The sequence below is a fragment of the Scyliorhinus torazame genome, chromosome 2 (assembly GCF_047496885.1).
Source record: "Scyliorhinus torazame isolate Kashiwa2021f chromosome 2, sScyTor2.1, whole genome shotgun sequence".
Lineage (NCBI taxonomy): Eukaryota > Metazoa > Chordata > Chondrichthyes > Carcharhiniformes > Scyliorhinidae > Scyliorhinus > Scyliorhinus torazame.
In genome coordinates this window covers 66,221,266-66,343,161 of record NC_092708.1, presented here as the reverse complement: position 1 = coordinate 66,343,161, position 121,896 = coordinate 66,221,266, and the positions used below count along the sequence as shown (strand labels likewise).

The following is a 121,896-nucleotide window of genomic DNA, read 5'->3' as shown; positions in this document are numbered from 1 at the left end:
ACCAGGACTGAGGCGATCGCAGCGGGGGTCAGAGCCCCCAACAGACTCAATTTGTAATGTTTCCTTCACCCCTTCACTTTATTTAAACAGGGGGTGAACGTGGTAAACACCACCGGTAACACATTGCATTATTACGGTACTGCCCATGTATTACAGGTACCACAGTAAATCCCAGCCTGCTGGCTCCTCCCAGCAGGCGGTGTATAAAAGTGTATGCTCTCCTGCGCTGCTCCCATTCTGGTTCCAGCTGCAGGAGGCACAACATCTTGTGCAATAAAGCCTTGATTGTTTCACCATTCTCATCTCGTGGTAATTGACGGTACATCATAAAATAAACTCACCACAGTCACACATGACCATAGGATGCTCTCCCCTTTGAGAGAGAGAGAGAGCTGACTGGTGATGATGTAAGCTGAGAATCACCATACCTCAGGCAAGGAAAAGGTTAAGAAGGTGGATCTTGAGGAGCAAGGTGACGCAAGTGGTTAGCACGGTTGCCTCATGGCGCCGAGGTCCCAGGTTCGATCCCGGCTCTAGGTCACTGTCCGTGTGGAGTTTGCACATTCTCCCCGTGATTGCGGGGGTTTCGCCCCCACAACCCAAAGATGTGCAGGGGGGGTGGATTGCTAAATTGCCCCTTAATTGGTTAAATTGGTTGGTGGATTGGCCATGCTAAATTGCCCCTTAAATGAATTGGATACACTAAATTTAAACAAAAAAAGAAGGTGGATCTTCAGGAATCACCTCAGCCAGTACCGGAATTGAACCCGTGCTGTTGGCCTTGATCTGCATCACAAACCAGCGTCCAGCTAACTGGGGAAAATTACTGTTACTAGATGATATTTTAAACCTGCAGTTGCTAACATAGGATTTTTAATTTTCAATCTGATGAAGAACTGTTTTATAAATTTAAGAGCAGCATTTTTGAATGGATTTAAAACATTGATGCAAGCACAATGCAAGACTAATTTGACCTTAATGTCAACAAATCTGAAGCAAGAAAGGATAATCAGTATTCAGCCAATTGTAAGTGAAGTTAACTGGGTAATGGATGACACATAGAAATCAAGTTAATTGTCAGCCAGCAGGAAATGCAAATCATTTTTGAAAATAATTTTCCCATTTTCCTCTCTTGAGCACTGAGGATGACGTAGGTAACATAGAATCTCAGCCTTCAGATCCGGAGGGGCAGTTTTCCCGAAGTCTACTACGCCAGTGAGGAAATCCAACAGACGTTCCCCATTTTCATTCCCTTCAATGAAACACTCTGTGATATCCATGTCAGACGGTAGCTCATAGATCTGATACTTCACTCTCATTTCATCAAGCACTTTTTGGACGCAAAGTAAATCAATTTTGGGAGGAAAATGGGATCCAGCTTTTTTCCAAAGTGCCTGCCATCCTCCATCACCTGTTAACAATAATATGTGAAATATAATTGTGAAAGAAAATGAACTGAAATGCAGATATGTGGAAATGAGGAGCTTTCAAGGTGATCGAGACACGTTTGGTGAATGGGCAAACACATGGCAGATGCAGGACAGCGCGGCTAAATGTGAAGTTATACACTTCGGTGTGAGAAACAGAAAGGAAGAGTATTATTCAAATGGTGTTATATTGGGAAGTGTGGATGCACGGAGATACCTGTGTGTCCTTGTACACCAGTCAATGAAAGCGGAGAGGTAGGTGCAGCAACCAATTAGGAAGGCAAATGGTATGTTGGCTTTCATTGCAAGAGGATTGGAGTTCAGAAGTAGGGATGTCTTACTACAGTTATACAGAGTCTTGGTGAGACCATACCTGGAGGATTGCATGCAGATTTGGCCTCCCTGCCTGAGAAAAGATATACTTGCCATAGACGGCATGCTGCAGGGATCCAGTTGGCTGATATCAGGTTGGCGGGACTGTTGTATGAGGAGAGATAGGTTTGAATGGGCCTATATACACTTGAGTCTAGAAAGGTGAAAGGAGATATGTTTGAAAGGTACTAAACTCTGACAGGACTGGACAGACTAGATGCAGGCAGGATGGTTTCTCCTGGTTGGGGAGTTTAGATCCAGGGGACACAATGTCAGGATACAGGGTGGGTCATTTTAGACTGAGATGAGGAAAAATTTCCTCACTCAAGGTCAGTGAATCTGTGGGATTCTTTACCACAGGAGGCTGTGGCGGCCAAGTCACTGAATATATTCAAGAAAGAGAGATTATCTTTTAGTTTTTAATGGCATCAAGTGGCATGGGGAGAAAACGGGAATATGGCATTGAAATAGAGGATCAATCATAAGTATATTAAATGGCGGAGCAGGCTTGAAGGGCTGAATGGCCCTCTATGTTTCTCTGTAGCTCTATGGACAGTGTGGATTTCTTCTGTGAAAATTATTTCTTGGTGGTATTCATGAGAAATATATTCATGATTTGTGGGAAGAAAATAAACTGTTGTTACATTTGTTTGCCGTGCCAATTAAAACATATTTACTTCATATGTATCTTTATGGTAAAAATATTTTCGAACATTGTTGGCAATGGGTGTATTGTGTAAACATCATTCATTTTGATTTGCTGCGTTAAAAAGGAACACACGGATGTCTTAACTTCTCCAATCTCAAACCTTAGAGAATCAGAGAAAATTACAAGAGAAAAAAATGAGCCCATCAGTTTATCAACCGTTCCTCCCCACATTTAAGTCCATTCTTGCTCATTCCACATTCCTGTGAACATTCCCCCTTGTTGAAAAATGTAATTCCCTATTTAAAATATCTATTAATTCTGTTTCAGCCGGGCTTTGTTCAGAGATTTCTACATTCCACATAAAGCAATTCTTCTCACCTTTCGACTTTTGTGACTAGCTTTAATATGTGATCTCTTTCTTTTAATCTTTTGTTCTCCTCCTTTTTCACATTTTCATCAAATTTATACCCACCAGCAAAAGCTAAGATATCTGCCTCTGCACCCGCTTCCAACCCTGGCTGATCTAACAGCCCGAATATGGTTTCTCGGGGACCTGGTTCGAGTCTCACATGCACCACCTTCGAGATTACCCTACAGACCTCTCTCCAATACCCCTCCAATTTTGGACAGGACCAAAACATATGAATGTGATTTGCTGCACCCCCCCCCCGCATAGCATTCCAAAACACCCTCCAACCCCTCAAAGAGTCAGCTCATCCTTGCCTTGTGAGGTGTGCCCTATACACCACCTTCAACTGTATCAGCCCCAACCCCGCACACGACGTTGACGCATTCACCCTCCGGAGCACCTCACACCACAACCCCTCCTCTGTACCTTCCCCCAACTCTTCCTGCCACTTCGCCGTAATCCCCTCCAGCGATACCTTATCTTCCCCCAGAATGACCCGATAAATCACCGACACCACCCCCTTCTCCATTCCCTTTGTCATCAGTAACTCTTCCAACAATGTGGGGACTGACGCCACCAGAAAGCTCTGTACCTTCTTCTGGGCACAATTTTGGACCTGCATATATCTAAACATCTCCCCCTACCCCTACCCATATTTCCCCCCAGCTCCTTCAGCTTCGCAAACCGGCCCCCCAGAAACAAATCCTTTAATACCCTAACCCTCTCTCCTCCCATCTCCGAAAACTCCCATCCCACTTCCCTGGCTCAAATCTATGATTCCCCGAAACGGCATTTCCGTTGACCCTGCCCACAACCTAAAGTTGTGGCGCAATTGGTTCCAGATCTTCAACGTCGCCACCACCGCACCACCAGAGTTTTTCCCCTGGGCCATCGGGAATGGCACTGTTGCCAACGGCCTCAACCCCGACCCCCTGCACAGACTCTCCTCCATTTTAACCCACTGCGAGAGCCCCCTCGAACTCAGCTCCTCACCTTCTCAGCATTCGCTGCCCAGTAACAAAACAGTAGATTCTGGAGACCCAACTCCCCTGAATAGCGCCCTCTCTGCAACAGCACCTTCCTAATCCAAGCCACCTTCCCCCTCTAAATAAATGAGTTAATCATCTTTTCTACTTCTTTAAAAACCGACTTTGACCGGGTAGAGTGGGGGTATTCGATGGTGGTTTTGGAGCAGTTTGGGATTGGGCCACGATTTGTGGAGTGGGTAAGTTTAATATACAGGGAGCCGAGGGCGAGTGTCCGCACGAATAGCATGAGTTTGGGGTATTTTTATCTGAACCGAGGGACCAGGCAGGGATGTCCTTTGTCCCTCGCCTGTTGTTGGCACTTGCGATTGAGTCTTTGGCCATCGCATTGAGGAGTTCGGGGGTGTGGAGGGGGACAGTGCGGTGTGTGTGGGGGGGGGGGGGGGTGGAGCATCAGGTATTTTTGTACGCAGATGACTTGCTATTGTCTGTGTCGGAACCGATGCATCGATGGGTGGTATGCTGGAGCTCCGTCAAGTGTTTGGTCTTTTTCGGGTATAAGCTAAATTTGGACAAAAGTGAGAATTTTGTGGTGTCCCAACCAGGAGTGGGGGGGGCTGCCATTCCGGAGGGCAGCGACCCACTTTAGATACCAGGGGGTGCAGATGGCATGGGATTGGGTGGGCTCCGTAGGTATAATATTGCTCGTTTGGTGGGGAGGGTGAAAGTGGATTTGGCAAGGTGGGATGGTCTTCCTCTGTCGCTGGCAGGTCAGGTACAGGCAATTAAAATGACTGTGTTCCTGCAGTTTTTCTTCATTTGTCACTGCCTGCCAATCCTTTTGCCAAAGACGCTTTTTAATATGTGGCCTCTTGTTACCATCTCACGAATTGAAACATTCTGGCACTAGTTATTCTATGATAGCATTGAAGGATTCTGACAGACCATCATTTCACTTCTCCAGAGAAAAGAGTGCAAACTTTGGATTCTTTTTTTGGCAAGTGTAAACCTTCGTCACCTTTACGACTGGAGCAAATCTATGCTGCAATTTTTACATTGTTATTTATATCCCTCCCAACCCCCAAGTTGCACACAATATTCCAAGTCAGACCTAATTTAGATTATTATTCAGGTTCCAAATGGCCTTCGTGAACTGATTTTTCCCTGCTGACATTAGTGAGGCAGCATGATGTGAATAGGGTGATGTCTGAAGAACAATAACAAAGAACAAAGATCAGTGCAGCACAGGAACAGACCCTCGACCCTCCAAGCTGGCATCGATCATGATGCCTGTCTGAAATAAAACCTTCCACACTTCCGGGATCCGAATCCCTCTATCCCCATCCTATTCATGTTTTTGTCAAGGTGCCTCATTTGATGAAGGAAATCATGTGCTGCGAATGCAAAATGCTTTCTGATTCTGCTGTGAACGCTCCTGTGAGGAGAAAGGACACCATTCTGCAATCAGACAGTCGGAGACTGCTCCAGCAACTCAGGAAATGTGTGTGGCAAGAAGTGGAAGAAGGTATTCAAGGGACTTTCATGTAACTTTTCGTGCTTCCCATTAGAGTGCAATTATTCATGTAACGTTACATTTTCAGCAGCATCTATTAGTCTTTGGACTCTTGAGGCACTCAATATTTTAAATTTAAAGTAAATATACCAATTATCAGAAGGTTTGAGGGGCACTCACAGGCGATTATTGTGATCATAATTACTCACTATTATTGTCAGCATTGACAGCTATTCTCTGTTTTCTGATTCTAGGTCAATTCATTCGGTGAAATGCAACTTTTAACATTGTTCAAGTAGTAGCTCTGATAGTCAACCACATTTTTGCATAAATGCCAGATTGTATCGGATTAACTATCAGGAAGAAGATGAATAGCAATGATATGACATTTGATTATCTTTTCCCCTGTCGAATTTCAGTTTGCGTAGGCATGACCGTGTCGAGCAAAAGAAAACAAGAATATCAGAAATGCCAAACATCACGTACCGGAAGACTGTATTATTAGAAGTTTGCCATTGGTTTCCAGAAGGCTGTGGAAGTACTTGATAGTATCAGGCACACTTTCTACATAGTACAACATCTAGATAAGGAAAAAAAAATGGAATATGCAAATATATCCTCACGTAAGATAAATATTTCTCTCAAAAATAATTGTGGTACCGTGCTCAAAGTGCCCTGAGATTCTGTTTTGGATCAAAGGGAATTCCTGGCACATTTCTGGCACGATAGCATTAACATGGGGCTGAACCTATCGCTTCTCGGCCTTTTGGCTAAGATCAAGTGTAGTATCTGCTCTGCTTTTTGGCTCAGATCTGTTATGTCTCTCTTGTGGGGACCATGAATTGGATTCAATTTGAATTTGAATTGGTTTTTGGATCAGGCGAGGAGCTGGATTAGGGGTTCGCTCCTGTCCACATTCTGAGCCCTGGCTTTGTAACTCAGAGAAAGTATTAAAAAAAACAAAAAAATACATGGGGCTGAACCTGCTTCTGCCAGGGTTTGTCCAAATAAAATGGCGAGGTGGGGTTATTGGGTTACGGGGATAGGGTGAAGATGTGGGCTTAGGGAGGGTGATCTTTCCATGGGCTGGTGCAGACTCAATGGGCTGAATGGCCTCCTTCTGCACTGTAAATGCTATGATTTATGAACACTGTTTGAATCCTCTATTCTCTGGTTTCTTACTGTCCAGGGGGGAATTTTGTAAACTGTGGAAATTTCACTTCCTGGAATTCATCGCATCCTGCCAAGGCCTCAGCACAGAGCTGCTGTGTTGCTGGTCTTGGGAAAGTCTCCAGTTCTAAATCGAAAAGTAATGAACCCCTTGGAGAATCAGCTACTTGACACCAAAGCTTCTGAAGATTTCTTCTGCACTGGTCCCTTTCAGGACTTCCCTCTTTCACTGGAGCATTGGAACAATGCTCTGATCATTCAGTCTTCTTTAGCACTAGAAATGTTTGGGACAATAGTCTTGGCCCCAAATTTCTTGTAGTGATCGATGCAGCACTGGTTGAAGAGTAAGCCTGTGATTAAAGGCCGAGACCAAATTATAAAAATGCTGCCTCTGCATATATTAACAGTGCAGGATCACTACTCCAGTGATGATGCTTCAGTTACCCTCATCTTAATAGAGTCAGAAAATGTTGGGAATGATTATTTTGAGCTATTGTGGACTTTCCCCTTTTTGACAAAGTCTGACCACTGGATCGAACCCTGCTGATTCCTTTATAAAACTGCATTTTGGGCAAAATTGCCAAGCTCAATCTGAAATCATTGTGTTGAATGAGTGATGAGGCCACCTCACAAACTGGCCAAACTGAACCTCTCCCACAACAGTTTTTTTGGGAGGTATTGGGAATGAAAATGGAAGCTCCAATAATCCCTGACTCTTCCCTGCTTTTTAAGTGTCCTGCATTAGGGCAGCATTGTAGAGGGCAAACAATCCCCAGCAGGGGCTGAGGAAAATATCTGCAGTAACTGTTAGGGTCGGGGATGTGGCAGAAAATCTGCCAATCCCATTATGTTCCCCACTCCACTCAGGACTATTTGAAAACTCAGGTGACAAATTAGCAATAATAGAATATTTGATAATAGAAATATGGCTTGTAAGGTAGAGAAGCTATTAAGTTTTAGTTCAGCTAATTTGATCGCAGTTGAAGATAGGTAGTGACAGAGAAGAGATCTCACAGCTCTGTTAGAAGTAGTTTGTTCAGAAGGCTGGAGAGGGAACACCTCCCTCACCTTTGTTGGAAGAAAAGCCATACCATGTCTGAGATATCTGAAGTGGATTTCATGTTTGTTGACGTTTTACTACAATAATAATAATCGCTTATTGTCACGAGTAGGCTTCAATGAAGTTACTGTGAAAAGCCCCTAGTCGCCACATTCCGGCGCCTGTTCGGGGTGGCTGGTACGGGAATTGAACCGTGCTGCTGGCCTGCCTTGGTCTGCTTTAAAAGCCAGCGATTTAGCCCAGTGTTATCCTATGTTAACAGGTTTAAAATATCATCCAGTAACAGTCATTTCCCCCAGTTAGCTGGACGCTGGTTTGTGATGCAGAGTGAGGCCAACAGCATGGGTTCAATTCCGGCACTGGCTGAGGTGATTCATGAATGTAATGTGAGTTGAAATGACAATGGAAATTGATGGCTGGATCTCAGAGTTTGTGTAAAAGCAGTTAAAAAAAGGAAACCTAAAAGGGGGTGATGTAAAATCATGGAATGGATTTGCTGTTAAAATTGGAGCAGAAGTTTTGTTTAAAAGTGTCATGTGGAAAACCTGGTCTGGACTTCGAAAGGCAAACTGCTAAGGGAAATCATTATTATGAGACAAGTGTGTTTCAGGGAGTGGAGTTTGGAAACTATCATGTGACAAACATGTGGGGGAATTTGAGGAGAAATCATGGACACTAACTTATGTTCAGAGTAGAGTGTGTATTGAACTACAGTTAAAGGAACTTGGTGTGGTAATAGGTCCATTATATCTTAAGGTGTACTTTGTAATCCATATCGATCCTAAAATCTTTGTACAATTGTTCAACTCACGGGGTAGTAGAGGAGTATTACAAAGAACAAAGAACAATACAGCACAGGAACAGGCCCTTCGGCCCTCCAAATCTGTACCGGTCATGATACCAAACTTTCCCAATACCCTCAACACTTCCTTATTGTATTATAATCCAATTTTGTTTCATGTTAAATGGATGTTTGTTTTTGTTAAAACTAATTAGCAGTCCTGTGGCTGTTCCTCCAAGTTTTACAGCAGGGTGCTATTGCCATGGTGCCAGTGCCAGGGTCCCAGTTTGTCAGTGCTATGGTTCCTGGGTGGTATTTGGAGTGCCAGGGTGCCATCCTGCCCAGAGACCAACCACCCGGGCCATCCAATAGCCTAGGGACCTCCCCAAGTGACGCTTCGCCTGGTCCTGATTTGTGGAAACCACGTTAATTCATGGCAAGGTCTTCTAGTGCGTTTAAAGGGATGTTGTGTTACTAAGATATTTGTAGCTGAAGACATACTTTGTAATCTGGGTCAATCTTTCAGTCTATGCGTATTTGTTAAACTAAGGGGGGAGTAAAGGAGTATTGTGTCATAATCCAAATTTTCCATGTTCAATAAATGATATTTTAGGATTTGGATTTGGATTTGTGTATTGTCACGTGTACCGAGATGCAGAGAAAAGTATTTTTCTGCGAGCAGCTCAACAGACCATTAAGTACACGGGAAGAAAAGGGAATAAAAGAAAATACATATTAGGGCAACACAAGGTACACAATGTAACTACATAAGAACCGGCATCGGATGAAGCATACAGGATGTAATGTTAATGAGGTCAGTCCATAAGAGGGTCATTTCAGAGTCTGGTAACAGCGGGAAAGAAGCTGTTTTTGAGTCTGTTCGTGCGTGTTCTCAGACTTCTGTATCTCCTGCCCGATGGAAGAAGTTGGAAGAGTGAGTAAGCCAGGTGGGAGAGGTCTTTGATTATGCTGCCCGCTTTCCCCAGGCAGCGGGAGGTGTAGATGGAGTCACGGGTTCGTGTGATGGACTGTGATGGACTGGGCGGTGTTCCCAACTCTCTGAAGTTTCTTGTGGTCCTGGTCCGAGCAGTTGCCATACCAGGCTGTGATGCAGCCAGATAGGATGCTTTCTATGATGCATCTGTAAAAGTTGGTAAGGTTTCATGTGGACATGCCGAATTTCCTTAGTTTCCTGAGGAAGTATAGACGCTGTTGTGCTTTCTTGGTGGGTGGACCAGGACAGATTTTTGGAGATGTGAACCCCTAGGAATTTGAAACTGCTAACCATCTCCACCTCGGCCCCGTTAATGCTGACAGGGGTGTGTACAGTACTTTGCTTGCTGAAGTCAATGACCAGCTCTTTAGTTTTGCTGGCATTGAGGGAGAGATTGTTGTCGCTGCACCATTCCACTAGGTTCTCTATCTCCCTCCTGTATTCTGACTCGACGTTATTCGAGATCTGGCCCACTATGGTCGTATCATCAGCAAATGTGTCGATGGACTTGGAACCAAATTTTGCCACGCAGTCGTGTGTGTACAGGGAGTAGAGTAGGGGGCTAAGTACGCAGCCTTGCGGGGCCCCGGTATTGAGGACTATTGTGGAGGAGGTGTTATTGTTCATTCTTACTGATTGTGGTCTGTTTGTCATAAAATCGAGGATCCAGTTGCAGAATGGGCAGCCAAGTCCTAGGTTTTGGAGCTTTGATATGAGCTTGGCTGGGATTATGGTATTGAAGGCGGAGCTGTAGTCAATAAATTGGAGTCCGATGTAGGAGTCCTTGTTGTCGAGATGCTCTAGGGGTGAGTGTAGGGCCAGGGAAATGGCATCTGCTGTGGACCGGTTGCGACGGTATGCGAATTGCAGTGGATCAAGGTGTTCTGGGAGTATGGAGGTGATGCGCTTCATGACCAACCTCTCGAAGCACTTCATTATGACTGAAGTAAGGGCCATCGGACGGCAGTCATTGAGGCACGTTGCCTGGTTCTTCTTTGGCACCGGTATGATGGTAGTCTTCTTGAAGCAGGTGGGAACCTCGGAGTGGAGTAGGGACAGGTTAAAGATGTCCGCGAATACCTCTGCCAGCTGGTCCACGCAGGCTCTGAGTGCATGACCGGGATGTCGCCCAGGACCGTCACCTTCTGAGGGTTCACTTTCAGGAAGGCCGATCTGACTTCGGAAGCTGTGATGGTGGGTATGGGTGAGTTATGGGCTGATGGGGCACTCGACAGCGGATTGTTGGTTATCTGCTCGAACCGAGCATAGAATGCATTGAGTTAATCGGGGAGGGGTGCGCTGCTGCCGTAGATACTGCTCGGCTTCGCTTTGTAGCCCATTATGTTGTTTAGTCCTTGCCACAATCGCTGAGAGTCTGTCTGTGACCCTAGCTTGGTTTCACATTCTCCCTTGGTATGTCGGATGGCTTTGCGGAGGTTGTACCTGGATTTCTTGTATTGGACAGGGTCGTCTGACTTGAACGCCTCAGATCTCTCCTTCAGTAGGGAATCAATCTCATGATTTAGCCACGGCTTACAGTTGGGGAACGTACGTACTGCTTTCTTTGGCACGTAGCCGTCCACACATTTGCTGATGAAGTCTGTGACGGTGATGTCAGACTCATTTAAGTTGGTCGCTGAGTTCTTAAATATGATGTGTAGGTGCCGGCATTGGACTGGGGTGAGCACAATAAGAAGTCTTACAACACCAGGTTAAAGTCCAACAGGTTTGTTTCAAACACTAGTTTTCGGAGCACTGCTCCTTCCTCAGGTGAATGAAGAGTTATGTTCCAGAAACATATATATAGACAAATTCAAAGATGCCAGACAATGCTTAGTATGCGAGCATTTGCAGGTAATTAAGTCATTACAGATCCAGAGATAGGGGTAACCCGAGGTTAAAGAGGTGTCTTGCATTGTCTTGCATCTTTGAATTTGTCTATATATATGTTTCTGGAACATACCTCTTCATTCACCTGAGGAAGGAGCAGTGCTCCGAAAGCTAGTGTTTGAAACAAACCTGTTGAACTTTAACCTGGTGTTGTAAGATTTCTTACTGATCTTAAATATGGACCAGTCCACTGTCTCTAAGCAGTCACGTAAGAGCTCTTCTGTCTCCTCGGACCAACACTGCACGACCTTCTTAGCTGGATTCTCCCGCTTGAGTTTCTGCTTGTATGCCGGGAGAAGGAGCACCGTTTTATGGTCTGATTTCCCAAAGTGCGGTCGGGGGATGGAACGGTAGGCGCCCTTGATGTTTGAGTAGCAGTGGTCAAGAGTGTTGTTGCCCCTGGTGGGACAGGAGATGTGCTGGTGGAATTTTGGCAGTATACTCTTGAGGGTGGCCTTGTTGAAGTCTCCGGCCACGATGAACAAGGCCTCCGGATGTTCTGTTTCATAGTTGTTTATAACTGTGTACAGTTTGTCCAGGGCCTTGTTGTTAAAACTATTTAGTCATGCAGTGAGCTTTTGAACTGAGATTCCATTTTAGGACCTTCCATCCAGTTGTAACATCAACTGAGATTATAACAAAACAATATAGCTCCAAGTCAGGATGTTGTGTAGCTTGAAACGAATTTGTAGATTATAGTGTTTCCACTCACAAGCTGCCCTTGTTTTTCTCAGTCAGAGAGATCACAGGTTTGGCAAATTTCTGCAGTGTACCTTGTAGATGGTACACACTGTCACCATTGTGCATTGATGGTAAAGATAAGGTAAGGTAAGGTAAAGTCGCCATAGTCCCAGGTGACCATAGGCTGCTTTCCCTTTTGAGGACAGTAAGAAGTCTTACAACACCAGATTAAAGTCCAACAGGTTTGTTTCAAACACTAGCTTTCGGAGCACTGCTCCTTCCTCAGGTTAGTGCTCCGAAAGCTAGTGTTTGAAACAAACCTGTTGGACTTTAACCTGGTGTTGTAAGACTTCTTACTGTGCTCACCCCAGTCCAACGCCGGCATCTCCACATCATGGCTTCCCTTTTGAGGGGGAGAGCTGACTAGTGGCGATTCAACCTGAGGATTAACACACTTCAGGTGAGGGCAAAGTTGAGAACACGGGCTTTCATGACGGTATGGGAATTGAACTCGCGCTATTTGCCTCCAGGGCCGGTTTAGCTCACTTGGCTAGCCAGCTGATTTGTGCACAGATATGTGAATTAACCATACTAAACTGCCCCTTAATTGCAATCTTTTTTTTAAAATCACGTGCTCATTCTTTTAGACTCTTAACCTTACCTTGGACCTACTTCACAAAAATGACTTATTCAGTGGAACTGAATGCTGCCTTAAAGTGGATGGCCATACTAAATTGCCCTTAATGTCCAAAAAGATTAGGTTGTGGGGTATTATCAGGTATTGCAGCACCCGAGAGGCTGAAGTCCATTGGTTAAACGTAGGGGTTTACCATTGGCTGTATAGTATGTAGCTCCGCCCTGATAGGCGGGGTATAAGAGTCGGTGCCATCACAGCAGCCCTCATTCTGTACCTCAGCTGCTGGGGAACAGGTCTGTCTATTAAAACCTTCAGTTATGCTTTAACCTCGTCTTTGCAGTTATTGATCGTGCATCAATTTAATTGACTACAACTTAAGTTGAAAGGATGGATCTCCGAATCAAGCTGGAGTATCTGCAACTCAGTCCGCACGCGGCGAACTCAGCGGCGATTTTTAAGAATTAGCTGGCGTGTTTCAAAGATATCTTGAGACAGCTGGAGGCACACCCTCGGGGGAGCAGAAACTGCATCTCCTGCACTCAAGGGTAAGCCCTGGGATCTACACCCTCATCGAGGAGGCGTAAGACTTTTATGCAGCAATCGAACTTTTAAAAGGACATTATATCCGCCCGGTAAATCATGTCTATGCACGTCACCTGCTTGCAACGAGACGACAAAGCCCTGGGGAATCATTGGAGGAGTTCTACCGCGCGCTACTGGTGCTGGGCAGAAGCTGTGGCTGCCCACAAGCTTCGGTGAGTGAGCACATGGAACTCCTAGTCCGGGATGCCTTTGTAGCAGGTATGAGCTCCTCAGAGATCCACCAGCATCTTTTAGAGAAAGACACCCTGGAACTTAGAGAGGCACGGGCCCTGGCAGGGTCCATGGACGTTGCCTCCAGGAACGCACAATCCTATGTGCCCGACCGCGCGGCGGCCCCCTGGGCAGCATGGAATCCCGCAGCGGCAGCACCACAGACTTTCCCCGTGTCCCCGCAGGCCATCACTGTAAGGCCAACTCCGCTGGGCCCCGCTATTTCTTCTGCGGGCAGGCAAAGCACCCCGCCAGTGCTGCCCGGCCCGCACCTCCACCTGCAAAGAGTACGGCAAAAAGGGCCATTTTGTGGGGGTCTGCCAGAGATAGGCGGATCTCAAGTCCGCCTATCACCTTCCGCAGGATGACTCAGGACTGCCAAAGCGAACTTCTCCCCGGGACCCAGGCGGCCAGAAATCACCGCCACCCCCACATCCTAGGGCCACGTGCGGCCTACGGGCGCAGCCATCTTGTTCCCCGGACACCACGCTGGACGGATGGGCGCCGCCATTTTGTCCATCTCCGACCACCATGTGCGATCCATGGGAGACGCCATCTTGGATGGGTCCCAGGACCCCAGCCCGGCAGACTACACACTGCCCGATCAAAATTCACAAATACTGCGTCTGGCCTCGGTGACTCTGGACCAAAATAGACCTCGAACACTCTCAACAGCAACGCCGACGGTCTTCATCAACAGCCACAAGACGTCCTGCCTGATCGACTCTGGGAGCACGGAGAGCTTTATACACCCCGACACGGTAAGGCGCTGTTCACTTTTTACCCACCCTGTAAATCAAAGAATCTCCCTGGCCTCCGGTTCACACTCAGTGGAGATAAAGGGGTCCAAGAAAGGAAATTCAACAATTTCTGCCTTTATGCCCTTCCGCACCTCTGTGTGGCTACACTCCTGGGGTTGGACTTCCAATGTAATCTGCAAAGTCTGACCTTCAAATTCGGCGGCCCTGTACACCCACTTACTGTCTGCGGCCTCGCGACCCTTAAGGTCGACCTGCCTTCCCTGTTTGCGAACCTCATCCCGGATTGCAAACCCATCACCACCAGGAGCAGACGGTACAGTGCCCAGGACCGGACCCTCATTAGGTCAGAGCTCCAAAGGCTACTGAGGGAAGGGGTCATTGAAGCTAGCAACAGTCCCTGGAGAGCCCAAGTAGTGGTGGTAAAGACCGGGGTGAAACATAGGATGGTTATTGACTACAGTCAGACCATCAACAGGTTTACTCAGCTGGACGCGTACCCAATCCCCCGCATATCCGACCTGGTAAACAGGATCGCGCATTATAAAGTCTTCTCCACGGTGGATCGCAAGTCCGCCTATCACCTTCCGCACGAGCGACCGCAAATACATTGCCTTCGAGGCAGATGGGCGGCGCTATCATATTTTAAGGGTGCCGTTCAGTGTCACTAATGGGGTCTCGGTCTTCCAACGCGCGATGGACCGAATAGCTGACTGGTACGGCTTGGGCGCAATGTTTCCGTATCTCGATAACGTCACCACCTGCAGCCATGACCAGCATAACCACGACACCAACTTCCGAAAATTTCTCCAGACCGCTAAAATCCTTAACTTAACATACAAGAAGAATAAATGCGTATTTAGCACCGACCGTCGAGCCATTCTCGGCTAAGTAGTGCGAAATGGAGTTATAGGCCCCGACCTTGAACGCATGCGCCCCCTCATGGAGTTCCCCCTCTCTTACTGCCCCAAGGCCCTGAAGTGCTGCCTCGGGTTTTTTAATTATTACGCCCAGTGGGTCCCCAACTACGCAGACAAAGCCCATCCCCTGATCCAGTCCACAACCTTCCCCCTGTCGATGGAGGCCCACCAGGCCTTCAGCTGCATCAAAGCAGACATTGCAAAGGGCACGATGCATGCCATCGATGAGTCCGTCCCCTTCCAGGTTGAGAGCGATGTGTCCGATGTAGCGCTGGCCGCCACCCTCAACCAAGCGGGCAGACCTGTGGCCTTCTTCTCCCGTACCCGCCATGCTTCCGAAATCCGCCATTCCTCAGTCGAAAAGGAGGCCCAAGCCATAGTAGTAGCTGTGCGACATTGGAGGCATTACCTGGCTGGCAGGAGATTCACTCTCCTCACTGACCAACGGGCGGTGGCGTTCATGTTCGATAATGCACAGCGGGGCAAGATAAAAAACGACAAGATCTTGCGGTGGAGGATCAAACTCTCCACGTACAACTATGAGATCTTGTATCATCCCGGGAAGCTAAACGAGCCTCCTGACGCCCTGTCCTGCGGCACATGTGCCACCGCACACGTGGACCGCCTCCGAGCCCTCCACGAGGACCTCTGCCACCTGGGGGTCACTCGTTTTTTCCACTTTGTTAAGACCCGCAACCTGCCCTACTTCATCGAGGAGGTCAGGACAGCCTTCGGTGGAAATCAGGAAGAGTAAGGCGAAAAGGTCACTGATAGGAGTAGTCTATAGGCCACCAAATAGTAACAGGATGGTAGGGCAGGCAATAAGCAAAGAAACAACGGATGCATGGACAAATGGTACAGCGGTTATCATGGGAGATTTTAATCTGCATGTCGATTGGTTTAACCAGGTTGGTAAAGGCAGCCTTGAGGAGGAGTTTATAGAATGTGCCCGGGATAATTTACGGGAACAGTATGTAATGGAACCTACAAGGGAACAAGCGGTTCTAGATCTGGTCCTGTGGAATGAGGCGGGATTGATTAATGATCTCATAGATCATAGATCATAGAATTTGCAGTGCAGAAGGAGGCCATTCGGCCCATCGAGTCTGCACCGGCTCTTGAGAGCACCCTACCCAAGGTCAACACCTCAACCCTACCCCCATAACTCAGTAACCCCACCCAACACTAAGGGCAATTTTGGACACTATGGGGAATTTATCATGGCCAATCCACCTAAGCTGCGCATCTTTGGACTGTGGGAGGAAACCGGAGCACCCGGAGGAAACCCACGCACACACGGGGAGGATGTGCAGACTCCGCACAGACAGTGACCCAAGCCGGAATCGAACCTCGGACCCTGGAGCTGTGAAGCAATTGTGCTATCCACAATGCTACTGTGCTGCCCGTAGTTCGGGATCCTCTTGGAAGGAGCGACCACAATATGGTGGAATTTAAAATACAGTTGGAGGATGACAAGGTAAAATCAAACACTAGTGTTTTGTGCTTAAACAAAGGCGATGACAATGGGATGAGAGAAGAACTAGCTAAGGTAGACTGGGAGCAAAGACTTCATGATGAAGCAGTTGAGGAACAGTGGAGAACCTTCCGAGCGATCTTTCACAGTGTTCAGAAAAGGTTCATACCGACAAAAAAGAAAGACAGTAGAAAGGGGAAAAATTGACCATGGATATCTAAGGAGGTGAGGGAGAGTATCAAATTGAAGGAAAAAACATACAAAGTGGCAAAAATTAGTGGGAGACTAGAGGACTGGGAAGTCTTTAGGGGACAACAGAAATCTACTAAAAAAGCCATAAAGAAGAGTAAGGTAGACTATGAATGTAAACTGGCTCAGAACATAAAAGCAGATAGTAAAAGCTTCTACAAATATATAAGACAAAAAAGAGTGGCTAAGGTAAATATTGGTCCTTTGGATATGAGAAGGGAGATTTAATAATAGGAGACGGGGAAATGGCTGAGGAGCTGAACAGGTTTTTTGGGTCAGTCTTCACAGTGGAGGACACAAATAACATGCCAGTGACTGATGGAAATAAAGATATGATAGGTGAGGACATTGAGATGATTGTAATCACTAAGGAGGCAGTATTGGGCAAGCTAATGGGGCTAAAGGTAGACAAGTCTCCTGGCCCTGATGGGATGCATCCCAGAGTGTTAAAAGAGATGGCTAGGGAAATTGTAAACGCACTAGTGATAATTTATCAAAATTCACTCGACTCTGGGGTGGTCCCAGAGGATTGGAAAGTAGCAAACGTGACACCACTGTTTAAAAAAGGAGGTCGACAGAAAGCGGGTAATTATAGGCCGGTAAGCTTAACTTTGGTTGTAGGGAAAATGCTGGAATCTATCATTAAGGAGGAAATAGCGGGGCACCTGGAGGGAAATTGTCCCATTGGGCAGATGCAGCATGGGTTCACAAAGGGTAGGTCGTGTCTGACTAATTTGGTAGAATCTTTTGAGGACGTTACCAGTGCAGTAGATAACGGGGAGCCAATGGATGGGGTATATCTGGATTTCCAGAAAGCTTTTGACAAGGCCACACAAAAGATTGCTGCATATATAAAGATGCATGGCATTGAGAGTAAAGTGGTAGCGTGGGTCGAGGATTGGTTAACTAACAGAAAGCAGAGAGTGGGGATAAATGGGTGTTTTTCTGGTTGGCAACCTGAAACTAGTGGGGTCCCTCAAGGATCAGTGTTGGGCCCGCAGTTGTTCACAATTTACATTGACGATTTGGAGTTGGGGACTAAGTGCAATGTGTCAAAGTTTGCAGATGACACTAAGATGAGTGGTAAAGCAAAAAGTGCAGAGGATACCGGAAGTCTGCAGAAGGATTTGGATAGGTTAGGTGAATGGGCTAGGGTCTGGCAGATGGAATTCAATGTTGACAAATGTGAGGTTATCCATTTTGGTAGGAATAACAGCAAAAGGGATTATTATTTAAATGATAAAATATTAAAACATGCTGCTGTGTAGAGAGACCTGGGCGTGCTAGTGCATGAGTCGCAAAAAGTTGGTTTAAAGGTGCAACAGGTGATTAAGAAGGCAAATGGAATTTTGTCTTTCATTGCTAGAGGGATGGAGTTCAAGACTAGTGAGGTTATGCTGCAATTGTATAGTGTGTTGGTGAGGCCGCCTCTGGAGTATTGTGTTCAGTTTTGGTCTCCTTACCTGAGAAAGGACATATTGGCACTGGAGGGAGTGCAGAGGAGATTCACTAGGTTGATCCCAGAGTTGAGGGGATTAGATTATGACGAGAGGTTGAGTAGACTGGGACTGTACTCATTGGAGTTTAGAAGGATGCGGGGGGATCTTATTGAGACATATAAAATTATGAAGGGAATAGATAGGATAGATGCGGGCAGGTTGTTTCCACTGGTCGGGGAAAGCAGAACTAGGGGGCAAAGCCTCAAAATAAGGGGAGGTAGATTTAGGACGGAGTGTAGGAGGAACTTCTTCACCCAAAGAGTTGTGAATCTCTGGAATTCCTTGCCCAGTGAAGCAGTTGAGGCTCCTTCTTTAAACGTTTTTAAGAAAAAGATAGATGCCTTTCTAAAGAATAAAGGGATTAGGGGATATGGTGTACGGGCCGAAGAGTGGAGCTGAGTCCACAAAGATCAGCCATGATCTCATTAAATGGCGGAGCAGTCTCGAGGGGCCAGATGGCCTACTCCTGTTCCTAGTTCTTATGTTCTTATGTTCTTATGTTCAGGGACTGCCAAACCTGTGCGGAGTGCAAACCGCACTTCTACTGGCCAGAGAAGGTGCACCTGACAAAAGCTTCCCCTCCCTTTTAACGCCTCAGCATGGACTTCAAAGGCCCCCTCTCCTCCACCGACCGCAGCACGTATTTCCTGAACGTGATTGCCAAGTACTCCCGGTTCCCCTTCGCCATCCCCTGCCCAGACATGACCGCAACCATCGTCATCAGGGCCCTCCATGGTATCTTTGCACTGTTCGGTTTCCCCACTTAAATACACAGTGATAGGGGGTCCTCCTTTATGAGCGACAAACTGCGTCAATTCCTGCTCAGCAAGGGCATCGCCTCAAGAAGGACGACCAGTTACAACCCCCGGGGACACGGGCAGGTAGAAAGGGAGAACGGAATGGTCTGGAAGACCGTCCTACTGGCTCTACGGTCCAGGAACCTCCCAGTCTCCCGCTGGCAAGAAGTCCTCCAGGAGGCCCTCCACTCCATCCGGTCATTGCTCTGTACGACCACCAATCAGACACCTCATGAACGTCTCCTGCTCTTCCCCAAGAAGTCCTCCTCCGGGACCGCGCTCCCGACCTGGCTGGTGACACCCGGACCCATCCTGCTCCGAAACCACGTGTGGGCGCAAAAGTTGGACCCGTTGGTTGAGAGGGTCCATCTGCTACACGCTAATCCCCAGTAAACCTACGTGGCATTCCCTGACGGCCGACAAGATACGGTCTCCCTACGGGACCTGGCGCCCGCCGGAACCCAACGCGCACCCCCCCACCCCCCACATCCCCCTCTGCAGCACCTCACAGGAGGGTCAGACCTCCCGCCGCTCCTGCCTGGGCCCTCCCACCCACCGACACCGCCTACAGGCACCCCCCTCCCAGGTCAACCATTTTCCCCACCAGCACCGTCTCGGGGTGACAAAGCTGCCATGGAGGCCGAAGCCACGCTCCCGGAGTCGCAGAAGCCTGGACCCCCACCGGAATCACCACCAAGGCCCAGACGATCCCAAAGGACGACCAGGGCATCCGACCGACTGATTGATTCATCTTAACCGATCTGTAACTGTAAATAATAAACACTGACTGTATATATCTGCCATGTCTGTAAATGTCCTCTAAACACTGTAAGGAGGTATCACGGTACCTCCATATCTGATTATACCATGTTGAATACAGTTGTAGCCACTGGCCACCAACCCCGGCGGACTCTTTTTTAACAGGGGGTGAATGTGGTATTATCAGATATTGCAGCACCCGAGAGGCTGAAGTCTATTGGTTAAACCTGGGGGTTTACCATTAGCTGTATAGTATGTAACTCCGCCCTGATAGGCGAGGTATAAGAGTTGGTGCTGTCCCAGCTGCCCTCATTCTGTACCTGAGCTGCTGGGGAACAGTTCTAGTCTATTAAAGCCTTCAGTTATGCTTTAACCTCATCTTTGCAGTTATTGATCGTGCATCAGGTTGTAGTTGCTGGGTTACGGGGATAGGCTGGAGGTGGGGGCTTGGGTAGGGTGGTCTTTCCAGGGCAGGTGAAGACTCGCTGGGCCGAAAGACCTCCTTCTGCACTGTGGATTCTATGATTCTATGATTGTGTTGATACCACAAACAATAAGTTACATGGACAATGCAAACCCACATTCCCACATCCTTCTCTTTTCCATAGCCCTGCAATCTTATTTCTCTTTTCAAGTGTTTATCCAATCCCATTTTGGAAGTTGCTGTTCAATTTGCTTCAAATGTCCGATCAGACGTTACATTCCAGAACATCATAAGTTGTTCTGTGAAAAAAGGTTATGAAGCGGATGCATGGGGAGGACTACCTGAGCGTCAATGATATCATTAGATCTGGTTATTTCTGACTTTCCTTTGCAAAATTCCATCTTTCCTGCCGGAAGACACTGCTGTCTGTACTTCTAACCAACTCAGAAACGGAATGAACTGATTTTGATCCTTAATTTTCAATTCGCAGTTTGAACGCTCCTCACACAATAACATTGTGCTCTCACCATGTGTTTTTTTTAATGTCTTGATGCAATTGATTATACATGGTTTCAGCCCAGTGAGTGCAGAGCAAAACTTCATCCAAAACAACAATGTTAACCGAATAATCATGCACATAATTGTAGACGATAATTATTCATAAACGATTAACTTATTTTTGCCAAAAAGTGTTACAGTCATTTCACATTGGTTACAGCAAACTACTGGTTCTATGATTAGTGAAGAGATTACTTACGTCACAGCCACACATGGGGTGGTAGTCTGCCAACTGCCTGGTGGGTTTGGTGGCAGGTGGGTGCAAAAAATGTGGCAAGAGCCAAAAAGTCGGAAAACCTCTGGCATAGAATTACATTGCAATTCTCCCAACGGCACGTTAATGGCACGTCAGTCATCCCACTGGCAAGTGGCACAAAATTCATTCACATCTTATGAATGTCCGGTGAAACAGCTGATCATCAGTGTACTGTCAGGTCTTCCGATCCTACATCAAGCCAGTGCGAAATCACGTTGTTGTCAAACCCAATTGCTCAAGAGTGGCATGCACAAGGCACTCCTCAATTTGCAGGCTGCAAGTTGGCTCAGTGGTTTGGCCACACGGCGCCGTGGACCCGGGTTCGATCCCGGCCCCGTGTCACTGTCTATGTGGGGTCTGTGTGGGTCTCATCCCCACACGCCAAAGATGTGCAGGGTAGGTAGTTTGACCATGCTAAATTGCACCTTAATTGGAAAAAAATAATTGGGCACTCTAAATTTTAAAAAAAACCAATGTGCATGAGACTTTGAAGTGAGTGCAACAAACCTTTCTTCCATCGTGCTGCAGTGCTCCATCTATACCGTTCACCACTCTGCCTGGGGAGACTGGTTCCTGCCCTCCATCTCCTTGTGGAGTTGGTCTTCATGTACAGCACTCTGCTGCTTGACCCATAGACAATGCTATGGCACTGTCTCAGTTCAGTACTCCTTCAACACCCACTCCCATACCCCCCGGCGCCACACACCTGTGCCTACCTGATGGCACTGTGCTGTTGGACTCATGCAGCCACTGCAACAAAGGTCCAAGGTTTGACCATGGGGTGGAGTACGATGTGAACGGGAGGAGGAAGTGGAGGCAGAGGAGTTTGCTGACCTGATGAACGCAAGGGGGGCAATGTGGAAGGAGCGCTGTGCAAGAATTTGCAGTGGGTAAGGCAAAGGTTCACAATGGCACGCAGAGGGATAAGGAGGTGGATGAAGATAACAAACAATGGAAGGCAGAGGGAAGACCAATGGGGGGAAGCTGGACCCCTACACGCCTGCGTAAATAGTTTACCAACAAGGGGGTCAACAAAATACCACATTATTTACAGGAAGGAGATGGATGAAGACTCCAGAAGATGTTGGTCAAAGTTCAGGAGGGGCATGGGAGCTTCAGAGGTTCCGAGCTTGGTCAAATGTGGTTGAATCCAGGAACATCCTTCTTCTTGAAGCTGCTCGCCTTTTCTCCCTGGACATCCTGCATGGACTGGTGAAGATAGGTGAGCTGGAGAGTGTGATGTGAGTATGCTGGACTGGCATTTAAATATGGCGTCAGAACCTTTAATCCCATCAGCTAAGGTGGGTGGACTAATCAGCTGTCATCCCACCAGGAGATTCAGAGGGGAATTCCTGTGCATAATTAATGAGGATCCAGGCACAGAATGAAAGGCACTGCTGGAGCTGCCACCATTCCACTTAGTCTCCGAAACAGAGAATTTAAGATAAAAGGTGAATTAATAGTTCAAACAAAACTGCTCTTTTCACATGAAAACACATCGCATAAAAACATTGAAGTTTAATCAACACCTTTGTATTTGGTGATTTGGTGTGGATTTGGCTCCACCACTTTATCGTGAAGAGAAAGGCCAGGATGTTTGGATTGAATTTTGCCAATGATGTGCCATCAATTAACACAAGACGAGTAGTGAACGAAACTGTAGCTTTAATAAGCTAAACAGAAAGCCTCCTGGCCACTGATCCTGAACTGGGGCAGGGCCGGAGGTCAGCCACCTTTATACCGAGCCCAAGGGGAACCAGAGCCATCAGGCAGTGGTTTACCACAATACATGTAGTAGAGTAACAGTTTACCATAATACATATAGTACACTAACAGTGGTTTACCACAGCCAAGAATTTCAATGTCCACTTCACCTGAATGGAAAAACACAACACTTCTGTCCATGAATTTCAGGGACAATAGTCTTGCACCCAAATCTCTTGCTGTGATCGATGCAGCACTGGTTGAAGAGTAAGCCTGTGATTAAAGGCCTTGCACAAATTATAAAAATGCTGCCTTTGCCTATATTAACAGTGCAAGACCACCACTCCAGTGGTGATGCTTCAGTTGCCCTCATCTTAATAGAGTCAGAAAATGTTGGGATGGATTATTTTGAGCTATTGTGGATTTTATCCATTTTGACAAAGTCTGACCGCTGGGTCGAACCTTGTTGACTCCTTTATAAAACTGCATTTTGGGCAATATTGCCAAGCTCAATCTGAAATCATTGTGTTGAAAGAGTGCTGAGGCCACCTCACAAATTGGCCAAACTGAACCTCTCCACCTCCAGTTTTTGGGAAGTATTTGGGAATGAAAATGAAAGCTCCAGTGATCCCTGACCTTACCCTGCTTTTTAAGTGTCCTGCATTAGGGCAGCATTGTCGAGAGCAGACAATCCCCAGGAGGGGCTGAGGAAAATAACTACAGTAACTTGTAGGGCCGGAGATGTGGCAGAAAATCTGCCAATCCCATTATTTTCCATTCTCCAACTCAGGAATATTTGAAAACTCGAGTGATGGATTAGCAATGATAGAATATTTGGTCCAATATCAATCTTATTAAGAAGTGAGAAATTCAATTTTGTAAAGCACAATATCAATATATTTTCTTCCCACTTTCTGACCCTCAATCTAAACGCACTGGTTTTTGCTGCGTTAGAGTCTCAGAGGGTTAACATGCATCACAGTTAAACAGCTAGACCTCTGTGTGAATAAACAGTAAATGACAATAGGTTAATTAATAATGAACAAGTGCCCTCACACCCAAACCCATTTCTCCTTGCACTGATTCTGCAAATAAAGGTAATAGAAACTGCTTTATTGCTGCCAGGACTTCTTCCCTCCACAACCCAAGGTTTTTTCAGCGAATTGTAATGACTCTAGTCTTATCCAAGCAGATACCAGCATCGACTGCGTTTGTCCTACAATATATCTCTGGCTTCAGGAAAGGTTCCCCAAAATACATTTTACAAAAAACACTTATATACAGAGTAGATTCTCTCTGGAGGGCATCTGAACCACAAAGTCTCAAAAATGTATCCAACAGAATGTGCTGTTGAATTACCCAAAGATTTCAATTTTCAATACACTTTTTTGCATTCATTTAGGGGATATATACATCACTGGTCCGGCCAGCATTTATTGCCCAACCCTAGTTGCTCTTCAGAAGATGGTGGTGAGCTGCCTTCTTGAACAGCTGCAGTCTTTGAGGAATAGGTGCACCCTCTGTGTTGTTAGGTAGGAGGTTCCAGAATTTTGTCCCAGCAGCAGCAAAGGAAAGCGATATATTTCAACGATATAAGTCAACTTGGTCAGTGACTTGGAGGAGAACCTCCAGGTGGTGGGGTTCCCAAGTACCTGCTGGTAGTGGTCGTGTGTTTGGAAGGCGTTGTCGAAGGAACCTTGGTGAGTTACTGCAGTGCATCTTGTAGAAGATACACATGGCTGCCACTGTTCATCGGTGGTGGAGGGTTTGAACATTTGTGGAAGGAGGAACAGTCAAGAAGGCTGTTTAAAAGCACCAACAGTTCCAAACTCAAGGAACTTTATTATTTGAATGTCAAGTTCCTTTTCCGCTCATACCACGCACATCTGACTGAAATATGTGAAAGCTTTGGATGGACAAGTAGTTGTTTCATCACTTACCAGTAGTAGTTGTTGACTCATACCAACTTTTACAGATGCACCATAGAAAGCATCCCATCTGGCTGCATCACAGCCTCGTATGGCAACTGCTTGGCCCAAGACCGCTAGAAACGTCAGAGAGATGTGAACACAGCCCAGTCCATCACATGAACCTGTGTCCCATTTATTGACTCTATACTTCCTGCTGTCTGGAGAAAGCGGACAGCATAATCAAAGGCCTCTCCCACCCGGCTTACTCACTCTTCCAACATCTTCCATCGGGCAGGAGGTACAAAAGTCTGATAACACGCATGAACAGATTAAAACAGCTTCTTCCCCACTGTTACCAGACTCCTAAACGACCCTCTTATGGACTGACCTGATTAATACTACACTTCTGTCTGCTTCACCCAATGCCTCTGTCTATGTTTTTACATTGTGTATCTTGTGTTGTCCTATGATGTATTTTCTTTTTCTTTTCTTTTCATGCACTAAATGATCTGCTTGAGCTGCTTGCAAAAAAAAAACTTTTCACTGTACCTCGGTACATGAGACAATAAACAAACCCAATCCAACCCAAAGGGTATCACATGTATCAGGCGCAACCAGGCAAACCTTAATGTGGGAAGAGAGAGTCAGAATCATTCTCGCCCCAGTTACTTCCCAAAACAGAACTTTAGCCTATTTTGGATCATCCTTTCTGGTCAATAGCGGGAGTGATTCAGCGACCCTGTTGTGCCCGCTGCAAATCCAGGCTCAACAGGTGAATCGCGCGTCAGATCAAAATCGGGCTCCGTGGGCGGTGTGAAACCTTGAGCAAGTCATTCAACTCGCTCTGCCTGAGGTGATCTGGATCTGTAAGTGCGACCTCAGCGGGCAGGAACTCCCTGAGGCCAGAATAAATGGTAAAGTTCTGTTGGACAGCGAGATGTTTCTCGGTACTGCGGCCACCAAGAAACACCCCACTAAACGTGCCGTTCAGCGGACTTTAACATGAGTCCGCTGAATCACTCGAACCTCTTTATCCTGGCATAATCACACATTCCTTCTCCACGCAATTTCCAACTTAAACTGTGGTCAAATGGGAACACTGTAGTAATTTCCTCGAACATGGAAGAACAATTATGAGAGAGATTCTGCTGAATTGTCCACATACAATGTCAGATGTTCATGAACATTGTCTGAAGTTTCCAACTCATTACCCATTTCCACCTTTTTGACCAGAAGTGTCAAGGGACGGCAGCGTGAAGATTTTTTAAAAAACAACCTAGAAATAAGTGAAAATGAGTTTTTCTACTAAAAATGTCTGTGGTTCATACACCCATCAGTGCTTTGACACTGAGTGGCACAGTTGGGTATTTGACTAGAATTAGGTTCACACTCAACCGTGACTGACAGATTGAATATCTCCCTGTGTCCTGGTTGTAAAGTTCATCTTAACAGCAGTTACCTGGATCATGTGAATGAAATCAAACTTTCTGCTTTCCTTCCTCTCCTTGTTTTGCTTTTCATATTCTTCTGAGCGCATCTGGTTCCAAGTGAAGGAGATGTTAAGTCCTTGAGTCTTTTCTGCCACAAGATCTGGTGCAAGGGAAGATTTAGCAGGGAATTCTTTGTGTTAATTAAATAATTGGAACCACAATCTTTTTGTTTGCTATTTCATCGTACCCAGATTCCTGAAACTCATATTTCACCACACATTTCACTCCTGGCTGCTTAGAAGTGGCCACTTAGTGTCAGCTGAGGGGAAATTGCGCAGATTTAAACATTGTGCTTTTATTTTCACATTTCAGCATATCACACTTACTGACGAACATTTATCGATTTGTCAAATTGTACACATCATCAATCAGCAAGTCTAATGGAAATTGCTGGAATCTTTCATTTGTTTATATTCTTTCCTGGGATGTGGATATAACCAGCAGAACCTACATTCGCTGCCCATCCCTACTTGCCCTTGAAACAGTGGTGGTGAACCACCTTCTTGAACCGCTGTGGTACAGATACACCCAGACTGCTGTTAGGGAGGGATTTTCCAGAAGTTTGACCAAGCATCAGTGTAGGAACAACTGTTAGGAAAACAAAGGTAGTTCTGAAGGATTTACATTTGTGGTGGTAGACATTAGAAATGAGGTATAGTTTTAAATGGTGTTGGGAAAATAAAGGTAATTTTAAGGGATTTATACCTGTATTGGTAAACATTTGGTATATGGAATAGTAAAGTGGGTTTAACCTAATGTTTCTGTGCCTGGAAACGTAAAACCTACAGATAGGTTCATGCTGCACCAAGGTGCTTGTATGTGTGGAGGTTGGTTAAGTCCCAACTGTGTTTCTATGGTGCTTAGTGAGGGCGATACCATGAAGAATAAATAAAAAGCATTAGCATGTGAGTGTTGCTTTGAAATGGGACTTGTAAGGTGGAGAAGCTTTTAAGTTTTAGTTCAGCAAATTTGATTGCAGTTAAAGATAGACAGTGAAAGAGAAGAGCACTCACAGCTCTGTTAGAAGTAGTTTGTTCAGAAGGCTAGAGAGGGATGTGTTCCCTCTCTAGAAGACTTGCGAGAAGAAAAGTCAGACCATGGAGTAATGGTGAAGAAAATAAGTGCATAGATCTGAATGCTAGGGAAACTAGAGAAACAAAGAGATGTTTCCAAGAAGTCTGAGTTTAAAGATACTTTAACAGAGCACTTTTTAGTAAAGAAAAACAGAGCTGAGAAGAAGGCTGAAATGCCAAAAAGGTATCTGAAGTGATTTTCAGGTTTGGTGAGGTTTTACTACAGCCAGTGGAATGTGAGTTGAAATAACAATGGAAATCTATGGCTGAGTTTGTGTGAAAGCAGTTAAAACAAAGGAAACCTAAAAGGGGTGTTGTGAAATCGTGAAATGGGTTTGCTGTTAAAAGTGGAGCAGGAGTTTTGTTTAAAAGTGTAATTTGGAAAAGGTTTTCTGGATTTCAGAAGACAAACTACGAAGGCAAATCATTGTAATGAGACAAGTGTGTTTTTTTTAAATTTTATTTTATTTATTATTGTCACATGTGTTAGTATACAGTGAAAAGTATTGTTTCTTGCATGCTGTACAAATAATGCATACATAGGGAAGGAAGGAGAGACTGCAGAATATAATGTTACAGTTATAGCAAGGTGTAGAGAAAAGATCAACTTAATACGAGGTAGGTCCATTCAAAAGTCTGACGGCAGTAGGGATGAAGCTGTTCTTGAGTCGGTTGGTACATGACCTCAAACTTTAGTATCTTTTTCCTGACGGAGGAAGGTGGAGGACAGTATGCCCTGGGTGCGTGGGGTTCTTAATTATGCTGGCTGCCTTTCCGAGGCAGCGTGAATTGTAGACAGAGGCGATGGATGGGAGGCTGGTTTGCGTGATGGAATGTGATACTTTCACGACCTTTTGTAATTTCCTGCAGTCTTGGGCAGAGCAGGATCTATACCAAGCTGTGATACAACCAGAAAGAATGCTTTCTGTGGTGCATTTGTAGAAGTTGGTGAGAGTCGTAGGTGACATGTCAAATTTCCTTAGTCTTCTGAGAAAGTAGAGTCGTTGGTGGGCTTTCTTAACTATAGTGTCAGCATGGGAGGACCAGGACAGGCTGTTGGTGATCTGGACACCTAAAAACGAGGGAGTGGAGTTTGGAAACTTTCATGTGACAATCATGTGGGGGGAATTTGAGAAGACATCACGGACACGGTAGCATAGTTGTTAGCACAATGGCTTCACAACGCCAGGTTTGATTCCCGGCTTGGGTCACTGTCAATGCGGAGTCTGCACGTTCCCCTGTGGCTGCGTGCGTTTCCTCCGGGTGCTCCGGTTTCCTCCCACAAGATCCAAAAGTTGTATTATAAGGTAATTTGGAAATTCTGAACTGTCCTTCCGTGTACCTGAACAATCACGGTAATGTGGCGACTAGGGGTTTTTCCACAGTAACTTCATTGCAGTGTTAATGTAAGCGTACTTGTGACAATAAATATTATTAGAATTATTATTCTTATTATGTTCAGAGTGGAGTGTGTATTTAAAGGAACTTGGTGTGGGAATGAGACCATTACCTCTTAAGGTGTACTTTGCAATCCATATCAATTCTAAAATCATTGTATAATTGATAATCTAAAGGGGGAGCAGAGGAGTATTACAAAGATCAAAGAAAAGTACAGCACAGGAATAGGCCCTTCGGCCCTCCAAGCCTGTACCCGTCATGATACCAACCTTTGCCAATACAGTCAGCACTTCCTTATTGTATTGTAATCCAATTTTTCATGTTTAATAGATGATTGTTTTTGTTAAAACTAAATAGCGGTCCTGTGACTGTGTTCCTCCAAGTTTTACAACAGGGTGCCACTGCAAGGTTCCCAGGCTGCCAGTGCCATGGTTCCCAGGTGGCATTGGGAGTGCCAGGGATTGCTAGGGCAGCCCGGTAGCACAGTAGTTAGCATGGTTGCTTCACAGCGCCAGGGTGCCAGGTTCAATTCCGGCTTGGGTCACTGTCTGTGCGGAGCCTCTACGTTCTCCCTGTGTGTGCGTGGGTTTCTTCCGGGTGCTCCGGTTTCCTCCCACAGTCCAAAGATGTGTAGGTTAGGTGGATTGGCCATGATAAATTTCCCTGAGTGTCCAAAAAAGGTTAGACTGGGATATGGGGATAGGGTGGAGGTGTGGGGCTTAAGCGGGGTACTCTTTCCAATGGCCGGTGCAGACTTGATGGGCCAAATGGCCTCCTTCTGCACTGTAAATTCTATGTGCCTTGTTCATGTTTACCATCCTGCCCAGAGACCGACCACCCGGGGCAACCTATGGCCTTGGCACCTCCCCAAGTGACATTTCGCTTGGTCCTCGTTTGTGGAAACCATGTTAAAAAGGTTACGCCAGGGTCTCCGAAGCAAGGCCTTCTGGTGCGTTGAAAGAGATGTTGTGTTACTAAGATATTTGTAGTTGAAGATATGCTTTGTAATCTGGGTCAATCTTATACTCTGTGTGTATTTGTTAAACTAAGGGAGGAGTAAAGGAGTATTGTACCATAATCCAATTTTTCCATGTTCAATAAATGTTTTTTGTTGTTAAAACTATTTAGTCATCCTGGGAGCTTTTGAACTAAGGTTCCAATTTGGGATCCTCCACCCAGTTACAACATCGACTGAGATTATAACACAACAATATAGTTCCAAGTCAGGATGATGTGCAGCTTGAAGGGAATTTGCAGATTGTGATGTTTCCACTCACTATCCTTGTTTTTCTCAGTGGTAGAGGTCACAGGTTTGGAATGTGTTTCAAAGGAGTTGGGCAAATTTCTGCAATGTACCTTGCAGATGGTACACACTGTCATCATTGTGCATCAATGGTAAAGATAAAGTAGGGTAAGGGAAGGTAAGGTCAGGTAAGGTAAAATCACCAGAGTCCCAGATGACCAAAGGGTTCTTTCCCCTTTGAGGGGGAGAGCTAACTAGTGCCGATTTAACCGGAGGATTACCACACCTCAGGTGTGGAGCAAGGTTGAGAAGCCGGGACTCCATGAATAACCTCAGCCATTGTGGGAATTGAACCTGCACTGCTAGCCCCCAGGCCCGGTTTAGCTCAATTGGCTAGCCAGCTGATTTGTGATGCAGAGCAAGGCCAGCAGCGTGGGTTCAATTCCCGCACTGGCTGAGGTTATTCATGAAAGCCTTCTCAGTCTTGCCCCTGAGGTGTGGTGATCATCAGGTTAAATCATCACCAGTCAGCTCTCCCCGACAAAGTGGGAAGCAGCCAGTGGTCATCTGGGACTATGGCGACTTTACTTACTGCATTGATGGTGAAGGACTGAATGTATAACATGGTGGATAGGTTACTGATCTTTATTCTGGATGGTGTCGAGCTCCTTGAGTTTTGTTGAAGTTACATCCATCGAAACATCTGGAAAGAATTCTATTTCACTCCTGACTTGGGCCATCTAGATGGCAACAGTCATTTGTAAGAAAGGAGGCGAGTTGTCTGCCACTGAATTCTCAGCAAGTAACATTTGTTATATTGCATATGTAATAACAGAATGGATTTTAAATAAACCAAAGTATTGAATCAGGCAGACACTAAGTGCACAGATTCCCCTCCTGGGATTACTCTTGGAGTTTTGGAGTTGACCATTACTCCGGTTATGAAGATCTTGGGAGAGAAGAAGTTATATATTCAGCAGGAGATATTTAGAATTACAACTGCAGGAGCTGACATGGATACTTTTTTATTTGTTCCTATCAGACTCCCTTTGCTGATACATGTGTCTGTGGCATCCTGAAGTGAAGAAAATGCACAATGCATAAGCATACAAAGTAACAAAGATCAGTGGGAGACTAGAGGACTGGGAAATCTTTATGGGGCAACAGAAAGCTACTAAAAAAGCTATAAAGAAGAGTAAGAGAGATTACGAGAGTAAACTTGCTCAGAATATAAAAACAGATAGTAAAAGTTTCTACAAATATATAAAACAAAAAAGAGTGGCTGAGGTAAATATTGGCCCTTTAGCGGATGAGAAGGGAGATTTAATAATGGGAGATGAGGAAATGGCTGAGGAACTGAATAGGTTTTTTGGGTCGGTCTTCACAGTGGAAGACACAAATAACATGCCAGTGACAGGTGGAAATGAGGCTATGACATGTGAGGAGCTTGAGAGGATTTTTATCACCAAGGAGGTAGTGATGGGCAAGCTAATGGGGCTAAAGTTAGACAAGTCTCCTGGCCCTGATGGAATGCATCCCAGAGTGCTAAAAGAGATGGCTAGGGAAATTGTAAATGCACGAGTGATAATTTACTAAAATCCACTAGACTCTTGGGTGGTCCCGGCGGATTGGAAATTAACAAACGTGACACCACTGTTTAAAAAAGGAGGTATGCAGACAGCGGGTAATTATAGGCCAGTGAGCTTAACTTCGGTAGTAGGGAAGATGCTGTAATCTATCATCAAGGAAGAAATAGCGAGGCATCTGGATGGAAAGTGTCTCATTGTGCAGACGCAGCATGGGTTCATAAAGAGCAGGTCGTGCCTAACTAATTTAGTGGCATTTTTTGAGGACGTTACCAGTGCGGTAGATAACGGGGAGCCAATGGATGTGGTATATCTGGATTTCGAGAAAGCCTTTGACAGGGTTCTACACAAAAGGTTGCTGCATAAGATAAAGATGCATGGCATTAAGTGGAAAGTAGTAGCATGGATAGAGGATTGGTTAATTAATAGAAAGCAAAGAGTGGGGATTAATGGGTGTTTCTCTGGTTGGCAATCAGTAGCTAGTGGTGTCCCTCAGGGATCAGTGTTGGGCCCACAACTGTTCACAATTTACATAGATGATTTGGAGTTGGGGACCAAGGGCAATGTGTCCAAGTTTGCAGACAACACTAAGATAAGTGGTAAAGCAAAAAGTGCAGAGGATACTGGAAGTCTGCAGAGGGATTTGGATAGGCTAAGTGAATGGGCGAGTGTCTGGCAGATAGAATACAATGTTGACAAATGTGAGGTTATCCATTTTGGTAGGAATAACAGCAAAAGGGAATTTTATTTAAATGATAAAATATTAAAACATGCTGCTGTGCAGAGCGACCTGGGTGTGCTAGTGCATGAGTCGCAAAACGTTGGTTTAAAGGTGCAACAGGTGATTAAGAAGGCAAATGGAATTTTGTCCTTCATTGCTAGCGGGATGGAGTTTAAGGACTAGGGAGGTTATGCTGCAATTGTATAAGGTGTTAGTGAGGCCACACCTGGAGTAATGTGTTCAGTTTTGGTCTCCTTACTTGAGAAAGGACGTACTGGCACTGGAGGGTGTGCAGAGGAGATTCACTAGGTTAATCCCAGAGCTGAAGGGGTTAGATTACAAGGAGAGGTTGAGTAGACTGGGACTGTACTCATTGGAATTTAGACGGATGAGGGGGGATCTTATGGAAACATCTAAAATTATGAAGGGAATAGATAGGATAGATGCGAGCAGGTTGTTTCCACTGGCGGGTGAAAGCAGAACTAGGGGGCATAGCCTCAAAATAAGGGGATGTAGATTTAGGACTGAGTTTAGGAGGACCTTCTTCACCCAAAGGGTTGTGAGTCTATGGAATTCCTTGCCCAGTGAAGCAGTAAAGGCTCCTTCATTAAATGTTTTTAAGATAAAGATAGATAGTTTTTTGACGAATAAAGGGATTAAGGGTTATGGTGTTCGGGCCGGAAAGTGGAGCTGAGTCCACAAAAGATCAGCCATGATCTCATTGAATGGTGGAGCAGGCTCGAGGGGCCAGATGGCCTACTCCTGCTTCTAGTTCTTATGTTAATGCAAATTTCAATACACTTTTTAAATTCTTTTACAGGTTGTGGGCATCGCTGGTTAGGCCAGCATTTATTGCCCATCCCTAGTTCCCCTTCAGAAGGTGGTGATGAGCTGCCTTCTTGAACTGCTGCAGTCCTTTAGGTGTAGGTACACCCACTGTATTGTTCGTGAGGGCGTTCCAGGATTTCGTCTCAGCGACAGCAACGGAAGGCGATATATTTCCAAGTCTACGTGGTGAGTTACTTGGAGGGGAACGACCAGGTGGTTGGGTTCCCAAGTATATGCTGCTCTTGTCCTTCTAGATGGTAGTGGTCATGTGTTTGAAATGTGCTGTCTCAGAAACCTTGGTGAGTTGCTGCAGTACATCTTGTAGATAGTATATATGGCTACTACAGTTGTTCGGAGGGTTTGAATGTTTGTGGGAGGAGGAGCAATTGATGGGCAGCTTTGTCCTGGATGGTGTCAAGCTTCTTGAGTGTCGTTGGAGCTGCACTCATCCAGGCATGTGGAGAGTATTCCATTACACTCCTGACTTGTGCCTTGTAGACGGTGAACAGGTTTTGTGGGGTCAGGAGGCGACTTACTCACCATAGAATGCCTAGCCTTTGACCTGCCCTGCTAGTCACAGTATTAATGTGGCTCGTCCAGTTCAGTTTCTGATCAATGGTAACTCCCAGGATGTTGATTATAGTTATATGGTTTAGTTGAGCTCTTTATTCCTCATTAATATAAAACATGACCATGCAACATGTATTGGGCATTTAAGCCAGGCCTTTAAATGACTTGTCCATGTCCCTGTGCCTGAGTGGGTCTCACCTCCACAACTGAAAAGATGTGCTGAGTAGATGTACTGACCTACTCAAAATATTGAAAATAATGACTTGCTCATTCTTTTAGATTCTTAAACATATCTTGGGCCGGCAACACGGTGGCGCAGTGGTTAGCACTGCCGCCTCACGGTGCCGAGGTCCCAGGTTCGATCCCGGCTTTGAGTCACTGTCCTTGTGGACTTTGTACATTCTCCCCGTGTTTGCGTGGGTTTCGTCCCCACAACCCAAAGATGTGCAGGGTAGGTGGATTCGCCACGCTAAATTTTCCCTTTTTTGGAAAAAATGAATTGTGTACTCTAAATTTATATTTTAAAAAATTGCCTTGGACCTACTTCACAAAAATGACTTATTCAGTAGAACTGAACGCTGCTTTAACTCATTGTTAAATGGGCGGCATGGTAGCATGGTAGTTAGCACTGTTGCTTCACCGCTCCATGGTCCCAAGTTCTATTCCCAGCATGGGTCACTGTCTGTGCGGTGTCCTCACATTCTCCCCATGTCAGCATGGATTTTCTCCGAGTACTCTGGTTTCCTCCCACAGGAAACGTCCAAAGACATGTGTGGTAGTCTGTATAGAGGTATTACTGTACCTGGTAATGCTGGAACACCATTGGTAGATATTGTATGTTTCCTATTGGTCAGGCTGTATTGTAGCGCCACCCTGCAAGGCGGGGTATAAGAGCCCGTGCCACCCCAGCAGCGTTCATTCTGTACCTGAGCTGCTGGGGGGAACATCTAGCTTATTAAAGTCTTCAGTTGGACAACAAACTCGTTTTAGTGGTCATTGATCGTGCATCAATTTAATAAGCTAGATTTGAAATGATGGAGCTCCGCATCAAGCCGGAGTGTCTGCAACTCAGGCCCCATGCGGCGAACTCAGCGGCAATCTTCAACCACTGGCTGGCGTGTTTTAAAGGATATTACAGAACGGCCGAAAACACACCCACGGGAGAACAGAAAATGAAAGTCCTGCACTCAAGGGTGAGCCCGGAAATTTGCACCCTCATCGAGGACACGGAAGACTTTGATGCAGCAATAGAGCTGCTAAAAGGACATTATATTCGCCCGGTAAACCAGGTCTATGCCCGACATCTGCTAGCAACAAGGCGACAAATCCCTGGGGAATCATAGGAAGAATTCTACCATGTGCTCCTGGTGTTGGGGAGAAACTGCAGCTGCCCGCAAGTTTCGGCGAGCGACCACACAGAACTCTTGATCCAGGACGGTTTCGTAGCAGATATGCTGTCCTCCCAAATCCGCCAGCGATTGCTGGAAATAGACACCCTAGGCCTCAAGGAGGCACGGGCCCTTGCAGGGTCTCTGGATGTGGCCTCCAGAAACGCCCGCGCTTACGTTCCCGACCGCGCGGCAGCCCCCTGGGTAGCGTGGAACCCCTTCGCCGCCGACCCCGAGACATCCCCCATCCCCCCACAAGCTTGTGCTGCAAGGCGGCCTGGCAACGCCGGGGGGGCCCTGCTGCTACTTCTGCGAGCAGGCCTTGCACCGCCGGCAGCGCTACCCGGCCCGCGCATCCACCTGCAAGGGATGCGGTAAGAAGGACCACTTCGTGGTGGTATGCCAGGCCCATGCGGTCACCGCGGTCTCCGGCGGCGAATGCGGACCGCCACCACAAACCTCTCCAGGGTCCCCGTGCGGCCAGCGGGCGCCGCCATCTTCCTACACCAGGGCCACGGGTGCCGGCATCTAGTCCCGCGGACGCCACGTTCAACGGATGGGCGCCGCCATTTTGTGCACCCCCAGCCATGTGCGACCAATGGGAGCCGCCATCTTGGATGGACTCCCAGGACCCCAGCTTGCTGACCGCACACCGCCCAAAGAGAATACTCAACTGCTGAGATTAGCCTCGGTGACCCTGGATCAGACCCAGCCTCGAACACTCTCAACTGCTCCAACAACAGTACTAATCAACGGGCACGAGACGTCCTGCTTAATCGACTCTGGGAGCACGGAGAGCTTCATACACACTGACACGGTAAGGCGCTATTCTATCCTCGTCCACCCCGTTAATCAAAAAATCTCCCTGGCCTCCGGTTCCCACTCAGTTGAGATAAAGGGATTTTGTGTAGCAAACCTCACAGTCCAGGGAAGGGAGTTTAAAAATTACCGGCTCCACGTCCTTCCACACCTCTGCGCGGCCACACTCCTAGGTCGAGACTTCCAGTGTAATCTCCAAAGTCTAACTTTCAAATTCGGCGGCCCTATACCCCCTTCACTGTCTGCGGCCACGCGACACTCAAGATCGATCCGCCTTCCCTGTTTGCGAACCTCACCCTGGATTGAAAACCCGTCACCACCAGGAGTAGACGGTACAGTGCCCAGGATCGGATCCTTATTAGGTCAGATGTCCAAAGGCTACTGAGGGAAGGAGTCATTGAAGCTAGTAACAGCCCCTGGAGAGCTCAGGTACTGGTGGTAAAGACCGGGGAGAAGCATAGGGTGGTCATTGACTGCAGTCAGACCATCAAAACGTTTACGCAGCTGGACGCGTACCCTCTCCCCCACATAATCGACCTGGTAAACAGGATCGCGCATTACATGGTCTTCATCATGGTGGATCTTAAATCCGCCTACCACCAGCTCCCCAGCCGCACTAGTGACCGCAAATATAGAGCCTTCATGGCAGACGGGCGGCTCCATCACTTCTTAAGGGCTCCCTTCGGTGTCACCAACGGGGTCTCGGTCTTCCAGCGCGAGATGGACCGAATTGTTGATCGGTACGGTTTACGGGCAACATTCCTGTATCTGGATAATGTCACCATCTGCGGCCACGACCAGCAGGACCATGACACCAACCTTCGAAAATTCCTCCAGACCACAAAGAGCCTTAACCTTACATATAACACGGATAAATGCGTGTTTAGCACCGACCGCCTAGCCATTCTCGGCTACATAGTGCGAAATGGAGTTATAGGCCCCGACCCTGAACGCATGCGCCCCCTGATGGAGTTCCCCCTCCCTCACTGCTCCAAGGCCCTGAAGCGCTGCCTCGGGTTTTTCTCTTACTATGCCCAGTGGGTCCCCAACTATGTTGACAAGGCCCATTCCCTGATCCAATCCACAGCCTTCCCCTGTCGATAGAGGCCCGCAAGGCCTTCAGCCGCATCAAAGCAGACATTGCAAAGGCCACGATGCACGCCATCAACGAGTCCCTCCCCTTCCAGGTCGAGAGCGAGGCGTCTGATGTAGCTCTGGCGTCCACCCTCAACCAAGCGGGCAGACCCGTGGCCTTCTTCTCACCTATCCTTCATGCTTCCGAAATCCGCCACTCCTCAGTCGAAAAGGAGGCCTAGGCCATAGTAGAAGCTGTGCAACATTGGAGGCATTACCTGGCCGGCAGGAGATTCACTCTCCCCACTGGCCAACGGTCGGTTGCTTTCATGTTCGATAATGCACAGCGGGGCAAGATAAAAAACAATAAAATCTTGCGGTGGAGGATCAAACTCTCCACCTACAAATACGAGATCATGTATCATCCTGGGAAGCTAAACGAGCCTCCTGATGCCCTATCCCGCGGCACATGTGCCACCGCACAAGTGGACCGTTTCCGAGCCCTCCACGAGAACCACTGCCACCCGGGGGTCACTCGCTTTTTCCACTTTATCAAGACCCGCAACCTGCCCTCCTCCATCGAGGTGGTCAGGACAGCCACCAGGTGCCAAATCTGCGCGGAGTGCAAACCGCACTTCTACCGGCCAGAGAAAGCGCACCTGATAAAGGCTTCCCGTCCCTTTGAACATCTCAGCATGGACTCCCAAGGCCCTCCCACCTCCACCGACCGCAACACGTACTTCCTGAAGGTGATTGGCGAGTACTCCCAGTTCCCATTCGCCATCCACTGCCGTGACATGACCGAAACCACCGTCATCAAGGCCCTCCAGAGCACTGTTCGGGTTCCCCGTTTACCTACATAATGATAGGGGGTCCTCCTTTAAGAGCAACGAGCTGCGTCAATTCCTGCTCAGCAAGGGCATCGCCTCGAGCAGGATGACCAATTACAACCCCGGGGTAACGGACAGGTAGGGAGGGAGAACGGAATGGACTGGAAGACCGTCTTCCTGGCCCTACGGTCCAGGAATCTCCCAGTCTCCCGCCGGCAGGAAGTCCTCCCGGATTCCCTCCACTCCATCCGGTCACTGCTTTGTACCACAACCAACCAAACACCTCACGAACGTCTCCTTGTCTTCCCCAGGAAGTCCTCCTCTGAGACCTCGCTCCTGACCTGGCTGGCAGCTCCCGGACCCACCTTGCTCCGAAAATACATGCGGACGCACAAGTCGGACCCGTTGGTCGAGAAGGTCCATCTTCTCCACGCTAAGCCCCAGTACGTCTATGTGGCATACCCTGATGGCCGACAAGATATGGTCTCCCTACGAGACCTGGTGCCCGCCGGAGCCCCACGCACACCCCAGCCACCAGTCCCACTCTCCCTCCCACCAGTGCACCTTACAGGGGGATCGGTCCTTCCGCCTGCCCCGTCTAGGCTCCCCCACCCACCGACGCACCCCACAGATGCTCCCTTTTTTGGTCAACCATTTTCCCCATACCGTTTAGGGGTGTCGAAGCTGCCACAGAGACCGAGGCCACGCTCCCGGAGTCGCAGACACCCGAGCCTTCACCGGAGTCACCACCAAAGCTTCGACGATCACACAGGATGACCAGGGCCCCCGATCGACTGATTGCTTCATTTTAAATTGTATAGTTAATTATGAATCATAAATTGTAAATAGTAAATAGAATTGTGAATAGCTACAAAACGCTGTACAGAGGTATTACGGTACCTCCATAAATATAATTTCTACCACGTTACCATGTTGTAATATCAGGCCACCACTCCAGACGGACTCTTTTTTAACATGGGGTGAATGTGGTAGTCTGTGTAGAGGTATTACGGTACCTGGTAATACTGGAACACCATTGGTAGATATTGTATGTTTCCTATTGGTCAAGCTGTATAGTAGCTCCGCACTGCTAGGCGGGGTATAAGAGCCCGTGCCGCCCCAGCAGCCTTCATTCTGTACCTGAGCTGCTGGGGGAAACATCTAGCTTATTAAAGGCTTCAGTTGGACGACAACCTCACTTTAGTGGTCATTGATCGTGCATCAACATGCAAGTTAGGTGGATTGGCCATGCTAAATTGCCCTTGGTGTTCAAAAAGTTTAGGTGGGATTACTGCGTTACGGGGATAGGGTGGAGGTGTGGGCTTGTGTAGGATGCTCTTTCCAAGGGCCGATGCAGTCTTGATCGGCCAAAAAACAACCTTCTGCTCTGTAAATTCTATGATTGTGTTGATACCACAAATAATGAGTGACATGGGCAATGCAAACCCACATTCCTACATACTGTTCTTTTTCAATAGGGGCATTTTTGATCTCTTTTCAAGTGTTTAGCCAATTGCATTTTGAAAGTTTCCATTCCATTTGCTTCAAATGTCGTGTCAGACAGTAAATTCCAGAACATCATAAGTTGTTCTGTGAAAAAAGGTTATGAAGCGGATGCATGGGGAGGACTATCTGAGCGTCCAAGATATTGTTGGAACATGGTGATTTCTGACTTTCCTTTGCAAAATTCCGTCTTTCCTGCCGGAAGACACTGCTGTCTATACATCTGACCAGCTCAGAAACAGGGAATTGATTTTCATCCTTAATTTTCAATTCAGTTTTAACGCTCCTCACACATGGTGCTCTCACCATGTGATTTTTTTGACATCTTGTTGTAATTCATTATACATGGATTTAGCCCAGTGAGTGCAATGCAAAACCTCGCCCCAAACAACAATATTAACCTGATGATCATGAAAATAATTATAGACGATAATAATTCATAAACGATTAACTTATTTTTGCCAAAAAGGGTTTACAGTCATTTCACATTGGTTGCAACAAACTACTGGTTCTATGATCAGTCAAAAGGTTACTGATATCACAGCCACACATGGGGCGGTATTCTGACAACTGGCTGGTGGGTTTGGTGGCAGGTGGGTGCAAAAAATGTGGCAAGAGCCAAAAAGTCGGACAACCTCTGGCATAGAATTACATTGCAATTCTCCCAATGGCACGTTAATGGCAGGTCAGTCAGCCCACTGGCAGGTGGCACGAAGATCATTTGCTCATGAATGCTGATAAAACAGCTGCCCATCAGTGTACTGTCAGATCTTCCGATCCTGCATTTCGATTTTGGCGTGAGAACAGCTGGTGAGTCAGTTTCAGCGGGAGCATTGCGGAAGTGGTTGCTGGGAGGTAAGTCTGTCCTTTAAAAGCACTTGTCTTTGCAGGGGCAGGCCAGTCGATTTCGGCGGGAGAACAGCTGGTGAGTCAGTTTCAGCGGGAGCATTGCGGAAGTGGTTGCTGGGAGGTAAGTCTGTCCTTTAAAAGCACTTGTCTTTGCAGGGGCAGGCCAGTCGATTTCGGCGGGAGAATCAGCTGGTGAGTCAGTTTCAGCGGGAGCATTGCAGAAGTGGCTGCTGGGAGGTAAGTCAACCTTTAAAAGCACTTGTCTTTGCAGGGGCAGGCCAGTCGATTTCGGCGGGAGTGGAGCTGGCTGGTTAGTCAATTTCAGCAGGAGCTGAGAATTTTTCTTTTTTTTTTTTAAAATTAGTTTTTTAGGCGGGAACAGGAAGTCGACCCGCGGACGTCTGGGAAGACCCTCACCAATAAATTCTGGAGGAGAGGAAACCCGAGACACTAAACCTGTAGTGTCTCCCATCCGCCCTCCTCCTCTAACCTAATAATAAAACCCATTGGTCTGAGGTAAGTACAATATTTTATTATATTATTATTATTTTTTATAAAAATTTAATTTAGTTGTTAGCCAGATCTTGGCAGAAAATTAGAGGAATGGCAGGGAAGGGAGTGCAATGTTCCTCCTGCAGGATGTTTGAGGTGAGGGATGCAGTTAGTGTCCCTGCTGATTTTACCTGCAGGAAGTGCTGCCATCTCCAGCTCCTCCAAGACCGAGTTAGGGAACTGGAGCTGGAGTTGGAAGAACTTCGGATCATTCGGGAGGCAGAAGGGGTCATAGATAGCAGCTTCAGGGAATTAGTTACACCAAAGATTGGAGATAGGTGGGTAACTGTAAGAGGGACTGGGAAAAAGCAGTCAGTGCAGGGATCCCCTGCAGTCGTTCCCCTGAGAAACAAGTATACCGCTTTGGATACTTGTGGGGGGGACGACTTACCAGGGGTAAGCCATGGGGTACGGGCCTCTGGCACGGAGTCTGTCCCTGTTGCTCAGAAGGGAAGGGGGGAGAGGAGCAGAGCATTAATAATTGGGGACTCTATAGTCAGGGGCACAGATAGGAGATTTTGTGGGAGCGTGAGAGGCTCACGTTTGGTATGTTGCCTCCCAGGTGCAAGGGTACGTGATGTCTCGGATCGTGTTTTCCGGGTCCTTCGGGGGGACGGGGAGCAGCCCCAAGTCGTGGTCCACATTGGCACTAACGACATAGGTAGGAAAGGGGACAAGGATGTCAGGCAGGCTTTCAGGGAGCTAGGATGGAAGCTCAGAACTAGAACAAACAGAGTTGTTATCTCTGGGTTGTTGCCCGTGCCACGTGATAGTGAGATGAGGAATAGGGAGAGAGAGCATTTAAACACGTGGCTACAGGGATGGTGCAGGCGGGAGGGATTCAGATTTCTGGATAACTGGGGCTCTTTCTGGGGAAGGTGGGACCTCTACAGACAGGATGGTCTACATCTGAACCTGAGGGGCACCAATATCCTGGGGGGGAGATTTGTTAGTGCTCTTTGGGGGGGGTTAAACTAATGCAGCAGGGGCATGGGGACCTGGATTGTAGTTTTAGGGTAAGGGAGATTGAGAGTATAGAGGTCAGGAGCACAGATTTGACGTCGCAGGAGGGGGCCAGTGTTCAGGTAGGCGGTTTGAAGTGTGTCTACTTCAATGCCAGGAGTATACGAAACAAGGTAGGGGAACTGGCAGCATGGGTTGGTACCTGGGACTTCGATGTTGTGGCCATTTCGGAGACATGGATAGAGCAGGGACAGGAATGGATGTTGCAGGTTCCGGGGTTTAGGTGTTTTAGTAAGCTCAGAGAAGGAGGCAAAAGAGGGGGAGGTGTGGCGCTGCTAGTCAAGAGCAGTATTACGGTGGCGGAGAGGATGCTAGATGGGGACTCTTCTTCCGAGGTAGTATGGACTGAAGTTAGAAACAGGAAAGGAGAGGTCACCCTGTTGGGAGTTTTTTATAGGCCTCCTAATAGTTCTAGGGATGTAGAGGAAAGGATGGCGAAGATGATTCTGGATATGAGCGAAAGTAACAGGGTAGTTATTATGGGAGACTTTAACTTTCCAAATATTGACTGGAAAAGATATAGTTCGAGTACAATAGATGGGTCGTTTTTTTGTACAGTGTGTGCAGGAGGGTTTCCTGAAACAATATGTTGACAGGCCAACAAGAGGCGAGGCCACGTTGGATTTGGTTTTGGGTAATGAACCAGGCCAGGTGTTGGATTTGGAGGTAGGAGAGCACTTTGGGGACAGTGACCACAATTCGGTGACGTTTACGTTAATGATGGAAAGGGATAAGTATACACCGCAGGGCAAGAGTTATAGCTGGGGGAAGGGCAATTATGATGCCATTAGACGTGACTTGGGGGGATAAGGTGGAGAAGTAGGCTGCAAGTGTTGGGCACACTGGATAAGTGGGGCTTGTTCAAGGATCAGCTACTGCGTGTTCTTGATAAGTATGTACCGGTCAGACAGGGAGGAAGGCGTCGAGCGAGGGAACCGTGGTTTACCAAAGAAGTGGAATCTCTTGTTAAGAGGAAGAAGGAGGCCTATGTGAAGATGAAGTGTGAAGTTTTGGTTGGGGCGATGGATAGTTACAAGGTAGCGAGGAAGGATCTAAAGAGAGAGCTAAGACGAGCAAGGAGGGGACATGAGAAGTATTTGGCAGGAAGGATCAAGGAAAACCCAAAAGCTTTCTATAGGTATGTCAGGAATAAGCGAATGTCTAGGGAAAGAGTAGGACCAGTCAAGGACAGGGATGGGAAATTGTGTGTGGAGTCTGAAGAGATAGGCGAGATACTAAATGAATATTTTTCGTCAGTATTCACTCAGGAAAAAGATAATGTTGTGGAGGAGAATGCTGAGCCCCAGGCTAATAGAATAGATGGCATTGAGGTACGGAGGGAAGAGGTGTTGGCAATTCTGGACAGGCTGAAAATAGATAAGTCCCCGGGACCTGATGGGATTTATCCTAGGATTCTCTGGGAGGCCAGGGAAGAGATTGCTGGACCTTTTGCTTTGATTTTTATGTCATCATTGGCTACAGGAATAGTGCCAGAGGACTGGAGGACATCAAATGTGGTCCCTTTGTTCAAAAAGGGGAGCAGAGACAACCCCGGCAACTATAGACCGGTGAGCCTCACGTCTGTAGTGGGTAAAGTCTTGGAGGGGATTATAAGAGACAAGATTTATAATCATCTAGATAGGAATAATATGATCAGGGATAGTCAGCATGGCTTTGTGAAGGGTAGGTCATGCCTCACAAACCTTATTGAGTTCTTTGAGAAGGTGACTGAACAGGTAGACGAGGGTAGAGCAGTTGATGTGGTGTATATGGATTTCAGCAAAGCGTTTGATAAGGTTCCCCACGGTAGGCTATTGCAAAAAATACGGAGGCTGGGGATTGAGGGTGATTTAGAGATGTGGATCAGAAATTGGCTAGCTGAAAGAAGACAGAGGGTGGTGGTTGATGGGAAATGTTCAGAATGGAGTACAGTCACAAGTGGAGTAACACAAGGATCTGTTCTGGGGCCGTTGCTGTTTGTCATTTTTATCAATGACCTAGAGGAAGGCGCAGAAGGGTGGGTGAGTAAATTTGAAGACGATACTAAAGTCGGTGGTGTTGTCGATAGTGTGGAAGGATGTAGCAGGTTACAGAGGGATATAGATAAGCTGTAGAGCTGGGCTGAGAGGTGGCAAATGGAGTTTAATGTAGAGAAGTGTGAGGTGATTCACTTTGGAAGGAATAACAGGAATGCGGAATATTTGGCTAATGGTAAAGTTCTTGAAAGTGTGGATGAGCAGAGGGATCTAGGTGTCCATGTACATAGATCCCTGAAAGTTGCCACCCAGGTTGATAGGGTTGTGAAGAAGGCCTATGGAGTGTTGGCCTTTATTGGTAGAGGGATTGAGTTCCGGAGTCGGGAGGTCATGTTGCAGCTGTACAGAACTCTGGTACGGCCGCATTTGGAGTATTGCGTACAGTTCTGGTCACCGCATTATAGGAAGGACGTGGAGGCTTTGGAGCGGATGCAGAGGAGATTTACCAGGATGTTGCCTGGTATGGAGGAAAAATCTTATGAGGAAAGGCTGATGGACTTGAGGTTGTTTTCGTTGGAGAGAAGAAGGTTAAGAGGAGACTTAATAGAGGCATACAAAATGATCAGGGGGTTGGATAGGGTGGACAGTGAGAGCCTTCTCCCGCGGATGGATATGGCTGGCACGAGGGGACATAACTTTAAACTGAGGGGTAATAGATATAGGACAGAGGTCAGAGGTAGGTTCTTTACACAAAGAGTAGTGAGGCCGTGGAATGCCCTACCTGCTACAGTAGTGAACTCGCCAACATTGAGGGCATTTAAAAGTTTATTGGATAAACATATGGATGATAATGGCATAGTGTAGGTTAGATGGCTTTTGTTTCGGTGCAACATCATGGGCTGAAGGGCCTGTACTGCGCTGTATTGTTCTATGTTCTATGTTCTATGCATCATGCCAGCGCGAAATTATGTTGTTGTCAAACCCGATTGCTCAAGAGTGGCATGCACAAGGCAGGCATCAACTTGCAGGCTGAATGGTAGCGCAGTGGTTGTCCACACGCCGCCGAGGACCTGGGTTCGATCTCGGCCCCAGGTCACAGTCTATGTAATAATATTAATAAGAATCTTTCTTGTCACAAGTAGGCTTACATTAATGCTGCAATGAAGTTTCTGTGAAATGCCCCTAGTCGCCACATTCCAGCACCTGTTCGGTTACACTGAGGTAGAATGACCTAACAACAAGTCTTTCGGGACTTGAGGAAAGAAACCAGAGCACCCAGAGGAACCCACGCAGGCACAGCGAAAATGTGCAGAATCCACACACACAGTGGCCCAAGCCAGGAATCGAATCTGGGACCCTGGCACTGTGAAGCCATGGTGCTAACCACTATGCTACTGTGCTGCATCTGGAGTTTGCGTGGGTCTCAGCCCAAAACCCAAAGATGTGCAGGTTCGATAGAAAGACTACGCTAAATTGCCCCTTAATTGGAAAAAAATAATTGAGCACTTAAAAACAATTTGCAAGAGACTTTGAGGTGAGTCCAATAAAACCTTTCTGCCATAGTACTGCACTGCTTCTGCTGTGCCATTCACCACTGTGCCTGGGCAGACTGGTTCCTGCCCTCCATCTGCATCTCCATACAGAGTTGGTCTACATGGACGGCACTCTTCTGCTCGACCCATAGACAATGCTGTGGCACTGTCTAAGTTCAGTACTCCTTCACCCCCATACTCCCCTCTCCCCACACCCTGCTCCCATCTCCACCCAGCTGGTGCTACACACCTGTGCCTATCTGACAGTACTGTGCTGTGGGACTCATGCAGTCACTGCAACAAAGGTCCAAGGTTTGACCAGGGTGTGTGAACGGGAGGGGAAGGTGGAGGCAGAGGAGGTTGCTGACCTGACGAACACAAGGTGGGCAATGTGGAAGGAGAGCTGAGCAAGAATTTGCAGTGGGTAAAGCAAAGGCTCAAAATGGCAGGTGGAGGGGGTAAGGAGGTGGATGAAGATCACAAACAATGGAAGGCGGAGGGAAGACCAATGGGGGGGAAGTTGTACCCCTACACACCTGCCTAAATAGCTTACAAACAAGGGTATCAAAAGATATATCACATCATTTACAGTAAGGAGGTGAATGACGATTCCAGAGGAAGTTCGTCGAAGTTCAGGTGGAGCATGGGAGCTTCACAGGTTATGGCTTTGGGAAAAGGTGGTTAAATCATGGAACATCCTACTTATTGAAGCTGCGAGCCTTTTCTCCCTGGACATCCTGCATGGACTGGTGAAGACAGGTGAGTTGGAGAGAGTGATATGAGTGTGCTGGACTGGCATTTAAATATGGCGTCAGCACCTTTAAACCCATCAGCTGAGGGCAGGTGGACTAATCAGCTGTCATCCCACCGGGAGATTCCGAGGGGAACACTCCTGTGCATAATTAATGAGGTTCCAAGCACAGAATGTGGCGCCGGATCCCATCATTCTGGTCGGCGGGAAAGGCACCGCTGGACCTGCCCACCACCCCACTGAGTCTCCGAAACAGAGAATTCCATCCCATGGTCACAACAGGAAACAGATAAAAGATGAGTTAATAGCTCAAACAAAACTGTTGTTTTCACATGAAAACACATAGTGCATAAAAACATTCAAGTTTAATCAATACCTTTGTATTTGGTGAGTTGGTGTGGATTTGGCTCCACCACTTCATTGTGAATAGAAAGGCCAGGATGTTTGGATTGAATTTTGCCAAGAATTTCAATGTCCACTTCACCTGAATGGAAAACACAACATTTCTGTCCATGAATTCATTGCAGCACATTTTCAATAGAAGTCGATCAGCTGCATTGAATCGGATAGGATTTCCTCGTTTTAAATTTCAAAAGTTCAGATCAATTCTAATCAATTTCCACTTATCTGAAAGCAATATACTTTTGCAAAAACAGAACAAGCTCAATGTATTTTTATTGAGTCTATTTTACGTTTTCATTCAAGATCATACATATTAGGTAAATAAAAATCACCGTAGATTAAAACTACTCTGATATTAATTGAATTGTGGAGATAGCTGACGAGATATGGGAATGGCATCCATGCCATGTGTACACGACTCATTTCTAACCTTGGGCGAGGTTCTCCGACCCCCTACCGGGTCGGAGAATCGCCGGGGGCTGGCGTGAATCCCGCCCCCGCCGGTTGCCGAAGTCTCCGGCACAAGAGATTCGGCGAGGGCGGGAATCGCGCCACGCCGGTTGGCGGGCCCCCCGCTCGATTCTCCGGCCCGGATGGGCCGAAGTCCCGCCGCTAAAATGCCTGTCCCGCCGGCGTAAATTAAACCACCTACCTTACTGGCGGGACAAGGCGGCGCGGGTGGGCTCCGGGGTCCTGGGGGGGGCGTGGGGCGATCTGGCCCCGGGGGGTGCCCACATGGTGGCCTGGCCCGCGATCGGGGCTCACCGATCCGCGGGCAGGCCTGTGCCGTGGGGGCACTCTTTCCCTTCCGCATCCACCACGGTCTCCACTATGGCGGAGGCAGAAGAGACTCCCTCCATTGCGCATGCGTGGGAAGCTGTCAGTGGCCGCTGATGCTCCCGCGCATGCGCCGCCCGGAGATGTCATTTCCGCGCCAGCTGGCGGGGCACCAAAGGCCTTTTCCGCCAGCTGGCGGGGCGGAAATTTGTCCGGCGCCGACCTAGCCCCTTAATGTTGGGGCTTGGCCCCCAAAGATGCGGAGCATTCCGCACCTTTGGGGCGGCGCGATGCCTGTCTGATTTGCGCCGTTTTGGGCGCCAGTCGGCGGACATCGCGCCGTTTCCGGAGAATTTCTCCCCTTATGTGTAAAAATCCCAAAAAGGGAAAATTGGCCACTGGAAGGAGTAATGGGGAATGTTTTTTTCATTCGTTCTTGGGATATGGGCATCGCCAGCGAGACCAGTATTTGTTATTTACCCTTGAACTCAGTGACTTGCTGGGCCATTTCAGTGGGGGATAGGTAAGAATCAACCGCATCTCTGTGTGGGTCTAGATTCACATGTAGGCCAGACCAGGTAACAACAGCAGATTTCCTTCTCTAAATGACATTAGTGAACCAGATTGTTTTTTACGGAAATCGGCAATGGTTTCATTGTGGTTCCTCGTGACCACACCTGTCGTCGGCTCGAAGAATTTCTGCTCAGAGTTGATGAGTTGGAATCTGAGCTTCGGATGCTGCGACACTCAGAGAGGGGTGAGAGTTACCTGGTTGCTGTCTTTCAGTGGACAGTCACACCCCTTCGATTAATTACCTTGAATTCGGCCAGTGGTCAGTGACAGGAGACTAGGGCTGTGAATGAGGCAGGGAGAGGGATTCAGGAGCTGGGGTTGCAGGAGCATCAGCCCTTGTCCAACAGGGTTTGAGATTCTTGCTCTCTTTGTGGATGAGAGTGGGGACTGTGGGGCGGATGACAAACTGACCACAACACAGTACAGGTAACCATTCAAGTGGGGGAGAGAAAGGAAATGTATCAGGGGTAATCAGGGGTAGTTTAGTTAAGGGCATAAACAATGTTGTCTGTGACCAAAGGTTCTGTTGCCTGCTTGGTGCTTGGGTTCGGGATATCTCAGCTGGACTGCAGAGGAACTTGGAATGGGTGGGGGAAATGCCCCTTTATTGTGGACCACATATGTACTGATGACATCGGTAAAAGAAGGATAGCGGTTCTGCTAACTGAATATGAGCAGCTCGGGGCTAAATTAAAAAGGAGGAAGAAAAAGGTAATAATCTCCAGATTACTACTAGAGCCAAAAACTAATGAACACAGAGTCAATAAGATTAAAGAGGTAAATGTGTGGCTGAAAATTAGATGTGGGAGAAATGGGTTAAATTCATGGTACATTGGCACCAGTACAGGGGAAGGAGGGAGCTGTTCTGAAGGACGGTCTTCACCTAAATTATGCCGAGATCAGAGTCCTGGCGCATTACATAACTCTGATTGTAGATAGAGCTTGTAGATAGTCGGGGGTTCAGTTGCATTAAGAAATCAAACTTAAAGGAAAAGGTCAGAGTGCAGATTAGTGTTGAGGAAGATTGTTATCAGAAAATAAAAGGAAGGAACAGACCATGTGAACGTCATATTGCACCAAACATCATACAAGCATTTGGGAGAAAGATTGGAAGAGAGGATAGTAAATTGTAATGAGGAAACAAGAAATGTATTAATGGATATAGATAGGTTTGACGAGAGGGCCAACATTTAGCAGATGGAGTTTAAAGTGGATAAATGGATAAATGGAGGTTATCCATTTCGCTTGGAAAAATGGAAAGAGAACTTTTTTCTGAATGGAGAGAAATGCCACAGTGCGTTGGTGCGAAGGAAACTGCCTGTCCTTGTGCATGAAACACGGAAAACTGGGATGGAGGGACAACAGGTAATAAGAAAGGCAACTGAAATTTTGGCATTTATAGCTAAAGGAATGGAGTATAAATGTAGGGAAGTGTTGCTGCAACTATACGAGGCATATGTGAGACCGGGAGTTCTGTGTACAGTTGTGTCCCCTTATTTGAGGATGGATATAGTTAAATACTCTGTATCATGGGTGATAACATACATGTCTCATGAATACAACAGATACACCATTAAATACAGAAAAATGGACACTGCAGGAGCTACCTGAACCACTTCCTACCCCCAGGACATTGATACAGGAATCTCCCTTTTTCCCGATGCTGCAAAGAAAAGAAAATTTTATTTTTAAAAGGCATCAACTTGAAATGACATTTGTAACAAATGGTTTCACTGAACAATGGCTGTGTAGACCTTAATTTTTAATATGCAAAATGCTAAGAGTTAATCTGTAAACCTGCAAAGCAAAAGTTATCACAGCATTTGATCTATTTTAACTCATAGAACATAGAACATACAATGCAGAAGGAGGCCATTCCCTCCATCAAGTCTGCACCGACACACTTCTGCCCTCACTTCCACCCTATCCCCGTAACCCAATAAACCCTCCTAACCTTTTTGGTCATGAAGAGCAATTTATCATGGCCAATCCACCTAACCTGCATGTCTTTGGGCTGAGAGAGGAAACTGGAGCACACGGCGGAAACCCACACAGACAGGGAGAGAACGTGCAGACTCCGCACAGACAATGACCCAGCGGGGAATCGAACCTGGGACCCTGACGCTGTGAAGCCACAGTGCTATCAACTTGTGCTACCGTGCAGCCCTTCAGCGTGAAGAACAAAATGACCTGCAATTTACAGTAGCAATGATGGTGAAACTGTCAGCATTCCCTGTCATTACTCCTCTGAAACTGACAGCAGCCTCTGTAGTCCACACATACAGTTAAACACAGAGATCCAGAGATTGCTGTCAGTCTCCTGTGCATCTACAGATGCTGCATTTTTGTAATCCTTCCAGAAAGCAATCAATAAGAAACAGCCAAACCTTTTCTCTCAGTACTCCATAGTATCAATGAATCCCTATAGTGCAGAAGGAGGACATTCGACCTGTTAAAAGAGCACCCTACCGAGGCTTAACCCCCTGCCCAATCCCCATAACCCCACCTAACCTACACATCTTTGGACATGTCGCAGCAATTTGACATGGTCAATCCCCCTAACCTGCACATCTTTGGACAGTGGGAGGAAACCAGAGAACCCGGACAAAACTCATGCAGACTCGAGTAGAACAAACCCCACACAGTCACCCAAGGCTGGAATCTTATCCAGGTCCCTTGTTCCCGTTTTTAAAAAGCGGTGGTGATTTCTTCTGGCATGATGCCATGGCTGGTGGTTGGGAAGATTTGATGTGGGCAGAAGAGGCTGTGGTATTATCATAACTATCAGTGCTGCAAGGGTTAATGTAGTGTCAAGAGTAGCCACTAGAGGGAGCTACAGTTACAACAATATAAGGCAGTGATGCTAAGCATTGGGGGGAAGAGTGTGTGCAGGAGTTAGATGGTGAAGCCCAGAAGAGCAAATAGTGTAAATGAGTGCAGATCATGGTTTAAACCAGTAGTAATTTTAGTTGTAGATGAGTGGAGTTTAAATATTATTAATCAACTCTGTATTCTCAAGGAGTACGTGTTAAATCCAAGTTAGCGTTGATAACGGTATGTCATCTTCATTACTGTCTTACCGTTTCTCCATTGCCTGGTCAAGTTTCAAAGCTGTGTTGCGGGGAGGGGTGTTGCTGGGATAACAGGAATTGTATGGCTATTGCATCTGAAGCTTGCGGGCGGCGCAGTGGCGCAATGTTTGGCGCTGTTGCTTTGCGGCACCGTGGTCCCAGGTTCGATTCCCAGCGCTGGGTCACCGTGGGGAGTTTGCTCATTCTCCCTGTGTCTGCGTGGTTTTCCGCCGGGTGCTGCGGTTCCATCCCACAAGTCCCGAAGGAAGTGCTGTTCGGTGGATTGGACATTCTGAATTCTCCCTCTGTGTACCAGAACAGGCACTGGAATGTGGTGATTTTTCACAGTAACTTCATTGCAGCGTTAATGTCAGCCTACTTGTCACAATAAAAATTATTATTATTATCAGTGAAGAGGCATTTTAGGGTGGAAGGGATGTTGGTGTTAATGGCACTATGTGAGAATCATGGGTTTGTGCCGGGGGGGGATGGATAGTGTATACAGGAGGTGGAGAGAAGTGGGGCTGGTCAAGGTGAGGGATCTGGAGTTGGAGGAAGGGTTCACTAGTCTGGAGGAGCTAAGGGAGAGGATAGAGCTGCCAAGAGGGAGTGAGTTCAGGTATCTGCAGGTTGGGGACTTTGCACGAAAAGTCTGGAGGGGGTTCCCTAGGTTGCCGGGATACACCCTGCTGCAGCGACTGCTGCTTCCGGATGTGGAAGGAGAGGGAAGAATTGGGGATTTACAAAAGTGGCTGGGGGAGCAGGGAAGTGAGCGGGTGGTGAAGATCAAGGAGAAATGGGAAGCGGAGTTGGGAGGGGAAATACATTCGGGAATATGGAGTGAGGCACTGCGTAGGGTTAACGGGACCTCCTCTTGTGCAAGGATGAGCCTGATACAGTTTAAAGTGGTGCACAGGGTGCATATGACTCGGGCAAGAATAAGTGGGTTCTTTCAGGAGGTAGCAGATGAGTGTGAGAGGTGCGGGCGGGGGCCAGCGAATCAGGTGTACATGTTTTGGGGTTGCGAAAAATTAGGAAGATTCTGGGTTGGAGCATTTGCGGTCTTAGCCAGGTTAGTGGAGGAGGAGGTGGACACAGAGCCTTTGGTGGCGATGTTTGGGGTTTCAAAGAAGCCGGAGCTCATGGAGAGGAGGAAGGCCGATGTCGTGGCCTTCGCCGCTTTGATTACACAGTGAAGAATTTTGCTGGAGTGGTGGTCAGCATTGTCACTGGGGGTAGAGGCTTGGTGGGTGACCTGTATGACTTCCTGCGGTTAGAGAAGATAAAGTGTGAGTTAAGGGACTCTACAGAGGGGGGTTGAGAAAAGGTGGGGGATGTTCGTGACCGTGTTTGAGGAGCTGTTCGTTGAGGGGGGGAGGGGGAAAAGGGAAAAAATCTGTACAGACTGTATGGTCGATTGCTGTGAAGTATGTTTCCCAGGGTGTTTATTTGCTGTAAACTGTTTTGATACATGTTTGTAATGAAATACTTTTTTTTTTAAATGCAAAACCAATAGTAACACAAGAATCCTAACTAACATTGGAGATAACATTCTATTGTTGTTAGTGGAGAAGGGGAAGGGGGTCAGAATCAATAAAAAGCCCAAAGAGTAAAATACCAATTTTAAAGGCAGAATATGGTACATTTCTAAGGGGAACTGAGAGTGTTGTTCGAGATGTTACATTAAGTTCAATCATTCTGGTCAAATTTGTGTACCTTTATGTTTATTTTCAATTAAGGGGCAATTTAGCATAGCCAATCCACCTGCCCTCCACATCTTCGGGTTGTGGAGGTGAGTCCCACGCAGACACAGGGAGAATGTGCAAACTCCACACGGACAGTAACCCATGGTCGGGATCAAATCTGGATCCTTGCGCCGTGAGGCAGCAGTGCTAACCACTGCGCCACCTTGCCACCCCTTTTATGCACATTTATACTTTAAAATGATTTGTACATCAAAGAAAAGAAAATGGTGCAGTTGCAACAGTCTGAGGTAATTGCCTCAACAATTACTCTCCCATATTGAACATTCTGCTCTGGTACATTCCAGAATTTCATATGGAAAGCACTGGGACATGAATGAAAAATCACTTGGGATTTACAGGCATAGACTGTGATAAATCTAGGAAGCAGGAATAGCAAAGGAAAATTTGGTAACATTTTTAATACAGAAGAGGAATCAAATTGTGCTTACATAAAACAAAGAGAAGTTAAACAAACAGTTTATCGGGCCATAGTTAAAATATCACGTTAGTTTTTGATTGTCATATTAGGAAGGATTTAAAAAACTTCTCAAAAAATGCAAGAGCTTTTAAATACCTCGGAGTAAGCTGATAGTGTAGTTTTCAGAATTTCCCAGCATGGATTCTGTGCTTCATAAGACCATAAGACATAGGAGGTGATGTAGGCTAGTCAGCCCATGGATTCTTCTTCCCCATTCGATGAGATCATAACTGATCTGATGTGATAATCCTCAACTCCCGCCTTATATCCATAACATTTCTGATTCCCTTGCTGTTAGAGAATAAATTCCTTCTCATCTTTCTTAAATGGGTGAATCCTTAGTCTGAGGTTATTCCCACTGGTCCTTGACTCTCTCACAGGGGAAACACCCTGTCAGCATGTTCCCTGTCAAGCCCCCTGAGAATCCTATATTTCTCAATAATTCACCTCTCAATTTTCTTTATTAAATTTGTTTTTCCAATTCAGGGGCAATTTAGCATGGCCAATTCATCTACCCTGCACATCTTTGGGTTGTGGGGCATGCAGACAGGGTGAGAATGTGCAAACATCACATGGACAGTGACCTGGGGCCGGAATCGAAACTGGATCCTCAGTGCCGTGAGGCTGCAGTGTTAAACACTGCACCACCATGTTGTCCTCCCTTGTATTCTTCTAAACTCCAATGTTTACAGGCCCAAGCAATTCAACCATTCCTCATAAGAAAATCCCTCCATACCTGGGATCAACCAAGTGAACATTCCCTGGACTGCCTCCAATGCCGGTCTATCTTTCCTTCGGTCAGGGGTCCAAACTGTTCACAGTATTCCAGGTGTGGTATAACTAGTGCCTTCTGAGTTTTATCAAGGCTTTGATTTGATTTGACTTATTGTCACATGTACAGAAGTACAGTGAAAAGTATTTTTTCTCTGGTCAAGGGGACATACACAGTACATACATAGTAGACAAGAAAAAGAACAATCAACAGAGTACATTGACAAATAGTACATCGACAAACAGTGATTGGTTACAGTGCGGAACAAGGGGCCGAACAAAGCAAATACATGAGCAAGAGCAGCATCGGGCGTCATGAATACTGTTCTTGGGAACAGATCAGTCCGAGGGAGAGTCGTTGAGGAGTCTAGTAGCTGTGGGGAAGAAGCTGTTCCGATGTCTGGATGTGTGGGTCTTCAGATTTCTGTATCTTCTGTCTGGTGGAAGGAGCAGGGAGAATGCAAAGCCTGGGTGGGAGGGGTCTCTGATAATGCTGTCTGCCTTCCTGGGGCAGCGAGAGGTGCATACAGAATCAATGTGAGTGTGGCAAGGTTGTGTGATGCATTGGAATGAGTTCACTCTGTAGTTTCTTGCGATCTTGTGCCGAGAGGTTGCCATGCCAAGCTGTGATGCAGCCAGATATGATGTTCTCTGTGGCACATCTGTGTACATTTGTGAGAGTCGATGCAGACATGCCGAATTTCTTTCGCTTCGGTAGGAAGTCGAGACGTAGTTGGGCTACTTTTGCATCAACGTGAGTGGACTAGGACAGACTGTTGATGATCCCCATCAACTTAAAGCTATTGACCATCTCCACTACGGAGCCATTGATGCAGGTGGGGGTGTATGTCGTGCTATGCTTCCTGAAGTCGATGATCAGTTTCTTGGTCTTTCTAACATTTAGAGAGAGGTTGGTTTCGGTACACCATGCAACCAAGTGCTCGATCTCCCTTCTGCATTCTGATTCATCGTTGTTTGAGATACAACCCACAACAGCCATGTCATCCGCAAATTGATAGATTAAGTTGGAGTTAAATCTTGCCACACAGTTGTGTGTGTATAGGGAGTACAATAGAGGACTGATCACACATCCTTATGGGGCCCCGGTGTTGCAGACTCTTGTGGAGTTGGTGCGGTTACCTATCCTGACAGATTGCGGTCTGTTGGTGAGGAAGTCAAGGATCCAGCTGCACAGGGAAGGGTCAAGTCCAAGATTGCAGAGTTTGGTTCTAAATCTTGTCGGGATAATAGTATTGACGGTGGAGCTGTAGTCTATGAACAGCAGTCTTACGTAGGTGTCCTTGTTGTCGAGGTGTTCGAGTGAATGAAAATGAAATGAAAATGAAAATTGCTTATTGTCATAAGTCGGCTTCAATGAAGTTACTGTGAAAAGCCCCTAGTCTCCACATTCGGTGGTCGTTGAGGCAGAATACCTTGTTTTTATTTGGTCCTGGTATTATGGTGAATTCTCTATTTTTATACTCTATTCCCTTTGACATAAAGGCCAACATTTCATGTGCATTCCGTACTATCTGTTGAACTTAAATGCTAGCTTTTTATGATATATGCACGTGGAATCGAAAATCCTCTCTGCTGCCTCTTTCTGTAGTCTTTCTCCATTTAAATAATATTCAGCTCCTTTATTCTTCCCACCAAAGTGCCTAACTTCACACTTTCCTCCATTATGTCCCATTGCCTGCCCCAAACAGAGTCTGTGTTATCAGTGGGGGGGGGGGGGGGGGGGGGGGGTGGAGGGCAGGGAAACGGGAATATGATGCTGGGCATTACCTCAGTAGCATCCTCTCAGAAACTATGAAAACTGACAGAGATCTGCCTGGCAGCAGCAAGGTGCCAATCAAACTGTCCCTTTTCTGTAAAATGACCTGTCTTCCACGCACTGATTGCTTCCACTAAAAATATCTCCTTGGCTGATGCTGCAGATCAGTTAGCAGCTAACTGGAGCTATTTTTCCTTCTACTCTCCCCTGGTATTCGCTGTGCCTGCAACATCTCCAGAAATGTGGTAAGTGACACCAGATTGACAGGGTAGAATTGAACAGTCCCGATATTGCAGGGCCAGGGCCGTAAAATGCAGCAAGCATTTCAAAAGTCCCTTTTCTTCGGCGGGAGTGGAAACTCCTGCCAGCGAGAGCAGCTGTGAAGTTCCGCCCACAGAGATGTCACTGGCATCCATTTCTCGGCCACTGGGATATTGGAGGAAATGAGAAATGCCCTACTAATTCATGAATTATTTAAAAATTGAACTCATTGGTTGCAATCTTTATGAATTACAAATAAACCATGAGGCACGATTCAACAGATTGGGAACAAAGTCCCATAGCTTGTGTGTTTAGTCGCATGATTCCTGGCGTCCCGTTGTGTAAGGGGCCTCAGCGGGGCATGCGCGGCCCAGGGTCGCACATTGCCCCGTTTTGTACAGTGGCATGCTCTGCTCGCCGGAACTCCCCGGTGTAGCATGAGATCGGGGCGTCAGATGCCTGACCGTCGCCAGCCCGAACGCACCGAGGAAGGGTTTCTGGCCCCCCTCAAACACCCATGCAGTGCACCCCCAGGTGCCCAGAATGGGGGGATTTGCATCGCAATGCCTCGTGAGATCGCTTTGGATCTCACAAGGCATTGTCAGCCGGGCAAATCACAGGAAGTGGGTCATCCGGTTTCTAGCGGCCACGCAGCGCTGCATTTCGTGCGTGGCACTGTGGTTCAATCACATGAATTTTTATTGAATGGAATTAGTTGGAAGGTTTTTCGTTCAATTAAGTAAGGGTTGTTTCGTGCACTGCACCAAAATTGATATTAATTTTCTTCTCCTTTATTTTTGCTTTGCCAGGTTAATGCTATACCTTTAAAACATTTCATGCTGATGAAATATTCGCAAATAGCATGATTATGTGATGATCCTGGGCTGAATTCTCCATTTCCCGACACCGGAAGCGGGAATCGTGATCAGACAGAGAATCTTAGCTTGAACACTTCATGCTCCACCCCTCCGCGATGCTCTGCCCCTCTTAATCTCACTGGGCGAATTGGTGCAAGTATTTACAAGCAGGGCCTGGTGCCATGATTGTGGAGGGGGAGAGGGAGGTGAAACAAACTCTGAAAAAACCTAAAATTTTATCGGGCTTGCTGGGGAATTGCTGACTGGGTCAGGGGCAGTAGCGAAAAATAACTTAGAGCCAAGTCCATGGACTCGGGGTGTCCCCCTCGTGATCAGGGTGGCCTGGATCCGACCGTCATTGCTAAAGTATGTGTTTTAAATGCAGCTCTCTGACTCTAGTTCCAGGCTACTCTCACTGCTGAGTGCTGCCTCTGTCCTTTGAATGCTTAGAGAACCTCTGGTCATCTGGGAGCTCACACAGGCCACGGCTCTGGACACCATGGAGCACCAGCTGTTTGGTCAAACTCAATCAGGTGCCCACCAGGCGTTGCCACTCCTCAGAAGTGCTGCCACACTGCAGAGGAAACAGGGGATCAGCAGAGTACATCCTGTGGCGGTATCCACCTCTATTAAAGGCTGATCAGAACTGATTTAATATTAAATCATATATTCACTTTATATTAAAAGCTGATTAGAACTGATGCTATATTAAATCATGTATTTAACCCAATATTAAAAACTGATGGCTGATGAGTCCATTATCAATGTAAACCATTACTTATTGCAATAATGTTTTTTTTAATATGTATTATCTTTGGAAGAGTCCAGATGCAGTGAAGTCATTAAGTCTAGTGGCCTTGCCACTAAGGGAGGTTATTGCTTGTCTAGTGGCCTTGCCACTAAGGGAGGTTATTGCTTGTCTAGTGGCCTTGCCACTAAGGGAGGCTACTGCTTGGCAAGAGACCCTGCCAAGGAGGGAGGCTGGTGTTTTTCTAGAGATATCTACCGGAGGTATCAACCTCGTATCTTTAGAAACAGGTGCCCTGATAGGTCTCCCTGAAATTAAGGCCTTGCCAACCAACAGAGAGACGGTTCTTTGTCTCGAAATAACTGTGGGGAGCTAACTTATTTTTTGTTATAACCTGCCTACTTGCCATTGGCTGGGGACTAATGACTATCCCACAATCCTGTGGGAGTATGAGCTTCCACAATGAGGGGGGCGGAGAAACCACTAGTAAACTCCGAGTATAAATAAAGCTGGCCAGTTCAGGAACCAGCAGTAAGGACTATGTAGCAAGGGAAGTTACTGCTACTGTTATGCATATATGTTGTAGTAAATAAATGTTATTACTTTGTATCCTTAAAACTCGTGCTGGATTCTTCGTGGCCCTGACAAAACTGGCGACGAAGGTTAAATTGAATAGCTGTCTACACTGCTGAAGCCACCTCCCTGGAGTTTTGTTGGATACAGGTTGGAAGTTGTTTTCTATTATACCATGCCTCTGTACGGACGTTTGGATGTTTTTGATGCTGCGCTGGAAAGCTGGAACCAGTTCACACAACGGATGCGTTACTATTTCCGGGCAAACAATATCACCGAAAACGAGCGCCAGGTGGTCATATTGCTCACCGCCTGCGGCCCGCATACGTTTGGGGTGATTAGGAGCCTTACGTACCCAGCTGCGCCGGACACCAAAACGTTTGATGAACTTGTGAATATAGTGGGTCAACATTTTAACCCAACCCCGTCCACGATAGTCCAGCGTTACCGGTTTAATACTGCTGAGAGAACCCCTGGAGAATCCCTTGCCGATTTTCTGTCCAGGCTACACAGGATTGCGGAACACTGTGACTATGGTGAGACCTTGTCAGAAATGTTACGCGACCGTTTGGTTTGCGGTATTAACAATGCGGCCACCCAGAGAAAGTTGTTAGCGGAGCCAACATTGACTTTTCAACAGGCCATTCAAATAGTATTGTCCCGAGAGAGCGCAGAGCGAGGAGTACAGGAGCGACAGGGAATGGAAGTGCATGCCTTGGGGCGCAATCCCTTCCATCCGAAAACGTCCCCCCGCACTCCTGCGGTACCTTGGGCGAGGCAACGACCAGACCGACGCCAGTGGCCGTCGGACATTCCTCCCCGAAGGGAGCCTTCTCCAGAGCCAATGGATGAGGAGCCATGTCCGTGTCAGACTTGTAGGCGCCGACCCCGTCGCGGACGGCGGTCCTGGGGGCGCCAGAGGCGCCGTCGTTCCGACCAAAACTGGGACCAGCCCAGGGGCCGTAACTGGGACCAGCCCAGAGGCCGTACCTTCCATGTGGATGAACCTGCGGCGACTACTCCTGAGGACGTGGAGACGGAGGACGACTGCCTGCAGCTGCATTGTGTGGCAGCTCCCCGTGTGGCCCCCATTGAGGTGACAGTACGGGTCAATGGCCAGCCGCTTGAGATGGAGTTGGATACTGGCGCAGCGGTCTCTGTGATCGCCCAGAGGACATTCGACAGCATCAAGCAGGGTATACAGACCCTTACATTAACCGACTCACAGGCCAGGTTGGCCACCTACATGGGGGAACCACTGGACATTGCAGGAACTACAATGACCCCTGTTGTCTATGGACGCCAGGAGGTGCGTTTCCCACTTATCGTGGTGCGCGGCCATGGGCCCAGCCTGTTGGGTCGGGACTGGTTGCGCCATTTGCGGTTGCAATGGCAGCACATCCTCCAAACAGTTTCTGAAGGGTTGACTGAGGTGCTCGGACGATACCCAGATGTATTCCAGCCTGGTTTGGGGAAAATAAAAGGGGCCGTAGCCTGTATCCAAGTTGAACCAGGAGCCAGGCCGCGCTATTTCCGGGCGCACCCAGTGCCTTACGCCTTGCTCGAGAAGGTAGAAGGGGAGCTCACTCATTTGGAGAGTTTGGGTATTATCAGGCCCGTCCGTTTTGCTGACTGGGCAGCACCAATTGTACCTGAATGAAGCCAGATGCCACAGTTCGCTTGTGTGGCGACTATAAACTTACAGTGAATACGGTTTCCCGACTCGACCGATATCCAATGCCTCGCATAGAGGATCTCAACGCGAAACTTGCAGGTGGACTCTCGTTCACAAAATTAGACATGAGTCACTGCAGTTGGAGCTGGACCCTGCCTCCCGACCATATGTAACGATTAATACACACCGGGGCCTGTATGAATATACACGGTTGCCCTTTGGAGTATCCTCTGCCTGCGCAATTTTTCTACATGTTATGGAGGGCATTTTGAGAGGTTTACCATGTGTGGCTGTCTACCTAGATGACGTTTTGATTACAGGGACGTCGGAGCAGGAACATTTTGAAAATTTGGAGGCTGTCCTTAGACGCCTTTCGGAGGCTGGAGTCCGTTTACGTCACACAAAGTGCGTGTTTCAGGCAAAGGAAGTAGTCTACCTAGGTTATCGGGTGGACCGCGAAGGTCTGCACCCCGTCGCAGAGAAGGTGCGTGCAATTCAACATGCCCCCGCCCCGACTGACACTTCGCATCTTCGTTCTTTTCTCGGTCTCGTAAACTATTACGGGAAGTTCCTCCCAAATCTGGCAACTACGCTGGCCCCTTTGCACCTTCTGCTAAAGAAAAATCACACCTGGGTTTGGGGTCAGCCGCAAGAAACCGCTTTCCGGCGGGTAAAGCAACAATTGTCGTTGTCTGGGTTACTAACCCACTATGATCCTGGAAAGCCTTTGCTCGTCACATGTGATACATCCCCGTATGGTATTGGGAACGTCCTGTCCCACAAGATGGAGAACGGGGCCGAGCGACTGATTGCTTTCCCCTCCCGCACATTGACTGCAGCGGAGAAAAAGTACGCGCAGATCGAGAAGGAGGGCCTGGCAGTGGTTTTTGCGGTGAAACGCTTCCACCAGTACATGTACGGCTGCCATTTCACCATTGTGACTGATCATAAGCCCCTGCTGGGACTTTTCAGAGAGGATAAGCCAATACCGCCCATTGCTTCTGCACGGATCCAGCGCTGGGCTTTGTTGCTTGCTGCTTACGAGTATTCTCTGGAGCACAAACCAGGTACGCAGATAGCAAATGCCGATGCACTGAGCCGATTGCCTTTATCGACCGGCCCCATGTCGACCCCCACGACTGGTGAGGTGGTTGCAACCCTAAATTTTATGGACACCTTGCCTGTCACGGCATCACAGATCCGTGAGTGGACCCAGACGGAGCCAGTCCTGTCAAAGGTTCGGCACATAGTCCTGTATGGTGGGCAGCATAGACAGCTCCCAGGCGAGTTGCGGGCATTTTCCTCCAAGCTGTCAGAATTCAGCGTGGAAGACGGCATCCTCTTGTGGGGGACGCGTGTGATTGTCCCGGAAAAAGGCCAGGAGCTGATACTAATAGACTTGCACAAAGGGCATCCAGGCGTGACCAAAATGAAAATGTTGGCCCTGAGTTATGTCTGGTGGCCAGGCCTCGACACCGACATTGAGAAGGTGGCCCAAAATCTGCTCCATTTGCCAGGAGCATCAGAAGCTTCCGCCGGCCACGCCCCTACATCACTGGGAATGGCCAGGGCGGCCTTGGGCACGCTTGCATGCAGATTTCGCAGGCCCTTTTCAAGGATCCATGTTCCTTCTACTAATTGACGCCCAGTCCAAATGGCTAGAGGTGCATAAGATGCAGGGGACAACGTCGTGCGCAACAATTGAAAAGATGCGTTTATCGTTTAGTGCGCATGGCCTCCCCGAGGTGCTGATCACGGATAACGGCACTCCATTCACGAGTGAGGAGTTTGCGAGGTTCACGAAGATGAACGGGATCCGCCATATCCGCACTGCCCCTTACCACCCGGCTTCAAATGGGTTGGCAGAGCGCGCAGTGCAGACATTCAAAAGAGGCCTAAAGAAGCAGTCATCCGGATCAATGGACACGGGACTAGCTCGCTTTTTGTTTACGTACAGGACCACCACCTATGCAGTGACTGGGGTAGCTCCCGCAGAACTCCTAATGGGCCGGAGACTTCGCACCCGCCTTAGTATGGTTTTCCCGTACATTGGCGCAAAAGTACGCCGCACACAAGAACGTCAGGGACAGGAATTTTCTTGGCATCGGCCGATTCGGCAGTTTGCGCCCGGTGACCCAGTGTTCGTTCGGAATTTTGCTGGTGGTGCCCAATGGGTTCCTGGTGTAATCTTTCGCCAAACGGGCCCTATATCTTACCAAGTGCAAGCAAGGGTCGTCTCCAGCGAAAACATGTAGACCACGTTCGGTCCAGAAGACTATCCCCTCAAAAGATTCCCCGCCCCCGGAGCTCATTTCAACAGCCGCAGAGACCAGAGACAAGGGAAGGTAGTCCTCACAATCTTCCACTGGCGCCTCACTCGAAGCCTGCGCAGATCGTTACGGGACCGAATGGAGATAGAGACGCTGACATGACGGAGGCAGCAGACTCTGACTCTGAGATGGAGACACAGGATGCATCAGAGGGGGGATCCTTGGGCCCACGGGCTGTGGATGTACAACCGTTGCGCCGTTCATCACGGATGCGCCGGTCTCCGTCACGTTACACGCCGCCTGATCCAACGCCGCGTGCAAATGGTGTCCGGCCTGCGGCCAAACGAGTCCGACGCCCTCCTTTGCCAGGGTCTTCGGTGGATTCCTTGAACTTTGTCGGGGAGGGATGTTATAACCTGCCTACTTACCATTGGCTGGGGACTAATGACTATCCCACAATCCTGTGGGAGTATGAGCTTCCCCAATGAGGGGGGCGGAGAAACCACTAGTAAACTCCAAGTATAAATAAAGCTGGCCAGTTCAGGAACCAGCAGGAAGGAGTATGTAGCAAGGGAAGTTACTGCTACTGTTATGTATATATGTTATAGTGAATAAATGTTATTACTTTGTATCCCTAAAACTCGTGCTGGATTCTTCGTGGCCCTTACAAAACTTTTCAAAAGAAGGGGCTATGCTAAAACTCCCCTCGAACTCCCTAGTTCTCCCTGAGTGTAAAAACAATTTAAATATTCAAGCAAAAGCTGCGAAAGTTAGAGTTTCGCTTGGAGAGCTGTTTAGGATATTACTGGGTGTTTAAACTGCAATCTCCACTCGTTGAGCTCTGCTCTGGATTGAGTATCGAGCTCCCAGAACTACCAGTCGATGTGAGTATGAGATGTTATTTATTTAAGCAAATATGAAGTTAAAGAAGCTCAGAGGCTAACTCATCACGTATCCTGTATCTGTCAAACTGTATGATTTATCAAAACACTTGTATTACCCTTTTTTCTTTAAATAAATTGAGCATATATTTTACCAAACAGACCCATGTCTATTTCAATGAATAAGAGTGACATTTAACTAAGGCTCGTCATATTCTCACCCTCTCAGGCTATCTGGAGGGTCACGTGCCCATGCCTAGCTCTCAGGAATTAGAAATATTCAGTCACGTTAAGGATAAGATAGTCATCTAAGGCACGGTCTCTCCTGTACACCGAAGGTAGTGAATGCAAGGAACATTGTGTATACTATAATTAGATCTCCCATATAGTGAGTCTTACTTTAGATATAAACAAGACCTCGTCTAGTAGCTTACACCCTCGACTACTCAGGCAGATCTTAGATAAATACTCCTCAACTGTCACAATCCCACCCAAAGGACACCAGCACCGTGGCCTTTGGAGCACACGTTGGTTCTCTGCCCCTCTCAGGGCAGAGGCCTCACCAGTGACCGGCACCCTTCTGAATCATAAGACATAGGAGCAGAATTAGGCCACTCAACCCATCATGTCTGTTCCACCATTCAATCATGGCTTATATTTTTCTCATCCCCATTCTCCTGCCTTCTCCCCATAACCCCTGATACCCATATTAATCAAGAACCAATCCATCTCTGTCTTAAACACACTCAGTGATTTGGCCTCCACAGCCTTTTGAGGCAAAAAATTCCACAGGTTCAACACCCTCTGGCTGAAGAAATTCTCCCTCATCTCCGTTTTAAATAATCGTCCTTTTAGTCTGAGATTGTGTCCTCTGGTTCTAGTTTTTCCTAGAAGTGGAAACATACTCTCTACATCCACTCTATCCAGGCCTCGAATTATGCTGTGAGTTGCAATTAGAACCCCCCTCATCCTCCTAAACTCCAACGTGTACTGACCCGGAGTCCTCAATCATTCCACATACGACAAGCTCTTCATTCCGGGGATCATTCTTGTGAACCTCCTCTGGACCCTTTCCAAGACCAGCACATCCTTCCTTAGATATGGGGCCCAAAACTGTTCACAATATTCCAAATGGGGTCTGACCAGAGCCTTATACAGCCTCAAAAGTACATCCCTGGTCTTGTATTCTAGTCCTCTCAAAATGAATGCTAACATTCATTTGCCTTCTTAACTGCCGATTGAACTTGCATGTTAACCTGAAGAGAATTGTGAACAAGGACTCCCAAGTCTCTCTGTGCTTCTGATTCCCGAAGCATTTCCCCATTTAGAAAATAGTATTTGCTTCAATACCTCCTTCCAAAGTGCATAACCTCACACTTTTTACATTGTATTCCATCCGCCACTGATTTGCCCACTCCCCTAGCCTATCCAAGTCCTTCGGCAGACGACCTGTCCCTCTACAGATCTTTGTATCATCTGCAAACTTAGCAACAGTGCCTTCAGTCCCGTATTCAAGATCACTAATGTATATTGTAAAAAGTTGTGGTCCCAGCAAAGACCCCTGAGGCACACCACTAGTCACCAGCTGCCATCCTGAAAAAGACCCCTTTATCCCCATTCTCTGCCTGCTGCCAGTCAGCCAATCCTCTATCCATGCCAGGATGTTAGCCTTTCCAGCATGGCCACTGAACGTATTTAACAGTCTCCTCTGAGGCACATTGTGAAAAGCCTTCTGGAAATCTAAATAAATCGCGTCCATTGGTTCTCCTTTGTCTAATTTGCTTGTTATCTCGAACATAGAACATTACAGCGCAGTACAGGCCCTTCGGCCCTCGATGTTGCGCCGACCTGTGAAACCACTCTACAGTCCATCTACACTATTCCCTTATCATCCATATGTCTATCCAATGACCATTTGAATGCCCTTAGTGTTGGCGAGTCCACTACTGTTGCAGGCAGGGCATTCCACGCCCTTCCTACTCTCTGAGTAAAGAATCTACCTCTGACATCTGTCTTATATCTATCTCCCCTCAATTTAAAGCTATGTCCCCTCGTGCTGGACATCACCATCAGAGGAAAAAGGACCTCACTGCCCACCCTATCCAATCCTCTGATCATCTTGTATGCCTCAATTAAGTCACCTCTTAACCTTCTTCTCTCTAATGAAAACAGCCTCAAGTCCCTCAGCCTTTCCTCATAAGATCTTTCCTCCATACCATGCAACATTCTGGTAAATCTCCTCTGCACCCTTTCCAATGCTTCCACATCCTGCCTATAATGCGGCGACCAGAATTGCACGCAATACTCCAAATGCGGCCGCACCAGAGTTTTGTACAGTTGCAACATGACCTCATGGCTCCGAATCTCAATCCCTCTACCAATAAAAGCTAACACACCGTACGCCTTCTTAGCAACCCTCTCAACCTGAGTGGCAACTTTCAGGTATATATGTACATGGACACCGAGATCTCTCTGCTCACCCACACGGCCAAGAATCTTACCATTAGCCCAGTACTCTGTCTTCCTGTTTTTCCTTCCAAAATGAATCACCTCACACTTTTCTGCATTAAACTCCATTTGCCACCTCTCAGCCCAGCGCTGCAGCTTATCTATGTCCCTCTGTAACTTGTAACATCCTTCCGCACTGTCCATAACTCCACCGACTTTAGTGTCATCTGCAAATTTACTCACCCATCCTTCTATGCCCTCCTCCAGATCATTTATAAAAATGACAAACAGCAGTGGCACCAAAACAGATCCTTGTGGTACACCACTAGTAACTGGACTCCAGTCTCAACACTTCAGTCTCAACACTTCCCATCAACCACCACCCTTTGTCTTCTTCCAGCTAGCCAATTTCTGATCCAAACTGCTAAATCACCCTGAATCCCATGCCTCCGTATTTTCTGCAGTAGCCTACCGTGGGTAACCTTATCAAACGCTTTACTGAAATCCAAAAACACCACATCAACTGCTTTACCCTCATCCACCTGTTTGGTCACCTTCTCAAAGAACTCAATAAGGTTTGTGAGGCACGACCTAACCTTCACAAAACCGTGTTGACTATGTCTAATCAAATTATTCCTTTCCAGATGATTATACACCCTATCTCTTATAAACCTTTCCAAGATTTTTCCCACAACAGAAGTAAGGCTCACTGGTCTATAGTTACCGGGGTTGTTTCTACTCCCCTTCTTGAGGAGGTCACCTCCTCAAAGAACTCTGACAGATTTGTCAGACATGACCTCCCCTTGACGAAGCCGTGCTGACTCAGTCCTATTTTATCATGCACTTCCAAGTACTCCGCGGTTTCATCTTTACTAATGGAATCTAAAATCTTACCAATGACCAAAGTCAGGCGCACCAGCCTATAATTTTCCGTCTTCTGCCTTCCTCCCTTCTTAAACAATAGTGTTTCAGTCGCCACCTTCCAGTCCTCTGGGACCCTTCCTGCCTCCAGTGATTCCTGAAAGATCACCACCAATGCATCCACAATCTCCTCAGCTATCTCTTTTAGAATCCGAAGGTGCAGTCCATCCGGTCCAGGTGATTTACCCACCTTCAGACCTTTCAGTTTGCCCAGAACCTTCTCCTTAGTGATGGCCGCTACACTCACCTGTGCCCCCTGATGCTCCTGTAGCTCTGGAACCCCACTGGTGTCTTCCACCGTGAAGACTGATGCAAGGTAACTATTCAGTTACTCTGCCATTTCTTTATTTCCTATTCTTACTTCTCCAGCCACAAGTTTCAGTGGTCCAATGTCTATTTTTGCATTTCTCTTATCTTTTATATATTGAAAAAAACTCTGCCGATCTTTTATATTACTAGCAAGCTTGCACTCATATTTCATGCTCTCCCCCCTTATTGATTTTTTAGTTGTAATCTGCTCGCTTAGAAAGGCAGCACGGCAGCACATTGGTTAGCACAGTTGCATCAAGGCTCCAGAGTCCCAGATCCGATTCCTGGCTTCGGTCACTGTCTGTGAGGTGTCTGCACGTTCTTCCCATGTCTGTGTAGGTTTCCTCCGTGTGCTCCGATTTCCTTGCACAGTCCAAAGATGTGCAGGTTAGGTGAATTGGCCGTGAAAAATTTCCCATATTGTCCAAAAAAAAGATTAGGTGGGGTTACTGGGTTACGGGGATAGGGTGGAGGCGTGGGCTGGGGTGGGGTGCTCTTTCCACGTGTCGGCGCAGACCCGATGGACTGAATGGACTCTTTCTGCCCTGTAAATTATATGATTCTACGAAAGGATTCCCAATCCTCTGGCTTCCCACTAAGCCTCACCACTTTATATGCTCTTTCTTTTGCTTTTATGCTGTCCTTGGCTTCCCATGTCAGCCATGGATTACTTGTCCTCCTCTTAGCATGTTTCCTCCTCCTTGCGATGAATTTCTGTTCCGAATAACTCCCAAAGATTCCTGCCATTGCTGTTCCACTATCTACCCTGCTAGGCTCCTTTTCCAATCAACTCTTGCCAGCACCTCCTTCATGTCTTTTAAGTTACTCTTATTTAATTGTAATACTGTTACATCTGATTGCAGCTTCTCCCTCTCAACCTGCAGGGTAAATTCTATCATATTGTGGTCCCTGCTTCCTAAGGGTTGCCACCTTAAGTTCCCTAATCAAGTCTGCCTCTTTACACATCACCAAATCCAGAATTGTCTGTTCCCTAGTAGGCTCTATCACAAGCTGCTCCAAAAAATCATCTCTTAGGCATTCCGCAAATGTGTTTTCTTGGGATCCACAACCAACCTGATTTTTCCCATCCACCTGCATATTGAAGTCCCCCATGATTATTTTAATATTGCCTTTTTTGCATGCCTTTTCTATCTCCTAATTTATTTTCTGCCCCACGTTCTGACTACGGCTAGGGGGCCTGTACATAACTCCCATCAGGGTCTTTATACCTTTGCGATTCCTCAACTCTACCAACAGAGATTCTATGCCTTCAGATCCTCTATCACACCTTGTGATCCATTTAACTTAATTCTTTATTAGCAATGCAACCCCGCATCCTTTGCCCATCTGCCTGTCCCTTCGATAGGATACATAGCCTTGTATATTTAGATCCCAGCCCTGATCCTCTTGCAGCCACATCTCTGTGATGCCCACACCATAGCATTGGCCAATTTCAATGTGCACAACAAGCTTATTGACCTTGTTCCGTCTACTGCACGCATTTAGGTACAACACCCTCAGTCTTCCATTGACCACTGCCCTTGTCACACTTGTCACCATTTTTCCTCTGCCTGAGGGTGATGTTGTTCTCTTAATTTTTTTCTCTATTTCCCCTTCAGCTATTACACCTTCTAAGCTCACGCTCTGTTTCCCACTTCCCTGCCATTCTCATTCAAATCCTCCCTAGTGACTCTAGTAAAACTCCCAGCCTGGATATTGTTGCTCCTCCAGTTTAGATGCAACCCATCCTTCTTTTACAGGTCACACCTTCCCCGGAAGAGATCCCAATGGTCCAGAAACCTGAAACCCTTCCTCCTACACCATCAGTTTAGCCACGTGTTTTGCTGCACTATCCTTCTATTTCCAGCCTAACTGGCACGTGGCACAGGAAGTAATCCTGAGATTACAACCCTAGAGGTGTTGCCTTTTAGCATGCTGCCTAACTCCCTGAACTCATTCTGTAGGACTTCATCATTCTTCCTGCCTATATCGTTAGTATCTATGTGTACTACGACCTCTGGCTGTTCACCCTCCCCCCTCAGGGCATCCTCTGTTCGTTCAGAGACATCCTTTACCCTGGCACCAGGGAGGCAACATACCATTCTGGAATCTCTTTAATGTCCACAGAAACACCTATCTGTGCCCCTTACTATAGAGTCCACTAAAACTATCGCTCTCCTGCACTTTGCCCTCGCTGCTGAGCAACAGAGCCAGTTGTTGTGCCACTATTCTGGCTGCTGTTGTTTTCTCCTGAGAGGCTATCCCCCGCAACAGTATCCAAAACGGTATACCTGTTAGAGAGGGGGACAGTCACAGGGGATTCCTGCACTGACTGTCTGCCCTTTCTTGCGGTCACCTATCTGTCTGCCTGCACCTTGAGTGTGACCACGACTCTATAACTCCTATCTTGACAGTTTCTACCACCTGTATGCTCCTAATGACAGTTTCTACCACCTGTATGCTCCTAATTGCATCCAACTGCTGCTGCAAATGCACCACGCGGTCTGTGAGGAGCTGCCATTGGTTTCACATCCTGCAGATGTAGTCAACCGGAACGCTGGTAGCTTCACAGATCTGCCACAGCTCAGTTAGAGCACTCCACCCCGCTGAGTGACATTCATGCACTCGTTAATTAATTCAAAATAAATACCAAAATTGTTATCTGATTAAGTTACAATTAACGACATGGACCTGGAGCAAGATTTTTAATGCAAAATTAAATGCTAAATATTAATCTCTGCCCTCAGGTTTAGTTACTCCTCTACCCAGTTAATTTGTTTTTTCAATGTTATTTTTCATTAGAATTTAACAAATTCTCAACAGCCAATCAGGTCACAGCTTTACTGTGATATCACTTCAGTTTTCCCCCCGCAATTTGAAAAGGTCTTTATATCACTTACCTTCCCAGGATGCTCTCTGGATCTCTCCCTGCAGATTAACAGTTACAAAACCAGATGAACAAAAACAAAACAAAAGGGAAAAAGCAACTCCTCAAACTTTGCACTGTGCTCCAAATGACCAAATTTTAATCCTCAATCAGGCTCCCTCACTCAGGCTGTCTCTAATTTCACGTGCGCAAAGCTTACTGAGTGTGCGTTTTATGCCTCTCTCTTACATAGAACGCAGCTAAACTGAGGTGACTCACACAACTAATGCTTCAAACAGAAGAATGTAATTTCACCTTTGCCTCTAATCAAGCGACAGGTGATTGACAGGTAACTGCCACTCAGCAATTAGGGTGGAGGCAGCTCCAGCTAACTAGGCCACTAAACGTTTCACTGAAAACCAGGAAAATTAAATTCAACACTTAACTCTTCAATTACCACACTGCTCCAAATTACCAAATTTCAATTCTCACTCAGGCTCTCTCATTCAGGTTGTCTCTACTTCACATCTGCAAATCTTACTCCAGCTGTCTCCTCTTGGTGAGGCTGGCAGCACGGACTGTCGCTTCTACCACCTCCCAGTTGGCGTTCAGGAGCGTTAGTTTGAATCTGCAGCCCATCCTGGGGGCGAGGGTGTCCCTCCTCTCCTCACTGGCATTGAGCTGTGGGTCCACCTCAAATTCCCGAACTCGGAGGGCAGATCTTCTGTGAGCCAGCTTCCTGGCTGCAGTGAGTGTGCGGTAAGTGGAGCACTTAAAACAGCTCCAGCTGTCAGGCTGTTTGACGGTAACACAGACCCCAGTCGTTCAAACGCTCACTGGGCCTGGGATTGTTCTCAATTGGAGCTGGCATGCTATTAGCACGCCCTGACTCGCTTACCAAATAGCGCCCCCAATGGAAGTGAGAATCGCATGTAATTCAGTCCCTCGAGCTACACTGGCCTCCCAAACGGAGAATTACAGCTCCTCCGTTAGCCATCTCCTTTGTGACATGGCGGACAAATTTCCAGATATTGACGTTGCTCGAAAATGTAACATGAAACTTAAAATTGAACTCCTCTCTCCTCACTACCCTCATCCCCAATGCCTGAGGTACCATTTTCAGGTGAGCACATTTCCAACCAGTATTCACCTTTTTCAGTGGCTGGCGATTTTAAGGTCTGACTTTCCTGCAAGATACACTAATCTGTATGAGGAGAAGTCGAACAGGTCTACAACCCTGCACAATGCTTTGTTTTTTTCTTTCCCAATTTACCGGGTGATGCCCTGATAACTGGGAATGATTGCACTCTTCCTGCTTGCGACTTCGAGCGGTTAGTAAGTCAGTTAGATTGAACACGACCTTAAACACGTCTTACCTGGTCACTGCATCTGACAGATTCTCGTCAATGAACTTTTCCATGCACTGATGTTCCGTGGAACGTTCTTTGAAGAGTTTAAATGATTTAAAATACAGACCATCGTCTGAGGAGAGGAGTTTCATAGAAGACGCCATCTTTTGTTCCCTGCTGTTAAAGAAAGGTAACAGTTCGGTTCAGTCTGAATTTCATAATCAGGATATGACCTTTGCCTTGGCTTGACTACATCTTGATCACAAAATTTGGAAAATGTCTTTACTGCCTGCTTTTGGCAAATATTATCTCCCACAGTGTATGCTCTGCTCCATTATTATCCTGACCTTTAGCCTCCTATCTTTGTTTGCATCCCAGCACATAATTTACTCGCACTGTCCTCTTGTCCAGCCTTAATCTCTCCCTCAATGTAAACTCTCCAATCCATATTCACAGCCACCCCTTGACCGTGTCATCTCACAGGGTTTTGCTACTCCGAGTATACCAATCACAGATAAGGCCATCCCTGACCACTTCCTTGTATCACTGTCCACCCAGAAGGAAAAATCAGTTCGGACCATAGAATATAGAACATAGAACATTACAGCGCAGTACAGTCCCTTCGGCCCTCGATGTTGCGCCGACCTGTGAAACCACTCTAAAGCCCATCTACACTATTCCCTTATCATCCATATGTCTATCCAATGACCATTTGAATGCCCTTAGTGTTGGCAAGTCCACTACTATTGCAGGCAGGGCATTCCACACCCTTACTACTCTCTGAGGAAAGAACCTACCTCTGACATCTGTCTTATATCTATCTCCCCTCAATTTAAAGCTATCTCCCCTTGTGCTAGACATCACCATCCGAGGAAAAAGGCTCTCACAGTCCACTCTATCCAATCCTCTGATCATCTTGTATGCCTCAATTAAGTCACCTCTTAATCTTCTTCTCTCTAACGAAAACAGCCTCAAGTCCCTCAGCCTTTCCTCATAAGATCTTCCCTCCATACCATGCAACATTCTGGTAAATCTCCTCTGCACCCTTTCCAATGCTTCCACATCCTGCCTATAATGCGGCGACCAGAATTGCACGCAATACTCCAAATGCGGCCGCACCAGAGTTTTGTACAGTTGCAACATGACCTCATGGCTCCGAAACTCAATCCCTCTACCAATAAAAGCTAACACACCGTACGCCTTCTTAACAATCCTCTCAACCTGAGTGGCAACTTTCAGGGATCTATGTACATGGACACCGAGATCTCTCTGCTCATCCACACTGCCAAGAATCTTACCATTAGCCCAGTACTCTGTCTTCCTGTTATTCCTTCCAAAATGAATCACCTCACACTTTTCTGCATTAACTCCATTTGCCACCTCTCAGCCCAACGCTGCAGCTTATCTATGTCCCTCTGTAACTTGTAACATCCTGTCCACCCATAAGGAAAAATCCGTTCGGACCAGTAGTGTTATTTCCCCGTTTTACTGTTTATTTCTCCTTCTGGGCATCACATCCCTGGTCCACACCCCAAACGTAACTCCTTCTGGATTGGTCCTTGTGGGAAAGCTATCCCCAATTCAGTTCAATCTTTGGCTTTCAAAATTCCAATTGTCGGGTCTTTCCCCCTCCTTCCATCACCACATTTATGAATCTACTGGTTTGGTCAACTGCACGCGAACATTCACCTTTCATACCATTGTCCCCAATGAAACCATTACTCTTTTTCACCCTGTTAAGGCAATGATAGACCAAATGATCTCCTTCTGTACTGTAGCCATTTTATGATTTTCTGGTTCATGTCAAAATCCTGATGCCCAAGGGATGTAGACTTGAAATGAAAGTGCAGACAAGTGGTTTAGCCACTCACTCCCCTTTTATCTAAACATTCATAGCCAGGTGATCATTTGAAATGGCTGCACAGTTACCTCTGATGTCCTCTCAGGATCTGACCTTTGGCCCCTCCTGTTTCTTATCTACATGCTGTCCCTGAGAAATATTATCCAAAAAATGCACATCACTTTTTATCTGTCTGCTGACTGCAGATCAGATCCCACATGAGCTCTGGATTTTGTTATATTCCCTGTGTCTAAACTAAAAGAACCAAACTAACGAAAAGAAAAACAACTGGAAGAAATCAATGGACAATATTTCACTTCATATAAATGATACTTTAACAATCAAACTAAAAGAAACATAAATTAAACATTAATTAACAGGCAAATTGTACTCAATAAATGCAATAAACTTCACTTTTAATAACCAATACCACAAAGATAGATTTCAAAGATTTACCAGCTATTCCCTAAGTACATCTGGCACCACATCCAGTCACCAAGTCCTTCCCAACTTTAATTTCTACAGGTAAAGATCAATTCCTTTTCTTCATGCAGCATTTGTTAATTGAGTCACCTCTGACACAGCAGCTTTACTCCATCCATGTTTCATGGTTGTGATCATCACCAAAAGGGTGCACTTCTGAAGAATTTCTTTAAATTAGGTCACACCAGGTTTGCTGGTGTGGATTTCCCAGATTCACCTCCATCTGACCAATCGGTAACATGTGCACTGCGTGAACTGAAGGAGCGGCAGTAATTTTATTTTACTATCCCTGCTGCTCAGCACTGTCTTCAGGTTTCCATCATTTAGCTACCTCACTGACACAAGACTCTCCAAAGCATCCGACAATGTTGTAAGTGGATCTCTGAGAGAGATCTGTTTGCTTTCAGTTTCAATCAGCTTCCATTCCCCCAGCAACCTGAGGTTGCAGTTTAATCTCCCTAAAGATTACCTGAGGAAGGAAGAATGCTCCGAAGGCTAGTGTTTATAACAAACCTGTTGGACTTTAACCTGGTGTTGTAAGACTTCTACCTGAGGAAGGAGCAGTGCTCCGAAAGCTAGTGTTTGAAACAAACCTGTTGGACTTTAACCTGGTATTGTAAGACTTCTTACTGTACTTCATTCATTGAGGCAGGGAAAGTTGGCAGGTTTATGAAGATGATACTTCAGTGGAGACGGCAGTCGGGGGGTGGGGGTCAGGCCTCCCCGATGTGATGTATTATGACTGGCCGATGAACACAGAGAAGATGTGGGTTTGTATTAGCAAGCGGAGGCTTTGTGGGTAATGATGGAGGCGGGTTGGCTTAAGGGACCAGTGTGCAGATGCTGGCAATGGCGCCATTTCCGTTGGTAAAGGGAAGTATTCAGGATGTCCAGTGGGGTGGTGGCATTGCTGAGGATTTGGAGGCATTTCCAGCAGCACATTTGGTTTGGAGCGGGCTCGAGGGTGATGCCAATCAGGGGGAATCACAAATTCGAGCCAAAGAGATTAAAGTGAAATTCCGGGGCTAGAACATAGAACATAGAACAGTACAGCACAGAACAGGCCCGTCGGCCCTCGATGTTGTGCCGAGCATTGTCCAAAACCAAGATAAAGCTATCCCACTCCCTGTCATTCTGGTGTGCTCCATGTGCATATCCAATGACTGTTTGAAAGTTCCTAAAGTGTACAACTCCACTATCGCAGCAGGCAGTCCATTCCACACCCTAACCACTCTCTGAGTAAAGAATCTACCTCGGACATCCCTCCTATATCTCCCACCCTGAATCTTATAGTTATGCCCCCTTGTAACAGCTACATCCACCCGAGGAAATAGTCTCTGAACGTCCACTATATCTATCCCCCTCATTAAGTTATAAACCTCTATTAAGTCGCCTCTCATCCTCCTCCGCTCCAAAGAGAAAAGCCCTAGCTCCCTCAACCTTTCCTCATAATGGGAGGAGAGGGGGATTAGAGAGATGACGGAACCAAAAGAGAAAATGCTGGAAAATCTGTAAGGAGAGAAAAGAGCCAACATTTCGAGTCCAGATGACCCTTTGTCCGGCCTGCATGTGACTCCAGACCCACATCAATGTGGTTGACTCCTAATTGCACTCTGAAATGGCATAACAAGCCACTCAGTTGTATTCAATCGCAACAAAAAAGAAATGGAACTGGATGGACTGCCCGGCACTGAACCAGGATATTTGCGAATGACTGCACAATGTTCACCACCATTCATAACTCCTCAAATAATGAAGCAGTCCATGTTAAAATGCAACAAGACCTGGACAATATCCAGTGGCAAATTACATTCGCACCACACAGGTGCCAGGCAATGACGATCTCCTACAAGAGAGGGTCTAACCATCGTCCCTTGACATTCAATGGCATTACCATCGCTGAATCACGCATAATCAACATCCTGGGGGTCACCATTGATCAGACACTGAACTGGTCTAGCCATATAAATACTATGGCTACCAGGGCAGGTCAAAGGTTAGGAATCCTCCGGCGAGTCGCTCACCTTCTGATCCCCCAAAGCCTGTCCACCATCTACGAGGCAGAAGTCAGGAGTGTAATGGAATATTCTCCACTTGCCTGGATGAGTGCAGCTCCAACAATACTCAAGAAGCTTGACACCATCTAGGACAAAGCAGCCCACTGATTGCTGCTCCTTCCACAAACATTCAAACCTTCCATCAGTGATGAACAGTGCAGCCTTGTGTACCATCTACAAGATGCACTTCAGTAACTCACCAAGGTTCCTTCGACAGCATCTTCCAAACCCACGACCACTACCATATAGAAGGACAAGAACAGCAGATTGCTGGGAACCCCACCACCTGGAGGTTCCCCTCCAAGTCACTCACCAACCGACTTGGAAATATGGGGGCAGCACGGTAGCCTTGTGGTTAGCACAATTGCTTCACAGCTCCAGGGTCCCAGGTTTGATTCCCAGCTTGGGTCACTGTCTGTGCGGAGTCTGCACATCCTCCCCGTGTGTGAATGGGTTTCCTCCGGGTGCTCCGGTTTCCTCCCACAGTCCAAAGATGTGCAGGTTAGGTGGATTGGCCATGATAAATTGCCCTTAGTGTCCAAAATTGCCCTTAGTGTTGGGTGGGGTTACTGGGCTATGGGGATAGGGTGGCGGTGTTGACCTTGGGTAGGGTGCTCTTTCCAAGAGCCGGTGCAGACTCGATGGGCCGAATGGCCTCCTTCTGCATGTAAATTCTATGATATATTGCCTCTCCTTCATTGTCGTTGTGTTAAAATCCTGGAACTGCCTCCTCAACAGCATGGTGGTTGTACCTACACCTGAAGGACTGCAGAGATTCAAAAAGGCAACTGATCACCACCTTCTGAAGGGCAACTAGGAATGGGCAATAAATGGTGGCCTAACCAGCGATGCCCACATCCCATAAATGAATTTTAGAATTGCCGGGTCCGTGGCAGTGGATAAGCCTGGCGGTGACCTGCAGCGATCGCGCCGTACAACATGGCGCTGGCCGCGCACAAGCCCGGACTGTCACATAGTGCCCCCCATAGCCCCTCTTGCCAAACCCCCGGACCACCCCCCACCAGTCCCCCCATCCCTCGCCGAAGCCCCCTGTCATGATATGCAGACATGCAGATAATGATATACAGACAGGCACAGAGAGGCAGCTAATGAACACAGAGAACAGGACATGACCAATGAGCAGGCAGGACACTCAGGGGTGGTATCTCACTATAAAAGGTATGAGGCACTCACACTCCGCCTCTTTCCACTGATACACTCTCACTCACTCTGTAGATGTTTATGTACAGTATCACACCTCCAGCACTTGGCTATGAGCTAGTCTGGTTCAGTCAGACAGAGTAACCACACTTCGGTTAGCAGACAGTCGAACTCATAGAGAACTGTGCTAACTGTGCTACTGGATCAATAAATCAGATTGAACTAACTTCAAGGTCTGGAGTATCTTTTGGTTAAAGCTGCATCCAGTTGCAGCCTGTGTTATCCTAGAGTACATAACACAACATGCTACCAGGAAACTGCTTAATCTAGGTGGTTTACCTCAGTCCGTTCCGTGACGACCAGCGAATGTATCCCAGCACAATGGAGAAGATTCAGGCTCCTCACCAGCTCAGGACCTCTGGCAATCTCAGTGCCAACTGGCGAACATTCAAGCAAAAGTTTCTGCTATACAATGAAGCTTCAGACCTCGTGGGTGCGTCTGATGCAAGGATGATCGCGCTTCTCCTCTCAACAGTGGGTGATCAAGCCATCGAACTCTTCAACTCTTGTCACTTCACCGAAGGCCAGGACAAGACAAAGTTTCAGACCATCCTGGACAAGTTTGACAGTCACTGTGAAGTGGACACCAATGAAATCTTCGAGCGCTACATATTCAAACAGCGTCTACAAGGTAAAGATGAATCTTTCAACTCCTTCTTAACTAACCTCCGCTTGCTAGCGTTGTCCTGCAACTTTGGTAATATTGCTGACTCCATGATCAGAGACCAAATCGTTTTTGGAGTTCACATTGATCCTCTCAGAGAATAGCTACTGAAAATCAGGCATATGCCCCTGCCAGTCACGATTGAAACATGCACAGTGCATGAGCACGCCAAAAATCGCTATGTCCAGTAAAAATCGGCTGAAAATGAGAAACTTGCCTGCCACAAGGCAGAGAGTGTGCAGGCCATCTCCCGGATGCAGCGCCTCAGCATTGATGAAAGAGGCCATTTTGCATGCTTTTCCCGGGGCCCCACGCATGTGCGATGCGAACGGGATAACGAAGCGGCCAACACCCACTCTGCGCATGTGCGACAACGTCAGGACGCCGACGTCATGACGTGCTCGAAATACGGCAACGCCCACTTAAAGGAACACTCGTTCGTGTGTACGTGGACGACATCATCATATGGTCCACGACTCATGAAGAGCATGTTTCCTGTCTCCAGCAGGTATTCCTCCATGTCCATGCCAATGGCCTGAAACTGAATATGTCCAAATGTTGCTTCGGCATGTCGACACTCAAGTTCCGAGGTGACCAGATCTCTCAGCAGGGTGTGCGCCCAAAGATCAAGGCCATCGAAGCCATGAAGGACCCTGAATACAAGAAGGCGGTGTTGCGCTTCCTGGGCATTGTCAATTTTCTGGGCAAGTTCATCCCAAACTTGGCCTCACATACCACGGCCCGACAAAGCCTGGTGAGAAAGTCCACTGCCTTTGAGTGGAAGGCAGCACATCAGGCAGAGTGGTTGGAGCTGAAAGCCAAGCTCACCACTGCACCCGTCTTGGCATTTTCTGACCCAGACAGGGAGACGAAGATCTCGACAGATACGAGCCAGGATGGTATTGGTGTGGTGCTGCTTCAACGCGATGACACTTCATCCTGGGCACCGGTAGCCTACGCATCGAGGGCCATGATACCCACCAAAACAAGGTATGCGCAAATAGAGAAGGAATGCCTGAATCTTCTCACTGGCATTCTCAAGTTTCACGACTATGTCGACGGCCTGCCGACATTCACTGTCGAGACGGATCATGGGCCTCTGGTCCACATTATCCACAAGGACCTGAACGACATGACGCCTCGGTTGCAGCACATCCTCCTCAAACTCAGAAGTTAAGACTTTGGCTTAGTGTACACGCCTGGCAAAGAGCTAATCATTGCTGATGCATCGTCCCGCTCCATCACATTGCCTAGTGAACCGCTGGAAAACATCTGGCAGGTTGAATCACAGGTGCAGCTGTGTGCTATCACCCTCCCGGGGTCTGATGAGAAGGTGGTTCGTATACGCGAGGAGACAGCCAAAGACCCCTTCTTGCAGCGTGTCATGCACCACCTCGCCAATGACTGGCAGAAAGGGCAGTGCCCTCAATTTTACAATGTAAAGGACGACCTTACGGTGATTGATGGTATCCTCCTCAAGCTGGACCGGATTGACATTCCACTCAGTCTCCAGATCTTGGTGCGCCAAATCCATGAGGGACATCTGGGCGTCGAGGAGTGCAGACGCAGAGCCAGGAAGGCTGTCTATCGGCCCGGTATTAGCGAGGACATCTCGAACATGGTCGTCAACTGTGCGACCTGTCAACGCTTCCAGCCAGCCCACAGCAAGGAGACATTCCAGCAGCATGAAATCACGACCTCCCCGTGGTCCAAGGTTGGCAGTGATCTCTTTCGTGCGAATGGTCGTGACTACGTGTTGATTATTGACTATTTCTCCAATTACCCTGAAGTCGTGAAGCTCTCAGACATCACATCTCAGACCGTCATCAAGGCCTGTAAGGAGATGTTCTCCAGGCATGGTATCCCACTCACTGTTATGAGTGACAATGGCCCGTGCTTCAACAGCCACGAGTGGTCTATGTTTGCCAAATCATACCATTTCAAACATGTCACTTCCAGCCCACACTATCCGCAGTCCAATGGGAAGGTTGAAATGGGATGCACATTGTGAAACAACTCATCTGCAAGGCCGTGGATTCTGCTTCTGACATCTACCTCGTGCTGCTTGCGTACAGGGCGACCCCACTGTCCACTGTCATGTCGCCGGCTCAACTTCTGATGAACAGGTACCTGCAGACGACACTTCCAGCCACACACTTGCCCACCTGGATCACCTCCCGGTGCTGCAGAAGGTGCAGCAGCTCCGAAACCAGCAAAAGCAGGGCTATGATGCTCATGCCACCAATTTGTCCGTGTTATCCCCGGCAGACACTGTCAGGATCAAGATACCGGATGGTGGCTGGTCTGCTCCAGCTGTCGTTGTTCGACAGGCTGCGCCCCGCTCGTATGTTGTACGTATGGCTGATGGTTCTGTTGTGCGACACAACAGACGGACACTGCACAAAGTTGCCTGATCGCAACCGCTTTCTTCTCCATTTCCATCCGTTGTTTTGCCACCTCCTGATACCTCAAACTACGAGGCCACCAGTCAGGCTTCCATCCCACCTGTCAAGGCGCAGACCCCACCACCACCACCTCTCCGGCGGTCACCCAGGGTCAGATGCTAGTCCCAGAGACTGGACTTATGAACATTTGTTTTGTCTGCTATGTTCTGTTTTCTCACATTAGACAGCTGTCTTCACATGTAAATATGTTCACATGTGCCACCGGTTGTAAATATGTTAATATACACCACTACATGTAAGTATGTTCCCATGTGCCAACAAAACATTTTAAAAAAGGAGATGTCATGATATGCAGACATGCAGATAATGATATACAGACAGGCACAGAGAGGCAGCTAATGAACACTGTGAACAGGACATGACCAATGATCAGGCAGGATACTCAGGGGTGGTATCTCACCATAAAAGGCACGAGGCACTCACACTCTGCCTCGTTCCACTGATGAACATCTACACGATTGATTACAATGAAAAATGATCTCCGAATCTCTGGGGTCAGGATTGCCACGCGAGAGGCTGACAAGCCGCAGCCGCATATTAACACCCCTCTCGCCACACACACTTATCCCAGCCAACAAGATGGCAGCATGAAGAGTGGCAGACACCAAGCTGGAGATCCTGCTGGACGCCGTGGAGGAGAGGGGGGCCACCCTGTTCCCCGAGGTGGGAGGGAGGCTGCAACCTGCGCCGTACACAAATCCTGAGCACAGGGGGCAGAAGCTGTGAGCGCCGAAAGAAGCTGCACCTCCTCCTCAGACCAGCCAAGGTGAGAAAACTACATGGTGCTCCTGGCACCAACCCTCATCCCACGCACTCTCACACTGCACAACCAGGAGGGCGAATGATCCCCACCTCCCCCGCAGCAGAGTCCTCACTCACTACCCTGCACTATGTGCCAGCACCCATACCGGCCGCCATGGCCGGGTGCCTTGCTCACCAAGGCCATCAGCTGCCCACCCCCTGTGCTGCCCGCTTCGGAGCACCAGACCAGGGGTCGATGCCGACTTCCCATCTCAGCTTCTCCAACAGCCTCCACCATCCCAGAGACACTCACCTCGGCTGGGCACTATCTGGTGCGACCCACACATGTACTACAGTACGTCATATGGAGGTAGGAATCCCCGAAGGGGCGGACTGTCAGAGGACGGCCTGTCCAAGGACTAGAGGCCAACCATGTGGGACTCGCCATTCTGCAAATAGCGGTCCCATCGATAATGGAGAAGCAGACACAGAGCCAGAGACTACATGAGGGGCTGTCAGCAACCATCCAGCGCCTGCACGTGAACCTGGAGGAGTCCAACCACCTGCAGGGGCAGGCGGCCATGCCGACAATATTACGTGGCCATTCCACCCAGGCCATCATCGAACAGGTGGTGTCTGTGTTGGAGACCTTGGGGGCGAAGGTATCGGCCATGGTCCGAATGTCCAAGGCCTGGGGCACACTGTGCGGGAGGTGGCCGAGGCCCAATCACAACGGCCCAATCACAACAGGTTATTGCTGAGGGCGTCGTCGGCATTTCCCGGGTTCTGGCTGATCTGAGCCAGTCCCGGAGGGAATGGCACAGTCACTGAGTGATGTGGCCGCGAATATAGAGGCCCATGTTGAGACTGGGCGCCACATTATAGGAAGGATGCGATTGCATTGGAACGGTACAGAAGCGTTTCACCAGGATGTTGCGATGGAACATTTAAGTTATGAAGAGAGGTTGGATAGGTTTGGATGGTTTTCGCTGGAGCAGAGAAGACTGAGGGGCGACCTGATCGAGGAGCACGGACAGGGTGGATAGGGAACAGCTGTTCCCCTTAGTTTAAGGGCCAGTTACAAGGGTAAGAAGTCTTACAACACCAGGTTAAAGTCCGACAGGTTTGTTTCAAACACTAGCTTTCGGAGCACTGCTCCTTCCTCAGGTGAATTGGACTTTATCCTGGTGTTGTAAGACTTCTTACTGTGCTCACCCCAGACCAACGCCGGCATCTCCACATCAAGGGGAAACAAGTTCAAGATGAGGGGCGGGAGGTTCAAGGGAGATTATTATTAACGTGCAATAAAGAGGGCTAAAAGGGGTCATGAAATATCTTTGGCTGAGAGGGTTAAGGAAAATCCCAAAGCCTTTTATTCGTATATAAGGAGCAAGAAGGTAACTAGAGAAAGGATCGGCCCACTCAGAGACAAAAGAGGGAATTTATGCGTGGAGTCAGAGGAAATGGGTGAGATTCTTAATGAGTACTTTGCACGGTATTCACCAAGGAGAGGGACATGACGGATGTTGAGGCTAGGGATGGGTGTTTAAATACTCTAGGTCAAGTCGGCATAAGGAAGGGGGATGTTTTGGGTATTCTAAAAGGCATTAAGGTGGACAAGTCCCCAGGTCCGGATGGGATCTATCCCAGGTTACTGAGGGAATCGAGGGACAAAATAGCTGGGGCCTTACTAGCATCCTTGAGCACGGGTGAGGCCCCGGAGGTCTGGAGAATTGCTCATGTTGTCCCTTTGTTTAAGAAGGGTAGCAGGGATAATCCAGGGGATTATAGACCTGTGAGCTTGTCGTCAGTGGTAGGCAAACTGTTGGAGAAGATACTGAGGGATAGGATCTATTCACATTTGGAAGAAAATAGACTTATCAGTGATAGGCAGCATGGTTTTGTGCAGAGAAGGTCATGTCTTACAAACCTAATAGAATTCATTGAGGAAGTGACAAAGTTAATTGATGAGGGAAGGGCTGCAGATGTCATTTACATGGACTTCAGTAAGGAATTTGATAAAGTTTCCCATGGCAGGTTGATGGAACAACTGAAGTCGTATGGGGTTCAGGGTATACTAGCTAGATGGATAAAGAACTGGCTTGGCAACAGGAGACAGAGAGTAGTGGTGGAAGGGAGTGTCTCAAAATGGAGAAAGGTGACTAGAGGTGTTCCACAGGGATCCGTGCTCAGACCACTGTTGTTTCTGATATACATAAATGATCTGGACAAAGGTATAGGTGGTCTGATTAGCAAGTTTGCAGATGATACTAAGATTGGTGGAGTTGCAGACAGCGAGGAGGACTGTCAGAGAATACTGCAAAATATAGATCGATTGGAGAGTTTGACAGCGAAATGGCAGATCGAGTTCAATCCAGGCAAATGCGAGGTGATGCATTTTGGAAGATCTAATTCAAGAGCGGACTATACGGTCAATGGAAGATTCGTGGGGAAAATTGATGCACAGAGAGATCTGGGAGATCAGGTCCATTGTACCCTGAAGGTGGCAATGCAAGTCGGTAGAATGGTCAAGAAGGCATACAGCATGCTTGCCTTCATCGGACTGGGTATTGAGTACAAGAGTCGGCAGGTCATGTTACAGTTGTATAGGACTTTGGTTAGGCCACATTTGGAATACAGCATGCAGTTCTGGTCGCCACATTACCAAAAAGATGTGGATGCTTTAGAGAGGGTTCAGAGGAGGTTCACCAAGATATGGAGGGTGCTAGCTCTGAAGAAAGGCTGTGTAGATTAGGATTGCTTTCGTTGAGGTTGAGGGGGGACCTGATTGAGGTCTATAAAATTATGAGAGGTTTGGACAGGGTGGATAGCAACAAGCTTTTTCCAAGAGTGGGGGTGTCAATTATAAGGGGTCACAATTTCAAGGTGAGAGGGGGAAAGTTTAAGGGAGATGTGCGTGGAATGTTTTTTACGCAGAGGGTGGTGCGTGCCTGGAATGTTTTGCCAGCGGAGGTGGTAGAGGCGGGCACGATATCATCATTTAAGATGCATCTAGACAGATATATGAACGGGCGGGGAACAGAGGGAAGTAGATCCTTGGAAAATAAACGACAGGTTTAGATAAAGGATCTGGATCGGCACAGGCTGGGAGGGCCGAAGGGCCTGTTCCTGTGCTGTAATTTTCTTTGTTCTTTGGTCTTTGTTCTTGAGATTTGAGGAAAAACGTTTTTACCCCAGAGTGGTGACTGCCTGGGAGGGTAGTAGAGGCAGGATGCCTCACATCCTTTAAGAAGTACCAGGATGAGCACTTGGCACGTCTTAACAATCGAGGCTATGGGCCATGTGCTGGCAAATGGGATTAAGATTGGCAGCTCAGGTGCCTCTCATGCGGCGGTGCCGAATTGATGGGCCAAAGGGCTTTTTCTGCACTGCATTTTTTGTGATTCTGTGATTCTGAGACAAACACGGGCCTCCAGGACTGGCAGTGCCAGGAGGCTGGGGAGCCCCAGGTGTTCGCTCTGGTTGCACCCTGTCCCACGGAGTAACTGGGGCGCCATCGGGCACGCTGGGAGGAAGAGGAGGAGGTGATGGGCCCCGTACAGGTAACTCCTGCAGGGGGATGCGGGAATACCACAACACCTTGGAACCCCCCCCCCCGCTTCTGTCCCTGGAGCATCCGGTGGGCAGCGGGCAGAACCGGATGGCACCACGCCACTCAGGAGATGTGAGCGACAGCTGGGCATATCCAGGCCTGGTGGCTCCAGAGAACCCAGGACACAGGACAGGATTCGCAGGTGGCCGCCTCAACCCCTCATGTACCGCCTGGGGGATTCACCTCGACATCGCATTCACATTGGTAAGGCCAGAAAGATAGGCACCAGTTAAGAATCAACGGGTGCAGCACAGAGGACAGTGTTAGGGTCTCGGGCACAAACTGTTATGGAGATGGTCACATGTTCTTTGAAAATCAATGCCTATACACAGAAGTTCCAACCTGCCTCGGTGCTCTGTCAGCAGGATGTGAAGGATGGGCTGGAATGGCCTGGGCTGGCTGCAGAGGTAGTGCTGGGGAGGTGATGGGCAGATGGTGGAGGTGGTCACAGGCCAGAGCCCCCAGGTCGGACCCCACACATCGTCCCAGATCCCGCCCCTCACCCTCCCTTCGCCCAAAGATCCCACCCTCCGTAGCACCTCGTCCCCACCTCTACAAATTTTCATATTTGTAATTTGTAAGCCCATACTGACCTAATTTTTCACTCGTATAACCCTGCAATAGCTTATTTGAAATCTAGCCTAGCCACACACAAGTTCTAGGTGGGACCGTGTGATGGAATGGCCAACTTACATGCAGGGCTCTCGCAAGTGGATGGTGGAAAGTGCTACTGTGCTCAGGAGTCAGATGTTGTCAAACGATTCGGAGCACCAGAGCGCATCGCAGAGCGGGTCGTCATCATCCTCCATTCCATGGCCCAGACCCGCTGTTATGACAAACCCAGCGCCCGCACCTAATAATCTTTACTATTGTCACAAGTAGGCTTACGTTAACACTGCAATTAAGTTACTGTTGTTGAAGTCAGATTTTAAAAGAAGGTTTTTAGACAAAAGGTGCGCACTGGCTTCGATGCTTGTCTCCGAGGCAATTTGTGGGACTAGACAGTGTATAAACACTGCGTGTAATTTTATAACCTAATAATTACAAATATGAGAGAGGACTGACACACAATTAAACAAAGCCACTCAAAAAGGGCAGCACAGTAGCACAATGGGTAGCAGTGTTGCTTCACAGCTCCAGGGTCCCAAGTTCGATTCCCGGCTTGGATCACTGTCTGTGTGGAGTCGGCACGTTCTCCCCATGTCTGCGTGGGTTTTCTTCGGGTGCTCCGGTTTCCTCCCGCAAGTCCTGAAAGCCATGCTATTAGGTAATTTAGACATTCTGAATTGTCCCTCAGTGTACCCGAACAGGTGCCGGAATGTGTCGACTAGGGGCTTTTCACAGTAACTTCATTGCTTTGTTAATGTAAGCCTACTTGTGACAATGAAGATTATTATTAAAAAACATGTTTCGGGCAGCACGGTAACTCAGTGGTTAGCACAGTTGCCTCACAGCTCCAGGATCCCAGGTACAATTCCTGGCTTGGGTCACTCTGTGGAGTCTGCATGTTCTCCCATGTCTGCATGGGTTTCCTCTGGGTGCTACGATTTCCTCCCACAGTCCAAAGATGTGCAGGCTAGGTGGATTGGCCATGCTAAATTGCCCTTAGTGTTTCTTCTTCTGGGAAGTAACCGTGAGTTTATAATTTGGAAGTTTAGAACAGAAACCACAAGGACGTTTACCTAATTAATTTTGGTCGAAGCACTGAAGTGCTAGGTTCCTTTGTGAGCGTGGTGATATTTGTTGACGTCTGATATTGTGACATTGAGATCATAGTTTGAGTGGTTTGAGTAAAACCGCTAACAAACTGAAATGTAATTAACAAATCTTTCTTTTCAAAAGTTATCAACCGAGATCCATGTTTACTTACGTTTCCAGGGTATTTTTGATACACATGAGGAACTTTAATCAGGATACAAACTCACGTGTGTAAGAATAAGAAAACATTAATTTGATAGGGTTCATTGGAAGTTGGGATAGTTGAACTGAGGGTTGAGTGATTTCTTCGAGATTCTCTCCTGCTAACACTGAAAATTCCCTCGTCACCACACACCGGCGCCTGTTCGGGTACACAGAGGGAGAATTCAGAATGCTGATTTCTTAAGCATCTCCCCATTTAGAAAATAGTCTGTGCCTCCATTTCTCCTTCCAAAGTGCATAACCTCACACTTCTCCACATTGTATTCCGTCTGCCACTTCTTTGCCCACTCTCCTAGCCTGTCCAAATCCATCTGCAGCCCGCCTGCTCCTTCAAACCAACAGCCGCTCTACAGATCTTTGAATCATCTGCAAACTTAGCAACAGTGCCTTCAGTTTTTTCTTCCAGATCATTAATGTATTTTGTGAAAAGTTGTGGTCCCAGCACAGACCCCTGAGGCACACCACTAGTCACCAGCTGCCATCCTGAAAAAGATCCCTTTATTTCCACTCTCTGCCTTCTGCCAGTCAGCCAATCCTCTATCCATGCAAGGATCTTACCCTTAAACCATGGGCTTTTAACTCATTTAACAGTCTCCTATGCGGCACCTTGTCAAAGGCCTTCTGGAAATCTAAATAAATAACGTCCACTGGTTCTCCTTTGTCTAACTTCCTTGTTACCTCCTCAAAGAACTCGACCAGATTTGTCAGACATGACCTCCCCTTGATGAAGCCATGCTGACTCAGTCCTATTTTTCATGCACTTCCAAGTACTCCGCAATTTCATCTTCAATAATGGACTCTAAAATCTTGCGAATGACCAAAGTCAGGCTAACCGGCCTATAATTTCCCGTCTTCTGCCTCCCTCCCTTCTTAAACAGCGGTGGTACATCAGCCACTTTCCAGTCCTCTGGGACCCTTCCTGCCTTCAGTGATTCCTGAAAGAGCATCACCAATGCCTCCACACTCTCCTCAGCTATCTCTTTTAGAACCCTGGCGTGTAGTCCATCTGGTCCAGGTGATTTATCCACCTTCAGACCTTTCAGTTTCCCCAGAACCTTCTCCTTAGTGATGGTCATTGAACTCACCTCTGCCTCCTGGTTCTCCACGAGCTCTGGCATCCCACTGGTGTCTTCCACCATGAAGACTGATGCAAAGTAGCTATTCAGTTCCTTTTCAAATTCTTTGTTTCCTATTATTACATCTCCAGCCATGTTTTCCAGTGGTCCAATGCCTATTTTTGCCTCTCTCTTACCTTTTTTATATCGAAAAAAATCTTCCATTATATTACTAGCGAGCTTGTACTCATATTTCATCTTCTCCCCCCTCATTGCTTTTTTAGTTGTCCACTGCTCGCTTTTAAAGGCTTCCCAATCCCCTGGCTTCCCACTAATGCTCGCCACTTTGTATGCTTTTTCTTTTGCTTTTATGCTGTCCTTGACTTCCTTTGTCAGCCATGGGTGCCTTGTCCTCTCCTTAGCATGTGCCCTCCTCCTTGGAATGAAATTCTATAGTGCCACCCGAATAACTCCCCAAAATTCCTGACTTTGCTGTTCCATTGTCTTCCATGCGAGACTCCTTTTCCAATCAACTCTGGCCAGCTCCTCCCTCATGTATTTGTAGTTACCCTTATTTAATTGTAGTATCATTACATCTGATTGTCGCTTCTCCCTCTCAAACGTCAGGGTAAATTCTATCATATTGTGGTCAGTGTTCCCTAAGGGTTCCTTCACCTTAAGTTCCCTAATCAAGTCTGCCTCATCACACATCACCAAATCCAGAATTGTCTATTCCCTGTAGGCTCTGTCACAAGCTGCTCCAAAAAATACATCTCTTAGACATTCCACAAATTCCTTTTCTTGGGATCCACTACCAACCTGATTTTCCCAGTCCACCTGCATATTGAAGTCCACCATGATTATTGTCATGTTGACTTTTTTACATGCCTGTTCTGTCACCTGATTTATGATCTGCCCCACATCTTGTCAACTGCTGCGGGGCCTGTACATAATTCCAAAAGGGTCTTTTTACTTTTGCGATTCCTCAACTCTATGCCTTCTGATCCTATATCGCTTCTTGCTATCAATTTGACTTCATTCCTTACTAACAATGCAACCCTGCCCCCCTTTGCCTATCTGACTGTCCTTTCAATAGGACAAATTTCCTTAGATATGTAGATCCCAGAACTGATCCCCTTGCAGCCATGTCTCTGTAATGTCCACAACATCGTACCGGCCAATTTCAATGTTCCGTACACTGCGTGCATTTTGGTACAACACCCTAAGTCCTGCATTGACCACCTCCCTTCTCACACTTATTTGCTCTGCCTGAGGGTGATGTTGTTCTCTTATTTTTGTTCTCTATTTCCCCTTCAGTTATTATACCTTCTCAGCTAACGCTCTGGTTCCCATCCCCCCTGCCATTCTCGTTTAAATCCACCCAAGTGACTCCAGCAAACTTCCCAGCCAGGATATTGTTGCCCCTCCAGTTTAGATGCAACCCATCATTCTTGTACAGGTCCCACCTGCCCCGAAAGAGATCCCAAAACTTGGCTACTCAGTCCGCAACTGGATCCTGGACTTTCTGACCCACAGACCACAATCAGTAAGAATAAACAACATCATCTCCTCCACAATAGTCCTCAATACTGAGGCCCCGCAAGGCTGCGTGCTTAGCCCCCGACTATACTCCCTGTACACAGACGACTATGTGGAAAAATTTGATCCAACTCCATCTACAGGTTTGCTGATGATACGACCATAGTGGGCTGGATCTCAACTAACGACGAGGCAGACTACAGGAGGGAGATAGAGAACCCAGTGGAGTGGTGCAGCGACAACAATCTATCATGCAATGCCAGCAAAACTAAAGAGCTGGTCATTGACATCAGCTGTGCACAACCCTGTCAGCATCAACGGAGCCAAGATGAGATGGTTAGCAGCCACAACAGCGCTCAGCTTACTTCCTCAGGAAACAATGGAAATTCGGCATGTCCACATTAACTCTTACCACCTTTTACAGATGCACCATAGAATGCATCCAATCTGGCTGCATCACAGCCTGGTATGGCAACTGCTCAACCTAAGACCGCAAGAAACTTCAGAGAGTCGTGAACACAGCCCAGTACATCACACAAAACTGTCTCCCAACCATTGACTCCACCTACACCTTCCACTGCCTGGGGAAAGTGGGCAGCATCATCAAAGATCCCTCCCACCCGGCTCACTCACTCTTCCAACTCTTCCATCGGACATGAGATACAAATGTCTGCGAACAGGCACGAACCAGACTCAAGAACAGCTTCTTCCCCGCGATTACCAGACTCCTAAACGACCCTCTTATGAACTGACCTGATTAACACTACACACCTGTATGCTTCACCCGATGCCGGTGTTTATGTGGTTACATTGTGTACCTTTTGTTGCCCTGTTATGTGTTTTCTTTTTCTTTTCTTTTCCTGTACTTAAATGATCTGTTGTGCTGCTAGCACAAAAATACTTTTTCACTGTACCTCGGTACAGGTGTCAATAAACCAAACCAACCAACCAAATCTGAAACCCTCCCTCCTACACCATCAGTTTAACCACGTGTTTAGCTGCACTATCCTCCTTATTCTAGCCTCACTAGCACGTGCAACAGTGAGTAATCTTGAGATTAGAATCCAGATGTCCTGCTTTTTAGCTTAATTCCTAACTCTCTGAATTCCTTCTGCAGAGCCTCATCACTCTTCCTGCCTATGTCGTTAGTTCCTATGTACACCACGACCTCTGGCTGTTCAGCCTCCCCATCAGGATGTCCTGTGTTTGTTCAGACAGTCTGGTTCTTTAACAGACTCATCTCCCCGCCGGCGAAATAAGTGTTTGATGCGAGGACCAGCCCTGAGCATTGAGTGATTTCTTCCAGATTCTCTCCCGCTAACAGTTTGGTACCATGACTCGGATTCTTCAGTCGACCGATACCGTCAGAGACCTGGGTGAGTACATTTACTTATTATAGGTATAAACCTATCGCGGGGACCGGCCGGTATTCGGCGGCTGACGAGTTCCGAACCCATGAACAGGGTCTGGCCAGCAGTCAAACGGTGGTGGGTAGTAAGTTAAGGAACGTAAACGTTGTCAGGTATTGTCTGAAAGTGCTTAGGTGTGTGAAAAGAATAAGTGACTGACTTGTGATCCGACAACAAGCCAAGAGACACGTCTACTACAAGTTACACTCGACAAAAAGCGGACCTCTGAGAGTAGATTCCTTATGGTTTTAGCTCCACTCAGTCATGGCAAGTAAAACATAGATCTCGAGTGGAGACAAGAATGGTCCTCTATGCGTTATTTGGCAGCGAGAACAAAGTTTATCGATAAGATGATTAAATCGGATTTGAACTTTATTGAGTGGGGAGGTTTCCTGCGAGGGGGACGCCCCAAATTCACCATTTAGATTAAATTGACTTGTCAAAAAGAAAAAGAAAAATCAAACAAAACTAAATCCAAAAGACAAACCTCGGGTTCATTGAGGAAGGAGGAGAAGGTACAATGTCCCTTTTCCTCACCCAGATGCATTGCCACCCGATTGATCAAATGTGGAAGCCGGCTGGATTTCAATAGAAACTCTGCTGCACAGTAAAAAGGTTTGGAAAGCTCAATAAGCTTTTCCAGAAATATCTGGGGATGACGCTGGACACCGCAGCTGACCCCCTCTCAAAAAAGGGAGTTAAGCAAACAGAAGATTAAGGTTTGAAACGTAACAAATGGGTTCCTGTCTAAGATGAAGTTCAGATTGCTTCAAATTTGCAATATTTGAGTTTGAGATTAAGGCATTCAAGTCGTCCAGGACAGTGCCGCCAAGATAAACTTGGCAGTAATCCAATTCATTTGAGTAAAGAAAAACAAGTAAGATTTCTTTCAAACACTGGTTAAGTAGCGAACATTGGAAATTGAAGTCAGTTTAAAGAACAAGAAAGAAATTTAAGTAAAATTAAAGGAAAGAACAAATAAGTATTATGTGAAGGGAAGCAATGGAGTTCCAAGTATCTGTGCCCACTCTGCGTCACTTTAGATTCTGTAGGAAAATTAACCATTTCAGCAGAAATTCTAAATTGTCCCCAAAAGAATATACGTCTCTAAGAATAGCTATTGCCGATAAAATCAATTATTGGAAATTGACTAAATGGAATAAAATAAATAAAAGTTTTATGATGAAAGCGAGTGGAGGATCTTGTTTAGTATTTTAATGAAGCGATTGTGAAATTGCTGTCTCTTTAAGAATCTGTAGCCGTAAGAAAAGGTTAATAGTTAACTGTGATATTCACGAGCTGTGTGAATCTGTATGTTTGGTTTGTGGATGTTCATATATCTCTGCTATTTTCTGGGAAGTAACCTAGTGTCGCACGGGAACTTATCTTCACAGGAACTCCAGGAGCAGCCGGGAATCATGAGAGCAGTGTCTGAAGGGCGGAGCCGAGCGACCGGTAAGTGTTTAAATTGAGCTCCAGGTGACATCACACTTGCAAAAGAGAGAGTGGCTCCTGATTGGTTCACAATAATTCAGGTGATTCGTGTCCTTATCCCTTTCATTCCGGAGTAGATTCTGAGTTACATTTTCTAAGGTAAATGTTTTTCTTCTCGCATTTACTTGAGGGTAGCAAGCTAGATTTAATATTGAATAACAACCTGTAGTAACCAGAAGACACACTAAATTTTTGGGGGGCCTATTCGTGAAAGCCGCAGCAATTAATTTTTATTAAGAGCCTTAGTATTTAGTTTTGTTTAATTGTTGCAACCAAAAGACGGAGAAATGTCAATTGGCGAAGTCGTATGCTACTCCTGCACGATGTGGGGCATCATGGACACTTCAAGTTTCCCTGCGGAATAAATCTGTGGGAAGTGTATTCAGTTGCAAAAGCTCACAGAATGCATGGATCAGTTAGAGCAGCAGCTGGAAGCACTGAGGAGCACACAATTAGCTGAAATTGTGATAGATCATTGCTTCAGAGATGTGGTCACACCCAAGGTACAGGAAGATAGATGTGTGACTGTCAGTCGGAGTAGGCAGACAGAACAGAGGTCCCCTATGGCTGTCTCCCTATCTAACAATTGTGCCGTTTTGGATACTGATGAGGGAGAAGGTCCATCAGGGGACAGCAGCAGCAGTGGCCTGAGCGAAGGCAAGACAACTAGCCCTACTGCACAGATGGGGGGTACAAAGTGTAGAAAAGCAATACTGGTCGGGGATTCAATAGTCAGGCGCACAGATAGGTGTTTCTGTGGCAGCGGAATGGATTCCAGGATGGTAGTTTGGCTCCTTGGTGCCAGGGACATGGATGTCTCTGAGCGGGTGCAAAGCATCCTAAAACGGGAGGGAAATCACTCAGAGGTTATTGTCCACATTGGCACGAATGACATAGGTAGAAAGAGCAGCGAGGTCCTGCAACGGCAATTTAGGGAGCTAGGTTGAAGATTAAAAAGCAGGACCTCTAAGGGTAGCAATCTCAGGATTACACCCAGTGCCACGTGCTAGCGAGGCTAGCACATTGATATAGTGCCATTGAGCAGGTGGCTAAATAACCGGCCCAGGAAGGAGGGCTTCAGTTTTTTGGATCACTGGGATGTCTTTCAGGGAAGGTGGGGCCTGTACAAGAAGGACGCGTGCACCTGAATTGGAGGGGCAGCAATATCCTGGATGGGAGGTTTGCTAGTATGGTTCGGATGGGTTTTGTTAATGGCCAGTGATTTCGAAAACACCAAAGTATATCATAGAGTTCACCTGACCCACAACTGTTTATAGATTTTGATTATGAGGAGCATAAGAGCCTACCTTTCAGGTGTCATTCAACAGAGGCCTTAAGCATTGTTAATCAAAACAAAGTTTTTTCTACGAATTCAGTTAACATTTCTAGAAACACACACAGTAAGCATATTTATCAACTGCAAACATAAATAGCCCACACAGCTACAGTTCTCCCTCTATATATATATATAACCGTTAATAACTTTCCTTTCAACTGTTTCAATTTGACAACAGCATGCAATAAACTACAAAAACCCTTTCACCAAAACAGTAGGTGTCAATTGTTTCCAGAAAACAGTTATTACTTTTAAAGTATCAAGTGATCTGGACATGTTTTAACATGCAGAGAGAGAGAGGGGAGAAGCCTTCTTTGTCTGAATCCAGCTTCCAACTGTGTAAAATGGAAGTAAAACTCAGCCATAGCCAGCTCCCAGCTCAAAATGGAAGTAAAGCCCGGCGCTACAGCCCAGCCCACCCACACAATGACACCACTGAAGCCATTTGAGAAGACAATATATTTCTTAAAGGGACACTCCCATGACACCACCCACAAGAAAAAAAATAAACCATCAACTTCAAACATGGTTTCATTTTTTACCTTTTCACTTTCCTTAAGAAAAATTGACAGTAAATATACTATTTTTTAAACAAAAAAAAGCACGCAAACATTTATAATGACATTGTCCATTTTAGTTCTTCTTTCTGCAACTGGAATCCTGCTTGATTGACAGTTTTTTGGGACAAGAAGGTCTCTGCACGATGCATCCATTTCTCTACGCCGCAGCATTCTTCTTTAAGGTAAGGTACTTTAGTTCAATCCGATCACAGAGCCTCTTGTAATTCTCCAACATAAGAGCATTGGTTAATACAACCTTTAGGCCTTCAAGTGCCTGTAGACACTTTGCTGACCATTGAAATATGCTACGCTTCTTCAGCAAGTCTCGTCAGTGGAACAACCACGCTGCTAAAATTCGGCACAAATTTCCGATAAAATCCACTCATGCCAAGAAATCGCATTATTTCCCTTTGTGTCGAGGACATTGGAAACTCCCCAATAACTTATGTTTTCCCATCCCGTGGGACCATTTGGCCCTATCCAATTGTATGGCCAAGGAATGTAACTTGGGCTTTTCCAAATTCACTTTTGGCCAGGTTCACCACCAAACCCGCCTCCTGAAGTCGATCAAATAGCCATTTTAGTATTTCCCAACTTATCTCCACAAACATGCCGATGTGATATTAATAACTATTTCAGGTCAGTTTGTTTTTCCTCTGGAAGGTAATTCAACAATTTATCACAATTTTTAACAACATCCTCGTTATCAAATTTAATTTGAGGAATGCCAAATTCAGAGTCATCTGTATTCGGTTCTTCACTTTGAGTTAGAATCACTAAAACCTCCTCCTGTTGCGCTCCTTCCCTTCCTAAGATCCTTTTAAACATATTAACATGACACACTCCATGAGTTTTCCACCCATCTGGAGTTCTTACCACATAATTCATCTCACTTAATTTCCTTTCAACCTGATAAGGTCCACAAGGGCAACACGGTAGCATTGTGGATAGCACAATTGCTTCACAGCGCCAGGGTCCCAGGTTCAATTCCGGCTTGGGTCACTGTCTGTGCGGAGTCTGCAAATCCTCTGCGTGGGTTTCCTCCGGGTGCTCCGGTTTCCTCCCACAGTCCAAAGATGTGCAGGTTAGGTCGATTGGCCATGATAAATTGCCCTTTTTGTCCAAAATTGCCGTTAGTGTTGGGTGGGGTTACTGGGTTATGGGGATAGGGTGGAGGTGTTGACCCTGGGTAGGGTGCTCTTTCCAAGAGCCGGTGCAGACTCGATGGGGTCGAATGGCCTCCTTCTGCACTGTAAATTCTATGATGAAAACCTTGCCTTTAAATGTTCACCTACCACTAGTAACAATACTAAAACTTTATATCCACTGGCAAAACTACAAACTTTTGCTTTCTTGTCTGCTACCCATTCCATCACATGCTGTGCAACTTTTAAATGTTGTCTCACCAATTCACCTGCTCTATTTCCTAAAATTTGACACGTCATCCAATAATGTAACTTCAGACTGCTTACTCACCAATTTCTCCTCAATCAATTTAAGTGATCCTCTTACCTCATGACCAAAAATTGGTCCAAAAGGATTGAATTTTGTTGACTCATTAGGTGCACCCTAATTGCAAACAGTAGAAATAGAATTCCTTTATCCTAATCCTCTGGATAATCTTGACAATAAGCCCACAATATTGTCTTTAACGTCTGATGCCACCGTTCTAAAGATCCCTGCGATTCTGGATGGCACGCAGTTGATTTAAATTGTTTTAACCCGAAGCTATCCATAACGTCCTTGAATAATCTTGAGGTAAAATTTGATCCTTGATCCGATTGTATTTCTGTGGGTAGTCCATATCTAGTAAAGAATTAAGTCACTCCTTCACAATCTTTTTTGGTGCAATATTGCGCACTGGAATGGCGTCTGAAAATCTAGTAGACACATCCATTATCGTCAAAAGATATTGATTTCCGCTTTTCATTTTAGGAAACGGTCCTGCGCAATCAGTTAAGGCCCTTGTAAAAGGTTCCCCAAATGCTGGAATGGGTATTAAGAGCGATGGTTTTATCACTGCTTGAGGTTTCCCTATCACTTGACATGTGCGACATGATCGATAAAAATAGTCCAGGCCAATAAAAATGTTTTTGTATTTTCGTTTGAGTTTTCCTTACACCCAAATGACCTCCTACTGGTACCTCGTGTGCTACTCGCAACACCTCCTTTCTATATCCTACCATCAATACCACTTGATGAACTTCTGCTCACTTTTCATCCGCCTGCATATGTAAAGGTCTCCATTTTCTCATCAAGACATCATTTTTAATGGAATAACATTCTGGTATACACTCAGATTCCTCTTCCGTGTATGCTTTCTGATACATCAATTTTGTTTCTCTATCTTTCTGTTGTAACTCCGCCAATTTTCCAGAACTGAAAATATCCGCCTCATCCTCCACCTGTTCTTGTTCTTTTCCAACCATCTGATCAAAAATTGTTTCTGATAATTGAACTTCAACTTTATCTTCACTCTTTGATTTTGCCTCCTGTCTTAACCTGTGACTTTGCGACCTTGTTACTACACAATCTGGAACAATTTGTCCTTCAACACTTCAGTTGTTTGATTTTCGACTGGCTTATCAACCACAGTAGGCATCTCTCCCACCTGCGATCCAGCTGTACCATTACCCAAGATAAACTGTATTCCTGGACAAGATCATTTCTCTATTACTCCTACTACCACTTCACCACTCTTCACTGGACTTTCCAACCTTACCTTATATAATCAAACACTACTCTTCTCATCCTGAATTCCACATATTACCACCTTTTCTGGCAATATTCCTCCCAAACTACATAACTCCTCATCTCTTACCATCAAAGATTGACTAGCTCCCGCAACGCTTAAAATTATGACTTATTTCCCTACTCCTCCTGGTACACATGAGTAAACTGTACCCACACAAGTAAATTCTTTAAAGAGATCTGGCACCTTCTTATCAATTACCTCTGGATCAGGGTCTCCAATCTTTTGCACTTCCTTCGCTTTACTTGGGCTTTATTTTACCACTTTAACAAACCCCACTGGCTTATCCTGTTTTACTACATCAGCTTTCCCAGTGCTTTCTTCAACCCCCCACACTGTGACTTTACATGGCCTAGTTTATTACAATAAAAACATCATAAACTTTTCATTTCTCTTCCACCTTCCTGGATTTCTTTTTTTAATCTGAGGTACACTCTCCTTATTATCTCCCATCAGATTTCCTTTACGTTTATCACCTGAGTATTTTTCTTTTCCTGAGTTTCTATCCCTCACAGGCTGAAACTGATGTTGGAAACCAAACTTTGATTTATGAACTAATTCGTAATCATCTACCATTTATGCTGCTAATCTTGCAGTTTTAACCCTCTGCTCTTCCACATGAGTTCTCATTACATCAGGAATTGAATTTTTACACTCCTCCAAAATTATCATTTCTCCAAGAACGTCATACGTTGGTCTATTTTCAAAGCCCTTATCCGCCAATGAAAATTACTCTGTTTGATCCTTCCAAACTCCATGTATGTTTGACCAGGTTCTTTCCTTACATTTCTAAACATTTGTCTGAAGGCACAAGTTCATATGCACCCAAGATGGATTTTTTCACCTCCTCATACGTCCCAGATACCTCCTCTGATAATGATGCAAACACCTCACTAGCTCTACCTACCAACTTTGTTTGAATCAGTAATACCCACATGTCCTATGGCCATTTCATTTGTTTAGGTACCTTCTCAAATGAAATGAAAAAGGATTCTACCTCCTTCTCATCAAACCTTGGCAATGCTTGGACATTTTTAGATAGATCCCCACCAAGTCTTTGACTATGACGCACATGCTCACTATCCTCATCACTATCCTCAGACTGTACGTTTCTCTTGACATCCGCCAATTTTAACTGACTGTCATGTTTCATGGCCGTTTTCTGAAGTTCAAAGTCTCTCTCTTTTTACCTTTCCCAGATCTGTACCTCCCTTTCCCTTTATTTTTGTTCTGCTCGGGCTATTCCTTCTTTTTCCCTTAATTCTCTCTCTTTTTCTTTTCCCCTCATTTCGTATTCAAACTGCTTTCATTCTTTTTTATGTTCAAGCTAATTGATCTGTAATTGAATTCTTGCCATTTCCAATAATTCTGACTGTGTCTCAGGCAATTTTAAATGCTCAGTTACCGCCGTAATTACCTCTTCTTTTTGTATTTTGTCAGGTACTATTAACTGCAACGTTTTTGCCAAATCTAAATGCATTTTCTTTGTCTTGGTTTGTAAGTTACTGTGTGTGACCTTCCCCACCCCCAAACACTTCTGAGCCTCTGAAATAGCCATTGTCCACAACACACTCACTACTTAAACTGGAATACCACATCTGAAAAGCAAACACAAATATGCTCACCCCTCATTGTCTTTAAGTTCGCTAAACCAACCCAATCGCAAAAGATAGACTTTTATCACATGAGACCCCAAATTATTATGGACCAAGGATTTAGAAAACACCAAAGTATATCATGGAGTTCACCTAACCCACAACTGTTTATAGATTTTGCTTACGAGGAGCATAAGAGCCTACCTTTCAGGTGTTATTCAACAGAAGCTTTAAGCATTAACATAGAACATAGAACATACAGTGCAGAAGGAGGCCATTCGGCCCATCGAGTCTGAACCGACCCACTTAAGCTCTCACTTCCACCCTATCCCCATAATCCAATATCTCCTGCTACCCCTCCTAACATTTTGCACACTAAGGGCAATTTATCATGGCCAATCCACCTAACCTGTCTTTGGACATTGTTAATCAAAACAAAGTTTATTCTACAAATTCAGTTAACATTTCTATAAACTCACACGGTAAGCATTTTTATCAACGACAAACATAAATACCCCACACAACTACAGTTCTCTCTATATATATATTTCTAACCCTGAATAACTTCTCTCTCAACTGTTTCAATTTCATAACACCATCCAATAAACTACAAAAAACCTTTTACCAAAGCAGTAGGTTTGAATTCTTTCCAGAAAACAGTTAACACTTATAATTACCAAGTGATCTGGACACCTTTTAACATTCAGAGAGAGAGAGAGAGAGTGGAGAAGCCTTCTTTGTCTGAATCTAGCTTCCAACTGTGTAGAAAGAAATTAAAACTCAGAGCCACAGCCAGCTCCCAGCTCAAAATGAAAGTAAAGCCCAGTGCCACAGCCCAGCTCAACCCACACAATGACATCACTGAAGCCATTTGAGAAGACAATACATTTCTTAAAGGGACACTCCCATTGCAGTTTAAACTAAGTTGGCAGGGGGGGGAGTGATACTCGGAACAGTAAGCCAGCGAGTGTAGAGAGTAGGGATGAGCATGGTACCAGGGCCAAGCTGGCTGAGAGGAAAGGAAGGCTGTGGGAGGTTGAGCTCAGTGGGCCTGGAGGTCTGGAGTGTATCTACTTCAATGCACAGAGTATAACAGGTTAGACAGATGAAGTTAAAGCCTTGATTCACACGCGGAACATGGTTGTGGATGCTGTAACGGAAAAAAAGGCCAGGACTGGCAGCTATATATTCCAGGATTTATGGGTTTTAGGCAAGACAGGGGGGAAGGTAAAAGAGGTGGGGAGTTGCAATACTTGTTTGGGAACATATTACAGCTGTACATAGGGAGGACACCATGGAAAAGTAACAAGGCACTGCGTGTATAGCTCAGTAACAGGAAGGGGGCAGTCACTATGATGGGGGTGTTCTACAGGCCTCTGCACAGTCCATGGGAAGTTGAAGATCAGATATGTAAGCAAATTCAGGATAGATGTAGAAATAATAGGGTTGCTGTAGTGGGAGACTTTAATTTTCCTCAGATTGACTGGAAATCCCTCAGTGCTCGGTGTCTGGAAGGTGAGAAATTGGATAAGTGTGTCCAAGAAGGTTATTTGAAACAATATGTGGATAGTCCGACTAGAGAAGGGGCGATATTGGACCTAGTACTAGGGGATGGGCACGGCCAGGTCATCAAAGTTGCAATGGGGAACAGTGACCTTAGTAAAGCATTTCATAGATAAGTTCCCTCGTGGCAGGCTGGTGCAAAAGATTAGATCACACGGGGTCAGGAGTGAATTAGCTGGATGGGTCCAGAACCGGTTTGGCCATCGAAGACAGAGGGTAGCAGTGGAAGGGTGTTTTTCCGAATGGAGGTCTGTAACTAGTGATCCGCAGGGATCAGTTTTGGGACCACTGCTCATTGTAATATATATAAATGACTTGGAAGAAAACGTAGCGGGTCTGATTACCAAGTTTGCGGATGATACCAAGATTACAGGTGTTGCGGATAGTGAAGAAGATTGTCAGAGAATACAACAGTGTTGGAGGGAAGTGGTGTTGGTAAAACTTTGTTTAATTCGGAAAAACTGTGCACACAGGAGAGGCAAGTTCTGCTGCTAGCTTTAGCTCCCAAATGTCCGCTCTGCCTGTCCTCAGAATTACATGCATATATATTTAAAGTTCTTTCGAGTCACAAGCAGGTGTTGACGTCACTGAATCATTCGGAACAATACAAAGTGATCAGTATGCATATTTTCTGGTCCCGGTAATGGGAAAACGATTAAAGAATACAATGTTTCCTTACAATCTCATGGGTTTGTGCTTAACATATTTAACTTCTAGAAGAGGTGTGAATAGATAGATAGATAGATAGATAGAAAATACAGCACAGAACAGGCCCTTCGGCCCACGATGTTGTGCCGAACCTTTGTCCTAGATTAATCATAGATTATCATTGAATTTACAGTGCAGAAGGAAGTCATTCGGCCCTTTGAGTCTGCACCGGCTCCTGGAAAGAGCACCCTACCCAAACTCAACACCTCCACCCAACACCAAGGGCAATTTTGGACATTAAGGGCAATTTATCATTGGCCAATTCACCTAACCTGCACATCTTTGGACTGTGGGAGGAAACCGGAGCACCCGGAGGAAACCCACGCAGACACGGGGAGGACGTGCAGACTCCGCACAGACAGTGACCCAAGCTGGAATCGAACCTGGGACCCTGGAGCTGTGAAGCATTGTGCTATCCACAATGCTACCGTGCTGCCCTTAAGAACAAATAAATCTACACTATATCATTTTACCGTAATCCATGTACCTATCCAATAGCTGCTTGAAGGTCCCTAATGTTTCCAACTCAACTACTTCCACAGGCAGTGCGTTCCATGCCCCCACTACTCTCTGGGTAAAGAACCTACCTCTGATATCCCTCCTATATCTTCCACCTTTCACCTTAAATTTATGTCCCCTTGTAATGGTTTGTTCCACCCGGGGAAAAAGTCTCTGACTGTCTACTCTATCTATTCCCCTGATCATCTTATAAAACTCTATCAAGTCGCCCCTCATCCTTCTCCGTTCTAATGAGAAAAGGCCTAGCACCCTCAACCTTTCCTCGTAAGACCTACTCTCCATTCCAGGCAACATCCTGGTAAATCTCCTTTGCACCTTTTCCAAAGCTTCCACATCCTTCCTAAAATGAGGCGACCAGAACTGTACACAGTACTCCAAATGTGGCCTTACCAAAGTTTTGTACAGCTGCATCATCACCTCACGGCTCTTAAATTCAATCCCTCTGTTAATGAACGCGAGCACACCATAGGCCTTCTTCACAGCTCTATCCACTGGAGTGGCAACTTTCAAAGATATATGAACATAGACCCCAAGATCTCTCTGCTCCTCCACATTGCCAAGAACTCTACCGTTAACCCTGTATTCCGCATTCATATTTGTCCTTCCAAAATGGACAACCTCACACTTTTCAGGGTTAAACTCCATCTGCCACTTCTCAGCCCAGCTCTGCATCCTATCTATGTCTCTTTGCAGCCGACAACAGCCCTCCTCACTATCCACAACTCCACCAATCTTCGTATCGTCTGCAAATTTACTGACCCACCCTTCAACTCCCTCATCCAAGTCATTAATGAAAATCACAAACAGCAGAGGACCCAGAACTGATCCCTGCGGTACGCCACTGGTAACTGGGATCCAGGCTGAATATTTACCATCCACCACCACTCTCTGACTTCTATCGGTTAGCCAGTTCGTTATCCAACTGGCCAAATTTCCCACTGTCCCATGCCTCCTTACTTTCTGCATAAGCCTACCATGGGGAACCTTATCAAATGCCTTACTAAAATCCATGTACACTACATCCACTGCTTTACCTTCATCCACATGCTTGGTCACCTCCTCAAAGAATTCAATAAGACTTGTAAGGCAAGACCTACCCCTCACAAATCCGTGCTGACTATCCCTAATCAAGCAGTGTCTTTCCAGATGCTCAGAAATCCTATCCTTCAGGACCCTTTCCATGACTTTGCCTACCACCGAAGTAAGACTAACTGGCCTGTAATTCCCAGGGTTACCTCTAGTCCCTTTTTTGAACAGGGGCACGACATTCGCCACTCTCCAATCCCCTGGTACCACCCCTGTTGACAGTGAGGACGAAAAGATCATTGCCAACGACTCTGCAATTTCATCTCTTGCTTCCCATAGAATCCTTGGATATATGCTGTCAGGCCCGGGGGACTTGTCTATCCTCAAGTTTTTCAAAATGCCCAACACATCTTCCTTCCTAACAAGTATTTCCTCGAGCTTACCAATCTGTTTCACACTGTCCTCTCCAACAATATCGCCCCTCTCAATGGTAAATACAGAAGAAAAGTACTCGTTCAAGACCTCTCCTATCTCTTCAGACTCAATACACAATCTCCCGCTACTGTCCTTGATCGGACCTACCCTCGCTCTACTCATTCTCATATTTCTCATATATGTGTAAAAGGCGTTGGGGTTTTCCTTGATCCTACCCGCCAAAGATTGTTCATGCCCTCTCTTAGCTCTCCTAATCCCTTTCTTCAGTTCCCTCCTGGCTATCTTGTATCCCTCCAATGCCCTGTCTGAACCTTGTTTCCTCAGCCTTACATAAGTCTCCTTTTTCCTCTTAACAAGACATTCAACCTCTCTTGTCAACCATGGTTCCCTCACTCGACCATCTCTTCCCTGCCTGACAGGGACATACATATCAAGGACACGTAGCACCTGTTCCTTGAACAAGTTCCACATTTCACTTGTGTCCTTCCCTGCCAGCCTATGTTCCCAACTTATGCAATTCAATTCTTGTCTGACAACATCGTATTTACCCTTCCCCCAATTGTAAACCTTGCCCTGTTGCACGTACCTATCCCTTTCCATTACTAAAGTGAAAGTCACAGAATTGTGGTCACTATCTCCAAAATTCTCCCCCACTAACAAATCTATCACTTGCCCTGGTTCATTACCCAGTACTAAATCCAATATTGCCCCTCCTCTGGTCGGACAATCTACATACTGTGTTAGAAAAGCTTCCTGGACACACTGCACAAACACCACCCCATCCAAACTATTTGACCTAAAGAGTTTCCACTCAATATTTGGGAAGTTAAAGTCGCCCATGACTACTACCCTATGACTTCTGCACCTTTCCAAAATCTGTTTCCCAATCTGTTCCTCCACATCTCTGCTACTATTGGGGGGCCTATAGAAAACTCCTAACAAGGTGACTGCTCCTTTCCTATTTCTGACTTCAACCCATACTACCTCAATAGGGTGATACTCCTCGAACTGCCTTTCTGCAGCTGTTATACTATCTCTAATTAATAATGCCACCCCCCACCTCTTTTACCACCCTCCCTAATCTTATTGAAACATCTATAACCAGGGACCTCCAACAACCATTTCTGCCCCTCTTCTATCCAAGTTTCCGTGATGGCCACCACATCGTAGTCCCAAGTACCGATCCATGCCTTAAGTTCACCCACCTTATTCCTGATGCTTCTTGCGTTGAAGTATACACACTTCAACCCATCTCCGTGCCTGCAAGTACTCTCCTTTGGCAGTGTTCCCTTCCCCACTGCCTCACTACATGCTTTGGCGTCCTGAATATCGGCTACCTTAGTTGCTGGACTACAAATCCGGTTCCCATTCCCCTGCCAAATTAGTTTAAACCCTCCCGAAGAGTACTAGAAAACCTCCCTCCCAGGATATTGGTGCCCCTCTGGTTCAGATGCAACCCGTCCTGCTTGTACAGGTCCCACCTTCCCCAGAATGCGCTCCAATTATCCAAATACCTGAAGCCCTCCCTCCTACACCATTCCTGCAGCCACGTGTTCAACTGCACTCTATCCCTATTCCTAGCCTCGCTGTCACGTGGCACCGGCAACAAACCAGAGATGACAACTCTGTCTGTCCTGGCTTTTAACTTCCAGCCTAACTCCCTAAACTTGTTTATTACCTCCACACCCTTTTTCCTACCTATGTCGTTGGTACCAATGTGCACCATGACTTCTGGCTGCTCCCCCTCCCCCTTAAGGATCCTGAAGACACGATCCAAGACATCCCTGGCCCTGGCACCCGGGAGGCAACATACCTTCCGGGAGTCTCGCTCGCGACCACAGAATCTCCTATCTATTCCCCTGACCATTGAATCGCCTACAACTATTGCTTTTCTATTCTCCCCCCTTCCCTTCTGAGCCCCAGAGCCAGACTCAGTGCCAGAGACCTGGCCGCTAGGGCCTTCCCCCGGTAGGTCATCCCCCCCAACAGCATCCAAAACGGTATACTTGTTTTGAAGGGGAACGGCCACGAGGGATCCCTGCACTGTCTGCCTGTTTGTTTTTTTCCCCCTGACTGTAACCCAACTATTCTTGTCCTGTACCTTGGGTGTGGTTACCTCCTTGTAACTCTTCTCAATCACCCCCTCTGCCTCCCGGATGATCCGAAGTTCATCCAGCTTCAGCTCCAGTTCCCTAACACGGTCTTTGAGGAGCTGAAGTTGGGTGCACTTCCCGCAGGTATAGTCAGCGGGGACACCGGTGGTATCCCTCACCACCCACATCCTACAGAAGGAGCATGCAACTGGCCTAGCCTCCATCCCTTCTTACCTGACAGAATATAGCTGCCCTGTGCGCTAACTAGATCTCCGCCCTCCGACTCTGCTCCCAGTCAGCTACACTTTCTGTAAACTCCTGGCTCTCTTCGCACTCTTTGCGGAAATGTAGGAAACGAAATGAAAGGAACACCTTACTCCCTCCTCACCTAACTCCCTCAGTCACCAAACTCTTACTATAGCACTCAAAAAGCACCAAATTCAGCACTCCCTCAGTCACCAAACTCTTACTATAGCACTCAAAAAGCACCAAATTCAGCACTCCCTCAGTCACCAAACTCTTACTATAGCACTCAAAAAGCACCAAATTCAGCACTAAGTGCAAACAAAGTCTGCACTGTAGGGGATCACTTTTATACTGTGAATCTAGCCTCTGAAAACTGGCCTAATCCAATTAACTAATTAACAAGCTCCAGCTGCAAGTGCCTACAAGTAGAAGCCTGTTTAAAGCTTATTGAAAATTCACCTTCTTCTAAACCAAACAGCAACTTTTAAGTTAATTAACTAAATAAAAGAAAGACTAAACTTTCGGTAAAAATGAAGCCTTATACTCCCTCGGTCACCAAACTCTTACTATAGCACTCAAAAAGCACCAAATTCAGCACTAAGTGCAAACAAAGTCTGCACTGTAGGGGATCACTTTTATACTGTGAATCTAGCCTCTGAAAACTGGCCTAATCCAATTAACTAATTAACAAGCTCCAGCTGCAAGTGCCTACAAGTAGAAGCCTGTTTAAAGCTTATTGAAAATTCACCTTCTTCTAAACCAAACAGCAACTTTTAAGTTAATTAACTAAATAAAAGAAAGACTAAACTTTCGGTAAAAATGAAGCCTTATACTCCCTCGGTCACCAAACTCTTACTATAGCACTCAAAAAGCACCAAATTCAGCACTCAGTGCAAACATGTGTTGGACAATGGATCCTAGACTTACCAGAGCCTCTTGTGCTTCCCTTTTCATATTCAAATGCTCTGTGACATGATTAAATCATTTCCAATGTGGGTGACTTTAATCCCTTGCTTGCTGGTTTTCCCTTGGTATATGTTTAACCCCTTGCCTGCTGGATTGGTGAAACCCCTTGCCCTGGCAGGTGAAATTCTCCCACTGTGACGTGCAAACAGAAGCTATGGCTGCTACCACAGAGTAAACCCCCGAGATGATCTCCGTCTCCAGCATTGTGAGCAACACTGTGTCGGCCCCACCTGTATAGCTTTGAAGGCTTTCCGTAAAGGCAGTATGTTGACCATCACTTTGCTGGTATTAGACAGGGGCTCGAGGGTTTTACATGCACACACGATAACGTATTGATTCTGAACAGCACTCCACAGTGCTCATCTGTGCCAAACCTTCGCCGTGTGCAATGTGCCCCCTGGATCCAGTTCGATAGACCCAGCCCTTCTGTACTGTCCCCAGGGATTCGAACCTGTAACTGTCCTCAAATGTGCCCTTTGTTTGATTTTCCGGAGGGACCACCATTATTAATCTCATCCCTCCTTCAATTGGTTCGTCGCCTGGCCTGGTGACCACAAGCTCCTGCCTGCCCCTGTGTAAATTTTAGAGACTTAGCCTGTGTAGGGAGGTGAACAGATGCCGTGGGATGGTTCCAAATCGTAAGTCTGTGATGTCAGCTTTGATACCGTCAATTGCGAAAACGATTAAAGGATACAATGTTTTCTTACAATCTCATGAGTTTGTGCTTAACATATTTAACTTCTAGAAGAGGTGCGAATGTGTTGGACAATGGATCCCTTAGACTTACTCGGCCCTCCTGTGTTTCCCATTTCATATTCAAATGCTCTGTGAGATGATTAAATCATTTCCAATGCGGGTGACTTTAACCCCTTACTTGCTGGTTTTCCCTTGGTATATGTTTAACCCCTTGCCTGCTGGATTGCCCTGAACCTGTGCTATTACAATACTTTGAGACATCTTTATTATCCCAATCCTGACACATATAGCAATTTCTTCTGCCAACAACAGGATCTAGATAGGCTGCAAAATTGGGCAGAGAAATGGCAGATGGAGTTTAACCCAGACAAATGCGAGCTGATGCATTTTTCCAGATCCAATTCAGGTGGGAGCTTTCAAATAAATGGCAGAACCTTCAGGAGCATAGAGGCACAGAAAGATCTGGGCGTGCAGGTCCACAGGATGTGGAAGCTTTGGGGAGAGTACAGAAAAGGATTACCAGGATGTTGCCTGGAGAGAATTAGCTATGAGGAAAGATTGAATAAACTGGGAGTGATCTCCCTGGAGAGATGGAGGCTGAGGGGCAACCTGATAGAACTTTCTAAAATTATTAGGGCTACAGATAGGGTGAACAGTTGGAGGCTTTTTCCCAGTGCAGAAATGACAATTACAAGGGGGCACAGGTTCAAGGTTAGGGGGGAAGGGATCAGTGGAGATGTGTGGGGAAAGTTTTTTTTGCACCGAGGGTGGAGGTGGCCTGAATGCATTGCCAAGTGAGGTGGTTAAGACAGATATGTTAGTGACCTTTAAGAGTTATCTGGATAGGCAAATGAACAGACTTGGTATCGAAGGATGCAAAAGGTTGGTCTAGAAACGACACATGATCGGCGCTGGTTTGGAGGGCTGAAGGTCCTGTTCCCGTGCTGTATTGTTCTTTGTTCTCCTGTAGGTCTCTAACTTTCCTCTGATTGACTGTTGACCATGGCCCTTTCCTCTCTTTCCTTGGTAATACTTCCCTGTGACTTTTGACTTTTGATCTTTGGGGGCCACGAATAGACCACACGTTTTTCAGCACCACTTAAACACTTGGGTGAAAATGGACCCTTAGCTGTTCAGACATTGATAAATTGTATGCTGCCAGAGCATGCGCAAAGTTACAAATTGATGAATCTCACCTGGCAAACGCAGCCATGGATAGAAGTAGTTACCTCCTTGGTTAATATAGAATCATAGATTCGGAGATTTTATAGTGCAGAAGGAGGCCATTCAGCCCATCGAGCCTGCACCGGCCCTTGGAAAGAGCACCCTACCTAAGCCCCATGCCTCCACTCTATCCCCCTTTATCCCCGTAACCCAATAACCTCGCCTAACCTTCTTTTTTGGACACTAAGGTCAACTTGGTATGGCCAACCCACCTAACCCACACATCTTTGGACTGTGGGACAAAATCAGAGCACCCGGAGAAACCCACGCACTCACAGGGAGAACGTGCTGACTCCACACAGACAATGACCGAAGCCAGGAATCAAACCTGGGACCCTGGAGCTACCGTGCTGCCCCACAGGTTGTGTGAAATTTGAACCGAGAAGGACGGTTCGTGGCCCCCAAAAATCAAAAGTCTAAAGACACAGGGCAGTATTATCAGGGAAAGAGAGGAAAGGGCCCTGGTCAACAGTCAAGCAGAGGAAAAGAACGTTATAATGGAGGAGGTAGAGGCATAGGACAATGGCATATGAGAGATAGATCACAGAATCAATGTAGAAGAAGTGGGAGAAAAGGGCATTGGGCTCGCGATTGTCAATTTGACCCCCAAGAAGGATGTATCCCATCTGGCAACATCCCTCCTCCCCCACCTCCTTTTATGTTCTCTGACCCCAATCCTAATCAAACCAATAGGGGTGCCACGGAGAAAAGGTGGTACAGGCGACCATTATCAGACTGTCTAAATCAATGAGAGAAGGACCCATCACACTGATAATGAAAAATTAAAATGAAAATCCCTTATTGTCACAAGTAGGCTTCAAATGAAGTTACTGTGAAAAGCCCCTAGTTGCCACATTCCGGCACCTGTTCGGGGAGGTTTGAACGGGAATCGAACCGTGCTGCTGGCCTGCTTTGGTCTGCTTTCAAAGCCAGCGATTTAGCCCTGTTCCAAACAGCCCCTTGATAAAAATAGGAGATCAGTATGTGGACCATCTTGTTGATAGCAGTGCTACTATGACCTCTGCACTCCCCTCCATGGAAATGAACTCCTGGTGAATCCTCGATTGTCACTATGGGGGTAGCCGGTATTCCCATGATGGAGCCATTATCATGCCCAACAAACATGGAAAGAGACAATGTCCCCCTGTAGATACTATAATGTTTCAAAAACATTGCCCCTTCCCATAGTAGGAAGACAGACACTCTGCAAATTAGGAGGGGTAATTCATTGCACAAATGAGGGAATGTTTATGAAAGTACCTCAAAGACGAACTCATCAGTTGCTAAATATAATAAATTCGGAGGCTGCGCCTGATCATTCTGTGCCTGTGTTGTATTGCTGACAGCTAAACGATAACCCCTATAGTAAATTTGTTAAGGAAATGCAGGAAATCCTACACCAGGTTCATGAACCTTGGGCACAACTGTTAAAACACCTGATAGAATCCAACTGAGAAAATATAGTGACTCATCGCATGGCTTGGTATGCTCGTGAGGATGAGCAAACATACAAGGAACATGCGCAATGTCACGGGACAGCTGACTTCATTGCAAGAACTTCCTATTTATTTTTCGGTGTTGTGGGAGTAGGAATTAAGCCATAGTCAGAGGGACATGTTTAGGATGGGTTTGACTTCATAACCCCATTTAACATTGGCCGTAAGACATCTCGCTAAGGCAAAGCAAATAGGAGAAATTATCAAAGAAGCCAAAGGCAAACAAATAGCCCATGAGCTTTGTATTGAAATAGATGGAAAACATTGCCTGATAGAATTTTACAGTAAAAAGGAGGAACAAGTGGCCTGGAAAGAGGAGCAATGGCCCGCTATATTTGAAAGACAACAGCTGCCCCGAAAGAACCGCCAGTTGCTCCCTTCTATCCTGGCCCAGCTCCCGGCACATCCACGGACCCAACATAAAAATCATGTTGGAAAATGTCATTCTGCATCAGCGCATAGGGTGCAGTTACATAAGAACATTACCCTGCCCTGCTTAAAATAATACAGGTTGGCACCGGATGCAAAAAAAGGGATTGAGGAAGTGATCAATGCACTGTTACAGCAAGGGGACTGAAGAAAACACAAAATCCCTGTAATACCCCTGTACTCCCCATTCCAAAAGTATGAAGACCCAACGAGTGGCGGTTTATGCATGATCTCAGAGCCATCAATTAAATAGTCATCCCGAAGGCTCTGTTGGTGCCTGACACAAATGTCATTTTGTCATCTATACCAGTAACAGTGCATGCTTTCTCCGTCATAAACTTCTGCTCAGCCTTTTCCTCCATACCATTGCACCCGGACAGTCAATATCTATTTGCTTTCATATATTGGAAACAACAGTACACCTGGACGCACCTGTCACAAGGCGATACGGAAAGCTCAGCAGTGTATGCTGCAGCAGTTAAAAGAGACTTGGACGGGTGCCAGTTGTCTGAGGGCTCAACACTCCTTCTGTATGCTGACGATTTATTGATAGCCTCAGAGGGGGGGCTAGTTTGTCAACAGGATACCCTTCTGTTATTTTCACATCTGGCAGAGAGAGGGCATAGAGTCTCAATGGAAAAATTGCAATTCTGTCAGGAGACAGTTCAGTATTTGGGATTTCAGCTGCAGCAAGGGCAGTGGAAGCTTGGGTCTGAAAGAGTACAGCCTGTAGCAAAGGTTCCAACTCCACACACGAAAAAGGAAATCCTTACCTTCCTCGGGATGGTGGGATATTGCAGGCAGTGGATACCTGACTGTCGAGAGACTGTAGCTCCAGCGTTTATGACAGCATCAACACTGAGCCCCTGGATCGGAGAATCCCACCCCTTGTATATGTGAAAGCATTAACAAAGATTATTTTTCTCCAGGGTGGAAAGGACCCGACCAGGTCATGCTGACAACCCAAACAGCCATTAAAGTAATAGAAAAGCCAGATTGGATGCACGCAACTCGGTGTAAATCACATCATATGGAACTGTGAGAATACTAGAGAAATGCTGACCTGAAGCGAATGAAGGTGCTACTGTTCTTATGTATTATCATACTATACAAACATCATGTAGGAAGTGAACTGAATGCTAACACCTTAAAAAACATTTCTCACTCATACGCCGAGTGGGTAAATAAATCCAGTTGTTGGGTTTGTACACAAATTCCTAGATGCTCGGGGAGGGCATCCCTGTGCGACCTATCCCATTCACCAGAAACGAGATAGCAGATTGGGCTCGAAGAAGAAATAGTACAGCACGTATGAAGGTACACAGGATATGTTAGAATGGAAATCAGCTGGTACGATATGAATAGGTTTGAGGGATGGTGATGGCCGAGGTTTAATGTAACACATCAACCTCTCTGTTTGATCCTTCCCTATCACGCTTGAGTCCCAAAAGGAGGTATATGCTTTAAGAAACAGAAAACAAATGGGACCAGTCCAGTAGGCGCGAGTCAGTGTGGTCAGACCTTGAATTGGCAACCTCCCATAAACCACCTCACAGCTAAAGGACTATTCCCCTTTGCTTGGTCAGGAGTTGAAAACCAAACTTGTGGAGGCTTCTGGAAAGGAGTACCAAGTAGAATAATGCTGACTGATAGAAAAGAAGAGCTGACCGCATATAACGGCACGTATTTTATCTGTGGGCATAAGGTGTATCCTTGGTTACCAGAGAATTGGGAAGGCTCTTGTTATTTGGGATACGTAGTTCCTTATGTGCATCATGTCCAGCAATTACAGGATCATCCCCATCACAGGACAACACAGAGGTTGGGTAAAATGCATGTCCCCTGTGTGTCGTGCACCCTCCCCAGAAGGAACAGAGAGTGAGCAATACGCAGATGGGATGGGTACACATTGAAAGTCTTGTTGGTATGTGTCACCCATGACTGAATGTGTGAGATCCAGGAAGAGAATAGCCATTTGAGTACATGATGCCATGCTGAGAGTTTGCTCGTGGAAGGAGCTAAGAGTGGAATTACCCTGGCAGCACAGTTGAGATTATTCATCAGCTTCCTGCGCTTGATGTTACATCTTGGAGAGGTGGCAAGCACGCTGACCTCCAGTGAAATGGCCTCCCAGGCTGGAGAGGAGTGGTTGATGTGCTTCTTTGAGCAATCCCAGGTGTAGAGCACATGCCAGTGGGCCTCAACTCCCTGAATGTGTGTCGAGAGGTCTCTGGCAATTAAATAATAATTATAGAACATAGAACATTACAGGGCAGTACAAGCCCTTCGGCCCTCGATGTTGTGCCGACCTGTGAAACCAATCTAAAGCCCATCTACACTATTCCATTATCATCCATATGTTTTTCCAATGACCATTTAAATGCCCCTAATGTTGGCGAGTCCACTACTGTTGCAGGCAGAGCATTCCATGCCCTTACTACTATCTGAGTAAAGAAACTACCTCTGACATCTGCCCTATATCTATCACCCCTAAATTTAAAGCTATGTTTCCTCGTGCTAGACATCACCAACCGAGGAAAAGGGCTCTCACTGTCCACGCTATCTAATCCTCTGATCATCTTGTATGCCTCTATAAGTCACCTCTTAACCTTCTTCTCTCCAACAAAAACAGCATCAAGTCCCTCAGCCTTTCCTCATAAGATCTTCCCTCCATACCAGGCAACATTCTGGTAAATCGCCTCTGCACCCTTTCCAATGCTTCCACATCTTTCCTATAATGCGGCGACCAGAACTGCATGCAATACTCCAAATGTGGCCGCACCAAAGTTTTGTCCAGCTGCAACATGACCTCATGGCTCCGAAACTCAATCCCTCTACCAATAAAAGCTAACACACCATACGCCTTCTTAACAACCCTATCAACCTGGGTGGCAACTTTCAGGGATCTATGTACATGGACACCGAGATCTCTCTGCTCATCTACACTACCAAGAATCTTACCATTAGCCCAGTACTCTGTATTCCTGTTACCCCTTCCAAAATGAATCACCTCAACACCTTTCTGCATTAAACTCCATTTGCCACTCTCAACCGAGCTCTGCGGCTTATCTATGTCCCTCTGTAACCTGCAACATCCTTCCGCACGGTCCACAACTCCACCGACTTTAGTGTCATCTACAAATTTACTCACCCATCCTTCTACGCCCTCCTCCAGGTCATTTATAAAAATGACAAACAGCAGTGGCCCCAAAACAGATCCTTGTGGTACACCACTAGTAAATGAACTCCAGGCTGAACATTTCCCATCAACCACCACCCTGTCTTCTTACAGCTACCCAATTTCTGATCCAAACAGCTAGAAAAAACCCTCAATCCCATGCTCCGTATTTTCTGCAATAGCCTACCGTGGAGAACCTTGTCAAACGATTCACTGAAATCCATATACACTACATCAACTGCTTTACCCTCATCCACCTGTTTAGTCACCTTCTCAAAGAACTCAATAAGGTTTGTGAGGCATGACCTACTCTTCACAAAACCGTGTTGACTATCCCGAATCAAATTGTTCCTTTCTCGATGATTATAAATCCTATTTCTTCTCATCCTTTCCAATACTTTGCCCACAACAGAAGTAAGGCTCACTGGGCTATAGTTACCGAGACTGTCTCTACTCCCCTTCTTGAACAAGAGGACAACATTTGCTATCCTCCAATCTTCTTTCACTATTCCTGTAGACAATGACGACATAAAGATCAAAGCCAAAGGCTCTGCAATCTCCTCCCTAGCTTCCCAGAGAATCCTAGGATAAATCCAATCCGGCCCTGGGGACTTAACTATTTCCACACTTTCCAGAATTGCTAACACCTCCTCCTTATGAACCACAATCCTGTCTAGTCGAGTAGCCTGTATCTCAGTATTCTCCTCGACAACATTGTTTTTTTCCTGTGTGAATACTGATGAAAAATATTTGTTTAGCGCCTCTCCTCCTCAGACTCCACGCACAACTTCCAACTACTGTTCTTGACTGGCCTTACTCTTACCCTAGTCATTCTTTTATTCCCGACATACCTATAGAAAGCTTTAGGGTTTTCCTTGATCCTACCTGCCAAAGACTTCTCATGTCCCCTCCTGGCTCTTCTCAGCTCTCTCTTTAGATCCTTCCTGGCTAACTTGTAACTCTCAAGTGCCCTGAATGAACCTTCATGTCTCATCTTTACATACAAGCCTCATTCTTCCACTTGAAAGGTGATTCAACTACTTTAGTAAACCACGGTTCCCTCGCTCGACCACTTCCTCCCTGCCTGACTGGTACATATTTATCAAGGACACGCAGTAGCTGTTCCTTGAACGAGCTCCACATTTAAATTGTGCCCATCCCCTGCAGTTTCCTTCCCCATCCGATGCATCCTAAGTCTTGCCTAATCGCATCATAATTGCCTTTCCCCCAACTATAACTCTTGCCCTGTGGTATATACCTATCCCTTTCCATCACTAAAGTAAGCGTAACCAAATTGTGGTCACTATCACCAAAGTGCTCACCTACCTCCAATCGAATGCCTGGCCTGGTTCATTACATTGTACCAAATCCAATGTGGCCTCGCCTCTTGTTGGCCAATCTACATAATATGTCAGGAACCCTCCTGCACACATTGGACAAAAATTGACCCATCTAAAGTACTCGAACTATAGCGTTTCCAGTCAATATTTGGAAAGTTAAAGTCCCCCATCACAACTACCCTGTTACTTTCGCTCCTGTCCAGAATCATCTTTGCAATTCTTTCCTCTACATCTCTGGAACTTTTCGGAGGACTAGAGAAAACTCCCAACAGGGTGACCTCTCCTTTCCTGTTTCTAACCTCAGCCCATACTACCTCAGTAGACAAGTCCTCATCAAACGTCCTTTCTGCCACCGTAATACTGTCCTTGACTAACAATGCCACACCTCCACCTCTTTTACCACCTTCCCTGAGCTTATTGAAACATCTAAACCCCGGAACCTGCAACAACCATTCCTGTCCCTGCTCTATCCATGTCTCTGAAATGGCCACAACATCGAAGTCGCAGGTACCAACCCATGCTGCAAGTTCACCCACCTTATTCCGGATGATCCTGGCGTTGAAGTAGACACACTTCAAACCATCTTCCTGCCTGCCGGTACGCTCCTGCGACCTGGAAACCTTACTCATGTCCTCACTACTATCAACCTCCTGTATACTGGAGCTACAATTCAGTTTTCCATCCCCCTGCTGAATTAGTTTAAAACTTCCCGAAGAGCATTAGCAAATTTCCCCCCCCCCCCAGGATATTGGTACCCCTCTGGTTCAGGTGTAGACCATCCCGTTTGTAGAGGTCCCACCTAACCCAGAATGAGTCCCAATTATCCAGGTGTCTGAATCCCTCCCTCCTGCACCATCCCTGTAGCCACGTGTTCAACTCCTCTCTCTACCAATTCCTCGTCACGCTAGCACGTGGCACAGGTAACAACCCAGAGATAATAACTCTGTTCTCGCTCTATGATTCCACCCTAGCTCCCTGAATACCTGCCTTACATCCCCATCCCTTTTCCTACCTATGTCATTGGTGCCTATGTAGACCCTGACTTGGGGCTGCTCCCCTTCCCCCTTAAGGATCCCGAAAAGACGACCCGGGTCATCACGGACCCTGGCACCTGGGAGGCAACACACCAACCGCGAGTCTCTCGTTCCCACAGAATCTCCTACCTGTCCCTCTAACCATGGAGTCCCCAATGACTAGTGCTCTACTCCTCTCCCCCCTTCCCTTCTGAGCAACAGGGACATACTCTGTGCCAGAGACCTGTACCCCATGGCTGACCCCTGGTAAGTTCCCCCCCCCCCCCCCCCCCCCGCCACCCACACCACCACCACCAGTATCCAAAGCGGTATACTTGTTACTGAGGGGAATGAACACAGGGGATCCCTGTACTGACTGATTCCTCCCAGCCCCTCTCACCGTCACCCATCTATCTTCATTCTTCAGAGTAACTACATTCTTGAAGCTTCTATCTATGACCACCTCTGTCTCCCGAATGATCCAAAGTTCATCCAGCCCCAGTTCCCTAACCCGGTTTTTGAGGAGCTGGAGATGGGTGCACTTCCCACAGGTGAAATCAGCAGGGCCACTGTCAGTGTCCCTCACCTCAAACATTCTGCAGGAGAAACATTGCATTGCCTCCCTTGCCATCCCCTCTAGATAACTTGCGGATAAAACAAGAAGAAAGAAAAATAGAACTTACCTGATATTCACTCAACCCCTTAGGTTAGAGGAGGTGGAAGGGTGGGGCACACTACAAGTGTAGTGTCTCGGGTTTAGGAACCGCCCAACTTATTTACAGGTACTACACACCCTCTCAGAACTCCCCACAGTCGTCTTCCTGCTGCTCTGAAAGAAAAACAACTCTGAAAAAAGTAAGTCAAAAACAAAAATCCAGCTTACCTTCAGCTCTCCTAACCAAAAAATCCCTCCCCTCTCTGCCTGCTCTGCTGAAAGAATGAGGTCTGATCCTCAGAGGGAAGTGCTTTTTAAAGAAAACTACAAACCTTCCCAGAACTCCTCACGGCCGACTTCCAGTTTCCTGCTGCTCTGAAAGAAAAACAACTCTGAAAAAAGTAAGGTTAAAAACAAAAATTCAATTTACCTTCAGCTCTCCTTTTCAAAAAAAATTGCTCCCCTCTCTGCCTGCTCCGCTGGAAGAATAATCTTGACGAGTGTAACAAGTAGGCTTAAATTACCACTACAATGAAGTTACTGTGAAAATCCCCACGCCCGCACACTCCGGCGCCTGTTCGGGTACACAGAGGAAGAACTCAGAATGTCCAATTCATCGAACAAGCACGTTTTTCAGGATTTGTGGAGGAAACTAATGCACCTGGAGAAAACCCACGCAGACACAGGGAGAATGTGCAGATGCTGCACAGTCAGTGACCCAAGCCGGGAATCGAACCCAGTTCCCTGGCACTGTGAAGCAACAATACTAACCACTGTGCTACCGTGCGTCCCCTGCTTCCTTCTTCTTGAGGCAGATAGCCTTTTCCCTTTGGATTCTGGACAACCTGCATGGCCTGTTTGTAGCACAATCAATCACTCACGAGACGAGATGAGATGGAGTCAATCGATGGCTTTATTACGCAGACTTGTTACCCAGCAGCACAGTTACAGAATTCAGCTGCTGGGAGAACCCGGGCTCTTATACTCCGCCTTACTGGGTGGAGCCAGTAGGCAGCTGATCCAATCGGGAGCTGGCGTCTATCCACCAATAGCCTCTCGGAATCACAGGGTACCTTAATACCCCTAATGCATACCACCACATTCACCCCTTGTTAAAAAAGAACCCGGTGGGGGTAGTGGGCCATATGGTGGTAGACGTTTACAGAGTCGGTACCTGGGATGCCATTAACACAGCGGCTGTGCTCCGATATCAAACTACCAGTACTATTTACAATGCCGCTTTTACTGGGCAACTGAATTATTTACAGAGGCATTTCTTGCTTTGTTATAAGGATTCGATGAGTTGAATGGGTGCCCTGGTCCGATCGTCTCAGCCCCGGTGGTGTTGCAGGCGCTGGCTCGGGCACCGTCGTCTCTGGGAGCATAGCGATGTCTCTTCCTGCTTCACTACCCCTAGGCGGGAGCGGGGGAAGGATCGATCCACCCAAGAAGGGGGCGGCTGTGGGGTGCGCCAGTGGGAGGGAGGGGGTGATTGGTGTTGGGGGTGTGTGTGGAGCTCCGGCGGGCGCAAGGTCCTGCAGGGAGACCGTGTCCTGTCGGGCGTCCGGGTATGCCACGTAGGCATATTGAGGGTTCGCGTGGAGGAGACAAACCCTCTCGACCAACGGGTCCGATTTGTGCGCCCGCACATGTTTTTGGAGCAGGATGCGCCCCGGGGCTGCCAGCCAGGTCGGAAGTGATGTTCCGGAGGAAGACTTCCTAGGGAAGACAAGGAGGCGTTCGTGAGGTGTTTGATTTGTCGTGGTACAAAGCAGCGACCGGATGGAGTGGAGGGCGTCCGGGAGGACTTCCTGCCAGCGGGAAACTGGGAGACATCTGGACCGTAGGGCCAGCAGGACGGTCTTCCAGACCGTTCCGTTCTCCCTCGCTACCTGACCATTCCCCCGGGGGCTGTAACTAGTCATCCTGCTCGAGGCGATACCCTTGCTGATCAGGAATTGACTCAGTTCGTCGCTCATGAAGGAGGACCGCCTATCGCTATGTATGTAGGCGGGGATCCAAACAGTGTAAAGATGGTGCAGAGGGCTTTAATGACCATGGCCGCGGTCATGTCGGGGCAGGGGATGGCGAATGGGAACCGGGAGTACTCGTCAACCACGTTCAGGGAGTACGTGCTGTGGTCGGTGGAGGGGAGGGGGCCTTTGAAGTCCAGACTGAGGCGCTCAAAGGGACGGGAAGCCTTTATCAGGTACACCTTATCTGGCCTGTAGAAGTGCGGCTTTCACTCTGCGCAGATTTGGTAGTTCCTGGTGGCTGTTCTGACCTCCGTGATGGAGTAGGGCAGGTTGCGAGTCTTCACAAAGTGATAGAACCAAGTGACCCCCGGGTGGCAGAGGTCCTAGTGGAGGGTTCGGAGACAGTCCATTTGTGCGTTGGCACATGTGCCGCGGGATAGGGCATCGGAAGGCTCATTCAACTTTCCTGGACGATACAAGATCTCATAGTTATAGGTGGAGAGTTCGATCCTCCACTGCAAGATCTTGTCGTTCTTGATCCTGACCCGCTGTGCATTATCGAACATGAAGGCAACCGACCGTTGGTCAGTGAGGAGAGTGAATCTCCTGCCGGCCAGGTAATGCCCCCAATGTCGCACTTCTTCCACTATGGCCTGGGCCTCCTTTTCCACTGAGGAGTGGCGGATTTCTGAAGTGTGGAGGGTGCGTGAGAAAAAGACCATGGGTCTGCCCACTTCGTTGAGGGCGGCCGCCAGAGCTACGTCGGACACGTCGCTCTTGACTTGGAAGGGGAGGGATTCATCGATCGCGTGCATCGTGGCTTTTGCGATATCCGCTTTGATGCGGCTGAAGGCCTGGCGGGCCTCTGTCGACAGGGGAAAGACCGTGGACTGAATTAGCGGACGGGCCTTTTCCGCGTAGTGGGGGACCCACTGGGCGTAATAAGAGAAAAAGCCCAGGCAGCATTTCAGGGCCTTGGAACAGTGAGGGAGGGGGAACTCCATGAGGGGACGCATGCGTTCAGGCTCGGGGCCTATAACTACATTTCGCACTACGTAGCCGAGGATGGCTAGACGGGCGATGCTAAACACACATTTTCCCTGTTGTATGTGAAATTCGGGGCATTTGCAGTCTGGAGGAATTTGCGGAGGTTGGCGTCGTGGTCCTGCTGGTCGTGGCCGCAGATGGTGACATTATCGAGGTACGGAAACGTGGCCCGCAAACCGTACCGGTCAACCATTCGGTCCATCTCCCGTTGGAAGACCGAGACTCCATTAGTGACGCCGAATGGAACCCTTAAGAAGTGATAGAACCGCCCATCTGCTTCAAAGGCAGTGTATTTGCGGTCGCTCGGGCACATGGGGAACTGGTGATAGGCGGACTTCAGGTCCACCGTGGAAAAGACCTTGTACTGTGCAATCCGATTGACCATGTCGGATATGCAGGGGAGAGAGTACGCATCCAGCTGCGTGTACCTATTGATGGTTTGACTATAGTCTATGACCATCCTCAGCTTCTCCCCGGTCTTTACAACTACCACCTGAGCTCTCCGTGGACTATTGCTGGCTTGGATTATGCCTTCCCTCAGCAGCCGCTGGACTTCTGACCGGATAAAGGTTCAGTCCTGGGCACTGTACCATCTGCTCCTAGTGGCGACGGGTTTGCAATCCGGGGTGAGGTTCGCAAACAGGGAAGGCAGGTCGACCTTGAGGGTCGCAAGGCCGCAGATAGTGAGTGGGGGTATAGGGCCGCCGAATTGAAATGTTAAACTCTGGAGGTTGCACTGAAAATCCAACCCCAGGAGTGTGGCAGCGCAGAGGTGGGGGAGGATGTAAAGCCGGTAGTTCTTGAACTCCCTCCCCTGCACCGTGAGGTTCGCGATACAGAACCCTTTGATCTCTACGGAATGGGATCCTGCTGCCAGGAAAATCTTTTGATTACTCGGGTGGATTGAAAGAGAACAGCGTCTTACCGTATCGGGATGTATAAAACTCTCCTTCCTCCAAGAGTCGATCAGGCAGGGTGTCTCGTACCCGTTTATGAATACCGTCGTTGTTGCCGTTTGGAGCGTTCGGGGCTGCGACTGGTCCAGGGTCACCGAAGCCAGTCGCTATTGCTGCATCGGGCGTTTTCTTCAGGCCCCGTGGAGCCGTCCATTCCGGGGTCTATAGCCGTCAGACAAGGTGGCAGCGTCCACGTGTCGCACATGGTCGGGGGTGGACAGGATGGCGCCGCCCATTGGTCGCACATGGCCGGGGGAGCACAAAATGGCGGTGCCCATCCCTCCTGCATGGAGTCCATGACCCAAGTTGGCGGCGCCCATTGGCCGCACATGGATCATTGGGGGGGGTTGAGTTTGGGATCCTGGTTCTTCCCCCGTAAATTGCGGCGACCCCCCGGGCCTGGCACACCGCTGCAAAGTGGTGAGCGGGCTGAGCGGGCCGGGCAGCGCAGCCGGGGGTGTTTTGTTTGCCCGCAAAAGTAGCAGCGGGGCCCCCTGGGTGGTCTGGCGCTCTGGCAGCACAGCCTGCAGCGGGGTAGGGGGTGCCGGGGGGGTCTGTCGCGGCGGGGGTCCACGGTGCCCAAGAGGCTGCCGCGCAGTCGGGGGTGTAGTCACGGGCATTCTGTGATGCCACATCGAGCGAGGCAGCGAGGGCCCGTGCCTCCTTGAGGTCAAGTGAGTCTCTTTCCAGCAATCGCTGGCGAATTTGGGACGAGAGCATACCTGCCACGAAAGCATCCCGAATTAGTGGCTCCGTATGTTCATTAGCCGAAACCGGTGGGCAGTTGCAGTTTCTCCCCAGTATTAACAGCGCACTGTAGAATTCGTCCAGCGGTTCCCTGGGGATTTGCCATCTCGTCGCGAGCTGGTGGCTTGCGTAGACCTGGTTGATGGGCCGAACGTAGATTCCTCTCAGCATGGCGAGCGCCGCCTGGAAATCGTCTGCGTCCTCTGTGAGAGTGTAGATTTCCGGGCTCACCCTGGAATGCAGGACCTGCATTTTCTTGTCTTCTGCAACTGTGCTGCTGGGGAACAAGTCTGCGTAATAAATTGTAGCACAATCAATCACTCACGAGACGAGATGAGATGGAGTCATTCGATGGCTTTATTACGCAGACTTGTTCCCCAGCAGCACAGTTACAGAATGCGGCTGCTGGGAGAACCCGGGCTCTTATATTCCGCCTTACTGGGTAGAGCCAGTCGGCGGCTGATCCAATCAGGACCCGGCGTCTATCCACCAATAGCCTCTCGGCATCACAGGGTACCGTAATACCCCTAATGCATACCACCACACTGTTGAAGACAGGTGAGCAGGAGTGAGTGATACGAGTGCGCTCGTCTGGTATTTAAATATCGTGCCCAGACCTTCAAATCCACCATCGGCGTTGTGCGGATGCATCAGCTGCCGGCCTGCGAGGTGTTCCAGAGAGGGAACCCAACTGTGTATTATTGATTAGATTCCAAGAATAGAATCCGGTGTGGAATCCCGTCATTCTAGTGAGCGGGAAAGACACTGCCAGAGTTGCCCGCCACCGCATTTAGTCCCAAAAATTGAGAATTCTGCCCAGAGTGTGGAAAAGGCCAAACTAGGAGAGCTAATTTATTGTCACTCTCAGAGAGCCCTAAGAGCCGCAGAGCATTGAGTGCTAAAGTTACTGGCATTTTATACATTTATGAGGACAATTTATGAGGATTGTTGCCTTTTAAAGGATGGTTTAATTGAGTTGTTTGAGCCAAGGTCTGTTCTAAAAGGTTTAAGAAGTACTGTTAACTGTGTCATGATATTCATAATAAATGTTTCACTTTAATATTAAATCAGCACATTTGTTCTGAGAAGTTACTTTCTGATTTCAAAAAAACCTCTTTATGATACACAAGTTGCCAAACTATTCTTGCAGCTGTTTGAAGTTTCCCTTTGGGATTTGGGCAGTTCGGTACTTAACATCTGCTGGGTATCACACTTAATCTTGTGATGCAATTGCGAATAAGGATGACGATGGTGGAAATAAAATGAGAGCAATTTCATTTATTCTGCAGCAGCGAAAGAAAAAATAATAGCATCAAAAGTAGGCTTACATTCACACTGCAATAATAAAATCCCCTAGTCACCACACTATTCAGGTACACGGAGGGAGAATTCAAAATGTCCAATTCATCTAACAAGCTTGTCTTTTGGGAGGAAACTAGAGGGCCCGGAGGAAACCCACATTGACATGGGGAGAATGTGCAGTCTCCGCAGTGACAGTGACCCAAGCCGGAAATTGAAACTGGGTCCCTAGCGCTTTGAAGCGATAGTAATAACCACCGTGCTACTGTGCCACCCATAAAATCAAGCTACTTACATGAATTAAAATGTGATTTTTCACAAGGAGATTTGGATCTAAAGTAATCTCGCCATAGCACAGATCACCATAGGGTGCTCTCCCCTTTGAGAGAGAGAGAGAGCTGACTGGTGGTGACGTAACCTAAGAATCACCATACCTCAGGCAGGGAAAAGGTTAAGAAGGTGGATCTTGAGGAGCAAGGTGGCGCAAGTGGTTAGCACGGTTGCCTCATGGCGCCGAGGTCCCAGGTTCGATCCCGGCTCTGGGTCACTGTCCGTGTGGAGTTTGCACATTCTCCCCGTGTTTGCAGGTGTTTCGCCCCCACAACCCAAAGATGTGGATTGCTAAATTGCCCCTCAATTAGTTAAATTGGGAGGTGGATTGGCCATGCTAAATTGCCCCTTAATTGGTTAAATTGGTAGGTGAATTGGTCATGCTAAATTGCCCCTAAATGAATTGGATACACTAAATTTAAACAAAAAAAGAAGGTGGATCTTCATGAATCACCTCAGCCAGTGCCGGAATTGAACCCATGCTGTTGGCCTCACTCTGCATCACAAACCAGCGTCCAGCTAACTGGGGGAAATGACTGTTACTGGATATTTTAAACCTGTT

At 47.0% G+C, this 121,896-nt stretch overlaps 1 protein-coding gene and 1 pseudogene across 1 annotated transcript; one reads left to right on the top strand and one right to left on the bottom strand.

Moving 5' to 3' along the window:
* Positions 1 to 860: 860 nt before the first annotated feature.
* Positions 861 to 70,870, bottom strand: LOC140388194 (histamine N-methyltransferase-like). Its single transcript, XM_072471970.1, has 6 exons — positions 70,676 to 70,870; positions 49,256 to 49,311; positions 46,273 to 46,380; positions 26,150 to 26,280; positions 5,843 to 5,936; positions 861 to 1,411 (listed from the first exon to the last, which is right to left on the bottom strand). Exons 1-6 carry the CDS (start codon positions 70,810 to 70,812, stop codon positions 1,071 to 1,073), a joined length of 867 nt encoding a protein of 288 aa, XP_072328071.1. The 5' UTR covers positions 70,813 to 70,870; the 3' UTR covers positions 861 to 1,070.
* Positions 6,107 to 6,308, top strand: LOC140408063 (U2 spliceosomal RNA; annotated as a pseudogene).
* Positions 70,871 to 121,896: the final 51,026 nt, after the last annotated feature.

Bases quoted from the DNA above. Each gene is read 5' to 3' on its own strand.
- LOC140388194 (XM_072471970.1), bottom strand. From the start codon at position 70,812: ATGGCGTCTTCTATGAAACTCCTCTCCTCAGACGATGGTCTGTATTTT. The intron at 46,381-49,255 runs GTAGCTCCTGCA...TTTTCCATTCAG, and splicing joins GGGGGTAGGAAGTGGTTCAG to GTGAAGTGGACATTGAAATT. The intron at 26,281-46,272 runs GTATTGATTAAA...CCCTTGCACCAG, and splicing joins CCAACTCACCAAATACAAAG to ATCTTGTGGCAGAAAAGACT.